General features: G+C 46.4%; 1 protein-coding gene and 1 long non-coding RNA gene across 2 annotated transcripts in view; one reads left to right on the plus strand and one right to left on the minus strand.

The window, feature by feature from the left end:
• Positions 1-12,796: 12,796 nt before the first annotated feature.
• Positions 12,797-80,045, minus strand: LOC129383926 (calcium-activated chloride channel regulator 1-like). Its single transcript, XM_055068954.2, has 5 exons — positions 79,978-80,045; positions 63,267-63,381; positions 45,364-45,591; positions 22,825-23,112; positions 12,797-13,078 (listed from the first exon to the last, which is right to left on the minus strand). The coding sequence occupies exons 1-5, from the start codon at positions 80,043-80,045 to the stop codon at positions 12,797-12,799; spliced, it is 981 nt and encodes a 326-aa protein (XP_054924929.2).
• A 60,065-nt stretch (positions 80,046-140,110) lies between these two features.
• The window catches only part of LOC129384133 (uncharacterized), a 10,697-nt gene continuing 6,628 nt past the window's right edge, over positions 140,111-144,179 (plus strand). Inside the window, exons 1-2 of the long non-coding RNA XR_008611922.2 lie at positions 140,111-140,269; positions 141,783-141,818. This is a non-coding gene — a long non-coding RNA (uncharacterized lncRNA). The remainder of the gene's footprint in view (positions 140,270-141,782; positions 141,819-144,179) is intronic.

A 144,179-nucleotide genomic window follows, 5' to 3' on the forward strand; every position in this document is an offset into this window, starting at 1 on the left:
TCAGCTTCTTTTTGATTAGTGACAACAAGGACGAGGTAATGGGCCATGTGTAGACAAAGTTCAAAGTGGGTGGGCAATAAGTAGATAACTTGTCGCAATATATTACCTATATGAGTGCTCTAGCTCTATGAGTGTGCCTAACGAAAGGGGCAGAATGTCAGCCGTTGTTCTGCCAGAACTACAAATGCCGCCGAGAACAAATTTAGCGAAAATGAGCGGAACATTATGAAAATCTCCGTGTGAAGTTAAATGAGTTGGATGAAACCCGGTGTCTATTAAAAAAAGATAGCTTAACCAAGTTTTGAAACGTGTGATATGGCCTCGATGAACTATGCTTTCCATTGCCCCGACACGGCTATAAGTCACAACCTGTTTATATTTCGATTAAATGCGAGGGTGGTCATGTTGCGTGCCATGTCTGACAAAGTTTGTTTTCCTGGTTCAATTGGAAGCCTTGCAGCCAATTACTGAGCCCTCGTTTTGCTTCCTTATCTTCAAGGGCTTACGTCAAGGGCTTAAGTTAGCAATTATGGAGAAATAGGCTAGCGAAGGGATCAGGCTGGTTGTTTATGTGTCCATATTCCCTGCGCAGACGAAAGCCATTGCAACGGGGGAGGTGCAACAGAAAAGATGGCCTTGGTTGTCCATTCCGCATACCTCAAAACCTCTCATTCGACCCCGCTTTCTCATTATTAAGGCTATAAGTCTTTTTCTTTAAGTGTACATTACTTAAAAGACCAACATCTTTATGGCTGTCAGAAAAATACAGTGAATCTAGCGAATTTGGGGAATCGGTGTTCCGCGTAGCTTCGTTTGAAGAGTTTGGTAATGTGTAAGCCAAGCTTTGCGTTGGATGCATTTGGGGCCCTCGTGTCAAGGCGACACAATCGCACTTCACATTTAGTGCGGAAAGTGGACGTGTCGGTTTAGTTCACGCCGCTCCCCAGCAATACCAATATTCACACGAGACATTTTGTTCATGTTCCGCACCGTCATAAACGTGAGTGTTCGTAATTTGAAATAACAATTCTGGTGATATCATGGTTGTCGGCTTCAGACAATATCACCGTCATTTTGTGCGACTTCAGGCGATACAGCGAAAGAAAATACAGCGTCAACATTGTCACTTGTGCTTACATTGCTCGAAAAGGCTTTAGTGCCCTGTCGTTCAGCTTGCCATTTTCCAAGCCGCATACTTTCACGTTCTGCAGCACCTTACGCTGCGTAGTCAAGGCACCCGTTCCTCTAATCGCCTCTTTCACGCATGCATATCCGCAGCGCTATCAGCAAGTTTATCTTGGATCTTGCCGATGGCTTATGCTGCTGCTTGTAGCTGTGCGATTAGAGCAGGCGACATCTGTCGCGATAGGGACGCTCGATACTACGCTTCTCCGTAAAGGCGTGGCGACATGTCCGGTAGCGCCACCATATTTTGTCAGAACACGTAAAGCGGCGCAATGACGGACAGCGGGAATTTTGTTTCTGCACTCGGGGCTGACACTGTCAAAATTTCTAATTTTCGTAGTTTGTTCGATTACCTCCATTGTAATATTCACACGCCACCTTAAAAACGAACATTAAACGCTTACAGGAAAGCAATAATAAGTTTCGAGCGCAAAAGATAACTAGTCGTTTTTGTCGCAGTTTCGCTTCCGCTAACAAATTTGTTTAAAACACAAAGTTGATGCATATTGTGTGGACTAATGGTTTTAAAGGTTGACATTAAAAAATACTGACGCAACTTCTGACCTGATAGCTTTAGCTGGGCCATGCCATGAAAAGATTTATGGCAAAACAATGTGAATAAATACAGCAGGGGCCCTATAACGTAAATCTATTCCAATATGTTTTTATTCCGATCTCCTGACGTCCAACTTGCGTAACCGCTGACGTAAGCATCGGGCGATCAGTTGCAGGGTTGTCTGAACAGACCAATCAAACGTTCTTGAAGAAAGCGCTTTGTTCGTCGTACATGTTCTTCTTTTAGTCCGCGTCTTCGTAGCGCTCTTCAAGCACGCAAAACCAACTCGCGCACATCAAGCTTCTGCTCAATCAAACGTTCTCCTCGTTAACAGGAGGTCACTTTTGTCTGCTGCGAAAAGAATAACATTGCCTACACTGAGCGGCTTGTCTTATTTAATTGGCTGACAAGCGGCGTAGAGCACGCTCAAGTGGAGAGGGGTTCGATGGGGCCTAGCCACTGCAATGAAAATTGATAACCGGACAAAGAGGGTGGTGTCGGCGTCTGCGATTGGTTCACTTTACCTTACTTATGTTGTGGTCCCTGGTTGAAAATCGCGGCGGCCTGCAACGGATGCTTAAGAATGGCGCAAAACGTATCTTCAGCAAAGAAAATTTGGCACAAGGACGTAGCAAACGTGCCGAAAGATCTAGAAAACGTTACACGGTCACGCAAAAAGTTTTATTGCACGCAAATAAACCCATGCTCTCTGGTAGGTGCGAGTAGCCAGTGCCTGAGCGATCGGCGGCAGCCATTTTTTATTCCTTTCGGAACGGGGCAGCCTGCGGCTTTTCAGAAGAAAACTGAGTTTTGTTCGATATATTAATGCATCTTGAATGCATGCACATCACATTGACGCAATGCGTTTCTGTGATTTTGTGACGTCGCGTGACAGGCAGGTGAAGTGGGTGCCGCCCGAAAACGTTTGACCAATGACCGATGGGTAATGGCAAAAAGGCGTCGAATGAAAAATAATCTTTTTTTCTATTTTTCGGTCAAATCATGCATAATCAGTGGGCACACGTCATATCAGAAGGGAAGCTATCGCAGTTTTCGTGACGTCGCGTGACCGAAAGTTGAAGAGGGGGTGGTCGAAAAAAGCTTTTGACCAATCGCGGAGGTCTGATTGCAGTATCGGAATAGAAAAGTTTGAAATAGTTTTACGTTATAGCGCCCCAGTTTAGGAATAGCTGACGATAATATATTCAGATACAAATCGCGTGTGGAAGTAATACTGATAAAAAGCACGTGATCGGAAACAGTTCTACATTAGAAGACACACACTATGCCAGTGTCAAAAAGCGAACTCGAGGTCGCGGTTTCCATTACAGCCTTGGTTGACGAATTTCAAACGGGGCAAAATGCAAAAAAAAGCGCTCGTGGACTTAGATTTATGTGCACTTTAGGAAACCCTAGGAGATCAAAAATATTTAGAAGTGCCTCACTACACATAACATCAGATCATTGTTTTGGCTCGTAAAAGCACCGAATTTATCATTATTAATACCTGGAAAGGAAAAGCCTTACAAGTATAGTGCCTATATATATTGTTGAAAAGCCTATCTTCCTTAGTTCCGTTATGCAACGACCCATGATGAGCACAGAACTTTGAGAATGCAAAGCATAGTGATACATCTCTCCTAAAGAAAGGGAATCTTTATTTCCAGAATATAGGGCGTGATCACTTTTAAGTTTTCACGAAGTTTTAAAAATTGTCCAGTACAGATAACATATTTATAGCCATAGAAATGTATTACTGGATAGGTGGGCCTTACTTGCACGAGAAATGAAAACATATATTCAAGTGAACAATGTAATTCACCAATCAACTCCACAGTTAAATACTTTATGGCTCATATGGCCTTTTATGAATTGTAGCTGGTGATCTTGTAAGGCGATTCCACTTCAAGTGAATTTGCAGATTCACACCAGATTGACGATGTGTGCTACGAAACTCGCCATGAAAATTCCCTGTTGTCGCACTTAATTTTTAACAAAATGCTATGGTATTCATTGAATCGCAAATGTATCTGGAAGAGCTATGTATTTCTTCCCACGCTTGGGGAAATATCTATAAACAGGAGTCGTCCTGGACATCCATTTCAAGTGGATACGTCTTGCAGTCTCACTGGCTACAATTGGCAAATCGCAATATGCGCCGCAATGTGAGTACTTGTAAAGTTAAGTAGCAAATTTATGCCTATTTTTCAGTAGGTGTTTTGATTTCTTATGCTGATGTTGTCCACCTCTTCGAATAGTTCAGCTACAGGACAGGAAATATGCTATCGGCCTCAGGCGATTTTTGAAAATTGTGGAACACTTAGGAATGGCCACCTACGTTCTCGGGGAGTTTTGTTTTGTTGTCACTTAGCATTTATACTTGCACTCATGGTACCAGCCAGATGTAACGCGGGAGATGTAATATACAGGTAAAACCACCGCAGGTGTGCAACCCGAAAACCGAAATGCAGTTCACGGCAGCTCGCTAACACGTTCAGGCTGCCTAAAGCCACATGAGACCTTGGACAGAAACTCGAGAGCATTGACAATGGCAAACTTATGTTTGTATGCTTATTGCAAACACAAAAACAGATCAGTTCAATTTAGCACTTGCGTCGGTTTAACTGTAATGGAAGCAAAATCAACCTTTACCTTCATTATGTTACAGATGGGGCACCTTTTCAAGTAAAAAGAGTCAGCTACTCTCCGTTGCAATTGGACGTCTACGTCTAAATGGCAAACTCTCTAGCATATATAGGCCGACGAATCGAAACGACGGTTGTGACGCTTGACAGTGACGGGTAATTAGGATAGTCAAGCGAAGGAATCAGCTGTGGATGATTTCTCAGTTTTTTTTACTTGCGCTATCCCAAGTGTCTTCTCCCAGTCCCGGCTACAATAAGATCATGCGCTTCATAGATGACCGGCGTGCGAGGATCGCGACAATTAGTAAATACGATCTTGTGAGCGAGGTACTTGTAGGCTACAACGCTGCCTTTTGCTCCAATGAACACAGTGAGAGAATTTTTAGTGTCGCTGCAGATGTCGTCACAAAAACAAAAGAAGGGAGGAGAAGAAAGTATTGAACAGCATTCGTATTCAAGATGACCAACGTGTGAAGGAGTGCAGAGGATTCAGTGAAAGAGCCAGCCTAGTTCTTTTGATTTAGAATTATGTTGTGACGTTTAAAATAGGTAAGAGTAACTATCGACTAATTGATAATTTTTTAATGATTCCTCAATTACTTTCGAGGCACAGTGATTCCACCTCCGCAGTGACGTTCAAGAAGAGTTCTTAATAATTGCCAATGAAACTTGGGAATCCAAACTAGTGCCAAATCTTTCATATACCCTATACCGGCTTCGGAAAGACCACAAGCAGTAAACTAATCTACGTCCCCTAGCTCTAACGCCTTCTATCTGCAAATTGATAGAGAGAATGCTAAGCACGATAAAACAGCACTATATAAAACACGTATAGTTGGGTTTGCACCCTACGCAGGCTGGTTTCCGGCCGAACATGCGCACACATGACTGCCTATGATTGCTACGGAAAGTGATCAACCGCGTGTCCCACAAACAGGTACCTGAATGTATTCTAGCAGTAGATATGCCTAAAGCAATCGGCAACGAGAAACAAGAGGTCATCCCACAGCAATTAGCAGCCAGGTACCCAAGCCAATTAAAATACAATTGGATCCACAGCTTTCTCTAAAGCAGACAAATCCAGCTGTATGGAAAGGCAATGGGATGCAGTACGAAGTCATACTAAGCGGATAGTGGAGTACCCTAGGGCTATATCCTCGGGAATATGCTATTCAAGCTGGCCATGACATGGGAGGTACAAAGCTTTAAGCGAGACACAGTAGCCCGTTTTATAGTTACACCAACGAAATTACGGTATGGATGGAAGCGACATATTATTCGGAAGTGCACATCATGCAAATCGAACTGCAAGCAACCATGCTCAGCCATACCGACGCTTTAAATAACCTCGGCCTGCAAGTGTCACCACAGAAGACGAAATGGATGAGCGTAAACAGAGAGAAAGTGACTAATGTAAGCAAGCATCACGTTACACAACGCCCAAAGCGATCTAACGTCGACTAATGGACAAGTTTGGTTATTCGGGGCATCAATTTCTAGCTGCAAAAGCTCCTAACCAGGGATTGGCACATTAAGCACAAATGGAGACCATTGTTGCATATGGTTCCACAAATATCAAGCAAGTATGAAGGAGGGCATCAGAAAGCGTGCTAAACGTTTCCAAAACAGTAACGGTTGGAAGGATTCTTTACGGAGCATCCATGTACGGCTTCTCTAAAGAAGACCTTGGCGACATCCAAATGTTGCAAAACGCGACCCGTCGTGCGATAACTGGGCTAACGAAGCATGCAAGGAACGAGAACCTGCTCAAGCTGCTAATCATACCACACATTCGGTACCTAATCAATGAAGCACAACTACAAAAGTGATACTGCATAGAAAACATGACTTTGGGAGAACAGATTATGGCACGGGGTGATAAAAGTCCACGCAAAGCCGGGGCCCTCAGAATTCACCACATCGCCGCCATGGAAAGCACCACTGGGCAAACGGAGGCAAGAACACTGTATGGCCAGGCGAAACACAGAATCTCGAAATATATTTGAAAAGAGATTGGAACTAAGAATGCCGTACCACGTCATTGACGTCTGCGCGGACGCTGCAATCAGAAACGAAATAGTCCGCATGGCCTGGTTTAGCACATCTGCACCCAACACAGTGGCAATCACACACGCCAGCTTCCCGGGGGTGCAAATTTACACGCAGAACTGTTGCCATATTGGAAGCGATCAGCACCATTTCAATTCACATGTGACACATTGCAGAGCAGAGTGCGCGAAATGATTATCAGATCGTTACTCACTCGTACGACGCGGTGGTCGAATAACCGGTGGTTACGACATACCATGCTGTCGCCAAGGACACTAGCAAATAGCTAAAACGAGAACAGGACATTCAAATGTTGAACTTCTGCGCACACCGGCGCACACCGGCACGGATGAGGAAGGCGCAGCCACTCTCGCACTTAGCGCGCAAGCTGGTGGGGTTGATAATACGTACAGCATGGCACACACCATTTCCCCGCCATGCCCTGCCTACCAAAATATCCACCTAAAGGTATGGGCCGAAGGATCTCCTAGCACAGCACTGATGCATTGCATCGCACCAAATTTAAAGCAGAAGGTACCTCGGTCCACTTGTTTGACGGCAAGGGCGGGCTTACTGGCACGGACAATGTTTTTTTATGAAACTTATGGCCACCGCTGCATGCACATTGTACATACTTGTCAAAACGCACCAAAACAGAAAAGCTATGACTGTGAACACCTGTGCCAGGTGCATGCACTGTCAGGAGCCATGCAGAGGACAATTCGAGTACTCTATTTCGATTCACGCAGCTTTTTTGTTTAAATTGACGCTCGAACGTTCAACACTTACTGCATGGAGACATTATAACTCTAGGCAAGTGAATGTAAACGAACCCTGAAAGACATTAAGCCGTCTCGATATATGACAGAAAAAGTGGCTTGTTCGAGTAGTGCATGAAGGGTCAACCAGTGCTAGAGTGACGGAACTGAATATACACCTAGTAATATAAGTCTGCATAAAGCAGATGACTAACTACTGAGATGAATAGGCGCCTCAGTAAACAATTGAACATGAATTCCTTTCCCACTAATCTTTAACAGCGGCCCAGAGCCCTCCTTTTTCTTACAAGATAGCTTTGTTGATTCAGTTGTCCAATGGGCACTACGTCTAGGCTATTGCCATGATTGGTAAGTCATGAGAGGCGGCGGCTGAGAAATAAACATAATCGAACGAAAGTAACCTGCATATTATGTCAATCATGGTTCTTAAGAGGACAGGCATACCATTGCTGGGCTTGGTATGGTAAGTGATTTTTCGCCGCCGCTCTCAACTTCCCGACAATTCTGACACTTCGTTCCTGTAGGATCAACAAGCCAAGCCGTGAGTGAGTAATTTCCAGTGGATTGGCGGCTAATGGTAACGATTGTGTTGTTTCCCAAGGCGTCATCAAGAAGGAATGTTTCTTGTATAGTTCCGGTGAAGCCCCTTGTTTCGTACATCACCTGTAAGACGAAGGCAATCCTGGTTGATTTAAAGTACAATATGATACAATCATTTATATCCGTGAAACAAATGAAAGCCGTGGGTAAAAGCTGCCTATCAGATCGGTTTGAGAGAAGTGCACAATGTAGCCACCTATGTACAACAGATTCGTCGGCACCAGCAAACGAAGGACAGTCTAACAAATTTTAACAAATGTATGAGAGAAAAGCATTCTAAAATAGAACAAATATTTTCATGTAATACAGGATGCAAAGAGAACCATAGTTCATGGTAATAAAAGCAGCAAATATTTTTTCCAGAAGAGAAATTGGGTGAGATTTAGTTCAAAACACAATAAATTTACGCTGTCTTCCCACATAGGTGTGCACCATACATGATATATTTGCACAAAGTAATTTCTTTAGGAAACAGCGAAGATTTATTTTATCTTTTTTTTTTGTCGTGGGTGAAGCGAGTTAGGCATTCTGGGTGATGTATAATACCTAGTTCTCGCGACGGCTCTCGAACACGGTTGTAGACACACTGTTAAGCCGAGGATAACATTGGATATTGAGTCTAAAAATATTACACTGTATCGTCAACTGTTTCTATCTTTAGTCAAACACCCTAGTGTTTGCTACGTTGGACACGCATTACCAACATGGATTGAGGAAAGGTTTCTCTTGCGAAACCCAGTTACTAGAATTTAGTACAGAACTACATTTCAACATGAACAATAACCCCCAGTCTGACTGTATTTTTCTTGATTTCTCAAAAGCCTTTGATCGCGTCACCCTTTGCCATCTCATTTCTAAATTATCTGCCCTTCGATTTGACGCGCTAACCTTATCTTGGCTACGTAACTTCCTTTCACTCCGCCAGCAGTTCACGGTAATTAGCAATTTCCAATCCTCCCTTTCTCACGTAACTTCGGGCGTACCACAGGAGTGCGTCCTCGGCCTCGGATTGTTTTTAATCTACATCAACGACTTGCCAGAAAACATTTCTTCCTACATGTGAATCGTCGCTGACGATTGCATCGTATGTCGTCCCATAACCTGTGCCGACGACCACTTAACGCTGCAAAACGACCTTTACCGCTTTAACAACTGGTGTAAAAAAGGCTCATGTCTCTGAATACAGAAAAGTGAAAAATAATCTCCCTTACACACACGCAAAACATTTCCAACTACTGTTACACCATTAACAATTACTAATGGTCGCAGGCATCCCCTTATAAGTACCTTGGTATTCAGTTCACACCCAGCCTCTCCTAGTCCCACTGTATTACCACCATATGCGCAAAAGCTTCAAAATCTTTAGGATATTTACGTCGAAATTTACTTAACTATCCCACTCACGTTCGTCAACTAGCTTATCAGACCTTCGTTCGCCCACAGGCTGAATTCGCCTGGTCCGCCTACCACAATTATTTAACATGCTTGAAGCGTTCAGAATAGGGCCACCCGTTTCATTTCACGCAATTACGACAACCATAACAGCAAAACACAAAGTAAGCTCAATCTTTCACTTGAAGCCCTTAGTGCTCGTCGCGACATTGCCGTTTCTGCCTTTTTCCCAAATACACATACAGCAACAGACCATTCCCCCTTCACCTTGATGCTGCTTCAATTCAATCACGGCGGTTGCATAATCACTTAAGTTTCAAGCGATTATAAGGGTCATCTCACGCCTTCTTCTCATCGCCGTACGTTGGTGGAGTGGTCTTCAGCCAACATCGCATCCAAGCCAGACCACGATAGTTCCCTCAAATTCTGCACTCTTTCTTTTCGGAATAAAAACTTACCACCAGTTTTTCCAATTTTGTTTTACTTTCTGTGCCATGTCCTGTATCCAACCCATGTATTTATTTTTAAAGTTTTTAGACCAATGACATGCGTCATTTTTTGTACAACCGCACGTGTTTCTCTGCTGCTGTTTTTTTTTAGTATCCCACTTCGTGCCCGTCTGCATTTTTTTTATTGATAAATATTTTTACTGTGCACGCGATTAGTTCCTGCGTTTCCCTTATGCCCTACCGTGGTGCGTATTTCAAACACTGCCAACTGTTCCTGAGCATTTGGTTGTCTACCGTTGCTTGTAATTTCTTTTATTTGTACTGTTGTCATTCTGATTTATATACCTTATTGTTCTTGTGTGCAGTTTTGCCATATGTATAATGCCAACAAATATTTTTTTTATGTTATCTTTTTTCCCTGCCAACCTAATATTTGCCGTCATACCACATTATCGTTGTTTCCTCTCCTTTTCTTTGTGTTAAATTGCAAATTTGAGTTATATATTTGTACGCTGACGAGTTACTTTAAACTTTTATTACCCCCCTTACTCAATGCCCTGCCAAGGGGCCTGTAAAGTATCTTCAATAAATAAAGAAATAAGTAAATAAATCGTCAACTCAAAGTCCTAAACAACCATTACACCCATACTGGCAAATATTTGTGAGAGCAATGTTTAGTTTATGGTGACTTACTTGCTTTTTTAGCAAACATTAAGAAGGTGTTTGACAAATGACAAGAATTGACATCTTCAAATGAACCTTCCTTCCCCGCACAATTGCCCTCTTGAACTATTTAGCTCTTTGGTTACCGCTAGTAATGCGCTCGTATTTGGTACGTTTGTTTTAATGTTTGATTTCAAGACACTATAGTCGCAACGTATACCGCGATACTTAAAATTATAGCTTGATCATTAGCACTTACAATGCACGTAAAGCAGTAATAACTGCTCAGACAGTTATTCGCATTTCCGATCGGAAAATTCAAGGAGGCGCCTCAAGGGACACGGATTACCGAGTTAAAAATAAAACATACAAAATGTGCGCTTGCTTCCAAGTTCCTGACTTCTGCAAATGAGATCCCATACACCAAAAAATTGTCAAGGTTTGTTGGAGTCAATACTAGACACCCAGCCCCCTACCGGTCTATAGCGGTAGGGGGCGGTTTGTTCGTGCTCGTCTCTCTTTCTGTCTATCTTCCCCTTCCACTCTCTCTTTTTATCCCCATTCACTCTTCCCCCCTGCAAGGTAGCCAATTGGAACGGCTGGTTAACCTCCCTGCCTTTATCTGTATTCTTCTCTCTCTTTCTCTATTCTTCAGAGAGCATTTGCTTTTACTCATTGCACAGACACCTAGTTCCTTATATGCGGCACTTTTTACGCTAGCGAAGCAATGGTTGTCAGGTTTGGGAAGCATGCAATAGCCTCGTCATACTTGGATGTTGTGTTCAATTAGCTTTTCTGTGCAAGCAAGGTGGTCTAGTGTCTGTTCAACTAGCCCTGGAGCCTCCACATGCTTTGTTCAGTTCCTGTACAGTGCTCTACAGTAATATGGAGTATCGCATCAACATGCACAGTAATGCAGAAGGGTGCACATAGGAGCCATTCGAAATGCAAGAGATCAGAGTAATAGCCAAGCTACGGCCGAAGGTCGGTCCGGGATCAACTGCGTGTTTCTGTGTGAGTGGAAAGCCGAAAGGAAGGGAAAAATTGCGCGTAATACTTGTACACATGCTGGTGAAGCACGGATGAATGACAGTAACCCAGAGACGGAAAAATAATGTGGCACTTGATATTAGTCGAACACAATCTTCAAGATGACACGAACTCGTGAGCGTATAGCTTTGTTTGAAACATTCTTAAAACAGGCTATATGTCTGATCGGAACATTGACAACCCGAGAAGCGCTTGTGTATATTCGCTGCTGCTCTCGTATAAAAATGACGCTGCGAAATCGACCAAATCGCAAAATTTGCGTCGTTTCATTGAGTATGTGAGCACTACACACTAGGTTCGACGAAACCTTCAACGGAACCTTTATGTTTTCCCCAATAGGCCGAAAAATTGCCACCTCTGAGAAATAGTTCAAGTTCAGTCCTCATTTCAGACGATGCATAGCGCTGTTGGTATAGAATAATTCCAATGGAAATGTTTAACAACCCTTTGAAAGAACTGTCGATCAAGTAGCTCGCTTTCTGTGGGCGCGGTAGCGAAAGAGTTTGGCGGAGGTGCTCGCTGTCTGCATTATGTTGTTTATGTCTACACTTAGCGATAGTGACCACGTGTTCATGATTACGTTTGTTGCGCTTGTTCAAAGTCACTTGATTTCTCTGTTACGTATTATAGTATATTTCTTTTTTTCATTTTGTTGTTCAGCAAAATCCCTTACTGGACTCGAGTAAGTGCTATAAATACTAAATAGGAATTGCTGCAACCTTGCTTGAGCGCGGTTCAAAACTACTATAAAGAGCAAACGCGTTTATGAGAAAGTTGTTGAGCAACTTGAAAAATTTCCGATCCAGCGTTCTGTTTATTTATACATGCTACACTAAAGGTCTTTCCAAACCTGAAATAAAGCCCGCGAAATAACATAACTTCCCCGCCACTTGTCGACCGTCCGGATCACAAATCTAAAGCACACAAGTTTATAATGTTACCCACCGAACTTATAACGCTAATATGTGGGTTGGACTTTCGCAAAATGTTCATAAAGCTAGTACCTGTTTCGCGTGAACTGTAAGCTAATATAAAATGTGTTCACTTGCGATGAACAGGCGCTGTTTACAGAACAGCGAGCTGTTTTCTGTCTAGACTGACAGAAATGTATATTTCAACACGCTTCGATTATTTTGAATGACACCAGTTATTGGCAACATTGAGAACACATGAAGCCATATATAGATTGTTTAGTCACTACAATTTCGCTTCCTCTCTCAAACGCCATAAATATTGTTAAAATCGCTGGAGTGATTGTTTCACAAGGGGATTTGTACGCATAACGTGCATTTGAATACGTCGTTCAAAGATGGCTCTCAGCTAAATCCTTCTCCTAATTCTCCAAAGCACGCTAACGGACTTCGTGGTCATGAAACTAAATAGGCTGGAAAATACGTGTAGAAATCTCAACTGCCTCTACGGATATGCTTAGTTGTGTGTTAGAAAACCTGTACTTACAACCATGGGTTTGTGGGAGCGCTTCGTCTGGCGGTCGAAGGTATCGACGATGACGGTCTTTAGGTCCAATGCGGCATTGTATCCTTCGCTTTGAACGCACTCGTCATTAGCAGACTGGAATATTTCCGCACCCGCTTTGACTGCTGCTATTTGTGGCGAAAATTCATGGTGGGAGGGGGCCGTGGTACCCTCGCCGTCGACCACCGATTCGCTGGTTTTACATTTCGCAGTTTCATTGGGAGTAATAAGCACCTGAAAGTGATAGATATAACAGAAGGTCTTTGATTACTGAACCTGTGCTGTCTACCACATGAGCGGACGTTGCTGGTGAACCATCAGTTAACGAATTGGCTCCTACGTTTGCACATCAAATAAGAAACATTCTGCAGCGCCAACGGCAACAAAGATTCACCTACGAATTGCCGTCCCCGCGCTGAACCCAGCTGAACATTACTCGAACATATAGTTTTTGCAAACCTTGCAGACTTTCTGCACCGAAACTTCTTTTTGCGGGTAAGCGCAGATGAACCCTCTGTGAAATCTGCGAGATCACTTTCGAAGCCGCGAAAGAAGCGATTGATGGAGGAGGAATGCGCGTGCAGATGAAGACGATCGCCGCGTCCGCGCCCTTTCCGTTTGTGCTGCCACGACGCAGTGTTCTTTGTGAATGTTCGCGGCTTCCGAGCACTTGAGCGTAATCAGCGTTCACGAAGAGCAACGTCGCTGCAACGTTTTTGCAATGTCAAAAACCCGTTTTCCCGGTTTATAGTCTTGTGAAAAGGGTAAGTAACTTGCACGAATAGAAAAAAAAAAAACCTGAGTAATATTCACTTCGGAATTGGCACTCATATTCGCTATAAAAATTATGTGGACACTAAAAACTCGTTCACTCAGTTGACGCTATCATCCCACCATCGTGCTGTCGCGTTATCAACGGCGGCGCACTCGTCTTTTGCCCGTAGCGCCTTAAAAAGTTACGACGAGCGCGAAGCGCGTTTGGCTGCAAAAAGGACAAAGCCCAAATGCACACGCCGTCCCACTGCAATCCATTGGCTATGCAGCGGAGTGAGCGCAGGGCTAAGCTTTCCTGTGCTTGTACCCATAGTGAGCATTGCGCACATTAGCGTTCCTGCTGAACAGCTGTGTGCATGCAAAATTGACACGACACGGCCTCAGCTCTTTCCAGCTTCCATGTGTGAGCCACTGTCGGCGGTCCTGCCTACGACAGCGCCGTGAATAGCCTAATCAATAGGTACCAAGCTTACAAATAGCGCCGATTTTCGTGTTGCTGTTGTGCTATTTCAAACGTCTATGAATGAAGGAACTAATTTTGTTTGCCTTTTCAAGAAAGAGGAAGGGGTGGGGGGAGAGAGGGATGTCCATGTCCATAGGATTGTGGGCTTCACCAGGTAGTTGGTCTTTAGCCTTTCCCCTGAAATGCCGATATACACTGCATGTAGGCATGTTAGGTTGATGCATATTCTTGCTGCAACTGAGCAGTTTCGCCGGGTTCCAAGGGACATGCGCCAATGCGTCGACCCCGCGTACCGTGGAAACGCCGTCCAAGTAGCTCGAGCACAACGTTATGCATTTCAATGCGGCGCTTTATGAAACAAACTGCACATTTTTAAGCGAATATGTTTATTTGGCTCTATCTCGAATTTTCGTGGTACTCAGCGGCGTATAGTGGTCGGACATTCAAAGCCTATGCAAAGATTGCGATGGAAGCATGACGTGTTATTGCGCAACTATATTGCAGGACGCGTTCGTCGGCGGCACAAAAGAATATTCCTCGTGGAGGCGTCCATATTCTTCTGCAACCGATGTGCACTGGCGTTCATGCCGCTAGAGTGGATGCACACATGAAAGACCGGCGTACATGCATAGTCACCTCTTTTATACCGATACGCATGGGTTGGTTAATGGCTCCATCCTTGGTGAAATTAGGCAGTCGAACAACAAACGCTACATAAAACTATCACTGCGGCCAATAAATGCCTTCAAGCGGCTGAGTACTTTAAAGAGACATGAAACGATAAAGTAATATCATAAGAAGCCAAAAACCACTGTCACCAAGGACAACATATGAAAAAAACTTGTGCCTAATAAATCAAATAAAAAATGATAAATTAATGGAAATGAAAGCGGATGAAAAAACAACTTGCCGCAGGTGGGGAATGATCCTACAACCTTCGCACTACGTGTGCAATGCTCTACCAATTTGGATATCGCGACGCCATTTCCCCATCCACTTTCTTGGGTATTTATGTTTCCTAGTAGAACCCTGGGAGTGTCCGCCACTGCCACCACTCACAAACCTTGGCGGTGGATGTGGAACATCCTTTCTGACGCAGGCGTCACGAGAACGTGATCTTTTTGGGTGAAGGTAACCGGTCAATAAATCCACTCATGCTACCTGAAGGCATGAGAAGTGGACTACCTGAAGTGAATGAAGAAACAACTTCCCGCAGGTAGGGAACGATCCCCCAACCTTTGCATTAGGCGAAGGTGGTGGGATCCACTTTCTTGCGATACTCAAGAAAGTGGATGGGGAAGCGGCGCCGCGGTAGCTCAATTGGCAGAGCATCGCACGCGTCTGTGGGACCAGAGGTTGGAGCAGACCAGCGGATTTGATGTTTGGTAGTTTACGCCGCTGACAGTCATGACAAGCTTTCACGTAGTGCACAACAGAAGAAAATTGGTGCTTGGAGTAATATTTCTGTCGTGTGTGCGCTATTGTTGTGACGAAGAGTAATTGTCCGGCACAGGGGTCGTTGTGACATGCCTGCAAAACTTTCTCACGCATTGCCGTAAGGAGTACTAAGGAACGTTTCTTCACTCGTTTCGGTTTCACTTGTAGAGTAGGTTGCTCCGCAGGCAATACGATGTCAGTCCTCATGGCAGACAGCATGGAATAACTTCGTCGGCAGCTTGAAGATACCAAATAAAAGGAATAAGTTCTGTGTCCACACGTTATAGGTCAGCCATCCGGAACGCATCAACCGCATCAAGACAAAGCAAATTTTGTTGAAACTCTAAGGATGTCAACAGAGTCAAAGCACGTGACAGGCAGCGAGCTTCGCTTTGTTTTTGTCCATATCGATCGACGACGTTAATTTCGTACTCCTAAAGGCGGAGGCTCTAACGAGTGAGGCGGTCTGATGGATGCCTGAGATTAGCAAGCCAACAAAGCAAATTGTGGTCGCTAGCCACTTCAAGTGGCTGGCCATACAGGACAATTGAAACTTACTGAGGACCCAAACGATTATTAATACTCCTTTTTACGTTCGAGTAGTTAGTCGGTGCCTTTGTGCGACAACAGCTCGCGGAGCGCAGTTTCCCGTTCCGTACCATCTCTGTGCATTCCGTACCGTCTGTGAATTTCAATTTGAGGAGCATTGCCAAACTTCGCGAGCACCGTAGTTGCTTCAAGTCCTTTACGCAACTCTGTAAACGCCTGTACTTGCTCTTCCTTCCACACGAAAAAACATCATCGCGTGTTATTCCTGGTAGAAGTTCAATTATTTTTGAGAATTCTAAAAAAAAGATCATGACGGCAGCAGAAGCCAAGACTGAGAAATCGCTGAACATCCTTCTTGTCTTGAAGTAGCTGGAACTGAGCGATGGCAGCCAATTCCTTATGGTCTCACCGAATGCCCCGGGACCTGATCCAGTGACCGATAGACTTAAGTCCCTGAAAACCACATCGACATTTTCTAGCTTGATCGTGACATTTTTCTTCTTGATAGCATTGGTAACACTCTTGAGCCACACCATCTGTTGCTCAAACGTGCTTAAAAACACAGTGACATCGCTCAGGTAGACGAGGCACGTCTGCCACTTCAGTTCCGCGAGTTGTGGCGGTACTGAAGCCGAATGGGAAGACTTTAAATTCGCATAGCCCGTCAGGAGTCACGAATGCAGTGTTCTCGCGCTCACGCTCGTAGACATTGAAGTACCAGGACCCTGACTTGAGGTCTAACGAGGTTAAGAATTGGCCGTGAAGCAGATACTCCATTCCGTCGTCAATCCGTGACAGGAGGGCAACATTGCATTTGGTGACTTTGTTAAGCCGTCTGCAGTCGACGCAGATGTTCTTTGTTATCAGAATGACGGAAGACGCCCACGGAATAGCGGAAAGGTGAATCACGTCTTTATTCACTATTTCTTTACTTTCGTTTTAATCACCTTTCGTTCCATTGGCGACACGTGGTATGGATACTGACGAACTCGGCGTGCTGCCTCCTTCGTTAATATACGGAGTTTCGGAACGGAGTCCCGCTGCCCCGGATTCTGTGAAGAAGCAATCAGATTTCGCTCACGTGTCGAACAGCGGCTGCTTCGGTAGCACCGACAAGCAGGCATTAATGAGAAGGCGGCAGCTCAGGCTGGTAGCAGTTGTCATGCCCGTTGATATCACTTCTAATATATCGACGTCGAAGAGGTCAGCAAATTCATTGAGGAACGCTCTAGCTGTGATTGAAGGACGCGCTGAAAGTCTTTGTTGAAATTCGCCAATAGAACTATCGATCGCTTTCCCGGCAGCTGAAGAATGCCTCGAGATTTCAAGATGGATCAGCAGCCAAGTATTTGCCTCGGCAATGTCCCCCGTTGAATACACCGCTGGTTACAAGGACTAACGCGCTACTTCTTGGCGGTAACGTGTTTTTGTTGTCGACGATGTGAAAGGCATTGTCACGCCTGTGTTAATTACTCCTTTCCATGGCGTGCACCGAGGAAAACACTACCTGCAACTCGCAGAAATGAATGGTGGCTCCATTAGCCTGCAACAAGACCATACCAAGAATCTAGTCTAAAACAACTAGGCGGGATAAAAAAATATCCCACGTACGTAAAGCCGCGAATATGCATTGGTGCAGTACATCTGCCCAGGGGATTTGAAAGGTGGTCTGCTTCGGTATGAATCTGTGACCCCAATCCACGTGGTACATTTTTTCCTTTAGCTTACAAGCAACGTCGGTGCTCCTAGCCAAGGTGCTCCAGTGTCGGTTAATGGTGCTATTTCTTCTTCGTCTACGGTTACTGGAATATCAAACATTACCACTTCTCTTGCGGTACTTGACAGTGTCTCCAGATTACTTTGCTGTCGTCATTGTCGTAATGAAGGCTCTTCAGTACACTTCATATCAGTGACCTCACCTGCTGAGTTCGCTGGCCTCTGTTTTCCCTGTCCGCAGGCCTGAGCGAGCGGTGCCTTGGAGCGCCACTAGGTAAGGCTGCGTTTAGCATAGGCATCGACCAGGGGACGACGAACGATGTTCATGCCGCCGATACTCGAACGAATTACGACTGTTCGCGGAGAAGTTCTCGATCTCTTCGAATTGCGAAAGAGGTGCTTTTGGAGAGAACTCAAGGATACCTACTTGGCGCTGCGAACCCGCTCTGTAAATAATTCCGGCATCGCCACAGTGATAACAAAAACGCCTGTGGTTCGGTGTTCGCCGGACGTCACTGTTCCTATGTCGTGTTTCAGCAGAGGACGGCGGGCTGCGAGGCATGAAGCCTACTTCCATTTGTTTCGTGGGGTGTGCTAAGGCAAAGGTATTGTACAATGCAGGACGCTGCTATGGCGTCTCGTACCATTCAGAAATTAGGACGGCTTGCCTGATTTCAGCGCGAACCATTTCAGCCATGGGAAGTTGCAATACGGGTGGGTTGGCTGCCCGCAACTTCTGGATTTCTTTTCTGATAACAGCGTTGATATCCTCCCGTAATGTACTGATGACGTTGCCGAGAGCAACGGGAGCGATGTTACTTAGAACAATGATGTCGATGTAATATCTGGCATGCTGTTGAAGCAATTTTTCCATGGTTGTGGCTTCGGCGAGAAAGTCCGTGAATGTTGTCGGCGGCTTACAAATGAGGCCAGCAAAAACGCCTTGCTTGACACCTCGCATTAGGTGGCGCACTTTCTTCTCTTCAGTCGCAGATGCGTCCACAAGTCAGCCTCAAGAGCTTAGCCATGTCTTACACATAAGTATCCAAACTCTCATTCGGGCTCTGAACCCTCGCCTTAAGCGCCGATTCGGCTTACTCTTTACAGTGAGCACTGGAATAGGCATTGAGAAACTACCGACGAGATTCATCTCACGATATCAACGTCGCCTAATTGTTCTCGAACCACGTCGTCGTTGAATCCTCGAGAGCAAAATCCACACTGCGAAGCTAGCGCCCTTGGTTCCAGCCGTAAAAGTTGGCGAGACGCCCCAAGTGGTCAAGGCAATCGTTCGCGTCTTCAAAGCACCGCCATGAAATGAATCCGGCGTCCGGAATTGACGATGCGCTATTCTTCAGTGGTAACCATGGAAGGCGGTGGATACATTGTCGTCGCACGCTCAGCTAGCAGACCGTGCCGTGGCTGGAGTTCATGAAGGTGACGGCTGGTACGTGCGTGTAAAGGCTCAGTGTCTGCCAACTACTCGCCATACTTGTGCAGAGGGTACGCTGCGACGATCTACATACCCAGCACCTCAATCAGAAAAAAGTCACGAAGTGAACAATCGAGGCCTTCGCAAAACGGTGTGCTTTTAGTACTGGTTTACACTCTGAAACCGCGTGTACCACTACGCAATTTGTCATTCTCGTTCAAGGGCTGGCGGCCACAGGTTCCTGACTATCTCGCGCCAGTATTTCAGTTCCAAACTATCTACTACGGCTTTGGGCAGTTTACAATTTCTAAAATAGTTAACAAATCACTGTTCATGAGGAAAACATTCTGCCGCCGCGAAGGCTATGCGACAGCCACCTAGAAGAATACATTATTTTTAACACAGTGTACATCATGCAAAATAACATACACATGCACAGAAAGATAAAAATAGTTTAGTTGTCATCCTTATACGACGCACGCTTTTTTTTCGTTTACGACAATGAGCTTACCATTTAGCACGCGTTTGCCTGTCACCAGTTTTCGTTGTTTTTTTTTTCAGGCTGTGTGCGTCTGAATGTTTTCATGTCTCGTGGAAGACTTTCTGAAATATGTGAAACAGTGACGCCCAGAGCGAAGAAAAATCGCTTCTGGATTAATGGGCGGTTGGCGGGAAGCTAGATTATATGTACACGAGGGCCTCACCAATCACACTGTTCCGCCACACAGCTGATCGGTCCTTCATGTTTTCCTCTGCATTTTTTAGACTGGCAACTACATCATCTGGGAACTAACGTTGTAATCACTCTTGTATACACAGTGGGCATTGCGCGAACTTATCAGGTAACCTGCGTAACATTACGTCAGATGCGAATTTGGGCAACTACCACTACTCCCAGAGCTGCGGTAAAACCTTCTAGGCGGTGTTCTTATAGCTTAGAGAGAACAAGTAGGAAGTCGATATTTGCGGGAGCCATATAGTCGGAAACTCGAAATTTTTGCGACAGATAACTCGTAATGTGCTTCACCTTTTCTCCAAATTCATGTTTTAAGTGATGTGTAGTTGCTTCAGGACCGCGGCAACGTATCGGAATAATTAATGTCCGTATATAACGCTTTCGCGGTCATTGCTAAATGACTTATCTCAATTTAATTCACCCGCTCGAATATAACTTCTACATGTCAAGCGATTTATTGATGTCACATAGCACTTAACTCACGGAGCTAAACACCAACTCTCATCACGCACCCAGCAACAGGCCAGAAGCGCATCTTGTTCGTTGCATGGGCCTCGGGAGATACGCCGAGCCGTCCTATCGACTCATGGGGTAGGTAGAATGACTGTCACAGTACGGCTTAACTCGGGTGAAATGGAGAGTGTCGTGACCGCGATGCTTAGGTGGTGTGACTGTTTCGCCAGCTAGGCAGCTGACAGGGGAGGTGTGGTCTACCATGCGGTATAGAAATTCTTAGCGCAGAAGACATTGGGAAGTATGGCCAAGGCTGTGATGCGGTGTACTCAACCACACAAGGAAGTAAGCTGGAAAAAATTACGTCTACAGGTTATTCTCAAGTCACCGCTTCTGGCGACAATGAGCTGCGACTGTAAGGGAACGAGACAGCTTGCGATAACCTTCCACGCATCTCGTTGCATCAGACACCGTTGTAGGCATTAGGAAAGGCGTGGTAGGTAGGGAGCAAGGGGTCTAGTGTGCTCTACTGCCCTTGTGCGTACAAAATGAAGAATGGCGGAAACTGAGTGGCAGTTTGTGTAGAGGTTTTATAGGCAATCGTAACAAATACCCAAAAAATGCCTCAGTGCGTGTGACCAAAGGCTACATGAATAGTCAACATGCCACGTAGTGTGCGACTAAGGGCTTAAGTGTGTGAAACCATTTCTTTAAGGGGGGCTAAGCATGCGCTGAACTGCGTTGCTTGCCGCGAGAAGGGCTTGCATCGCTTCCGACAGGAGCACATTACCTTATTCCTTGAGTAGCCTTCCCTGAGAATTCGCGACACTAGCAGTTCCTGCCTGCCGAACGATAACAACTAATTCCCTTGACTAGGCCACTGCCGACGACGTAAGGGCAAAACCAAACGACGACGCGGACCGACGAGGGACCGCTTCGAGCAGGCGACGAAGAGTCTGGTTTGAGGGCCGTGTCGACATCCTGTTAGAGCACGTGTGTATGCGTTGTGACGGCTGTATCAGTAGGCGCAGCACCTGTTGCGCTGACGACAGGACGGTCCCGCTGGGGGCGCGACAGAAGGTCTATATCAACTATTAAGAAAGGGGCTCACAGATGGAATAGAACACTGTGGTATAAAGTTTGTAAACAGGGATAAGGTGCCTCAGAGGTGCCTAAGGTGCCTCAGGCCAGCCTTTCTGAGGCACCTTATTCCTGTTTACAAACTTTATATCAACTATTTGGTATTTTTGGTTATCGCAGTTGTTAAAAAGGTAGGCAGACTTAATAGGCTACATACAAGGGTGATGCATAGGATCCCTAAATCTTCGCCAAGTGTTCAGTTGGCGTAGCATAAAGCAAGCGCAGCCATGTCCAGTTAAAAGCGGGCTCTCCTTTCGCGCAGAGCAACAGATCAGAACGCATCTTCTGTGTTCCAGCATGCATATATCTTAAAGTCCACCGAAACCCTCAATGGTGTTCACCAAAGTTAATTACGTGGCAGCTATAGTTGTCATGCGACAGTGGCGTAAATTGTAGGCTTCCAAAAGCACACAAAGTCTAAAGCTTTGGATCAATTGTATGAGTGCTTTTTTTGGAAAGGTTCTAATTTAACTGCACATTTTACTCCTTGATACTACGTGAGGCAAAACTGCACAACGCATGCATGAAGTACCGCGGGACCACACGATATAGTCGTCTTGCAATATCGTGATTAGTAGGCGGTTCCTACAATCCTGCACGGGCACAAAGGAAAATAAACGTTTCGGAATATTTGCTAAACAAAAAATAACATGTACACTGCAGGGCGCAGGAACAATGGTTCTTGACCTTCATGCGTGTATATTCCTTGACACAATTGCCTCTGCCAAGAGAGCGCACTTGATATACGGCCTCTAATCAGAGAGAAAACGCGGATATATTAACGTTTAATTAGCACCAAATACACCGAACACTAGTAATTCCTATTACCAACTAGTTGGTACAAGGCTTTCAGAAATAGTTTTAGGTGCAAATGTGATCTAATCTGACTCACCCGTGAATGTTGGCATGCCTGTTGGTATAAAAATGAAGCATCGGGAAAATAAAAATGAATTTCTAGTGCCTCTCCGTATCTTTTATTCTGTTGTCGTGTCTTACTTTTTGCGACTAAAATCATTTCTAAAAGCCAAACTCTAGCATCATTACGCCTCACATTACCTCCAACATGCCCAACTCACCTTCCGCTTGCGCTACAAGTGGATACTGTCTGCACACGAAAAGAACCGGCATCTAGATATATAGAACTTCTCTAGTGGCACTGAGAGCTTTTCTGACTATAGATGTTTCCATCTGGCGAAAACATTGCACAAAGGCTTTGAAGCAACTGGACATCCAATACCGTTCATGTTGCATGGTGTAATCGTAGGTAACAGGATACTGACCGACTGATGATGTGTGCGCTCGTGCGCCTGACTGTTGGCGTCTTCAATGTCGCTTCCCACTTCGTTTTCAAGGAGATCAGGAAAAAAGTAGCTTTGCCCTTTCGTCTCTGCAGCCAGTTTCTCAAGCCTATCTTCGGCACTATCACCCATAGCCATAGTCACAACTTGGACCTTTGACGCCAACAGCTGCGCCCAGACGTCTTCTATGGAGGGGTACTCATTCTCCATGCCATCGGTGAAAAGCACAATTATTGCGCATTCTGGGGTCTCGCTGGAAGTATTCAGCACCTGCGCATAAAAAAAAAATTATGCAGATTTCACGCCCAGTGGGAACCGATGTAAACGAAGCTTTTGGTGCTGGATGCTGTGATTGACGGTAATTAGCAGTGACGATGAAACCTAAAGCTTAATTTCTTCACTGTTTAGGCTAACACAAGAATGTTGAGTTAATGAGAATGTTGAGTTAACACAAGAATGTTGAGTTAAACGTTACCTTGCGTGCATCACTGCTGTTTGTCTGCCTAGTACACAGAAACATATGGAGAGGTGTTTGCTTGAGGCGTTGTTGTGCGCCATATTTTATAACCTCTGAGAGGCTTGAGCGTTGTCATTGTCTCACATGGCATATCGCATTGTAGCAGAAGTATTACAATTGAATTGAATTATAGGGCTGTACTTGTCAAAAACACATTCGGATTATAAGGCACGCCGTAGTGGTGGACTCGGATTATATTTGACGCCGTGACGTTCTTTAACGTATCCCCAATCTCAGTAGACGTGGGTTTCCTATTTCGCCCTAGTCGAAATGCGGCTGCCACTATTCAGATCAAATTTATGACCTCTAGCAATGTCATAGCCGTAAGGCTAACGCGGCGGGCACAGGAGTATTGATATGATGGTCGACCGCTTCTGTAGTGTCTCCTGGACCCGGCCGAGCGCTTTAATTATTGGTGCTCTGCTTCGGCGTGTCCTGCGTAAGTTTCCCGCTTGACGTATTTGCATGGCGCCTATTTTTTACAAATAGCAGCAACGTACTGTACCCTCACATCATCATCAGCCTGACTACGCCCACTGCAGTGCAAAACCCTCTCGTATACTTCTCCAACTACCGCGCTCATGTGCCAATTGTGCCCATGTTGCACGGCAAACTACTTAATCGCATCCACTCACTTACCTTCCAGCCGCCCCCTGCTACTCCTCCTCTTGGAATCCAGTCCGTAATCCTTAATGACCCACGGCTATCTTCCCTCTTCATTACATTTCCCGCCAATGTCCATTTCTTATTCTTGATTTCAACTAAGATGTCATTAACTCGCATTTGCTCCCTCAACCAATCTGCCCTTTTCTTATCCCTTACCGTCACACCTATCATTCTTCTTTTCATAGCTCGTTGAGTCGTCCTCAATCTAACTAGAACCGTCTCCGTAAGCCTCCAGGTTTCTGCCCCGTAGGTGAGTACTGGTAAGACACAGCTGTTAAACACTTTTCTTTTGAGGGATAATGGCAACCTGCTGTTCATGATCTGAGAATGCCTGCGAAACTCACCCCAGCCCATTCTATTCTTCTGATTATTTCAGTCTCATGCTCTGGATCCGCGGTCACTACCTGCCCTAAGTATATGTATTCCCTTACCACTTCCACTGCCTCGCTACATATCGGAAACTGCGGTTCTCTTCCGAGCTTTGTCTCTCAAGGTCAGTGAGAATGCATTGCAACTGGTTCCTCGAGTTACTAAGCAGGGCAATATCATCAGCGAATCGCAAGTTACTGAGGTATACCCCATCAACTCTTATCGCCAATTTTTCCCAATCCAGGCCTCTGAATACCTCCTGTAAACACGCTGCGAATAGCACTGGAGAGATCGTATCTTCCTGTATGACGCCCTTATTTATTGGAATTTTGTTGCTTGCTTTATGGAGGACTACGGTAGCTGTGGAGCCACTATAGATATCTTCCAGTATTTTTACATATGGCTCGTCTACACCCTGATTCCTAATGCCTGCATGACTGCTGAGGTTTCAAATGAATGAAACGCTTTCTCGTAATCAATGAAAGATATATATATATATATATATATATATATATATATATATATATATATATATATATATATATATATATATATATATATATATATATATATATATATATATATAAATAAAAGGTATAAGCTATAAATAGGGTTCAAGGTACTGTACCGTACCTTGAACTTGAGCTCATCCTGTTTCCCCGCGACAGCTGTCCTATAGTTGTGGGGTTCTTTGCCTTCACACGTCACTGCCCGCCTCTCTTAAACGAAAAGAAAGGGGGTTATCCGAGGGGCCCGATTTTTATTAGTCATATCATAAGAAGACAACAAACACTGATACCAAGGATAATAAAGTGGAATATACTTCTGCCTAATAAAGGATATAATGAAGCGATCAATTAATGAAAATGAAAGTGGATGAAAAAAAGAATTTGCCGCATGTGGGGAACGATCCCACAACCTTCGCATTTCGCGTGCGATGCTCTACCAATCGAGCTACCACGGCGCCATTTCCCTATCCACTATTTGGGGTATTTATGTTTCCTAGTAGAACACTGGCAGTGTTAGCCAGCGCCACCACTCACAGACCTTGGCGGCGGATGTGGAACATACTTTCTGCCGCAGGCGTCACGTGAACGTGATCTTGTTGAGTTAAGGCAATCGGTCAATAAACCCACACATGCTACCTGAAGGCGTCAATGCTGCAGGCTTTGAAACACTCGCTATGTAATAAACGGCAAGAAAGAGGGTTAAGTGAGGGGCCCGATTTTTATTAGTCATATCATAATAAGCCAAGAAACACTGAACACCAAGCACAACATAGGGGAAAAAACTTGTCTATAATAAATTAAATGAAAAAATGATAATTATTGGAAATAAAGTCGATGAAAAAACAGTTCCCCTCTCTGATATGAGAACTGCCTCTTCTCCTCCCTCTCCTCATCCTCTTCTCCTCTCTAAAGTTCTATCTGCGCTCCTCTGGCCTCACACTTTAGTAGAATGGGAAGCACTGCAGTTTCTGCAATGTTTCTGAGGGGAGTCATGGATAATTACAGCTGTCAAGCTCTGGGAGCTTCAGGCCCGAAGGCATTGTGCGCATTCTACGCAGTAGGGTCAAAATGAGTTTGTCCTGTCGCCTTTCTGCTCAGACTCACGCATGTCATCTTTATACGAGTAGCAACGGCTGTGGCAAACGGCAGCAGCTGCAGCAGCAGCAGCAGCGGCGCCAGCGGCGGCGGCGGCATAAAACCCCTCAATGTTTCAAAAGTAGCGCCATCGTTAGATCTTTCCGCCACCCCGCTCACCCTAGCGCTTCCTCCTCCACGCCTCCTGGCTCGCCAGCTTCCTCCGCTCCCCCATTGGCCAATCTGTGTCACGTGGAAGCAGGTGCCACGCTTTTGTATGTTTGTTTCTTTCCGAAGCGGAGCAGGCGCCGCGCTTTTGTATATTTTTTTTTCTTTCCAGCGCGCTTCGACCTCCATTGTTGGGCCTGCGCGACGAAAGTACGGCAGGTGGACTGACGGAATGCGTTAGCGTAATAGAATGTGTTAGGGCCGAGAACTTCATTGCGGTGCCGTGCTGCTGCACCTTCGGTTGCCGCAACAGACACAGCGAGGGCAAAAAGCTTTTTCCTTTGCCATCCGGCGGACGCAACGCAAAAAGAAAAGTGTGGATTCACAGGATCGGGCGGGTAGACTTCGAAGAAGTGGCAAAGAACGCACGGCTTCGTGAAGTGCCACGGCTCCTTACAACCACTTCTTTTGAGCCTAGTTAACACCTTCCGCTTCGAAAAAGTGTTTGTGTTCATGCTCTGCGTGGTTTTTAGCGCGTTGCTTTTCTTTCGAATGTGCTCTCAGTGTGTCATGTAGTTTGGTTTTGCGGTGAAAGTGCACGCATTTGCAGCTGGCCTGTGACATAGAAGCGATTTCATTCTGGGTGTGTTTTGGGCCCCACAAAGAGTTAGCACATTCTCCACGCTTTTACAAGGCTCACCATGACTTATGGATGCAGCCATTTAGCTTCGAATGTACGCCCGCATGTATTGATTTGGTTTGTGGTAATTAACGTTTTAACGTCCCGAAGCGACTAAAGCTATGATGGAGGTCGTAGTGGATGGCTCCGGATAACTTTATCTAGGTCGCCAGGGAATGTTTAACGTGCACTTTGATCGTAGAGTCGTACGTGGGCAGGTGAATTCCTCGTTGGCGTTTCATAATTCTCGCGCGGGCGCGCCAGCGCTGCTTTAGAAGTTGGCACGTCGGTGCGATTGTATTTCTTCAATATATTTTATTTACTAGTTGTAACAACGTGTCATTATTTCGTACTATTGACGGCGCCTCCAGGGCACAAAAGCTGAAACGGGAGCACCAAAGCTAGAACCAAAGCTGGATGGGGCTCTCCGAAGCCTGTGCTAGCCAAGGGAGTATCAGATAGACAACGTATCTGAAGACTCCCTGCGCCGCCTGCTTTATTGTAATGTCATGTCCTCTTCAGATGCCTCCGTTAGCCGTTACATGTCCCCTTCTGGAGCAGTACTTGTAAAATAAAAACCATCTATCGTCACGATTACCAAAGCACCCCGCAATGAAAAAAGCAGCCCTGTTGCCAGACATTGTTGACAGCAGGCAGTCAGAATCTCTCACGCGCCGGTCGAACAAGAGCATCCTGCAGGTACGTAAATGAACCTACGAAACCACGTACACATACTTTCGCGCTGTCAAAACCTGAAACTCTGGTGATTACGCGCTTGTTTGAGCACACTGCGTGCTTGCGTCGTGTTTCAGCAACACGAACTCAACGTGCGCGCACTTTACACCTTAAATACGCCTTGAATAATAGTCCTTTTCCCTATTTGTTCCACAATTCCAACACGACATTCTTAAAGCCAGTTACCAACTGACCAAGCAAGATCTCTATTGAAAACACTGCTCCGCAGGGCTCGAACAAGCCTTTCCGCGGATTTCCTCCCGTAGCGTGTTAGCCGTCGTCTGCTACGGCAGGCCCAGCACCGGCGGCGCCACCGTCGAGACCGCGCCGAGCGGAGGAGGAGGGAAGTGAATGGCGCTACTTTGAGAGATTGAGGGGTTTTAAGGCGGCAACAGTGGCAGCGGCGGCAGCAGCGGCGGCAGCAGCAGCGGCAGCAGAGTCAAGAGAAGAGGCATAGAAAGCTTCGCTTTAATACAGAATCAACATTGTAGCGAAGTATTACTAGGATTAGGAATACCATTTTGAGATCATTATTGACATTTTGCCCTTAGAGGAGCCGTTCTTGGTGCTAGCGTAACTGCCATTACACATGAAAAAATTATTACATTTGTTCAACAAGATTTGCAGCATGTGCCAGGAAATGTTCTGTGCGTTGCATAAGCTTTGTAGCATGATTTTGTCTTTTTTCTCAAGAAGAAAATTTGCAGGTGTTCGAAGACTTGGTATCGTTTGTTCATATACATCCCTCTATCTAAGTGTTCAGTTATGACAGGAATGAACGTAATGGGCTGAGTACTTCAGCGTGTCATTGCATAGTTTACGCTTCAATCACTGCGCGAAAGGTGCATTTCCTGAGTGCCGTAAGTATGCAGTATCTTTTTAAGGGGGTACGGTAGGGTAAACCGCCCAAAATATCGAATTTACAATTTCGGCACAGAAAAATCGACTGCAATAAGAGGAACAAACCTGCGGAAGCGCGATCTCGTGCACCCGCTCAAAGCGGTTGACATGTCGCACCGAAGTCTGCCGCGCGCCCTGGCGTTGAAGAATGGCGGGCGAAGGCCGGTTTGTTCATCGTTGTCGCTCGCGGTTTTATTCGTTATGGCCTGTTTTTTTTTTTTTTTTTTGCTTGTGTATGTGGTAAGTAAACGATTTGTACTAAACGATCATTTATTAATAAAAAGAAAGGGAGACATTCACCCAATCGTAGCAATTTCCACAAAGGAATCCCATGTGGGTTCCTAGAAAGTAAAGCATCGTAGTTGAAAAAGTTTTCCTGGTCCGGTGCTCCAACCCGAAACCATCGTCTTTCTAGGGCAACCGCTCTACCATCTGAGCTAACCAGGTGGCTAGCAGATGTCAGGGCAAAGTCGAATTTGTTAACAACTCGAAATGAAGAGCTTGACGTAATTGTCCTTTGCGGAAAAGAACTATTACGTAAAACTGTTGCTTTTGCTTACGTGGTCGTGGTCGCCTCTGTTCCGTGTTTTAAAGATATTACTTGCCCCGATGATGGCACGGTCGCCCACCAAATAGAGCAGAAAGAGAACTTTAAAAGTAATCGGTCTTCTGAGCAAACGTATTCATGGACGAACACAGAACACCAATGAGTCGCTCAACCAAGTCATCTGGTGCCGCTGCCTTAACAAAACTTTGCCAGTGCTTACACATTGAAGAAAGCAACTAACAATGCTGTAGCCTACTACAATGACGGTAATTCAGCACGGAAAGCTCTTCTGGAGGCCCATGGAATTTTTCTACGTCTGTTTGGTAATATTGCCCTCTACAAGATGGAAAAAGAGCCTGTTGACAGGGCAGAATTCTATTACCATGCTGGGAGGACGACGGATAAAAAGGAACACTAACTACTGCTTTGGAGAAACTTGGAAGAAAGTCAGCAGTGAAACGCATTCTCCTGGGGCACTTTGAGCATCCACAAGCAGTATTCGAACATAAAACTTCAATTTTCCCTAATTGTATTTTTTTATTATTTTTTATATTCAATCTACCTTTTCTCAGAAAGTATTCATCCCATTCCAGTGACACTTTGTACATATGCACCACAACCAGTCATAAATATTCCGAACTAAAAAAAAATGTCTGATGATATGAATGATAACTCTAAAAATTTACGCTGCGAGGAACCCCCTTGTGGCTTTGTGCAAGCAGAGATATTATATATTTTTGGGTGGGAACCCCATAGTGGATATGATATTTTTTTAGTTCAGAATATAACCTAAGGGTATTTAGAATAACAGTGTGTAATATCATCACATTCCTCTGCGTGTTTGCAAAAATCAAATAATTAAATACACTGCAATTTTGGGAGTGGGCTACAGCAAAGGTAAACCATCTGTCACAAACAAAGTGCTTTGTGTTGTACCCACGAGCACCTTTTGTAAGCGCGTGAAATTTGATGCGAATATATGCAGCCGTTTCTAAAACATTATGTTAAAACTAACATGTACCATTTACCCTACCATACCTTACTTAGACGCTATACTCTTATACTACACATGCTTGCTTCTCTCCACCTATGCACGACTTTGTAAGCGCGAACAGAACATTTCATCTATTTATTGTTTTACATTATAAAGATAAGTAACAACTGTATCATCTCTCTCAGCTGTACGCCTTGTGGGGACGAGGGGCTTGTAGAGCTTACTTGAAGCTTTTCGATTCGTAGCATTCATTATATAGGAACAAAGTCAAAAATTTGACTTAGCAACTACTTACTGCGCGACTAATAAGCTGCCATTTTCAGAATTTATCCAACACCTACTTTTTTTTCCGAAGCAATTTTCTCTTGACGCTTCGTCTCGACAAGCTTGGCATGTACCACTCACCGCGAACTCCTGGTAGGAAAGTCCAGCGTGTAAACAAATATATGTAAGAAGGAACGACATTTATAACACAAATACCGATTATCGATTGCAACGTCAAATACAGGCGGCAACGATAAAAAAACAAAACTTATCTCCGAGTGCTGAAGGGAAATCAGTACAAGGCCGTCAATCACGGACACGCGCAGCACATCACGAGAGATAACTGTTCAGGCATGACAGTGCCTTTTCGCGCCAGATAACTGAGTGCTAACTTTTGCCCTTGCTACGGAATTATAGCTTCGCCAAGCCTCGACCTTAGGGCAAATCTTTCCTGACGTATTTCTGAACCGTAGTGTCTTTAGGATACACAGTACACCTACAATAACAACAGCGTAGTAAAGCTGAGATGGTGTCCGACCAGTCAGCAGAATTTTCATATCAAGGAAAATCTCATTTGTTGCACTACCTGAGTGCTTTAATAACTGGCGACCGTTGCACCGCCGTGCAAAGAAAGACAAATCGAACGGCATGGCTCGAGGAATCGATGTACTATGAATCGGCTGACATACGGTAGTGAAAAAAATTATACGATATTTCACATTTGCATCTGGTGCGGTAAAATGTTCGGAATGTTCGTTCTGTGTTATGCCAGATTTCTAGCAAAGAGCAACTCTCTCCTGATCAACCACTGGCATCGCACTTTACTGACACCGCGTAGCCAACCCACAGTGGGCACAGTTTGCACATACAAAGACTATATCACAAGAAAACCGTAATATCGAATAGTATTAGAAACACGGGCGCGCTGGTGACAGGAATTTAAAGATACGCTGGGAGGATAGCCTAGAACAGGGATTGGCACGCTGGTAGATGTTGAATATATCTTGAGATGAAAGCACGAATGGAAAGAAAATTTGCTTTGGGGGCGCTTAAGCTTCACTTTTAAGGGTGGAACGCAATAGCATTGAAAGACCCTACTCTTTTTCATGCGTCCCGGCAACTGCAGTTTATATAACCGTAACGTTTTCGGGGAAACTCTGGTGGACAACGCTATGCACGAAAACGACCTTTTTGGTAGAAACGCGGAGTCTTCCACGGGCCTATCCCGCAGGTAGTGAACAGCGGTGAGCAGAAAATGATATGATTTTTTGGGTTTCTGTTATTGCTTCGCACTTTTAATATTTCAGTCTGAGAAACTTTCGCGCGGCAATATACCCCTATATATCGCATGTCATGTGCCGGTCTACGTGACCGGCACACGTACCCGTCTGACACGTGGTGATGCCATTCCTGAGCTTGCGCAGATGAGTTTTGTGTCTTTTCTTTTTTCGCCTCGGTGCTCCCCCCAGTTGATAGTCGGCGTTCGTGTTGTGCACTTCTCTACACTTGTGTCCGGTTTGCACGTCTCACCTCTTTTTCGCATAATGAAGCGGCGCCGTGACGGCTCGTTTTCGAGGCACCGGCGGGAGGGCTTCAGCCACCTGGGTGCTAATGACGCGTTGGAGGTCCGGGCCAACGTATACGCAGGCTCGCCCGTGAGACGTAGTAATGATAGCTGACGCGCTTCCTCATCACAGATACAATCCGTGTTTGTGGAGAGGACCGGTTACTTAACGGAGCGCGGGAAACTAGCAGAAATCTGGATAGTGTGTCGGGCGTCGTCAGGGCATGGCGGCTGACCGTGCGCTGCCTACACAACTCGTCAAAGCTCTGACACAATAGGACGAGTCTATTGACCATACTGGAATTTCTCGTGAGCAGCGCTTGAGAAACTTCGTCCTCGATGCCCTAGAGAGTTTGCTTGATTTTTGCCTCCTCAGTCATGGTGGAATTTACGTGGTTGCAGAGATTCAGCACATCCTCGATGCCGCCCATGAAATTCTTGCAGAGATGCTGCGCACGTTGCGGCAAGCGCTGCTGAGCGCGAAGCTGGTGGGCCGTAGGCCGACCAAAGAGGTCCCTAATGGATGCCTTCAAAACGTACCAAGTAGGACTGTCAGTCTCGTGGTTCTGACACCACCGTTGCGCGGTGTCACCAAGATAAAGTATGACGCGAGTCAGCTTCGTTGGATCGTTCTATTTGTTATTGGAGTTGACGCGTACGTCGACAAGTAATCAGTCAGCCGAGTCACCTGAGCCGTTGAAGATGGGCGTAAATAGCTGACGACAGACGGCACCGCAGGTGGCACGGGAGGCCGAACGATCTGTCTGAGTGCAAGTTTCATTGGCTATAATGGCGGCGGGAACAGAAAGGTGAGTCCGGAAACGATGTTCCAGGGTGGTGCAAGGGATCCACGCAACCTCAACCAAATGTCACCTGATTTATTGACATGTAGACGTCAAGGACTGACGAGGAACGTTAAACGGGAGCATCAAAAAACAGCAGGCGCAGAGCGGTCATAAATCCAAGCAAGCGCAAGCTCGGGTCGCATGGCTACCATCAACAATGTGGCTTGCTTGCAACGCCGCTTCGTCGTCGTATTAGCATCTTCATTACAACCTAAATACACACAAATTCTTGGCCATGGAAAACTTCGCCGGCCCCGGCGGCACCGCCGGATATTCTACGACGCTGGGCCCCATATGTTCTCACGCTAAATACCGCACGCGCATCCACTCCAAGAAAAACTCTTCCAAGCGCAACAACGAGCAGGCACTTAGAGTTGTTCATTGCTGCCCCTGAAAGAACACCCGTGACATATAAAAAACTTATTTACTTTAAGGGCATTTTTAAGGTTTGGCAAACACTAATGTAGCGCGTATTGCCCAGGTGGTGGAAGAAAAACGAGACAGACGCAGTTGCCTGGTGCCCACAAATTTATTTTAGCTTAGCCCCCTCAATCAGGCACAAGCCTAATTTGACGAGTGGACTTATCCTGTGATAATGAAGAGCCTGTGATAATGAAGATTTTTGACTTTAGCGAAAAAATTCGAGTTATGAGAAACGTTACAAAACTGAAAGGGTGTAGTTTGTACGTCACTGAAGAGTTAGCTCCGAATGTGCTAGCCTAACGTAGGAAACAGTGGGGCTAACTGCAAATTTTCGTGATAATGGATCCAGAATAAATATACGTTGCGATCATGCCTACATTGATGACGCGCTCTACATATGGGACACTGGTGCACACCAATTAAAGCGCGATGCTGGTCATGTTCATAAAACGCTTGTTTATAAAGCCGGTACCACTTCTCGTTGACTGCCGCCAAGTACTGGTAAGCTAAGTATTCTGCATTTAAATGCTAAATGTGTCAACAAGTTGGTGCCTTTGTCGGCTCTTGTTACGTCATACTCTCCCCATGCAGTGATGTAGTGGCCGTAACAGAGACGTGGCTGCAGGATGGCGTATTTGACTCTGAATTTAGTCGACCCGGCTATGTAGTAATACGGAATGACCGATCAAGTGGCAAGGGTGGTGGTGTTGCACTACTTATTCCCTCAGAGCCAAAATTTATGTGCTCCTTAACACACCTACGGCTCAAGTTGTTTGGTGTAAGCTATATTTAAATACGCTTTCTATAATTCTTGGTGTATGCTATCGCGCTCCAGGTTGCTCATTAGAAAATTTGCAAAGGCTTACCATATACATGCAGGAAACCAACTTCGGCACCTGGAACCTTGCGTTAATGGGGGATTTTATTGCAACCTGCATTGCCTGGCGAACCCACAGTTGCACTGGTCGTGACCCTTCCATTTGTAAGGAACTTCTTTCTCTTTCACTATGCCTTCGTCTTACTCAAATCGTATAAGTTCCAACCCGCCATAATTATCTCTTAGACCTAGCTTTTCTCAGCTCTCAGCTCGTCCAAACTGTTTCAGTGGGATGTAATCAGTGGCATTTCTGACCACGAAGCTGTATACGTGTACCTTCCCTATTCATTGATTAAGCTGCAGTTTATTATTAGTTTTTCGACTGCATTCATGCTGATTATATATATATATATATATATATATATATATATATATATATAACTTTGATTCCTTCCAAGCACTTGGTCTATATGATAACGTTGCCACATTAGTCTATGCATCTGAGCGCATCGTAAAGGTATGCATCGGTAATTTTGTTCCCCTCAAGACTAAATAGAGCAATCTTAAAAGATTCCATGGATGAATCGCAGCATACGGCACATATCAGATTGTCTTCGTCATCTTCGCCTATTGAAAAAGGCATGTAATCCTGACAGTATCATTCCTTTTAACACTGCTAAGAAAGAACTACGTATCAAAATGAAAACAATTAAAAACATTTATTTTCAAGTTGAACTAGCACAATTATTACACTCGAAGCCGCGCAAATTCTGGACTTCCATCACACCAACTAAAACTGCTGCAGTTTTCTAGATGACATTGCTATATTTCTGGTCCCTCCGATATAGCTAACGCTTTTGATGTCTACCTCCAATCAGTGTTCACTAATGACAACAACTCTCTCCCGGTTTTCACAAATACTATCATCATCATCACCATCATCATCAGCAGCTCATTCATGTCCACTGCAGGACGAAGGCCTGCAGTGGACATGTGTGGCATCCTCTCCCTGCGATCTCCAATTGCCCCTGTCGTGTGCCAACCGACTAAATAGCACCCGCAAATGTCCTAATTTCGTCACCATCTAGTCTTCTGCCGTCCTCTACTGCCCTTCCGTTCTTTTGGTACCCATTCTCTTACCCTAATGGTCCAACAGCTATCTAGTCTGCCCATTACATAACCGGCCCAGCGCCATTTTTTCCTCTTAATGTGTATTAGAATATCGGCTATGCCCTTTGCTCTCTGATCCAAACTGATCTTTTTCTGTCTCTTAAAGTTATGCCTAGCATTCTTCGATCCATCACTCTTTGCGCGGTCCTTAACTTGTTCTCAAGCTTCTTTGTCAGCCGCCAAGTCTCTGCGCCGTATGTCTGCACCGGTAAAATGCACTGATTGCGTACTTTCTATTTCAATGATAACGGTAAGCTTCCATTCAGGAGCTCACGATGTCTGCCGTACGCGATCCAACCCATTTTTATTCTTCTGTGAATTTCCTTTTCGTGGTCCGGGTTCCCTGTGATAAGCTGACCTAGGTAAACGTACTCCTCCACATGCTCTAGAGGCTGACTTACGATGTTGAACTCTTGTTCCCTTGCCAGGTTATTTATCAGTATCTTTGGCTTCTGCATATTAATATTCAGTCCCACTCTTACACTCTCCCTATTAAGGTCCTGAATCAGTTGTTGTAACTCGTCTGCATTGTTGCTGAATAGAACAATGCCATCGGCAAACCGAAGGTTGTTGAGGTATTGGCCGTCGATCTTTACTCCTAAGCCTTCCCAGTTCAATAGCTTCAATACTTCTTCTAAGAATGCAGTGAATAGCATCGGAGAGATTGTGTCTCCTTGTCCGACCCCTTTCTTTATAGGTATGTTTCTACTTTTCTTGTGTAGAATTAAGGTGACTGCGAAATCTCTGCAGGTATTTTCTAGGGTAGCTACGTAAGCGGTTTGTACTCTGATTACGCAATGCCTCTATGACTGCTGGTATCTCTACTGAATCAAATACTTTTTGGTAATCTATGAAAGCCATATAGAGATGTTTATTGTACCCTGCGGATTTCTTGATAACCTGGTTAATGACTTGGATGTGATCCATTGTAGAGTAACCTTTCCTAAAGCCAGCCTGCTCGCTTGGTTGACTAAATTCCAGTGTTCTCCTTATTCTATTGGAGACTATTTTGGTTAAATAATTTATATAATACTGGGAGTACGCTTGTGAGCCTATAATTTTTTAGCTCTTTAACGTCGCCCTTCTTGTGGATTTGCATAATTTTGCAATCTTCCAGTTTTCTGGGACCCGTGCAGTAGATATACACTTCGTATAGAGAGCCGCCAAATTTCCTAGCATTATGTCACCTCCATCTTTGAATAAATCGACTGTTATTCCATCCTCTCCTGTCACTTTTCCCCGTTTCATGCCTTTCAAGGCCTTTCTGACCTCATCTCTAGTTATAGGAGGAGTTTCTGTATACTGTTCATTACTGCTTTGAAAAGAGCGCTCCTGAGTCGTCTGGGTACTGTAAAGGTCAGTGCAAAATTCTTCCGCTGCATTTACAATCTCTTCGAGATTGCTGATGATATTACCGTGCTTATCTTTTAGTGCATACATCTTGGTTTGCCCTATGCCAATTTTCTTTCTCACTGATTTCAGGCTGCGTCTATTTTTTACGGCTTCTTCAGTCTTTGTCACGTTACAGTTTCGAATATCACTTATTTTCGCCTTATCTCTTAAGTTGGACACTTTCATTCTTTGTCGTTTCTTTATTAGGTCCTTTGTTACTTGAGAGAGCTTGCCTAATGGTTGCTTCGGTGCATTCCCTCCCACTTCAATTGCTGCCTGTAAAGCCAGCCTCTATACGGTTTCAGCCATTACCTCAAAGTCATCACCATCATATCTCTGTTCTAAGGCTGCATATTTGTTTGCAAGTACCAGCCAGAATTTGTCTGCTTTTACCCTTACCGCCTCTAAGTTGACCTGTTGTTTCTGGAACAATTTTACTCTTTCTCTCTTTAAATTGAGGTGGATCCTGGCCCTCACTAACGTATGATCACTACGTTTTACCCTACCTGTTACTTGAACATCCTGCACTAAGCTGGGATCGGCAGAAAGTATGAAATCAATTTCATTTCTTGTTTCACCATTAGAGCTTTTCCAGGTCCATTTTCTTTTGCTACGTTTCCTGAAAAAAAGCTGTTCATTATTTCCAGCTTATTCCTTTCAGCGAATTTTACCAGCATCTCACCTCTAGCGTTTCTAGAATCTACACCGTAGTTGGCAATTGCCTCTTCACCCGCCTGCTTTTCCCCCACTTTTGCATTGAAGCCACTTATGACTACTGTATACCGCGTTCGCACTTTACTCATCGCTAATTCACAAAACTGATCTACTTCCTCATCGTCGTGACTGGACGTTGGAGCGTAGATTTGTACTATCTTTAATTTATGCCTTTTATTGAGTTTGATTAAGACTACTGCTACCCTTTCGTTGATGCTGTTGAATTCGTCAAAGTTGCCCGGTATGTCTTTATGGATTAGGAACCCTACCCCATATTACTAATATAGGAGACCTCTATAGCTGAGTACCTGGCCATTATTCACCAATGTGTAAGCCTCACCAGATCTTTTAATCTCACTAAGGCCGATAATATCGCAACAAATGTCTGATAGTTCTTCGAAGAGACCTGCTATGCTTGCCTCACTCGACAGGGTTCGGGTGTTAACGTTGCAAGGGTCAGCTTCCATTGGCAGCCTTTCCGGATCCATATATTCTGAGCACCCTCTCCTGCGTGGAAAGTCTGACCGCCGCCTTGGTCAGATGCTCCCCAGTCACTGGGGACTGAGGGCCATTTCATTGAGGAGATCACTTAACTAGGGATGTTGTGGCCAAATACCGCACCAGGGAGGCCAATTCCTGTTCTGGTGAGGGAGTGTCTTTGTTCAAGCTTAGTGGTCCTTCCTAATTTCAAGTACTAATCAATACTAATTCAAATACTAATCCTAACCTTTCTATCGGCGATGTGGTAATCAGTGAAAACGGCATCCTAAACTTGATTCTCAATTTAGACGCAAAGGAGTGCACTGGTCCTGACAATACTCCGAACAGTTTTCTAGTAACCTACTCACTCTTGTAGTCACGTCATTTGGCGGTCATATTTCCCAAATCCTTGACTGGAGGCATCGTCCTCTATTCTTGGAAGCTATCCAAGGTCCTGCGTCTGTATAAGCTTGGTGATAAGCAATTTTTTCTAACTATAGACCTATATCGCTTACCTCCAATTCCGGAAAACTACTAGAACATATCCTACAGAAGATCATAATATAATACCTCAAATCGAATAAAATTCTCTTGAACATACAACACGGATTTCTTAGTGGTTTCAGCACAGCAACACAACCGGGCGAATTTTCACATGACATTGCTAGAAATCTTCATATTGGCAGTCGAACTGATGCGTTGTTTGTATACTTTTCCACAGCTTTCGACACGGTTATACACAACAAGCTACTGAGTGAACTAAACGCAATTTTAAATAATCCTCTACTGACCGACTGGACTTAACTCTCGCTCGCAACTGGTTTCATTTAATTCCACTTTGTCCTCAACTGTGAATGTAACAAGAGTTGTTCCATGGGCTCTGTTCTGGGAGCGTTGTTATGGACTCACCAGGTCGATGTTCACATGGCTATAACGCACGTCAGAAGGCCAAAATGTTCCCAGCGGACTGACGGTGTAGCGCAGAACTTTCGTTTGCTGGTACTGGACACAAGCCCAAGTCCAGCGTCGGACGTTCACAATCATGCGTGGCCACAGGCATCGTGCAATAGCGAGGTTTTGAGTTTTACGATCACCGGGATGCGACAAGGAATGTGTGGCATTGAAGACGGTGTGGCGAAATTGTGACAGAACGTAGGGGCGAGGACAACCTGTAGAGACATCGCAAACCGAGTCAATATCGTGGTCTGGAAAGAGGACGTCTTGAAGTTGGAGCGAACTATGGAGCGAAGGCCTGCAGTTCGCTTTCTTCTCGCAGTGCTTTAGCCATAGCAGCAAAATTAACTGGGTTCTCTGTGCCGCTGACATGCCGAATGTCACTCGTGAATTGAAATATGTAGGAAAGTTAGGAAATCTCACGCGCAGTGTGGGCAGAGTTGGTCGTGGTCAGTGAGGATGTAAAATTGCCGACCTTCGAGGAGGCGCCGGCAATGCCTCACGGCCCGGTTGACCATCAGCAGTTCACGAGACAAAGTGTTGTATCTGCGCTCGGCTTGACAGAACTTGCGCAAGAAGCATGCCACCGGCTGCCACACTCTATGGACCGATTGCTGCAGCATTCTACCGACGGCGACGTGTGAGGTGTTCACCGTGAGTGACATCAGGCCGTTGCAATGGGATGCGCAAACAGAGTCGCATTGGTGAAAGCTTCCTTGATAGAACTCGAAGGCTTTTCAGCGTCATCTGTCCAGGAGATGGGACCGATTGCTTTTATGTGACCGGACAGGAGTGCGTTAAGTGGTCGCAAGGTGACAGCGCAGCGAGGAATGAACCACCGATCATAATAGGTAAGCCCAAGGAATTGTCTTAGTTACTTTGTGGTCGCAGGTCGTGGAAACTACACTATAGCTCCTACACGAACGGCAGGAGGAGATATCACGCGGGCATCGATGCGATGGCCAAGAAAGTTCAGGGCACTGACACCAAACTGGCTCTTCGCACCGTTCACGACTAGCCCATACTTCCGTATTTGGTCAAACACTTGGCGCAAGTGAAGTGCGTGGTCGTGTGCTAAAGCGCGGAAGACGAGGATGTCGTCGATGTATGCGAAACGGCAGCGCAACCACGGCGATCCTGGTCAAGAAATTGTTGAAACGTTTCTGCAGCGTTGCGCCGACCGAATGGCAACACGAGGTACTCTAGCATGCCAAAGGTCTTTTTATAGCTCTCTTGGCTACGTCGCAAGGTTCCAGAAGTATTTGGTCGTATGCCTTGACTATGTCTATCTTGCTGAATATTGGGCACCCATGCAGCAACCTGGGAAGTCCAGAATGCGTGGGATGGGGTACCGATCCGGTAATGTCAATTTGTTGAGGACGCAGTAGTCACCGCACGGTCTGCAGTCAACGGTGGGCTTGGGGACCCTGTGTAGCGGTGATAATCATGGACCAGATGATGGGCGCACGTATCCGAGCTCGAGCATATGTTCGAATTCTTGCCGCCGTGCCATCTAGTAACGGTCAGGAGCAAGACGACAAGGACTTGCTAGAACTGGTCTACCCTAAACCCCAATGTTATGGGTTACGTCATGTCACACCGCGTCTTAAAAAGAAGGCACACGGAAGAGATCTGAAAACTCTTTGAGAAATGAAGAACATGGTGGGGAGACATTGGCATGTGCTTGTACGCGCCGCAAGAGCGGCAAACGCTATGTGACGCCTTGAACCGATAGCTTAGTCTCGCAATCCAGGAGTTGGCTACGGTGGAGATCGACCACAAGCTTAAAATGCCAGAGTCAATCCACAAGAATAATTGTCACGCGCTTCGTGCTATGAAAACAATCCATCTGGGTGTTCTTCGCAAGCCGATGTCAAGGGTGACAGGCTTTTGTCCGTAGGTCCATATGTTCGCACTGTTCACGGCGGTAACAGGTGGGGTTGTGAGGCGTCGGCGGCGGTCCTCCAGCGTAGGAGGGATTACGCACCCCTCTGCCCCAGTGTCCATGAGATAACACAACTTATTGATAGTCGGTGATGTGAAATAATGGGCTGGTGTTGGGTCGAAAGACGCCTGGAGACAACGGCTCCACCTAAATGAAAATCTACGATCTATCAAGCGAAGCCTTATAGCGTTCCGATGTCCCTTATTGGTTCACTCATCCAGAGGAGGTGCCGCGTCCGAGACTTCGTGTTGGCGTATACCTTTATTCGGTCTCTAGCCGTTCTCTCGCACCAGCATTACACCGCCACCTATCGGTCCTTGTGCCAATGTGGTGAACGTGACACAGCCGCTGTGGTACCGTACGCAACTTCAGAATGCGGTTCTTCAGCAAGTCTGAGCTGACTGCTTTTAGCTGGGCCGCCCTCCTAATTTATAACGCTAGGTAAATGACCTTTTCATCAAGCACTAGTAGATTTCATGCATCAAACATTTTGTATGTGTGAACATTTCCAATTTATTTGAATTTAAGAAACCTTCACCAGAAAGCTTATTGTTATCCATAAAGGCATAACTTTAAAACAGGCAATCTTCGCTCAACCTAGAAACATAAAATATCCCCAAACCTCCCCAATTTTCAGCACGACAGGTCATCGCCTGGGTCAAATGTAGGTGTTCCCAGTTCAAATGATCAACTTACACCTTGCGTGCTTTAGGACACTCCTAGTCATAACGAGCGTGCTCGAATAAGCTCATTCCTAATCGTAACACGCAACATTGACGCTTCGAGCAAAATGAGCTAGCGGAAAATTCCTACACCAACACAGCAGACTAAATATAGGCGCCTGAGCATAGGTTTTCTCTTCTACATACCACAAAACTCCCTATGGACATGCATATAATGCACTACTTTTGCAATAACGACACCTTTACATTTTTCGTTGTTTCCCTGTGTTGTGCGCGAGTTGAACTATCCATATGAGTAACTAGCCCGCTATGAGAACCTGATTTCTTCACCTTATAGATATGATAGAATGACTGAAAAATTTATTTTCATTCACAATCATCCACATGTTCACTTACATAAATTATCGCGAAAATTGGTGCGTTATTCTGTACGTTTATCTTTTATTAACACTGTTCATTTCACTACCAATATGTAGCCAGTGTACTGAAGATACTGCTTTGCATTTTTGATGTCTACTATGTGGAAACAAATATCGTTATAGAGATATACATTTAACATTCATGCGAAATTAGTTTGTATTGAAATAGTTGCATTATGTACATAATACATGCTTCATTGTATAAACCAAACTTCATCAATCATGTGTCTGTCTGCTATGTCTTAGAAGTGAGAGTGGAAATATTGTGGAAATATTGAGACTGTAACTAAATAAACAAATAAATAATCGTTACATTGTAAAAAAAGTCGCAGTTTCGCCCGAAAGGTGAAGGATCAGTTGCGACAGCAAATTAGTCCACAGCAATGTGAACTTGTTACCGGCCTATAAGCTTGAGAGCATAGGCATACTTACTCATTTACAAGCATTTTGTCACGTTCGCAGAAGCCAACGTGAAGATATCTCATTCGATGGCCGCGGAAGCTCGCTGTGAAAACGCTGTTAAGCGCGGAAAGGCGGCAGCAGCAGCGAGCGAATAGACCTTCGTGCAGCTGCTCTTACCAATGCGCAGTACGCCGCGAAAGGACAGGGCATTACGGATTCTGTACCCTTCGCACATAGGTTTAACGATACACGGACCCGGCCGCGTGTATGGAGAACATATCCTCTTGGCGCAGGGGGTCAAAGCTGCGCGCCTATTGGCTCACGCCGCAGGCCAATTCCGCTAGGATGGCGGCACCCAGGGCCACGGCCTCCGACTTTGCCTCGGAGATTTAGGTTTGTTTACGCTCCGACGATGGCCTGCCACCACGCTGAATGCGATGCAGCAGAGGGCACTGACACCCATTTGATTATTGGAGCGCCGGACATTTCCTTTGTGGTGTATCCGAGGAACGTAAAGCAACTTGAAATGCTTCAAGAAACGCCTATCCAACACTGCGCAAGGGTTGTGTGCAGGCCTTTGACAACGCTATGCCAGCCTGTCGAAAACCTGGCCATACGTTTCCAATGACGCTAAAAAAGCACTCGTTTGGAAAGTGGACACGCGCCCCAGCGAGAAGGAAGAAGATGGCGGCTGGATTATGGAGCTATGTGTTGAGGCCACAACAATAACGACGACACAGCAAGTTTTTGTTCCAATTCAAAGTGCATATTTTCCATTACGCTAGTATGGTCATGTAAGAGGTATAATCAGGCAGCAAGAAAGTGCTTATTGATTGCAGCACGCTTTGAAGGCTTATGGACGCACACCTGGAAATATATGCGCGATTCTCATTCTGTGTGGCATGTACTCAGTAAGTCTGTTCGGCGCGGAATTGTTTTGGACAAGTGCGTGGTCCGCGTAACGTATGCCGCGTTAAAGGCACGTTCACACCGAAGGCGGAGCGGACAAGTGGACAAGCGGATCCGGCCAAGCAGCCGCGGATTTTCCGCTTTGCGGAAAATACGCGGCCGCTTGGCCGGATCGCGCCCAGACCGATTTTTTTCTGCGCGGATAAGTTGGCCGCTTTGGCCGCAGCCAATCAGAACCCGACACTGCGGAAGCGCTGGTGAAGGAATGTAAACGAATGTCTTTCTCTGGGCTTTTCACTTCTGTTATTCAAAAGCGTCAAAGCGGCAAGTTGGGCCAGTTGGTTGGGATTCATAGTAAGGTTTGTTACATCGCAACACAAGACCAGGACAAAAGAAGGTATAAAACGACGACACGGCTCCGTGTCTTCGCTTTATACCTTCTTTTGTCCTTGTCTTGTGTTGCGCTGTAACAAATCTTGAAAATCGACTAGACAAGTGGCGAGTAAAATGCCAACGATCTCGTCTTCGTCGTCTGAGCTCATCATTTTGCAGAAGTAGATAGCGGACGGGAGCGCGCCGACCCACGAAGAAAAAAATACCGAAAGTGCGCGCACAAGCCCAAAGTGCCGCGAGATGGCGGCACGTCCCTGAAATTGCTAAAGAAATTGCGAGATGCCCCGCCTTCCCGGCGGCGCGAATAGCCAGACAACGCGGCCGGTCTGAACAGGCGCGGGCGCTCGCCGCCTCGCCGCTTTGAAAATCCGCTTGTCCGCTTAGACGCTCCGCTTTCGGTGTGAATGTGCCTTAAGTGTTACCTGATCGTACTAGTGTTCTCGGAAATATGCACTTTGAACTGCAACACAAAATTACCGTGTCGTCGTTGTTCTGTCACCAACACATGGCCCCTTGATCACGCTGCCGTCTTCTTCCACTTCGCTGGCGCGTGTCCGCTTTACACATGAATGTTTTTTCAGTGTCGTTGAAAACGGAGCGACGCGGCTTTCGGCAGCGAGGCGTAGCGTTGCCAAATGCCTGCCCACAAGCTTAGCGCGATGTTGCACAGACGCTTCATGAAGCATTTCAAGTTTCTTCACGTGCCTTGCATACAGCACAATGCAAGTGATGCGCGCTCTTATCACCAAACCGTTGTAAGTGCCCACTGCTGCATCATAGAACTGTATCGCGTTCACCGTGTCGGCAGTCCAGCGGCGGAACGTAAGCAAACTTCATTTTGGAGGCAACGGCGGAGACCGCGTCCCTGGGGACCGCCATGCTAGCGGAAGTGGCCTGCGGCGAGAGCCAATAGGCACCCAGCTCTGACTGCCCCCCCCCCCCCCCCTCATCCCACCGGCGCCTACGGAATATATTTTCAGTATACGCGGTCGGGCGCGCTCGGCCAGCCGCGCTGCCTGGAGTAGAACGCGCCTTCCCCTTTCTCTACCCTCCCCTGAAGCTTTGGGTGCGACAAAAGCTGGCACGCTTCCTTCCTGCTTTCCGCGGTTGAGTGCGCGAGATTGAGCTGCAATCGCCGGCGCACCATCGCACGCTTTCAACCGCATATACACAATAGCGTGCTCGGCAATGCTTTTATCGCACTTGGACGTTTTACGGAACCTCACGGCGACAGCGACGCCGACTGCAGAAATGAGCCTGGGCTGTCCACATAATTGCTATCATAATAAAAATCGCGCTACCATGGGGATCTAACCTTCTGGCAGATACCTTCGGTTTATGTCAGCTTGTAGCAGCTTGTAGCGTGCTCGTAGTGAAGGAAGGAGTAATTACGCACTGAACTTACTGCTACCTACCGAACATAGGATTACAATAAATATAAATAAACATCCGCCCAAATGCTGTAAAAAGCTATTCCTGATGCGTACCTTGTAATACAGGGTTTCAAAATTGTAACACAGGCGAAAGATAGTGTACGAATTCTACCGGGGGCTGTACGACGTGGCAGATGATCTTGAAACTCGGCAAGCAATACAACTGCTGCGCATTGAGACGGGATAATACTGCACAGACAATAGTGCAGAGGCCCTAGTTAACCAAGCAAATATTATGGATCTCAGCCGGTTGCCTGTTGGTTATGGGAAAGCCATTTCTAATCCCCGTGAGGTATGCCGAAGAAACCCAAGGAGAACTCGTGTGTCTGGTCTATTGCTTCAGGCTAGCTACTTCTTTCCGTACATAGAAGAAGTGCTCGATTTCTTCATTAGTAATTAGAACTAACAGGCCTAAGAAAAGGATATTGGTAGTTATCGTTGGACGCAAACGCTGTTAATTTCTATAGGAATGATTAACGATATCGGATGTGTATACTGGACATCTCCTGCTTGAATTTTAAAAAGAACGGTACTGCAAGGCTGTATAAATGCGTACCTCCAGAGCGCGCTGAAGTCCACACCCAATGCAGGTACGGGCCACCACCGACATATTCTTCACAGCATCTCGAAAGCCTTCTACAGTTTGGTGATTGACAGCCATCATGGGGTGCAGGACCTTCGCGACTGTGCTGAATGTGACGATGGCGAGCTGTACCAAGTCGCCGAGCAAACTCAGGAGGAAGCCGTCGAGAACACCTTTTAAGGTTTCTAGTCGTTTTTGTTCCTGCAACGTAGACGACATCAAATGCAGAAATTGATTGATTGATTGATTGATTGATTGATTGATTGATTGATTGATTCTTTATTGGTTTATCACATAATGTGATGGGAGGCGAAGGGAAAAGCCATTCAAGGATGGCTTGAGGGAGTCCTTCGCCCCCACGCTGGAAAAGACAACAGCAGAGGCACACACGTCCTGTTCACATGGTCGTACACTTTTGCAAAACCATCATATTAAGCACAACATCGCCATAAACCTTGACAAAACCATAAAATTAAACACATTAGTTACTGTCCTACGTAGGGCAACATGCGTTAACATACTTTACTTCACCTCAGCATCGAATGACAGCACATTTCATAACAATGTACGGTTAGTAATAGTGACATTGAAACAATATAATTAAATAGCAATCGTAAACAGCTCTAGTGGTCAATGTTAGGCTAGAAAGAATGTGTACCAGTCAGATATTGTTGCTTCGCGAATATCGATTTGTTTTTTATTAAACTCGTTTAGTAGACGTGGAAGTTTGTTTTGGAGCATTTGCCGACCATAGCCAGTGTGACAATATGGAACATTCCATATTTCTGTTGTTCTAGTGGCATATGATGCTTCCTTCAAATGGAGATTCACCAAACCCATGAAGATAGAATTGTGACAATCATAGTTAAGGCGATATTCACGCAACAATTTATGCTCATATGTGTCTTGTACTCTAATTATTTTAAATTTTTTAAAGAGCTCCACAGTAGAATGCCGGAGTGGCACATTCTAAATTATTCTCAAAATTCTTTTTTGCATGACTGATAGCCGCGAGAAATTCGATTGTGTTGTAGTCCCCCAGACCAAATGACAATAGTTTAGATAGGAAGCGAAGAGCGCCTTATAGATTAAGAATTTTATTGACTTCGGAATTAAGTAGCGGTTTCTGTTCAGAATTCCCGTTATTGCACCTAACTTTTGTAATATCGCATTGATATGCTCATCCCACTGCAGTGATTCTGAAAAATGTACACCAAGTACTTTAATAGACCTAACTAGCTCTATCTCTGAGCAGCGATAAATTAGGTTACGTATTACTGAAACCTTCCTGCCTATAGAATGAAACATCACAGCCTTTGTTTTCTTTGCATTTATCTTTAATTGGTTATTATCTGCCCACGTGCTTAGTTCCTCTAAAATGGCATTACCTTTGTGAAAAAGTTCGGTATCTGATGAAGACGAAACAAATATGCTAGTGTCGTCAGCATAATTGTGCGGCATACGCGGTCGTCTAGGAAGGCGGGAATATAAATGATTTAATCCAATTGAGCACTAAAGGAACCTCTGTATGTAGCTCTAAAGGCAGTTATAGAACAAAAAATCACCGCCCCTTGCAGTCCGTGAAGACGGTCAGAAGGCGAAGCTGTGTTAGTTACACCGAGTGGAACACAATGCAAGTAAAGCTTCGCAAGCAGTCAATGCTCTAAATATTTTGTTTCACCATTATTTAAGCTCATTTTTGCGTGCATCGCGTGGTGGGCATACATTAGGAGTTTTTTTTTAAGGTTCTCCCAGTGCTTTCTTTTTAGGCGTGAGGTTTCCCTACGACGAGGAACTCGTTCACGAGTCAAATCTCGCTGAGCTCGCGGCAGGCAGCTTTGTCCTAAGGAGTACGCACTACTCGTCGCCTTTCCATAGTTTTAGCTGGGATGGAATGTGTGCAACGCCTAATCCAAAGCTCCTTGTAGTGGACGCAAGGTTCACCACTGGAGATGCGGGCGCGGCAATTGTGTCGATGACTGACGTCTTTGTGTTTCTAAATGAGATTACATACACATTCGGCTGCGACGGAGAGAACGACGTCAGTGACCGTGTGACCACAGTCTGCTGCTGTCATTTGCGTTCGATGTTTCAGTTTGCTCTTTGGCGTGGTAGCAGCATCCGTGCGGTATTGCCGTTTGGGAATGTTCAAAATGAAATTGCTGCAAAATTAAATCTGTCCGTCACGTGAGGCAATGAATGGCTCATACCCCCGGTATACGCGGCCTCCCCGTGACAACAACAGCGAAAGTCTATGCTGGAATGACGACGACGCTCGCTTATTTGCTGCTGCTGCTGATAGTTTTAGCGAACTCCGACAACGACGGCACAGGGACCAAATAAAGGGCTTCTCTGTAACGCAAGGAGAAATCACACGTCCAGAACAGCGCAATCAACTTCGATGTCAGAACCGCAACAGAAAAAAAATAGGGCAGACCAAATTTAAGGCAAACTTAATTTCTTTTACTCTACACCTTCTCTGCTAACACTGAGAAGAATTTTACATGACTGATTTTCCAGAAAAAATAACACATTACTCAATAACGTGAAATTCATCCATCCCCACCAAACAGTGAACAGGCATAATTCACAAGTTAGACCGAAAATGAGAGCAAAGGCCTGTCAATGTCGCGCGCTGGCGATGCACTGTTCAGCGGCCTCTGGGCCTCGTACCCGCTACCTCGATATCAGGAGCAGACGACGTCATGGGCACAATTTTAGGCAGCGGTGGTTGTTTAACGTGCACCTTAGGAATAGTCGAGAGTTCTTGCAAATGTATTTGAAACGACCTTACTATGATGTCTATAGAAGTGACATGATGCTTTCGGTACGCTAACCTTTACAATTTAAATTACTTGCCCACGCCACTGCCCAGACAATAAAGTATATTTCCCTGACATATTTAGGAAGTACAGTCAATACTCCACTCGTTGAATAATATATGTAACCAATCATGCGCGCTATCTTCCGCTGGAGTCCAGAAACCCTAGTTCCTTCTGCATCAGCAGCAATTATGGAAACACATTTCATTCAGCCTTTGTAAAGCCATGAGACTCGCCTCGATTAGGGTACAGCATTCTGCCTTGTAATCTTCTTTTGATGGTCGCTTCTAAAGTTCTTCGTGCAAACGCTTTCTTTTGCACCATGAGATATTATCCTGCAAAACCTTTCCGTGAGGTGCGCGATTTGTAAATTTTGTGGAAACCTCTAGAGCATGACACTACATCGAAGGCGACACAGAATTTCCTTATTTATATCGCAGTGAATTATTAGCCTACAGCTGCACCACTATGTAAGCTTCCGCGGCACTGCGTAAAGTCTTAGGCAAGATCAAAGCTCACAACTTTTTTTCGCAGAGGAATCGGGTAGGTAACTGAGTGCCAGAAAACTGCGTGCTCACTCTTTCATTTATTCCTGGGGTCGTTCAGTGAGGCCGATGTGCCCGAGTAGACGTTACTGTGATAGCCTTAAAAAGACAAGGGGTGCTATGCAGGATGCGCCGAGTTTGGCGAAACTCGGGATCTTCACGAGCTCTGGCGACACCCCAAGATGAAAGCACGAATGGTACCGAGACACAGTTTATCTTTCGACAAGCCTCCAGTTTCATTGGTTTATCTTGATTCACTCTGGCTGGCTATCATTCCTTGGGCGTTGCCTTCTGGGCGGTCGACAAACTAGGGCTCACGTGATCATACCGTCGGTGCATGGTCGTGCCTTCTTTCACTTGTTTGTCGTTCCACCGAGTGCATAACATTCACAATCGAGTTATAAAACAAACGCATTTAGTACTATATTATTAGTTAGTTTAACGTGGTTTAGAAGCATTTAAAGCTTACAACATGCACACTGAATGTGCATTAGACTAATTTCTAATTTAGTACGCTTCGCCTTATACCACGAGGGAACGCTGTGGTGGCGCCATCACATCTATTCACCGGGCGAGCATGGCGGCTAAGCATCGGAGGCGCCCAGTGTAAACAAACTCGTACAACGAGCTTGCAGAGCGCGACGTAGTGATCAGGCTCGACGATGATCACTATTTCTTGGATAGTTCTGTTCCTCCGTGAGCAATCTTTCCGTGCACCCCGAAAGACTGCCAATAGCTCCGGCGATTTCACAGATCGTAACGTGCACCTACTGTTCACGGCGAAGTGCTGAAGAAACAACTCGTCCGGTGCTGCTTCTGCGAGTGCGCTGAGTACCTCCACTCTGCGTGACTGCGGGCGCCACGAACATTACATAGGGTGGGCAAAAGGCAGACATCCTATATAGCTACGATGCGACAAGGAGGTGGTACCGACGATGGATCTCGCTACCAACACAGTGAAGGAGACATCGACAAACTGCAGACAAGTATATTTCTACTCTTTCATATTTGGCATACTAAGAGTGCACGGATTAAGTCACTTTCGTAGTAACGAACTGAATGTCCAGCAGTTTAAAGAAGGCAGTGAGAACCAATGAGTGTTCGTGATTTTACATGCAAGTGGGCCCGCGAAAATATGGAAAAGATGAAGGTAACCTTCACTAACTTGGCGAGATAACAGAATTTCATGAGTGACATTAAGCCCGCAAAATTTATGGAAGAGTATCTTTATCCGGGTGAAATATCAATAGCAGGTACTGATATAAAGCAGGAAACTTATACAAAAATTTCATGGGTTGAACAGCACATGGAAGGCATTACGGAATCGTGATCGCCACGTTACCGATATCCTTGAAAAATGTCTAGAATTATTGCATTCCACCGGTTATGCAATATGGTATATAAACCTGGAGGTTAAAACTTGACATGTCAAGGACTTTGAAGAAAGCGAAGTAACAAAAATTGTTGGAGACAGCAATAAGGCAGGAAGATAGTGGCGTAGTAAACCGTGGCAACTGATATGCTAGTTGAGATTAAGAAAAAAAAAAGGAATCGGCAGGCAGGCCATGCACGTATTCGATCACTTGTTGCCAATTCATAACAGGTGATTACATAAGCATGACAGAATGGATGTCAAGGAGAGAGAACTACAGCCGAGGATGGTAGAAAATTGTGTAATGGGACAAAAATATGTTTGTAGGCATAGGATGCAATCAGCTCGTATAAGACGGGATTGTAGGGTGAGGCATTTGTTTTGCAGCAAACAAAAATAGGTTTGTGGTGCTGACAGTAGAGACTCGTGAAGGTGCGGGGCCACCTCAGCTGCTGGCACACTAATCAACATGACAATTGGCTCTGAAAAAGAAAACCTCAGTTATGAAAAATAAAGCAACTTTGTCCCAACGCATTGTTTTATTATGCATACTACACTAGAGGCTTCCACAGTTAAGGGCACTTAGTACTAACAGTCCGAGGAGCATTTTTCTTTGTAAATAATGGTTTGTATGCGGCTGATTCATTCCAATACACTTTTTTGCAGCAAAACATTCTGCTGCTGGAGGCACTCAACCGCCTGGTGGCAGTAGGCGAGCGCCAGGCACGTGCTCTTGAGAGTGTGGCAGAGGTCCAGAGGGCTGCTCTGTAACAGTAGTATCGGTGCCCTCACTGCTCTCCTGTCGAGCCCACAGAAGGCACCTTATAAAGGAGCTTTCAGTTTAATGTTTTGTCTATTATTCAAGAACACGAATAAAATTAATGCAGTAAACATTGTGCTGTGCATATTAGGAGACTTGTAACATGCACTTGGTGTCCCTTCAAAATAGGCAAAAATGCAAGACAACCTGTGCCACTCTTGGACCATGTAAATGAAAAATACACTAATGCAGCATACACGTCATTGTGGTGTTCTTTGTATGTGCAAGAATACAGTGCGTGTTGATTAGCCACAAGATGAACGGTATGTGTAATTCACAATGAAGACAGGAAACAGCAGGAGCTTAATAATGCTATCACCTATAGACTGTGCATATGACTGCAACACTCCCCGATTCAAATGTGCCATTACATGCATGTTCGATACCACATATTCTTTAACATTGTCTTATAATTGCAGGTACTATATTTCAAACATCTTAAGCCCTTGCATAGCACACTTCTGATGTATCCATTTCATAGGCTAAATAACTGTACAATTTGTCATTTCGTGTTGTATGAAAAGCAGCATCCTTTACAGTCGGATAAAACTTCAGAAGACAGGAGAGGCCCCGCCCAGATGACCAAAGCGCAGCAGCCGATTGCCTCCACGTGTAAAGAAATAGTCCCTCTCCAACGAGTCTGTCCGGCGGCACGATGTCAGTCTAGAGTGCGTGCCCATTGGTGCGGGCTTGTGTTCACCTGCCTTAAAGTGCAGATGCCGCAGCCTCCTAAAGTTGTATCCGACTATAGAAACACGTAATGCCTTGCACCAGTTGCATAGACTTCTGCAACTTGATAGCACACAATGATCAGGAGCAGAAATCTATAAAGGCATCCAAGCAAAGCTGGCTGGCCACACTTTCATTATGAGGGGCTGGAAAAAGGTCTCGCCAAATATCCCCATGACATCCTTCAAAAAGAGGCGGTGTTTGGCACTTCTTTAGAATCAAAAACAGATTACACGGAATGTTGTGTAGCACGTCAAAACAAACTGGGCTTGGTTATCTGCACAGCATGTAATGGGAGGTTGTGCTTCACATAGGAAACAAACTACTCTGTCCAGTACAATTTTGAGGCCGGTATGGCACGTATTACGTCAACAGTGTCTATATACAAATTACACTTTTCACAGGCCATTGATTTCACCATTATTTTTGTATGATGGTTCTTTCAATCAGTGCTTGTATTACATGAGCAGGTGGATTTGAAAGCAAAGCTTTGTTTGCAAGCCTTCCGACTTCCATAATTGTGTGGCAAGGCACTGGCATGTTGTCGAATAGTTCACACTTCCTTGGTCCTGCACCAAAGAAGCCCAATGCTCTATTTGAAGTTGGATCGCACAACAATTCAACGGCACGCAAAGAAGAGTAACACACACAGCAAAGCATTCTGCTGTGTGTATTTCTCTTCTTTGTGGCCCGTCGAATTGTGCAATTAAACTTCAAGCTTCTATACCAATACACCGTCTTCAACCTCACCAATGCTCTAGTTATTAGGCCACAATGGTGCACATCTTTGAAATTTCCCAACACAAATTAGCTCTCCAAAAAATCACAAATGTTAAATTTTGCAGCACAGGTGTATGTATGCACGTGCCATATTCTTTACCACTAAACTGACAGGAATCAAAGGGGGAAGCATTAACCAGCCTTGCTGCTGCCGTTACCATTATCATCATGACAACAATGGAAAGACAGTGCCACGTTTCAGTAAAGGGAGTGCTGGAGGGAAAGGTGTGACAGCGAGGGCTTACAATAAAAATAACGGTTACGAGACATGTTCAATGCCAATATATGCTGCATGTCGCTCAGCCTACTTTGGCATTGCGGCAAGCGTTTACTCGTTTGAGCATATCACGTTTTGTGTAATCATTGCTCTAAAGCTGTACAAATGGTCTATTTGCTCTGTAATTTTTATTTTTATCATGGTGGGTTAAAGACCCACTTTTCATTAGCATCTGCACCACATTTCTCCCGATATGTAGTTTTGCCTTGGTGGTTCATGACATCTTCACGTACAAAGAGTTCTGCAGACCATTGGATGTGCATTGTTCTACTGGTTAAGAATTAGAGCCCCATTATGAGACGAAAATATACAATTTAACCATCCAGAATAATGCCGCCCCCCCAAAAAAGGAAGATACACTGAACCTCTGGTACATGCATCGACAGTGAACAGAGCAAACAATCTGAAGTATTTTCTTCATGCAAGCCAACACACTAAGATTCTCAATGCATTTTCATTTCGCCACAAATGCATAGGCACAACCGGCTTGGCGCGACATCCGCATCTCGCGCTGCAACAAATTGTGCAATGCCTCGCTGTTTCATAGTGCGGCCGATAGATTACGCATGACCAAAATTCAGCATTGTGCATACTAAGTAACTTCACCAATGAAGAACCCCAAGTTCTTTATGAGATTAGGATTTATAGGTTACTTCACACAATTTGTGATATCCATTTATCTATTTATACTTAATTAACCTCTTTCCCAAGAAAGTGAGCCATTTGGAAGGCACCCTGACAGACAAGTAGAACAATCGGAAAAAGTCCTCAACCAGCGAAAAAAGTCAGTATCATAAGCAGCCGCATGTGAGATGTCGCTAACACAATATTTAAGTCGGCTACACAGAAGTGACAAATTTGGCAATATGGCGTGTCTAAACATTGCTTCAATGTAAATCACAGTAACGCTGACATTGAAGGCGCCTTAATTCCTACGTACGTTCCGTCGACACACCCCACTACGTTCGTAATGTTCCCACGAAGTAGGAAGCATTCTTCAATATATGCCCCTTCAGCCGCAGTATTCTGGAAAGCTAGCCACCGCTTACGCACTGCCGCATCGATAAGCGCGTCAGACACATCTCTGACACAGTTGCTAACAGTAGTTTGATGGCGTCCAATGTAACGCTCGGCGCCGACGCTTCCCTGAAAACTCCCAGTCCCGTAGAAACGGAGGGCACAGATGACTTGCTCTACGACGGTGAGCGAATGAAGCCCGCCACGCTGTCTCCGCAGACGAGAGTCTTCGCCTAGCTCGTCACACAGCCAGCGCACTGATGTCTTCGACAGGCGAAAATGACGCTGAAACTCCCCGTCGGTCATGTAGGTGGACGGATCCGGACGGTTATACTGACGCTTGCTGCCGCTGGATGCAATGAAACAGGCTGCTGCCGCCGCCGCCATGTTCCCGAGTTGAACTCGGAGGGGGTTTCGCGATGTACGAGTTTAGCACGAGTTCGCCTGTCAATCAAAACCAGAGGTCACGCCCCGCGCGAGGCATGTAACTCTTGTGCGCGCACCCACTACAGTTGGGCCACGCCCAACTTCCGGCAACAGCGACGCGGTGTCGAGCTGAGAGGCATCAACAATCAGATTACACTGAACCGCCAACATAATACACGCACAACGCACTGTCATCGGTGATGTACAGAGCACCACTATCAAAAACAAAGCGTTGACTGTCGCTGGCTTATGCATACATTTTCTCGGGCTGAGATGGCCGCACAACACGGTTTCATCGCCTGCATTGTGGCGCGTAGCTCACAGTAAATAATTATCGGCACGTCACTGTAGCTGCTTGCAAGGCGTCGATGCGCCGAGGGGAACAACGATGCTGAGGAGTGCGTATCGCAGCAGTCGTTTGAGATGGTTGCTCTGTCATCGGTGATGAAACGGAGCCACAGCGTCGTAAACACGATCAGCGTCCGAGAATCGCTCGCTCTTCTAGATCCAGTGCAATGGCATTTCTTCATCGCAAGCACTGCGCACTCAACAGTTCCAACACCTCTCTCTGTTCGAAATCTGACTTCATAACTGCACACAAGAGCCCTCACCTGCCAAAATGCGAGTGCTGCGGTGTCGTTACGATATCCATCTGCGATCGCTGCTGGCTCCAGCAAAGGTAATCCGCAAGCATCTTCGACAGCACAACACACTCATACACTGCGTACATGCGCTCAGAGGCACCTTCACTGGGCAAGCGATGACAAGCGATGAATTGTGCCGCTGGGGAAGCACGCACTTTTCGCAATGTATCGCAGAGGCTTCACGTACAAAGATAAACTGGTACATTTTCACTGAACTGCGTCACAACGCACTCTAAAATAACATACCGCCATTTTGCAACGACAGCCGTCGTGTCGTTTTTAGTTGGTCAGCGGGGGCCTTAATGGCCTAGTGAAGCGCCTGCGATGAACAGCCGTACCGCGGCGCTGCGTTTCTATTCGCCTAATAGAGAAAGAGTGGCCATGACCCTCCATGGATCATGACTGACTTTATTGAGAATAGCACTGCAGCGCCCCTAGGCGACTTATCACCGTATGAACGCCCTCGTGCGTGCGACCCGTTTCAATGTACCGCTTCTAAGCTTTCGCCTCACTGTCGCCACTCGCGGCAAGAAGTGCAAAATTTAATAATTTGCTCGATCTCCGTTTGTCATCACAAATGTCTAGCGTTGAAAACGAAAAACAGATACTTAAAGAAATAAAAATGTTTGTTATTTTATTTGTTGTATTTTAACGTATTCGTATGAGTCAAAGTGTAGGTGCAAAAATGCGCCGCATGTACCCTGTTCGCATTCGATAGAGGAAAGAAAGATAGTGCCCGAAAGACGAGGCACGCCCTTGACGCGCCCGGGAAAGGCGTGGCAAGCGGCTCACGGCAAGTGTGCAGACCGACAGCGGCACAGTCACGGTATCGCTAAGTTGCGATAATCCGTTGATAACAATACGCGGCGCCGGCGCGTTTCGTTGTGCAGCCGTCTGCGCTTGAAACGTGGAAGCAGCGTGCCGCGCAGGGTGCGCTCATGTTGTCATACGCGGCTTTTTGTCTACTTATTTTTTTGCCTGCACCTTCGGCGCGTTCCGCGCTATCTCCGTTCACTGACTGCCGTCTAGCAAACTCGGGTAAAACTCGGGTGAACGAGAATCTCGGCGCATCCTGCATAGCACCCCAGGTTACCATATCGCGGCTCGAGCACGGTAGTTTACTGCCCCTTGTATGAGGTACAGGTATGGTACAAAGGACTCTGCTTTACGTATACTCAAAAAACAAGATTGCGTAAAAAACAAGTCTATTCGAGCTTATATTTCCGCAGAACATTTCATGATGTGAAATTACTGACCAGGGGTGCTATGCAGGATGCGCCGAGTTTCTCGTTCACCCGAGTTTTACCCGAGTTTGCCCGACGGCAGTCAGTGAACGGAGATAGCGCAGAACGCGCAAAAGCTACAGGCAAAAAAATATGTAGACAAAAAGCCGCGTATGACAACGTGAGCGCACCCTGCGCGGCACGCTGCTTCCACGTTTCAAGCGCAGAAGGCTGCACAACGAAACGCGCCAGCGCCGCGTATTGTTATCAGCGGATTATCGCAACTTAGCAATACCGTGACTGTCCCGCTGTCTGTCTGCACACTTGCCGTGAACCGCTTGCCACGCCTTTCCCGGGCGCGTCTAGGGCGTGCCTCCTCTTTCGTGCTCTATCATTCTTTCCTCCTTCGAATGCGAACAGGGTACATGCGGCGCACTCTTGCACCTACACTTTCACTCAAACGAATGCGTTAAAGTACAACAAATAAAATAACGAACATTTTTATTGCTTTAAGTATCTGTTTTTTTTGTTTTCAGTGCTAGAAATTTGTGATGACAAACGGAGATCGAGCAAATTATTAAATTTTGCACTTCTTGCCGCGAGTGGCGACACTGAGGCGAAAGCTTAGAAGCAGATACATTGAAAAGGGTCGCACACACGAGGGCGTTCATACAGTGATAAGTTGCCTAGGGGCGCTGCAGTACCATTCTCAATAAAGTCAGTCATGATCCATGGAGGGTCATGGCCACTCTTTCTCTATTAGGGGAATAGAAACGCAGCGCCGCGGTACGGCTGTTCATCGCAGGCGCTTCACTAGGCTATTAAGGCCCCCGCTTTAGCAACTAAAAACGACACAACGGCTGTCGTTGCAAAATGGCGGTATGTTATTTTAGAGTCCGTAGTGACGCAGTTCAGTGAAAATGTATCAGTTTATCTTTGTGCGCGAAGCCTCTGCGATACATTGCGAAAAGTGCGTGCTTCCCAGCGACACAATTCATCGCTTGTCATCGCTTGCCCAGTGAAGGTGCCTCTGAGCGCATGTACGCAGTAGATGAGTGTGTTGTGCAGTCGAAGGTGCTTGTGGATTATCTCTGCTGGAGCCAGCAGCGATCGCAGATGGATATCGTAACGACACCGCAGCAATCGCATTTGGCAGGTGAGGGCTCTTGTGTGCAGTTATGAAATCAGACTTCGAACGGAGAGAGGTGTTGGAACTGTTGAGTGCACAGTGCTTGTGATGAAGAAATGCCATTGCACTGGGTCTAGAAGACGAGCGATTCTCGGACGCTGATCGTGTTTACGACGCTGTGGCTCCGTTTCATCACCGATGACAGAGCAGCCATCTCATACGACTGCTGCGATACGCACTCCTCAGCATCGTCGTCCCCCTCGGCGCATCGACGCCTTGCAAGCAGCTACAGTGACGTGCCGACAATTTACTGTGCGCTACGCGCCACAATGCAGGCAATGAAACCGTGTTGTGGGGCCATCTGAGCCCGAGAAGATGTATGCATAAGCCAGCGACCGTCAACGCTTTGTTTTTGATAGTGGTGATCAGTACATCACCGATGACAGTGCGTTGTGCGTGCTTTATGTCGGCGGTCAAGATTGTTGATGCCTCTCAGCTCGACACCGCGTCGCTGTTGCCGGAAGATAAGTTGGGCGTGGCCCAACTGTAGTGGGTGCGCGCACAAGAGTTACATGCCTCGCGTGGGGCGTGACCTCTGGTTTTGATTGACAGGCGAACTCGTGCTAAACTCGTACATCGCGAAACCCCCTCCGAGTTCAACTCGGGAACATGGCGGCGGCAGCAGCAGCCTGTGTCAATGCATCCAGCGGCAGCAAGCGTCAGTATGACCGTCCGGACCCGTTCACCTACATGACCGACGGAAAGTTTCAGCGTCATTTTCGCCTGTCGAAGACATCAGTGCGCTTGCTGTGTGACGTGCTAGGCGAAGGCTCGTCTGCGGAGACAGCGTGGCGGGCTTCATTCGCTCACCGTCGTAGAGCAAGTCCTCTGTGCCCTCTGTTTCTACGGGACTGGGACTTTTCAGGGAAGCGTCGGCGCCGAGCGTTACATTGGACGCCATCAAACTACTGTTAGCCACTGTGTCAGAGATGTGTCTGACGCGCTTATCGATGCGGCAGTGCGTAAGCGGTGGCTAGCTTTCCCGAATACTGCGGCTGAGCGGGCATATATAAAAGAATGCTTCCTACTTCGTGGGAACATTACGAACGTAGTCGGGTGTGTCGACGGAACGTACGTAGGAATGAATTCGCCTTCAATGTCAGCGTTACTGTGATTAACATTGAAGCAATATTTAGACGCGCCATACTGCCAAATTTCTCACTTCTGTGTAGCCGACTGAAATTTTGTGTTAGCGACATCTCACATGCGGCTGCTTATGATACTGACTTTTTCGCTGGTTGATGACTTTTGTCCTGTTGTTCTACTTGTCTGTCAGGGTGCCTTCCAAATGGCTCACTTTTTTGGGAAAAAGGTTAATTAAGTATAAATAGATAAATGGATATCACAAATTGTGTGAAGTAACCTATGAATGCTGATTTCATAAAGAACTTGGGGTTCTTCATTGGTGAAGTAACTTAGTATGCACAATGCTGAACTTTGGTCATGCGTAATCTATCGGCCGCACTATGAAACAGCGAGGCATTGCACAATTTGTTGCAGCGCGAGATGTGGATGTTGCGCCAAGCCAGTTGTGCCTATGCATTTGTGGCGAAATGAAAATGCATTAAGAATCTTGGTGTGTTGGCTTGCATGAAGAAAATACTTCAGAGTGTTTGCTCTGTTCACTGTCGATGCATGTGCCAGAGGGTCAATGCATCTTTTTTTTTTAGAGGGGCGGGGGGGGGCGGCGTTATTCTGGATTGATAAATCATATGTTTTCGTCTCATAATGGGGCTCTAATTCTTAAGCAGTAGAACAATGCACTTCCAATGCTCTGCAGAACTCTCTGTACGTGAAGATGTCATGAAGCACCAAGGCAAAATTACATATCGGGAGAAATGTGGTGCAGATGCCAATGAAAAGTGGGTCTTTAACCCACCATGATAAAAATAAATATTGCAGAGCATATAGACCGTTTGTACAGCTTTAGAGCAATGATTACACAAAATGTGATATGCTCAAATGAGTGAACACTTGCCACAATGCCAAAGTAGGATGAGCGACATGCAGCATATATTGGCATTGAACATGTCTCGTAACCGTTATTTTTATTGTAAGCCCTCTCTGTCACACCTTTCCCTCCGGCACTCCCTTTACTGAAACGTGGCACTGTCTTTCCGTTGGTGTCATGATGGTAATGGTAACGGCAGCAGCAAGGCTGGTTAATGCTTGCCCCTTTGATTCGTGTGAGTTTAGTGGTAAAAAATATGGCACTTGCATACATACACCTGTACTGCAAAATTTAACACTTGTGATTTTTTGGAGAGCTAATTTGTGTTGGGGTATTTCAAAGATGTGCGCCATTGTGGCCTAATAACTAGAGCATCGGTGAGGTTGAAGACTGGGTGTATTGGTATAGAAGCTTGAAATTGAATTGCACAACAATTCGACGGGACACAAAGAGAAATACAGACAGCAGAATTCTCTGCTGTATGTGTTACTCTTCTTCGTGTGCCGTTGAATTGTTGTGCGATCCAAGTTCAAATAGAGCATTGGGCTTCTTTGGTGCAGGACCGAGGAAGTGTGAGCTATTCGACAATATGCCAGTGCATTGCCACACAATTATGGAAGTCGGAAGGTTTGCAAACAAAGCTTTGCTTTCACATCCACCTGCTCATGTAATACAAGCACTGATTGAAAGAACCATCATACAAAAATAATGGTAAAATCAATGGCCTGTGAAAAGTGTAATTTGTATATTTACGTTGTTGACACAATAGGTGCCATACTGGCCTCAAAATTGTACTGGACAGAGCAGCTTGTTTCCTATGTGAAGCACAACCTTCCATTACATGCTGTGCAGATAACCAAGTTCAGTTTGTTTTGACGTGCTACAGAACATTCACTGTAATCTGTTTTTGATTCTAAAGAAGTGCCAAACACCACCTCTTTTTCAAGGATGTCATGGGAATATTTGGCGAGACCTTTTTACAGCCCCTCATAATGGAAGTGTGGCCAGCCAGCTTTGCTTGGATGCCTTTATAGATTTCTGCTCCTGATCATTGTGTGCTATCAAGTTGCAGAAGTCTATGCAACTGGTGCAAGGCATTACATGTTTCTCTAGTCGGATACAACTTTAGGAGGCTGCGGAATCTGCACTTTAAGGCAGGTGAACACAAGCCTGCACCCACAAGCCTGCACCAATGGGCACGCACTCTAGACTGACATCGTGCCACCAGACAGACTAATACCTGCTCGTTGGAAAGGGACTATTTCTTTAGACATGGAGGCAATCGACTGCTGCGCTTTGGTCATCTGGGCGGGGCCTCTCCTGTCTTCTGAAGTTTTATCCGACTCTAAAGGATGCTGCTTTTCATACTACATGAAAGGACAAAGTGTACAATTATTTGGCCTATGAAATAGATACACGAGAAGTGTGCTATGCAAGGGCTTAAGATGTGTGAAAATTAGTACATGCAATTATAAGACAATGTTAAAGAATATGTGGTATCGAACATGCATGTAACGGCACATTTGAATCGGGGAGTGTTGCAGTCATGTGCACAGTCTATAGGTGATAGCATGATTAAACTCCTGCTGTTTCCTGTCTTCATTGTGAATTATGCACACCGTTCATCTTGTGGCTAATCAACACGCACTGTATTCTTGCACATAGAAAGAACAAACAGCACAATGACGTGTATGCTGCATTAGTGTATTTTTTATTTACATGGTCAAAGAGTGGCACAGGTTGTCTTACGTTTTTGCCTATTTTGAAGGGACACCAAGTGCATGTTACAAGTCTCCTAATATGCACAGCACAATGTTTACTGCAATAATTTTATTCATCTTCTTGAATAATAAACAAAATATTAAACTGAAAGCTCCTTTAAAGGTGCCTTCTGTGGGCTCGACAGGAGAGCAGTGAGGGCACCGATACTATTTTTGCAGAGCAGCCCTCTGGACCTCTGCCACACACTCAAGAGCACGTGCCTGGCGCTCGCCTACTGCCACCAGGCGGTTGTGTGCCTCCAGCAGCAGAATGTTTTGCTGCAAAAAAAGTGTATTGGAATGAATCAGCCGCATACAAACCATTATTTACAAAGAAAAATGCTCGTTGCACTATTAGTACCAAGTGCCATTAACTGTGGAAGCCTTTAGTGTAGTATGCATAATAAAACAATGTGTCGGGACAATGTTGCTTTATTTTTCATAACTGGGGTTTTCTTTTTCAGAGCCAATTGTCATGTTGATTAGTGTGCCAGCAGCTGAGGTGACCCCCCACCTTCACGAGTCTCTACTGTCAGCACCACAAACCTATTTTTGTTCGCTGCAAAACAAATGCTTCACCCTACAATCCCGTCTTATACGAGCTGATTGCATCCTATGCCTACAAACATATTTTTATCCCATTACGCAATGTTCTACCATACTCGGCTGTAGTTCTCTCTCCTTGACGTCTATTCTGTCACGCTTATGTAATCAGCTGTTATGAATTGGCAACAAGTGATCGAATACGTGCATGGCCTGCCTGCCGATTCCATTTTTTTTCTTAATCTCAACTAGCATATCTGTTGCCACGGTTTACTACGCCACTGTCTTCCTGCCTTAATGCTATCTCCAACAATTTTTGTTACATCGCTTTCTGCACAGTCCTTGACATCTCAAGTTTCTTTGTTAACCTCCAGGTTTATGTCCCATATTGCAAAACCGGTAGAATGCAATGATTCTAAACTTTTTTCAAGGATATCGGTAACGTGGCGATCACGATTCGGTAATGCCTTCCATATGCTGTTCAACCCGTGAAATTTTTGTATAAGTTTCCTGCTTTATATCAGTACCTGCTATTGATATTTCACCTGGATAAAGATACTCTTCCATAAATTTTGCGGGCTTGATGTCACTCATGAATTTCTGTTATCTCGGGAAGTTAGTGAAGGTTACCTTCATCTTTTCCATATTTTCGCTGGCCCGCTTGCATGTAAAAGCACGAACACTCATTGGTTCTCACTGCCTTCTTTAAGCTGCTGGACATTCAGTTCGTTACTACGAAAGTGACTTAATCCGTGCACTCTTATTATGCTAAATATGAAACAGTAGAAATATACTTATCTGCAGTTTGTCGATGTCTCCTTCACTGTGTTGGTAGCGAGATCCATCGTCGGTACCACCTCCTTATCATATCGTAGCTATATAGGCTGTCTTCCTTTTTTACACACTATGTAATGTTCGTGACGCTCGCAGTCACGCAGAGTGGATGAACTCGCAGAAGCAGCACCGGACAAGTTGTTTCTTCAGCACGGCGCCGTGAACAGTAGGTGCGCGTTGCGATATGTAAAATCACCGAAGCTATTGGCAGTCTTACGGTGTGCCCGGAAAGATTGCTGACGGAGGAACAGAACTATCCAAGAAATAGTGGTCATTGTCGAGCCTGATCACTACGTCGCGCACTGCAAGCTCGTTGTACGAGTTTGTTTACACTGGGCCTCTTCGATGTTTAGCCGCCATGCTCGCCCGGTGAATGGATGTGATGACGCCACCACAGCGTTCCCTCGTGGTATAATGCGAAGCGTACTAAATTACAAATTAGTCTAATGCATATTCAGTGTACATGTTGTAAGCTTTAAAATGCTTCTATACCACGTTAAAGTAACTAATAATATTGTACTAAATGCATTTGTTTTATAACTTGCTTGTGCATGTAATGCACTCGGTGGAACGACAAACAAGTGAAAGAAGGCACGACCATGCACCGACGATATGATCACGTGAGCCCCAGTTTGTCGCCCGCCCAAAAGGCAACGCCCAAGGAATGATAGCCAGCCAGAGTGAATCTAGATAAACCAATGAAACTGGAGGCTTATCGAAAGATAAACTGTGTCTCGGTACCATTCGGGCTTTCATCTTGGGGTGTCGCCAGAGCTCGTGAAGATCCCGAGTTTCGCCAAACTCGGCGGATCCTGCATAGCACCCCAGTTATCGTTAAACCTACCTAGAATATCTCTTAAAGAATTCGAACTCGTTTCTTTTCATTGGCGCAATATTCTGTAACGTTACTATTATGAAATACCGCAGGAAGCAAAAGCTCTTACCCTCATACTCTTGGAAAGGTCAAGGACCAGGACAGCTCGTAGGCTCATTCCAGGTTTCTGCTGAATTTCATCAAATTCAACCAAGACGGGCTTGGACATGTTGGATGGAGGAAGACTGAAAGCAACGATGAAAACACAGCGCACCTGTCACTTGACAATAATAGATATCGACATTGTAAAATGGTGACAACAGCCAGCAAAGGTTAAGGCAGGTGAGTATATGAGTAGCGCCACGGGCACATTGGCCACCATAGAGAGCGATATTTTTTTTTTCGAACCCCGAGTGTGACTGACTATGACCATGACTATGACTATGATTTACTGGCTGATACTGATATATGCTGCTGCTCTCTCGCCGGAAAGGTCACACATATGAACACACCACCTTTTACAATTTTTTCAGGTGTCATGGCTGCAAGCCTTGTTTTCTATGGAATGACGCAGCGATGTAAAAGATTATCCCTATATATGCTCTTGGAACAAATATACGTCATCATGAGCGCGATTCCTTTAATAAAGGAAACCTTTCTATGCCGACTTTCCTAAGGTTGCGGGTTTGGTGTATCTCCATTGTCAGTGTATCGCCGAGTAAACTGGTGCAGCGTACTACTCATTATTTCCAGGATCAGCCAGCTTCTACGCTGCGCGCCGACCCTGGATACAGCACTGTCTATATTGTAGTCATGTGCTTCGATTTAGGCTCCCTAGCAAACAGTGTCATAGTAAAGGGAACCGATCAAGGAGACAGTATAATTGACAGTCGCATGGTTCAGGAGGTGGGGATGAACACGTCTGGTCATCTACACTGGCAGGCAGGTAATCGTGACGGTGAGGAACGCTGTGAAGAATCTAATCAGTTATATTATTACTATAACTGTAATATAATTATATGATATAGAATGTAATCAGTTATAAATTAGAGCATTTAATATTACTATCAGACACTTAGGTTACAAGTTAGCGGGAAAAATGCTGACACTGTAAATATATTGTTACGTGTGGAAATCCACAGATGAAGGAGGCTATATACAGGCTATTTGCACTTGAGCCAGACCGCCAGGCCGACACTCGCTCGCGCCAAGGGCACAGACCCACTTCGTCATCGTTCTCGCGGCGGCTTGTCCCTCTAGCATCGCTCGACGATATCGTAATACTACCCCGCGGCGGCAAAAGCGCAATCACGGTGCTGTTAAACATCCAAGGAGCGGGGAGAGTGGTAGGGTTTGAGTCGGGCGACGTGGATAATGTCACTGGTTGTCACAGCGGTGGACGTAGTGGGCGTGGCTAGAAGGATTTCGTAGGTGACATCGGTAACTTGAAGAAGCACGCGATATGGGCCTGTGTAGCAGGAAAGCAGTTTTCCACAAAGGCCAACCTTACGCGATGGTGACCAAAGCAACACGAGGGTGCCGGGCGCAAAATGGACATCACGGTGACGGAGGTCCTAGCGTTGCTTTTGTTTGCCTTGAGACACTTGTAGACGAGCGCGCGCAAGATGGCGAGCATGGTCAGCATGGGCGATAGCATCACGGGCATAAGCGCTAGTTGAAGTTGTGGTGGAGGAAAGCACAGTGTCCAGTGGTAGCGTCGGTTGACGGCCATACAAGAAGTAAAAAGGCGAAAAGCCAGCAGTTTCGAGACGGGAAGAGTTGTACGCAAAGGTAACGTAAGTTAGAGCTTGGTCCCAGCCACGGTGGTAGTCTGAAACGTATTTGGATAGCATATCTGTAAGGGTGCGGTTCAATCGCTCAGTGAGGCCGTTCGTTTGAGGGTAGTAGGATGTGGTATATTTATGCTGTATTGAGCAGGCACGCGTGATGTCTTCAATGACTTTGGCTAAGAACGTACGTCAACGGTATGTTAGCAATTGGCGCGGAGCGCCATGAATTAAAATGATACCATGCAGGAGGAAGTCCTGAATATCAATTGCGCAACTGGTAGGAAGAGCAATTGTTAGGGCGTAGCGGGTCGCGTAGTCCACCGCGACTGCAACCCACTTGTTTCCTGATGTATATTCCGGAAATGGGCCAATAAGGTCTAAGCCGACACCATGAAGGGGCTCAGCAGAGATGTCGAGCGGCTGCAGGTAAAGTAACCAGCGGGGAGCTGGGAAGGCTTCTTGCGTCGTCGGCAAAGTTCACAAGCGGCGACGCAACGTCGTATGGAACGGGCAAGGCCCGGCCAGAAAAAACGGTGACGTACACGGTCATAGGTTCGAGATACGCCGAGATGTCCTGTCGTTGGTGCGTGGTGGAGCTCGCCTACAACGGTGGAGCGGAGGTCTTTAGGTACTACAAGTAGGAACTCAGAGCCATCCGGATGAAGGTTACGACGGTACAAGGTACCGTCGCGGAGGACGAAGAGGCGTAGAGTAGCATCGGCCGGTGATTGCTCAAAACAGTCGATGAGTGCTGTGATGCCGGCATCACGACGTTGCTCCTTGGCGAAATGAAGCACCTGCCACACAGAGAATACGAAGCAGCACTGGTAATATTGGAGGAGTAACGGTCGTCAACAGGGGAACGCGACAAACTGTCAGCGTCTTGGTGCAGGTGGCCAGACTTGTAGACCACGGAATATGAAAATTGTTGTAGCCTCAAAGCCCATCGACCAAGCCGGCCTGTAGGATCCTTTAGCGATGAGAGCCCGCAGAGAGCATGAGTGTCAGTGACAACGGAAAAAGGGCGACCGTAAAGGTGAGGACGGAGCTTCGCAGTCGCCCAGACTACAGCAAGGCATTCTCGTTCCGTAATTGGTTAGTTGCGCTCCGATGGTGTGAGGAGGCGGCTCGCATAAGCAATCACGCGATCCTGGCCACGCGGACGCTGGTCTGAGACGGCACCTACGCCATGACCACTGGCATCTGTACGCAATTCTGTAGGGGCATCATGGCCGAAGTGGGCTAGAATTGGTGGTGAGGAGAGAAGAGTAACCAGACGAGAGAAGGCGGCGGCATCTGCAGTACCCCACGAGAATTTCACGCCTTTCTTCAACAAATTAGTGAGGGGTCTAGCAATTGCTGCAAAATCTTGAACAAAACGACGAAAGTACGAGCATAGCCCTACAAAACATCGAACGTCTGCGGTTGTCTTCGGAACCGGAAAGTCTCGGACAGCCTGAGTTTTGTTGGGATCAGGCTGTACTCCGGAAGCGTCACCGAGGTGGCCCAGAACTGTAATTTGGCGGCTGCCGAAACGACATTTGGACTAGCTAAGTTGTAGCTTCGCCTTTCGAAATACATCAAATATAGCTGTGAGACGTTCAAGGTGAGTGTCGAACGTGGGCGAGAAGATGATGACGTCGTCGAGGAAGCAGAGACATGTGGACCATTTGAAACCTTAGAGCAAGGAGTCCATATTACGCTGGAAGGTGGCAGGGGCGTTGCATAATCCAAACGGCATTACTTTAAATTCGTATAGGCCATCAGATGTGATGAAGGCGGTTTATTATCTGTCCATATCGTCAACAGCAATCTGCCAGTATCCAGAACGAAGATCAATAGAAGAGAAATAGCTGGAACCGTGGAGGCAGTCAAGGGCGTCGTCTATACGTGGGAGCGGGTAGACGTCCTTAGTAATGTTGTTCAGATGACGGTAGTCTACACAGAAGCGCCACGTGCAATCTTTTTTCTTAACCAACACTGCAGGTGACGCCCAGGGACTCGAAGAAGGCTCAATGATGTTTTTGTGTAACATTTTGTTCACTTCACTTTGAATTACTCGGCGTTCCGACGCAGAAACTCAATACGGTCGTCGGTGAATAGGAGTAGCATCGCCAGTAAGAATCCAATGCTTGACCGCAAGCGTCTTGCCTAAAGGGCGATCGTTGAAGTCGAAAAAATCTCTGTAGGACGACAATACTTGGTAAAGGTCTTCAGCCTGCACAGAAGAGAGGTCCGTCACAACTATTTTCTGTATCTTGGTATCGGCAGCCGAGGCTGGTACGATGGGCCTGCTAAGCTCGCAAGAAGCATCAGTCGATAACGTCACCACGTGATGGTCGCCGAGACAATTAACGTTGGCAAGGCAAATACCTTGCGGTAGAATTTTCTTTGCCAATTCAAATTTAAACATAGGCGTGAAAGTGCGTTTGGCAGAAATAGTAAGTATACTGTGAGGCACAGTAACTTCATACTGCAGCGGAATTTCGGGCAGAGGAGCGACGAGGTACTCGCCATCAGGAACTGGTGGGAAAGACAAGAGTTCAACATAGGCGATTGATTTTGGCAGCAGGCGAATAAAGCCGGTGGGGCGTAGGCGGCACTGGGGTACGTCAGAATGTACTGCGAGAATCGGCAACTGAAGGCGAAGGGTACTGGCAGAGCAGTCAATAAGAGCAGAATGCGCGGAGAGAAAGCCGAGGCCGAGAATGAGGTCGTGGGGGCAATGAGCAATCACGGTGAAGAGGACGGGAGTGTGGCGGCCGGCGATGGTAACACGTGCCATACACATGCCTATGATAGGCACAGTGCTGCCATGCGCAACGCCGATGACGCGTGCCGACGCTGGGATGAGGAGCTTGTTCAGTGGTAGTCGGAAGGCAGCACTCATAACAGAATTTTGTGCACCACCTGTATCGATGTGTGCCGTGACAGGATAGCCATCAACGTCAACGTCAAGAAGGTTTTGGTTCGTGTGTAACGTTAGCAGAGGATTTGAGGGCAGAATGGACAACGCAGCTTCACCTCCAGAAGCTGCAGCGCCTAGTATTACGGCTGGATCCGGAAGGCGATAGGCGACGGAGAGAAGCGACGGGGTTGGGGCGAACGAGACTGATGGCGGCGAGGTGACGGCGAGCGGCTGTAGCGAAGGTTCGGGGCAGAAGCATCAGCGGCAATGGGTTCATGGCGGGTGGCATAGAGAACAGAAGGTCCAAAGGGGAGGGAATGAGCGGTGGTGTCCGAGGAGGTGGTGGCCATCGGTTGCGGCAATGACGAGTGACGTGGCCGATGCGACAGCAGTGGAAGCAGATCGGCCTGTCATCAGGGGTACGCAATTCGGACGGGTTGCGGCGAGATGTGGCAGAAAAGGACTGCAGGACTGCCGGGGACGAGGAGGGCTGCTAGAGAACTGGGGAACCGTGGGTGGAGACGATGAACACATGGAGTTGAGACACATGTTCTCAAATTCCTGTCTGACGACAGCCTGAATCGTCGCAATCGTGGTTGCTGGTGGATGGGAGGCGTCGCGGCGAAAGCTGGCAAACAGGCGGCCCTGAGCTCACGGCGAACAATACGGTTTACGCCGTCACAGGGGGTGGTGTGAAGCGGTCTGCCCTCACATGTCGACGAAGCAGCAGTGTACGGTAGCCGCGTGATGTGATGTGCAATACGGCGGCTCTTATTTTGTTCAAGGTGACGGCATTCTTTGATGGTGGCGTCGATAGTCGAGACTTGGCCGAAAACAAGCAAATTGAAAGCATCGTCGGCGATGCCTTTTAGCACATGCGACACTTTATCTGCTTCAGACATAGTATCGTCCGCTTTGCTTCAGAGAGCCAAGACGTCGAGGATGTATGAAACGTACGGCTCTGTAGATGTCTGAGCACGAGACGCAAGAGCCTTTCACGCGGCAGCCTTGTGCCCAATGGGGTCGCAGAACAGTGCCCTGAGCTTTTATTTGAAGCTGTCCCAAATGTTTATCTCGTCGTCATGCGTTTGGTGCCACACGTGTGGGGTGCCGCCGAGATAAAAGATGACATTGACGAGCATGGTCGTTGGGTCCCACCTGTTATTAGCACTGGCGTGTTCGTAGAGCTTGATCGATTCGTCAACGTCCTCTCCCTCCGGCCAGAGAACACACCAGGGTCGCGACGTTGGGCAACCGCGATGATTGGAGCAGTCGGACAAGCCGAAGTCGTTGCAGAGGTGGTCTCGTCACCGGAAGGCATGGTGACAAGCTCGATGTACCGACCACTCCGAAGTTGCGTGGTGAGGACGGGGATCGCTGAACTCCACCAGAATGTTACGTGTGGAAATACACAGATGAAGGAGGATAAATACAGGCTATTTACACTTGAGCCAGACCGCCAGGCCAACACTCGCTCGCGCCAAAGGCACAGACCCACTTCGTCGTCGTTCTCACGGCGGCTCGTCCCTCGAGCATCGCTCGATGATATCGTAATAATATTGACAGTGCGATCGCGTGTACACCTTACCTAAAATTAGAGAGCGCACCATCGTATCAATGTTCAGTCAGATGAAGGCAAAAACTAGAAAGGAAGCAGTGGATGAAGAAAAGCGAACCTTGACAATAAACTAGCATATCATGGAAGACACATTCTAATAAAGCAATAACTCTAAATTTGGAGCTGGAGTAGCAACGGTCAATCACAACATTAGACCGCTTTAAGTGCTCAAAATATGTGGCAGTAATCTTCATATCATAATTATACAAGAGTCGGTTTTACAATAGGGGAAGCCGGAATCAAAGAATTCATTTAAGATAGTTTGTGCAGCCAAGCATATGTTTCAACTCTCAGGATAACGCATGTTGTAAGCGCTCGTATTAATGAGCCTCCGTTTGTGTCATACGAACACCGATCGGATACGTACTTTCTTTTTGCATCGCATTAAGCGACCGAGCATGCATTAGCCTAGAGCCAGCAAATAAAACATATGGCCCTTGCATCCAAAATTACAGTTTTGATTAAACTATTCGTAAGCAAGGATGCTTTGGTGCACTATTTCGTAAAGCACCTTAAAGGGTTACAAGCGCACACAGATGGGGACAGAGCAAGGAAGAACAGGACACAGCGCTAATTAGCGCCGAGCAGCTTTGTTCCTCACTCTGTCTCCGTCTGTGCACGCACTTAACCATTTAGGTTTGCTAAACAGTGCCTGGAGAGTGGTGCTCAATTTATATGTCGGCATGAGCCTGTGGCTGATTACTTTTTCCCGTGCGTTTTTTACGTGTTTGCCCTTGTTTTCTGGCTGCGACAGTATTGCAGCATTTATTGGGGTGTGCACAAAAGTAGCAAACTTATCTTCAATATAAAACAAGCTGCGGAAGCCATACTACTGCACCGACTCTTTTTATACTGTTATCACCTGAGCTTTGTTATTTGCCCAACATGCCAAGCGCTCTCGCACCAGTCGTAAAAGCCAATTTAATTTAACATTCAGTCCAGCGCAAAAACATCACGTCCTGCGTTCCGAGCATCTGGTACATGCCATGTTGGCACATGCCAGTAGCCTGAAAGCAGGCCTAAGGTTGTAAAATTGCATGCCTCCTTTGGACGCGGGGATCATCGAGACGCATCAAGGGTAGATGTTCACTCACGCAACGGTGTTCAGCACTCTATAATCTAAACAAACAAGATGATCCCAGCTCAGGGATAGAGTACCCTGCTTGAACATATCATAAGAAGCGAACAAACACTTACACCAAGGACAACATAGGGGAAATTACTTGTGCTTAATAAATGAAATAAAGAAACGCTAATAGGTGGAAATTGAAGTGGCTGAAAAAACAACTTGCCGGTGGGGGGAACCGAACCCACAACCTTCACATCTCGCACGTGATGCTCTACCAATTAAGCTACCGCGGCGCCGTTTACCCATCCACATTTTGGGGTATTTATGTTTCCTAATAGAACCCTGGGCGTGTTAGCCAGCGCCACCACTCACAGACCTTGGCTTCGGATGTGGAACGTCCTTTTTGCCGCAGGCGTCACGAGGACGTCATCTTATTGGGTAAAGGCAACTGGTCAATAAACCCACATTTGCTACCTGAAGGCATCAATGTTGCCGGATTTGAGAACCTCGTTACGTATTAACGAGAGCTTGAACATGTCGTTCAAGCGTTCTTTTATAATATGGTGCTCGGAATGTGGTACAAAGCTCGGCTGATGGCGGACAGGCTCATGTCGTTCCGTGTCAATATGGTGCTCAACAACCGCGGACAGCCACGTTCTGCTCAGGGTGCAATGCAGCAGTGGTAGTGATGACCAATTCTTTTACTGATTCCAAGACAGTGTTCGAAAGCTTCGCGCCAAAGCCGAGTAGCTTCCATGGGAGGACATTAGTACGCAAAGCGACAGGCTTCGCCTTAGTAGTTGGCGTCATTCAGGTGAATACACGAAAAAAAAAACTTCAGATGCGCCACCGGTTCGTTCGCCGCGACGAGGTTGACTAGATTGGTGGTAGTGTTTAGAACAAAAACATGTGTTTGACAGTCCATACAAGCGAGGAGACTCCGTGGCGACAAGTGTAGCTGAGCGGCACACAACGCTCAGATGATTCGAACAAGATCTCACCGGTAATGTCGCGCGCGAACAGAACGGGTATCCAGGCGGAGTTTTCTGTAAGAATCCACCTAGTGGACTCTAGATTTCAACCGCCGCTGATTGGCTGGGGCTGCTCATCTCCTCCTCGCTCGCGCAGCTCCATTCAATGAGCCCACCAGTTGCAGCCGAAATGGACAGTCCACAAGGTGGACTCTCCATGAGTGGGTTTGTAGGACTGGTCACACAACGGGAAGAGCTCAAGTTCAAATTTGGCACAATCAACAATGGCACGATTATACGATAGAAAGTACGAGCCAAGTATGATGTGTTGCAAGCAAGTTGAGAGGACGATAAACTCAACAATGTAGTGCTCTTAAGCGATAACAAGTCGAGCAGTGCAGGTAGCTACAGGCCGAACAGGGTCTCCATTCGCTGTGCTAAGAGCATCATCTCAAGAGTTGTGGTCACCTTGCGAAGCTTGCGGCAAAGTGTGACGTCTGTAACAGAAACGGCAGCACCGGTGTCGACGAGAGCATAAGCAGGGGTGCCTTCTACAAGAGCTTCGACAATATTCGACGGCAAAGTTCGAGGACTTGAGTATTTCGACAGCGCAGTTCTTGTCTCATGAACAGCGGGGGCTAGTTTCCCTCATTTTCAGGGGCTGGTCGAGGACGCATGGGCGACAAGGAGCAGCGACGGGGTGAAGGTGAGCAACGAGACGTGGGTTGCGGATAGTCACGTGAAGACGTGCTTGCTTGGGGACAAGAATTTTAATAACGAGAGCGGGGACGATTTATGTAGTTCGGTGAGCGGGCGTCTGAGTATCCTGGGGCGTGACGGCGACAGAATCGGGCGGTATGAATAGGGCCACCGCATGCGAAACAGATCGGCCCGTTGTCGTGCGTTCACCAGGGATTTGCAGTGATATGAGCATCCCATGTCACGGACGGCTGAATTGGAGCTTCAGCATACGGCACACCATGGGACGGTGAGGGCTGTTGAATCTGCTGCCGCTTTACTACCTCAGCGTAACTAAGAGGCACGGCGACCGATTGCTGCTGAATGGGCACCGGCATGGCCTCGGAAATCTGTTCTTGGATGACGTGTCCAAGCACGGGAACCAACGGGATTGGTCGCTGCAGCTGCTGCTGCGGGAGCTCCTGACGCTGAGCAAACGGCAGGAGAGACAACTGACGGGCCACCTCCTCACACACAAGTTCTTTCATTTGTGCGAGAAGGTATGACTGGTCAGGCAAGACGTCCAGTGCAGCGACTCGTTGATTGTACGTGTGAGATGAACGTCGGGTGAGAGCCCGCTGCCTTCTCAATTCGTGATAGCTGTGGCACCGAGTTACCACTTCAGACACAGTGCCAGGAGACTACGCAAGAAGCATTTGAAATACATAGTCGTCGACACCCTTCATAACATGCTGTATTTTGGCACTTTTGCGCATTGAGGCATCGGCACGCCTGCAGAGATCGATTATGTCCTCAATATAGCCGGTAAAAGTTTCATTTGGTTCCTGTGCCTGTGTGCGCAGCCGTTGCTCGGTGCGGAACTTCCGCGCGGCAGGGCGACCGAAAATGGCAGGTATTGCCTCCTTAAAAGCGCACCAGTTCTCAAATTATGATTCGTGGTTCGTGTACCACAGCTTCGCCATGCCAGCCAGGTAAATGTTTGCGGTACTCAACTTAGCAGCGTCATCCCACTTGTTGGATCCACTAACGTTTTCGTAGGCCGACAGCCAGTCCTCGACGTCCTCGTCGTCCGTACCCTAAAATACCGGGAGTCTCGCTGGCGAACCGGACCAGGGCAAACGGCGGCCTGGAGAGATGGCGGCGGTTGGGTAGCGTCAGCTTGCATGGTCGAGCGCAGCGTGCGGGATCGGAGTTCCAGGGTGTGGGCGATGTGCGTACCCAGCCCGATCCACGAAATATAAGGAGGTTTATTGGACGAGTCCAACAAACAGGCGTTACCTCGGAAGAGTACGTCGGGAGAACAAGATGGTGGTGTTCGAGCACCGATCTCGTGCCCTCCGCTCTTGATGATGATCGGGATGTGATTCTCTTCCTTTCTTCATTACACACTGTTTATCTACCCTACCCGCAGCCGAGGACAAGTCGCCAAATGGTACTCTATGCAAAGGTGAATTCTACGGGAAGCGTCTGTTCGATGGCGCTCACATTCAGGTTTATTCCTGCGGCTTGTTCACGCGTGATGCTTATGTGGAATACCACACACTGACGGCGGCGTCTCTGTCAACCAACGTCTGAGCTGTCGTCCTGAACTTGCATATCAGTGAGAACATGGTGTCCAGTAGCCGCAGCCGAAAAAAAAACTAGAAGCGGCTGTGGCAATGAGAGCGTAACTGCAGGCAACCCAATGAATCCATGTCTTCGGCAGCAATTACAAAAGATACCAGAACATCTTTGCTACCTCGGAGAAATCACTTCTTGGTTTGTTGTGACACCGATACTGTTCAAAAAGAGCGACCTCAGGATCTACAAATAAACGTTGGTGGTGTCTCTGGTGGAAGCGTGCCTCAAGGGTTTCTTTGAGTACAACTGGCTGTTCCGAATGCTGACTTAAGGTTTTTCGGTAGTCGTAGTCCTCGCTGAAACAGAAGGGACGCGTTGCGAGTGTTTCACCAATGAATTGTCTCTCCAAGGCCAAGTAACTGCTGCCCGGAGGTGTTGTAGTTTACCGATACGCTCCCAATGGTGAAAGTCTGGATCTTGTATAGCGTCGATGAAAGTCTCAGTTAAGGAAAGGTTCACCGTGCTAAATGTAGTGCCTGGTGGCGCGTTCAAGTGGAGGCCTTCAACGTCGTCAGCCAACTCCTGGAATGACTTGCCTGGGTTCACGTACCGGCCTTCCAGACAAGTGTAGCGAAGCTGTGTCAGCGAGTTTTAGCCATACAAATCGGCAGGGATTTTCGTCAATGACCTCAAGTATGTGTGATAACCGGATGGCAGGCTGCATAAAAGCGCTACTGCTTGGACTTTTCTGGCATTTTCTCCGACGTTAGCTGTCAGGAGGGTGGCCAGTTGTATGAGATAGGCCTCGCACCGAAGAGTGCCGTCGTACAAGGGGACGGCTAGGAGCTGTGCATAGGGCATCAATAGACTGTTTCTCAATGTTAGCGTGCTGAGATCGTGTCCGTAACCACCACTGCCACCTTGCCACCAAAAATGCAGTGACACATAGTATTCCTATGCTTAACACGACTTTTATGGAAACATATTTACGCTTCGCAGGCACTCATCTTGCCCGCTGTCTTTCTTTTTCCTTCTCTAGTCACTACGCCCAACTTTATCATCTCAATATGAAGCACCTAACAATATATATATAGAGAGAGTCATATCATAAGAAGCCAACAAACAATGACACCAAGGACAACATAGGGGAAATTACTTGTGCTTAATAAATGAAATAAAGAAACGATAAGTTAACGGTAATTAAAGTGGATGAAAAAACAACTTGCCGCAGGTGGGAACCGAACCCACCACCTTCGCATTTCGCGTGCGATGCTCTACCAATTGAGCTACCACGGCGCCGTTTCCCCATCCACTTTCTTGGGTATTTATGTGTCCTAGTAGAACCCTGGGAGTGTTATCCAGCGCCACCACCTACAGACCTTGGCGGCGGACGTGGAACGTCCTTATTGCCGCAGGCGTCACGAGACCGGGATCTTTTTGGGTGAAGGCAACTGGTCCATAAAACCCACATATGCTACCTGAAGGCATCAATGCTGCCGGAGTCGAGACCCTCGTTATGTAATAAACGAGAAGAAAGGGGGTTGACCGAGGGGCTCGATTTTTATTAGTCATATAATAAGAAGCCAACAAACACTGACACCAAGGACAACATAGGGGAAATTAGTTGTGCTTAATAAATGAAATAAAGAAACGATAAGTTAAAGGTAATTAAAGTGGATGAAAAAACAACTTGCCGCAGGTGCGAACCGAGCCCACAACCTTCGCATTTCGCGTGCGATGCTCTACCAATTGAGCTACCACGGCGCCGTTTCCCCATCCACTTTCTTGGGTATTTATAAACCTAGTAGAACCCTGGGAGTGTTATCCAGCGCCACCACCTACAGACCTTGGCGGCGGACGTGGAACGTCCTTATTGCCGCAGGCGTCACGAGACCGTGATCTTTTTGGGTGAAGGCAACTGGTCCATAAAACCCACATATGCTACCTGAAGGCATCAATGCTGCCGGAGTCGAGACCCTCGTTATGTAATAAACGAGAAGAAAGGGGGTTGACCGAGGGGCTCGATTTTTATTAGTCATAGAATAAGAAGCCAACAAACACTGACACCAAGGACAACATAGGGGAAATTAGTTGTGCTTAATAAATGAAATAAAGAAACGATAAGTTAAAGGTAATTAAAGTGGATGAAAAAACAACTTGCCGCAGGTGCGAACCGAACCCACAACCTTCGCATTTCGCGTGCGATGCTCTACCAATTGAGCTACCGCGGCGCCGTTTTCCCATCCACTTTCTTGGGTATTTATGTGTCCTAGTAGAACCCTGGGAGTGTTAGCCAGCGCCACCACTCACAGACCTTGGCGGCGGACGTGGAACATCCTTGTTGCCGCAGGCATCACGAGAACGTGATCTTTTTGGGTGAAGGCAACTGGTCAATAAACCCACATATGCTACCTGAAGGCATCAATGCCGTCGCGATATGACGGCGCGATATGACGGCGCGATATGTCGTCAAATTGAGGAACAAAGTGCGGCACTCCCGAAGTAGAGATAAAAGGGCAGCTAAAAAAAGAGATATCCACAATATCTTCCCGCCCTCACTGTATATTTTTATCAGCCTAACGATGAAAGCGCTGGACCAGCCTAGGTTGAACCCTTCTGATTGTTGAACAGCGATTCGCGAGCTATTCATGCTGGCGATCGAACTGGGAATTTGATCTCATCGTGCAAATATCTCCTTGGCATTGCCTTTGAAATGTAGGGAGCGCCGACCCAGCCCGTCTACCGATCAAGAGAGTAATTGCGATAGCAACTTCGTGGACAGTGTCAGCAGCAGACATGTAGGCCATTCAGATGAATGCTTCGCCTCCAACCGACCGCTGGGAGCTGCAGGCCGGTGGTGATGAACCGCAGTGCAAGATTGCTTCTTCTGCGTGGAATGAGCACTCGTACGCTTGCACCCGAGTCTCCTCCAATTGATATTGTAGTTTGCAAAAGGTCTACCTAAAAAGCCAGCAGGGGTGGTGCAACTCATTATCCATCACTTCTTGGAACGCGTATCGCATTCCAGCCGTGTTCAACAGCGAAAGAGAAACGCCAAGCAGATGACAAAGGCAAGTAATAGCCTCCGAAGCAACCAACGCACGCGCGCACGACGCCCGCGTGTCTCCGGGTAGTGCGACCGGTATGCGCGGTCTGGGTCGCAAGCCAACAGCCAAGACACAGCAACGGAACCTAAAGCAGACTACCCCTTCACCGTTTCCGCTCCCAGTCAAATTCGGTTTCGATTTGGAAATGATTGACAGATGCGTGAAGTGAGCAAAATCTGCGGTGCCACCTCGCTATCTCGGACGGCCATTGACGCGAGAAAAATTTTGCCCAATCAGATGAACCCGCCGTGTTTGCTCAGTGATTATGGTGTTGGGCTGCTGAGCAAGAGTTTGCGGGATCGAATCCCAGCCACGGCGGCCGCATTCTGATGGTGGCGAAATGCGAAAACACCTGTGTACTTAGATTTAGGTGCACGTTAAAGAATCCCAGGTGGTCGAAATTTCCGGAGTCCTCCACTACGGCATGCCTCATAATCAGAAAGTGGTTTTGCCATATAAAACCCCATAGTTTATTTAACCAATCAGATGAGGCGAAGTGAATTGGTTCCCTTCCGAGTCGGTATGAGATTCGACCCCTGTATATTGCTTCATGACGCAGGAGAACAAGGGAGCAGGCCGCTTTTAGCTTCTTCCTGAAATAGATAATGTTCCCGCCGAAGAAAGAATTACGGCAGGAATACCAGGTCGGCCTATTGTCTAATAAAAATGCTCCTACCGAGAGACAATGTAAAGTCTTAAATCAACCTCTGTCAAACATCCCCACCACCCTGCTGTCTTTTTTTCAAGACACGCCGCACTTCCTTCGAATTATCGACGACATCAACACGAACCGAAACCACGCTATTCTAGTCACTTTGGATGTTTCTGCCCTTTACACTAACATACCCACGAGGGAAAGAATTGAAGCCGCATCGAAACCCCTCGCAATCAATCCCCAAGCGCACGCTCCTGAAGTTTACTTGTCGCTCCTTAGGTTAGTTCTCACGTTCAACTATTTCAAATTACATTCTATTCACTACCTGCGAACTTTCGGCACTAACATGGGAACACCATTCGCTCCTGCGTATGCGAACATTTTCATGGGGCAGCTTGAAACAGACCTGCTGAAATCCTGCCTTTTAAAACGGCAAACCTATTTTTGTTACACTGACGATATATTTATAATATAGAAACAAGGCACAAGAGCGTTAACTGACCTAATTAGCCATTTCAATCGCTTTAACGTAAGTATTGAATTTACTGCGCGCCCACTCTCATAGTCAAATCAACTTCCTCCACGCGACGGTCTACTTAGAAAACGGAAAGCTGAGAAAGACATTTTCCCGGAAGCGTACAGATAGCCACTAATATTTAGACTACAACAGCCATCATCCCCGATACTACAAGGAAGAAATTTTTGTCGAGCAAGTGAAACGAATAAGAAGAATTTGCAGCAAAGATAGCGATTATATCCACCACCTAAATGACCTTAAAAAAAGCTAGCAGAAAGAAACTATCCACAAGTTGCTCTCGATGGAGCTTCTGATGTTGCGTCAAGATTGGAGAGGTAGTCGGAATTAGCCTAGAAACAGCCTACACCAAAATCTGACCAACCGGCAACGTTGATAACAAAATATTCTAATGCTCTCCCAAAGAAGAACAACATCCTAAGAAAACGCCACCAATACTATAAAGCAACGAGCGTTGCAGAAAAGCGTTCCCCGGTAACCTATAGGGTTACCTATCGCCGCCATAAAGACTTTAAGCACATGTTACTGCACGCAAATGTCAGCAAACATCATTCCCCCCTATAGAAAGCATATTATAACCCCATGTGCAAAACTTGTAGGTACCTTCAATGTTACATAGAAGTTAAAAGCACCGCAAATAGTGAAACCCACGAAGTAAAATCCACCTTTACTCTTACAAGATCGGATGTGGTTTACATACTTGAATGTTCCTTCCCAAATAAACAATATATCGGTAAAACGGGACAATCAATGAACGTCAGATTAAACGGACATCGCCCAGACACAGCTAAAGAGCTTCCTAGAGCCGTCGCCAAACATTTCAACCAACCAGGTCATAACTTTGATGAACATAAACTTTCAAACTTACGGACAAATTTCCGTTGTGAACGAGGAAGAAAATACAGAGACTCATCGTATTCATAATACCTTATTCGTAGGTTCAGGACATTGCAACCAGCACGCATACACGTTTCGAAGGGAGCTTTAGAATTTATTCGCCATGCTAAATGTTAAGCAATAGGCAAGAACACTTTCCTTTGCTTTTACTAGCTTTTTATTTCTTTATTTTATTTTAGTTATTTGCTATGTACTTTCTTTTTCATGAGCGCGGGTTTCTTCCACTGCTTATGTTATATCTTTCAGAGACACCATAGCCCACGACCACCAGCGAAGCCGGTGATAGAAGGAGGCTGTGCACGCCGTTGACCCGCCGGCTGCCAGACGGCCGTGTCACCGACCTTGTGGAGAACTCTCCTTTACTCTCAATTCTACACCTCCATAGTTAGTTAACACACCTTCGCTCGTTGCGGCACCCACCCGCGCTACCCTTCTCCCCTTCACAAGAACCCTACCTATGTATACTGTGGCGAGGAAAGCATGTGTCGCCGTGAAAAAAGGCAAGTCCACTTGTGGAAACGTTGGCTCCCGCTTTTACCTTGATCTGATTTTGGTCATCATTTTAACAGTTATAAATATCAAAAAGTACATTAATTACTTCAAATAGCTGTTCAGGACGTAGAAGCTACTGTGGGTACTTAACTTGACTACAAGCATCGTACATCTGTTCTTTATTGCACACGCGAATGTGCCATTTAGTAAAGCTTCATGAATGATAGCTAGGACCCTTCTGTGTATTTCTATAATTAATAAAAATTGAGCTTGCTGTAATAAACTTATATGTGTACAAATTTATGGTTATAAACACTGCGACACCACCAGGCCACAAAGATCATTGTGCCAAAGCTAGGTTTGTCACTAATTTGTTCTTTGAATCAGAGCAAAAACAAGGACACACGCCGACCGCTGTTTGTTTTCTTTTTGCGCTGCCATGGTTTCTCGCGCTGACCCAAAAATACATGTTTTCCAACTGGCCCAGCTTTCAACGTTACTACGTCAATGACTTGCTCATCGTGACGGAAGCACACGTACCCCATGAAGTCTTCGTTCTGCTTGATGACGTCCCAGGTGGACCTGCCATTGCAGATCTTGTTGTGCATGTTAGGTGCAAACTTGTTGTGTCTATGGCTTTTGTCCTCCGAGTTACAAAAATCCTTTATCTGAAAACCAAGAAACTCTTTTCAGCAATAGAGATTACGAGCACCGACACGAATATCGCCCTTGAAATGATGCTCATGAATTTATTTCGAATGTTTTTTGCTAATCGAATCAAACGCGTGTATAGTGTTTTGTTGCCTGGTTTAAGCAACTGCGCAGAAACCAAAACTGATGATTGTCAATGTAGGGTTTTAGTGGAACGCTTCCACAAGGCTATTCGAATTGCTATTTAAAATGCATGTTGAACGGTCTGTGTTGCTAATTGGTGATCCTTGATAGGCGATTGTTAATTCTCTGCGTAATTCTTGTACACAACACAGGTGTTAACCAGAAAATCTGAAGCCGTAGTATAGGTCGATATACATGTAAGTCAATTCCTCTTTGATTTTTTAATTGCAGTGGCGTGGGTGCCAGCTTGAAAAGCCACTATCATCCTTCTCTAACACTGCCAGACTTTCTAGTGCAGGCGCGGAATGTGGAGAGCGCGGCGAGCAGGGTAAGGAAAAGATAACTTGCAATTGTATCGTGATAGAAATTACTCGGGCAGCAAGTGTTTGAGATACAGATGCAAGGTACTACATGAATTACTGTATCCGGTATGATACTTCGCATTTGTATGTTAAGATGCATCGATAAGTTCACAAATTTCCAATTATAGATTGTCAGTGGGTCCTATATAAGCAGCACTGACAGAATCATCAGAACGCACTCGCACCAAGCCCCAATGCCAAGAGGTGAGCACACACTTTGTCTCAGCCCAAGTTGACCGCTTTATAATTTCTTAGCATTGCTTGCCTATTTTGGCACAAAATGCATTACTGAACTCCACGTACCCTGCCTTCTTCAAGGACACCCAACAATATCTGCATTGTCTACGTAACGGTACCATTTATTGCGATAAAGCTTTGTTCTCATCACTCGGATGGTGCAAACACCTACAAAACAATTATATGCTTAAAAATGTGCGTACAACATCTACAAAATTTTAGGTCCAAACAGCGAGGCATAGAAAGGAAAAATTCTTGCCCCCACGTAATGAAGTTCAGAATTGTGTAAGAGATACATACTTCGCATGCTAGAAACGTATTTATGAATATAAGAGTAGTCACAAAGCTAAAATTCGGTTCATGAGCAATCAGTAGTTGCCTGGCACGACAAACATCAAAACAGTATCAGAATACAGCAAGTAATAATAAACCAGTTCCTGAGTGAGACGTGACTTACAAGAAACACGCTTACAGCTAGAGAAACTGCTATTGATCTTCCAACCAGCCCAGACAAAAACTTTTCTTAATATTCAAGTTGTCTTGCTTGTATTTTTTTTCGGACAATTAAGTATAAAGCTAATTCTCAGTAGTACTAGAAAAGAAAGGTAATAAATTAAGCAAACTCGGCTTCAGTAGAATTTTCTGAAATGCGAATCATGCTTGGTTCGGCATAAAATGATTATTGTGCATCAGATAAGTGTTCATATCTTCGATGTGCTTGTAATTGTTCCGACACTTTTTAAAAATCACTCGCTTCGTGTACTGCATTTATAATAGTCAAGTGAGATTGCTTCACATGTAAACTGAATACGTCATTGCACATATGGCAATTTACAATTTGTAGGATACATCGAAAATCTCATTCATATTTATTTATTTGTTTATTTATTTATTTATTTATTTTAAATGCTTTCAAGGCCCTTAGGCGCTACAGAAAGGAGTGGTACGTATACAATGAAAAAGAATGCCGATCAATGAATAAACTATTTGTTATATTGAAGAAATTCCGACTATAGCCCCAAATTCACGATATGCATTTCCAAAGCGGGCGACAAAATGCATTAGTGTTCAAGTAATTTAAGAACTTCAATGCAGAAAATTGTATTTGGTATTTCATTAAAAATATAACTATAACATGCCTGCAATGCTGTCACAAGTTTTACAGCGCTTATCTCAGAAATAGCACGTTCGAAAGTGGTTCCAAAGGAGTGCGCCTCGCAGAGCCACTGATTTCAATTATTTTGTGCATTGTTTTGTATAATTATTAAACAGTACAATACTAAAATTGTGTCAGAAGTGACGTATTATCATTTTCAGTGTAAGCAATGTTGCTTCTTCGAGTAATCGAGATCAATGCGGCGATATGGCAGTTTTCAAAAATTCCTATCCACTAAGAAGACGTGTGTGTGTGTGCGGATATATAGACATATTCATGTATATATATATATATATATATATATATATATATATATATATATATATATATATATATATATATATATATATACGTGTGTGTGTGTGTGTGTGTACATACACAACACACACGTCGCGCACACCTTGCTTGCCCCTTGCGCATTTCCGTCTAGCAATGTACGCAAGGGGCATAATCGCTAGCTGAAGCAGTGGTGGCCGGGAGCACTGTACCAATCACTACGTCGGTTCTGGTCGTTGTAAAAGGTAGAACGGGGCCAGCAGTTTCGACATGGAAACAGTTGTAGCGAAAGTAATGTAAGGAGGAACAACGACCCAATCACGGTGGTCGGCTAAAATGTATTTCGATAGCATGACTGTAAAGGCTCAATTGAAGTACTCAGGGAGGCGATTGATAAGTTCATGTTGTATAGAGCAGACACGCATGGCGTCATCAGCGGCTTCGGAGAGAAACACACCGCCCGCGAATGTGATCATCTGGGCCAAAGCACCACGCATCAAACGATATCGTACAGCAGGAAGTGCTCAACATGGGGTCGACAAGTCCGCAGTCACCGCCACCCACTTGTTCCCTGATGTATAGATTCCGTATAGGGCCCGAGAAAATATAAGCCGACACGACCGAAGGACTCGGCGGTTATATGGAATGGCTACAGGTGACCAGTGTGGAGCTGGAATTGCTTTTGCGTCGTTGGCATACGTCGCAAGCGGTGAAAGAACGTCGTACAGAACGGGGGAGGCCTGGACAAAACAACGGAGGCGTACTCGATCGTACGTTCGAGATACGCCGACGCGTCCCGTCGCTGCAGCGTCGTGAAGCTCTGCCAGAGCGGTAGAGCGGAGGTGTTTAGGTATCAAAAGTAGAACTAAGAGCCGTCCGGATGGAGATTACGACGGTACTGAGTACCATCGCGAAGCACGAAGAGATGTGCAGTAGCGTCGGCCAGAGAACGTTCAAACAGTCGATCACTGCTTTTTTGTGGGCATGAAAACGTTGCTGTTCGGCGATATCAAGGAATTGTGAAATTGAGAAAACGCTAACAGCACTGTCGGTATTTGAGGCGTCAGACTCGTCACCAAGGTAACGCGACAAGCTGACAGCGTTTCAGTATAGGCGGCCAGACTTGTAAACCACAGAATATGAAAATGCTTTGATCCTCAAAGTGCGTCGACCAAGCCGGCTTGTAGGATCCCTTAGGAATGGGAGCCAGCAGAGAGCTTGATGGTCAGTAACTACACAGAAAGGACGACCGCAGAGGTAGGGGCGAAACTTCGAAACAGCCAAGACAAAAGCAACGCACTCCCCTTCCGTAATCAAATGGTTGCGCTCCGATGGTCATAGGAGGCGGCTTGCATAAGCAATAACGGGATCCTGGTGCTGCTGACGCTGGAGTAGAACGTCACCTACGGCATGGCCGCTAGCAACTACGCGTAATTTTTCGGGGCATCAGGGTCGAAGTGGGCAAATATGGGTGGTGAGGTGAGAAGAGTTGTGAGACGAGAGAACGCGGCGGCTTCTCAAGTACTTAATGAGAACTGTACGCCTTTGTTCACAAGTGAGGGGTCTAGATATTGCCGGAAAAACGACGAAATTGCAATCCTAGCCCTAGAAAACTTTGAAAGTCTGTGGTTGTCTTCGGAAGCGGAAAATGTCGGACACCGCGAGTTTTTTCGTAATAAGGATGTACACCGTAAGCGCCGACGAGATTCCCCAGGCCAGTAAATTGATGGAGTCCAAAACAACATTTTCACGGGGTAAGTTGAGCTTCCCCTTTCGAAAAAAAAAGAACTATAGTTTTGGACGCTCAATATGAGTGTCCAACGTTTGCGAGATGATGACGTTGTCGAAGTAGCAGAGACATATGGAGCATTTAAAAACTCACAGCAAGGTGCCCCTATACGCTCAAAGGTGGCCGGAATATTGCATCACACAAAGGGCATCGCCTTAAATTGTTATAGGCAATCGGGCGTTATGAACGCGTTATTTTTTTCTCTGTCCATATCGTCAACAGCAATATGCCAGTATCCACATCGAAGATAAATAGAAGAGAAATAGCTGTAAACGTGGCGGAAATCAAGGGCGCCGTCTGCACATAGGACCGGGTAGACATCTTAGTAATTTTACACAGATGACGCTAGTCTACAAAGAAGCAGCACGTGCCGTCCTTCTTAACCTACACCACAGGTGACGCCCAGGAACTGGAAGAAGGGCCAATTATACTTCTATGAAGGCTTTTGTTCACTTCACTTTGAATTACGCGGTGTTCCGACGCAGAAACTCGATATGGCCATCGGTCAATAGGCATAGCATCGCTGCTATGAATGCTATGCTTGACCTTCAGCACAATATTAAAGGGCGATCGTCAAGTCGAAAATGCCTCATTAGGACAATAAAACTTCGGAAAGCTTTCAGCCTGCGTAAAGAATGGACCCGCCACAACCTTTTTCTTATGATGGGATAGATGCCCGAGGCTGGCGTGAGGGGCCTGCTAAGCTCGGAAGAAACATCAGTTGATAAAGTCGTCACTTGATGGTCGCCGAGATAATCAATGTTGTTAACGCGAATACATTGCAGCAGTATTTGGTTTGCTAATCCAAAGTTAAAAATATGAATGCGAGCCCGCGGTTACCAGTAAGAGCCAGAATACTGTGATGCACGGTAATGTCATACTGCAGTAGAATTTCGGGAAAAAGAGGGGAGAGGTACTCCCCATCGGGAGCAGGTGCGTAAGGCGACAGTTCAATGTAAGCTAACGACATTGGTGACAGGCGGCTAAGCCGGTGGGGCGCAAGTGGCACGGGGTGGGTTAGAAGGTTGGATGGATGTGTGTTGTTTAGTGGCGCAAGGGCCAGGTGTGGCCAAAGAGCGCCATTACTGATAATGATGTGTTAAGCGCTGATTGGCGAGTTACGAGGATGGGGTGTAACATGGCTGTAAAGTGGCCTAAAATTAATCGCTATTGTAGGAGCATAAAACGATATATAGGTATAAAATTATGGCAGTGATACGTGGAGTGGTCTCTGGGTATACTACGAGTGACAAGTGATCATGGGGCTAAAATGCATGAATATGGAAATAGCACATATGTCTCCTTAAAGCCTTTGAGCCCAAAGGCTGGGAGGCAGGTGCTTTCTTTTAATGCAGCTACCGCAGCAGAAACCTCTGTTAAGAGGCTGTGCTACGGATTTCCTGGGGCTATAATATGAAAACTCTGTACAGCTTTTAAAAATTGAAACAGTGATTGATGTTTAAAGAGAGGTTCCATACCTATAATCATTTGGGGATGCAGTGGAATTTGTTGCCGGTGAGGTAATGGGAAATGCTTTTCCCTATTTGCATCTAATTCTCTGCATTGTATCAGGATGTGAACCACGGTAAGTGGCTCACCACATTTATCACACGTGGGTGGATCACCACCTGACAAGAGGTATGCGTGTGTACTGTATGTATGTCCTATTCTAAGTCTGCAAAGTGTTACTTCCGTGCGGCGGTTCTTTGCTACCGGCGGCCAGTTACCAAGATACGGCTTGATAACATGTAGTTTATTTTCTGTTTGTTTGTCCCACAAGCGCTGCCAGAAAGCCCTTAGCTTTTTTCTTATTGAGGGCTTGAGGTCCATTACAGGGACAGTCGTGGAAGTGTCTGCAGCGTTCGTGTGCACGGATGTGGCTAGCTGGTCAGCCAACACGTTTCCTTCAATCTCGCGGTGCCCCGGCACCCAGCATAATACGATATGCTGCCTGGACGCATAGGCGGTGCATAATGCTGAATAGAGAGATACAATTATAGGATTTTGATATTTCTTCACAGTTTTCAATGCGTTTACGACGCTCAAAGAGTCTGTATATATAACTGCCTTTGGGATATTTAGTTCTTTAATGTGTTTAACGGCAGCCAATATGGCGTAGGCCTCTGCTGTAAATATACTTGTGCTCGTGTGCAGAACACCGGTATCCGAAAAGGATAGACCGACTGCTGCGTAAGATACGCCAGAATTACACTTTGATGCGTCTGTAAAGAATTCAGGACAGGAGTATTTGTGTTGTAATTCCAGGAAGTAGTTTCGTATATGCGCGAGAGGAGCGCGCTTTGTAACAGTTATGAAGGAAGTATCACACTCTATTTGTTGCCACTGCCACGGTGGGGGCCGTATAGCAGGGGACATAAGGTGGTATTCAATCAGGGGAACCCTTGTTTCTTCAGCTGTGTCTCTAACACGCAGTGAAAAAGGTTGTGCGACTGTGGGTCGGTTGCGAAAAAGTTGAGAAGTGTACAAATCATTTATAGTGGGATACGCGGGGTGCTCACTGTTTGCGTTCACTCTCAGAAAATACATGAAAGACGAGTATGTTCTCTGCAGATTAAGAGACCACTCATCCGATTCAACGTACAGGCTTTCCACTGGGCTTGTTCTAAAGGCGCCTGTGGACAGGCGAATTCCTAAGTGGTGGACAGGGTCTAGCATCTTTAGAGCAGTTGGAGTAGCCGACTGGTAAACTATGGCTCCATAGTCTAGTCGTGTGCGTATAAGGCTTTTATACAAGTTTATGAGGCATTTTCGATCACTGCCCCAGGTTGTGCGTGAGAGAACCTTTAAGATATTCATTGTTTTCATACATTTGTTTTTAAGATTCTTTATGTGCTGTATAAAAGTCAATTTAGCGTCTAAAATTATGCCTAGAAATTTATGTTCCCTGTTTACAGGCAGACGCGCATCATGCAACACAATTTCAGGATCAGGATGCAGGCCTCTTTTTCTAGAGAGAACGACACAGGTGCTTTTTTGTGGGTTCAGTCTGAACCCGTTCTCATCAGCACATTTGGAGACCTTGTTAAGACCAAGCTGGACCTGTCGCTCACAGATTGCGAGAGAACTTGACTGAAATCCTATCTGCACATCGTCAACATATGTTGAATAAAAGATGTTATGCGGTATGTGTAGACGGAGAGAATTCATTTTTACTATAAATATCGTGCAGCTGAGCACCCCGCCCTGCGGCACTCCAGTCTCCTGTACAAATTTCCGTGACAAAACATTGCCCACTCGAACACGGAATGTGCGATTAGCCAGATAACTTTTGATAACATTGAACATATTACCACGTATACCTAAGTGTGAGAGGTCTCTCAATATCCCAAACCGCCACGTAGTATCATATGCTTTCTCCATATCAAGGAATACAGATAAGAAAAACTGCTTATGGACAAAAGCTTCACGGATACGTGCCTCGATGCGTATAAGCTGGTCACTGGTAGATCGACCCTCCCGAAACCCGCACTGGTATGGGTCGAGCAAATTGTTTGATTCGAGGAAGTGTTGTAGGCGACAGTTAATCATTTTTTCGAAAACTTTACAGAGGCAACTTGTTAATGCTATGGGTCTGTAGCTTGATACAGAGGAAGGATCCTTTCCTTGCTTTAGAATTGGAATTACAATGGCCTCCTTCCAAACAGAGGGGATCTAGCCGGAAAACAATATAACGTTGTAAAGGTAAAGGAGGGTTTTCTGTGTTTCGGATGGTAGTTGTTTTAACATCTCATATATTACGCGGTCTGAACCTGGGGCGGATGTATTACAACAGTTAAGTGCTGCCTGCAGTTCTGCTATGCAGAATGGTTCATTGTACGCCGCACTTTTAGCAGATTTTGTTTTTAACTTTTGCTGTTCTATTTGCGTTTTGTACTTTAGGAAGGTTTCGGAGTAGTGTGAAGAGCTCGATATATATTCAAAATGTGCTCCAAGAAAGTTGGCTTGATCTTCAAGGCTTTCTCCGTGGCAATTTACTAGAGGTAAGGAATATGTTTGTTGCCCATTAACTTTCTTCACTCTATTCCAGACTTTTCTCTCATCTGTATAGGAGTTGATGCTTGATATAAAATTTGCCCAACTCTCTCGTCTTGCTTGTCGGCGCGTTCTCCTTGCCTGGGATTTGACATGTTTAAAGTTTTCCAGGTTTTCAGCTGTTGGAGAATCGAGAAATATCGCCCACGCTTTGTTCTGGTTCCTCCGTGCTTGTCTGCATGCATCGTTCCACCAGGGAACACGCCGCTTGGAACCCATGCCGCTCGTTTGTGTAATACACTTACAGGCGGCATCCAGTATAAAAGCTGTAAAATATGCAACAGCGTCATCTATGGTTATACCGGACATCTCAGTCCACGTCATGTGAGTAAGAGTTCGGTACCGTTCCCAATCGGCTGAGTCAATCTTCCACCGAGAGACCTGCGGGGGAAGTTGATCTTGTTTCGGCGTAGTTAGGATTATTGGGAAATGGTCACTCCCATACGGGTTGTTAAGCACATTCCATTTAAAATAGGGTAAAAGCGTCGGCGATAAAATGCTAAGATCTATGGCAGAGTATGACTTGTTGGACAGGTTAAAATATATGGGCTCCTTCGTGTTCAAGAGACATGTTCCAGAGGATAAAAGCACCTGTTCAATGACGCGACCTCGCGCATCACAGCGTGAATCGCCCCACAAAGTACTGTGTGCATTAAAATCACCAAGAATAAAGTAGGGGTCCGGGAGCTCATCTATTAATGACTCTAAGTCGCGTCTGTGAAGGTGATAATGTGGTGGTATATACAGAGAACAGATTGTAATGAGTTTATTTAAAAGTACGGCTCGAACGGCCACGGCCTCAAGGGCCGTTTGGAGCTTTAAATGCTGACACGCTACACTTCTGTCAGCAATAATGGCTACACCGCCAGATGCTGCGACAGCATCCTCGCGGTCCTTACGAAACGTAACATACTTTCGGAGAAAGTTTGTGTGTATAGATTTTAAGTGTGTTTCCTGTAAACACAGCACTTTTGGATTGTGTTTGTGGATGAGTTCTTGTACATCATCAAGGTTTCTAAGGAGACCTCTGACGTTCCATTGAATTATCTGTGTATCCATGTTGGTGGTAAATATGTGCTGTGTGTACAGAAACAGAAATAGTGATTATGGAAATTACAGAGATTAAATTACAGAGCCCTTTAGAGGCCCTGTAACGGGAGTTCTGCCCTTTGTGGAGCGTTCGAGGGAACCTCGCCGCTCCTTAGGCGCTTGGTGCGCCTTGAGGATAGGTGTAGTGTCCATTGCCTCTGGTGAGGCGCCGGACACGTGCTCTTGCGAGCGAGAAGGTTCCCGGAAAAGTCTCGCCTTGGAGGGCAAGACCCCTGCGCCCACCAGCCCGGAGGTCGATGGGGCACCCTGCGGGATTTGGCTGCGCCGGCTGTTGCCAGCGCTCGAAGGGACCTGGGAAGATGAGGCAGCCTCGGCTACGCCCACCTTCGGTGTCGATGGTCCCTTCTCCTCGGTTAACGGAGCAGTGCGAGCTGCAACCGCCGCGGGGGCAGAAGGCGTAACTGCCAACTCACTGGGTGTGGGTCGGTCAGTCGCCGGAGGCCGTTGTGGCGCTGCCCCCTTACGCGCCACATCGGCAAAGCTGCTCTTAGACAGGTATGACACCCGCCTCCGTGCCTCCTTGAAAGATACGTTTTCTTTGACTTTGACTGTCACAATCTCTTTTTCATTCTTCCAGGACGGGCAGGACCGCGAGTATGCGGCATGCTCGCCATCGCAGTTGACACAATGTGGAGTGTTCTGGCATGTTTCGGAGGAATGTTCTTTGTCACTGCACTTGGCACAAGTGAGCCGGCCTCGACAGTTCTGTGAACTGTGGCCGAAACGTTGGCACTTAAAGCATCTGAGAGGATTGGGAACGTATGGCCGAACACGAAGTTTGATATAACCGGCCTCTATGGACTCGGGAAGGACACTTGAGCCGAAAGTGAGTATCAGGTGTTTCGTCTTGATTTCTTTTCCGTCTCTCCTCATCTTAATTCGTTTAACATTGATAACATTCTGGTCACTGAATCCCTCCAAGAGTTCAGCCTCAGTGAGCTCTATCAAGTCATCGTCAGAGACCACACCACGGGTGGTGTTCATCGTGCGGTGCGGGGTTATAATTATTTGGGTTTCCCCAAATGACTCTAGTTTTGACAGTTTTTCATATTGCTTTTGATCGCGGAGCTCCAAGAGAAGATCACCGCTTGCCATCCTCGATGCCTTATAGCCAGGACCAAAGACTTCGGTCAATGACTTGGAAACAAGGAAGGGTGAGATAGTTCTTACTGGTTTATCTGGTTTTGCAGAATGAATAACATGGAAACGTGGGAAGTTGTGGACTTGGCGTCCGAAAAACTGAAAGACTTCATCGGTGCGCCCTCTTTTCGGAGGGCGATCAGGGAGTCGAGGAAAGGAGCTATCCATAAATAGATGTGATATTTCGGCAGTAACGCCAGCCACCCACCGTGGAGTCCTACAAGGGGACGCTGCAGGGCGTGCGAAACACGGCCTGCAAACGCCAGCTGTACATTACCGCTATAACCAAATATGAAATAACCTAGGTTGGCTATTCACACAAGGTTAACCCTTGCTGCCTGGAAAATTGGAAGTGAGCGGAAGTTAGGAGAAGACAGGAAAGATGGAAAGTAAGAGAAAGACGAAGGTTGGAGGGAGAGTGAGAGACAGGAAAAGGCAACTACCGATTTCCCCCGGGTGGGTCAGTCCGGGGGTGCCGTCTATGTGAAGCAGAGGCCAAAGAGGTGTGTTGCCTCCGCCGGGGGGCCTTAAAGGTCCAAACACCCGGCATCGGCTCAACCTCCAGGATCCCCTTTTCCCCAGACACGGCTAAGCCGCGCACGGCTACACGCGGGAGGGTCCGAACCTCGTGTGCTCGGGTCCGTGGTGTCGCAACACACCAAACGCCTGATGACGCAGACGCCCCTGCGGGAAGGGGTTAGAAGGTTCTGCGAAAGTCGGCGACTCAAGGCGAAGGGTACTGCATGGTAGAGCAATCAATAACAGTGGAATGCGCGTAGAGAAAATGGAGCCCGAGAATTAGGTCGTGGGGCAAGGTGCAATCACGGTGAAGAGGGCAGGAGTGCAGGTGCCCGTGATGTTGAAACGTAACATGTGCATACAAGCGATAGGGGCCGTATGGTCATCGGCAACGGGGACAACTCTTGCCGACGCTGAGGTGAGGAGCTTTCTAAGTCGTCGTCGGAAGGCAGCACTTATCATAGAAATATGGGCACCTCTATCGATAAATGCATTCACAGGATAGCCGTCAACGCCAGCGTCAAGAAGGTTTTGATTCGTAGGTAATGTGAGCCGATGATTCGAGGACAGGGTCGGCAACACAGCTTCAATTTCAGAAGCTGCAGTGCTTAGTTTTCCGGCTGGGTGGGTGGGGGGGGGGGGTCGATAGGCAGCGACGTTAGCCACGGGTGCGGGCAAACGAGACTGAAGGCGACGAGGTGATAGTGAGCAACCCTAGTGAAGGCTCAGAGCTGGGGCAACACCGGCAATGGGTTCACGTCGGATGGCATAGGGAACTATGCCAACCGCCGTGAATCACATCTCGAATCAAAAGGTGGGATCCCACATTATTTCAACACAGGCAGTAGGACAATGGGTACATCTTGTGTCCCAAGCGCCCTTCCTAATAAAACACAACGTAGCGGAAATGGGCCTATTCATTCGCGAAGGCGTAGGCTGAAATACAAAAACGTTTGAGTCAACACTGTTGAAAAGATGCGGCTTTGCGAGGGGCCTTTCCTAATGAGAGTATGCAATGAGCCCTACTGGGGTGTGCGCATGGCCACAGGTACATTTTGCGACTAAATCATACATTTGAGTATGCATGACGTAAGCATATACATAAAACAGGCATAAACATCGTTCAAAAGTACGGGAATCAGTACCGACATAATCCGAGTCGGTGGAGGCCATCGGCTGCGGCAGTGATGAGCGACAAGGCCAATGTGACTGCAGTGGAAGCATATAGGCTTTTCATCGGGGGTACACCATTCGGACGGGCTGAAATATCTGGCAGAAAAGGACTGGCCGAGACGAAGAGGGCCACTAGAGAACTGAGAAACGCTGGATTGAGTTGACGAACACACGGAGCAGACCCATGTTCTCGAATTAACGACAACAGCCTGAATCATTGGCAGCGTGGTTGCTGGCCGATCGGGAGAAGTCGCGGTGAAGGTTAGCGAACAGACGGCCTCGAGGTTGCAGCGAACAATGCGGCTTACATCGTCACAGGTAATGAGCTGACGCGATCGGCACTCACATGTCTCCGCAGCTGCGTCTGTGTGAGGTGCTGCGTTATACGGCGGCTGTTAGCTTGTTCAGGGCGACTGCATTCCTTTATGATGGCATCAATAGTGGGAATGTTGCCAAATACACGCAAATGGAAAGCGTCATCCGCGGTTCCTTTTAGTATTACGCACTTCATCTGCTTCAGACATCGCGTCGTCAGCTTTGCGGCAAGAAGCCAAGTGGTCTTGGTTGCGTGGAATGTACGCCTCTGTAGATGTCTGAACGCGAGTCACGAGAGCCTCTTTTGCGGCAGCCTTGCACTCAAAGGTGTCGCTGAACAGTTCGTGTAGCTTTTCATTCCAAATGTCCCAGCTGGTGATATCGTATTCATACGTTCGGAGCCACACGCGTAGGGTGCCGCTGAGATAAAAGATAACATTGGCGAACATAATTGTTGCGTCAGGATGGCCGTTTCCGTTAGAATGGCGTTAAAATCTGGCAACCTTAAGGCTTTGAAAAGGTCGATGCCGGTGGTTAAACCTAATCATAACCAATAATTTTCAGAATAGATCGAAGGATAGAGTTTACTCAATTTTTCCATCGAATCGCGCAGTGACCGTACACCGTAATCCAATAGCGAAGCATACCGTAAACCAAAGGTTGAACAACCATTTTACGAACGGAGAGTGGCATGTATTATCTGATATTGTATAATGTACCTGAAACTGCACGTAATCTTTAGCATATATGGGCCAGATGCATATTCCATGTGAAGTCACTGTCGAGGAAAACGCCGAGGTATTTCACTGTTGAAACATGTGGAACGGGTGAACACGTGCAGGGGGAGCAAGATGAAGAGTGAGCCAGTAATGGAAGGTTTAAACTGACTTTCTTCAAAGGATTATGAAAACGAGCTCTATGTACCGGCCGCTGCGGAGCTTGGTGGCGGCGACGGGGATCGCAAGCTTCCCCGTAAAAGCTTTGCCTGGAATGAGACAAACGAAAGAGGCTATTTACGCTGTATCTACACTAGAACGAGATCGCCAGGCAGACACAAGCTCGGGCCAAGAGTACAGACACTTCATCGTATTTTTGTTGCGGCCCGTCTCTCGAGCATCTGTTGAAGGTATCGTAATATTGCTTTTTGCAATATCTATATGTGCATAACTGCTCGTACTCGTCACGCATATATAAATACCGTATACTACGTCAGCATAACCCTCACACGCATCTTACCACTAAATAACCTATTCCACACTACACCGAACGCCATATAATGCTCCGGATATCACGCACAGTTCCGCTCAGAGAGCTCCCTAGAATCTTTTTTTTTTTTTTGGAGCGCAGTTCTTCGGTGCCCGTTCCTGTGTCTAGTGTCGCCGTTCCCGGCGTAAGCGAGCGAACCAACGCATCAGATGAAAAACGAACGCGGAGTGCAATGGTGGATGAAAAAAGCGGAGAGAGCGAAGAGAGCGCGAGGACGAAAGCCAAGGAGGAGGGGGGTAGCAGAATCATGCGTCAGTAAGAGCAGGAAGAGGGTATGGTGAAACTGTCAAAGGTGCCGTGCAGGTCGCGCACTGCGGTGACTATTCCTACGAAATGACACAGTAGCGCACGTCAACTGGAATATCTCTGCGGCGGCCGCTATGAATTGCGCCCACGCGTTATCCACGCGCTTCTTCACGTGATCTCCCTATTAGTGAGGCAGTCGCTCCACACTTCGTTCCGTTTGCAAAGTGCCGCACAAGACATTATCCGCGCCAGCTAGTATGTTGGGAAATGAAAAAACGTATAGTGCAGCACTCAAATTTCACATTAGGGTGTTTCGTAATATTCGGTGAGTTCTTATCATCAGTGACGCAGTGCACTTACGAGAGAGCGTATTCGCAGCGCCTGGTATCATGGGCTCCTACATTGCGCCGCGCAGACAAAAGCGCAGCGGTCCCGTACACGCGACACGATGCCCAAACACTAAACGTATTAGGCATTTTGTGCGGTAGCAATTATTGTCTTAAACACATGTTATAAGTTGTTTTTACACATTTCAAGCATTCTGCCTGTATGCGAAGTTCTCAAAAAGCAAAATGAAAGAACGCAAGAATGATAGAAGCCGTCTTCTGTTTATCTCCCAGGAGGCAAAGAGCATGCTCTATCAAACGTTCCGTCGATCATTAGGGTTGTTAATAAAACTATATAGCTTACAGAAGTAACTACAGAAAACTTACATTCTCGAGACGTGGCAGGTACATGATCGACGACTTAACGAGGTCATGTTCTGGTTGAGTTGCCACGACGACGCAATCTTCAGTGGCATAACAGTGGTCGTGAAATTCGCACATATCTTCATTTAGAATCTGATGCTGAATCCTATCCGAGCACGAATTCCAACGTACCACTTCCTGGAAGCAAAAGAAGGCATAAAGCGGTAGCACAGTAAAAACCAGACACGTTAGCGCGACCAATGATCGATAATGGCGCTTAGCAGAAAGAAAGCCCTTGGGTTCACGTGACATTAGACCTGACGAGATTTAGGATAGCGTGCCATTTCCTCCAGTCACTGTGCCACAGATTTCTCACTGAAGCAATGGAAAATCAGGAGACCGCTTTCAAGCTTGACGAACGTGCGACAAGAAAACTCTACTTCATCTCACAAGTCGTTTGCAGCACTTCCGAACATACGATGCGTATACAGAGGCGCAATAGTCTTGTGCAAAGGAATATACTTCCAGGTTTAACTGTCTGAATAATGACAGTATAAGAGAGTTTAATTTTAACTAGGCGTGTGATACGTCACAAAGATGTTACATTTGCTCATGCACTTCATAGCACGAAATCCGCAGCCGCTGAATAAAGCATGCGGTGTTGATGGAGAGTTCTCCAGCGGCATTTGGTCTTCCCATTTGTACAAGGCATCCTGCAGCTTCTACGTTCTGCAAATGACTTTCGAGCTTGAGTAAAGGCGTGCCACTTTGTACATGCTTCACAGAGAACTATGGTCGAGCTTCGAAATGCTATCATATGTTGTAGTGTCAAGATCAAGACTGATAGTAATCTTGCTACCTAGTAATTTTGCTATCTAGTAATCTAGGTAGTAATCTAGAGTGGCTGTTCCCCCCGCCTTGAAGACGCACGTGTGCTTAGAAAGTAGGGCGATCAGAGGGTCGCGGAAATCTTTGGGGCGTTTTCAATATGTCAGTCAGGAGCCACTTGCCTAAGCGCCCCCTTCTTTGTCTCTTCGCGATAAGGAACTCAAGTTCTTTAAAAGTCAATATGTTGGGATTGTGTCGTATTTTCTATTTTAAATTTGTGTAGCATTACGCTTGTGGCTCATATGCAGCAAGAGTTTATCTGTGATGATTCGCCTTCCCTTTCTCCCTTTCTGTATTTCACACCACTGCGAGTGGCATATCTTTGTGCGGCCTTCAATAAACGTCTTAATAGTCAGCGCTTGGCCCGTGCTCTGTGCTTTTGGCGCTGTTTAAACTGCATAATATGCGGTGCCGTTTCAAGCTTGATAAAGCCATACGCGACAATTTGGTGGCGGTTGCTATGAGTCAGTTAGTTGCGCAACAATCTGTAGGCTTCACAAAGAAAAGTCCAGCATTAGAGGCCATGGATCAGTACGCATGAGATTGACCTGGAAGATTTGCCTTGCGATGAAGAATAAATTTAAGTCACTTGTCAGAGGGAATTTTATTGGAAGTCAGTGAATTGGATATGGCGCCAGTGCACGCTTTTATACAGACGTAACAAATATTTGGCTAGGTCATCTCCTTTGTATACATAATATGTGACTTAATATGGAAGCAATGCAGTGCGCTACGACGAAGAATCAAATGCGGGGATCTCACCTTATTGCAACACGGGCAGTAGGACATTGGGTACGTCTTGTGTCCCAAGCGCCCATACTCATAAAACACACCATACCGGTAACGGGCCCATTCATTGACGAAGGCGTAGGCTGAAATGCAAGAGTTTGAGTCAACACTGTTGAAAAGATGAGCCTTTGCGAGGGCCATTTTCTAATGAGAGTATGCAATGAGGGTCACTGATGTATGCGCTTGACCACAGCTAATATTTGCGAATAAATGATTCAGTTTAAAGTAGATGACGTAAACACATACATAAAACATGCGACATACTGATTTACATGGTGGAAGTCACAAGCATCAATTACACTCCTCCAATGTCAGCAATTAACGTGTTTTCAACATGTTATTGCAGCGCTTACACATATGGTTTTTACATTGAGCTCTAATTTACTGCTGAAAACGAGATAAACCGGAGAACAATACCTTAGACTTTTCTGATGCCTCTAAACCGCGTTACAATGTCATATGCCCTTGCTTGGTTCTACTTGCAGACTACAGATGTAATTAAATTCACCTACACCGTTCCTCAAGTTGCACAGAACTGCCTGTTTTCCTCAGCCCGAATACGCCTCAACCGTCTGCATTATCACTTCAAGATCGGACAGTCACATCATAGATTGGGTCCCGGAAACATATTTAAGCATATGCGATCCCCATATTGCTAACACAGGTACTGGACCTTGTTCTATCACTGTTGGGGTATTGCCGTTACCCTTACATCGATGACGACGTAACCGCGCTGACCTTCTGTTTCCTCAGAATTTCCTTCACGGTACCCTGACCAATCAAAGTCGTGAGTTATATCATGTTTCCATTACCGCGCAAGCTCAACAGCGAATATACACCTTTACATCTTCCTGCCTGTCATGACCAGCACCCAACCATTCTCAAAATACGGAGCTATAGGTAGGCCTAGCTTAAAAACAAACAAAATTACGTTGATTTACGTGCCAAAACTACGGTCTGATTAGGAAGAACGCCGTAATGGAAGAGTCCGGAAATTTGGGCCACTTGGGGTTCTTTAACGTGCAAGTAAACCTAAGTTACATGGTTGTTTTGCCATTTCGCCCACATGGAAATACGGCCACTGTGGCCGGGATCCGATTCTGCGACTTCATGCTGAGATGGCCAACACTACAGCCACTGAGCAACCACGGCGGATACACCTATATTCCAAATCTCGGACTTTTTCATAAGGCGCTGCCATTGTTCTTTTCCGAGCTTTGCGTTGGGGTGGAATAGTTTCGCTCCTCCTTTTTCTATAATATTTGCCTTGTACTTTTTGTATGTACACTGTTTTTCTTTTAAAAGTGTGCTTATTGTTTTCTGTACATTTATTCCTATGCAGTCCGTTTTATTTTTGTTTTTTGTGTGTGTGTCAGCATTCGGTCTTAAGGTTTGTTACTGGGTACTCTATATGAATGAATGAATGAATGAATGAATGAATGAATGAATGAATGATTGATTTTTTTATTTATGGATTGATCGATTGTTATTACAACGGGCTTTACGTTGTGTCATAGTTCACACGTTGTTCAACTACCGTTATCCTTCTTTCTATAGCATTTGCTGGCACCTGGTAAGTACTCTGCACAATAGTCCGTTTTATTCATTCTGTATTTTTAACACATATTCGCAGGCACATTTTCGTTGTTATTGTTTTAATATGAGTGTACCCCCCTCCACTAAGCCAATAGGGTTGTTTCAGGGCACGGTAAGTAAACAATGTTTGATAGATAGAATACCATTAAATAATTTCATATAACATTGGCCAGTGCGACCTCAGTGAACGTATCGAAGCCATCGTCACACGTAATTCACAATATTTGTCGAGGTGCGTGCGCTCTTGGCTGTTGTAAAAAGAACGCTGAAGATATGTGCCTTGAAGGAAATGTCGGTTTTGTCTCCAACACTGCTGATGCCTGTGCAGAACGTTTATATTATGCATTTAGGTTTCAAGACACTTCAACCCTAAGTAACCTTCCTTAACAATGCGGCACTGTGGGTACGCTATGAGTCGATAAAGACATTCTTTTGAAATATATGAAGCACCTCAAACCATGCCATTCTTCTGGCGCTGACGGAATCCCCAGCGCACGCTATAAGATGCATGGAAGCATACTTGTCTCTTTTCTCAGAAGCATATATAACCGTTCCCTAAATCCCCGTACGTTTCTTGAACCTCCGAAGGTAGCATGGGTAGTGCGCGTACGCAAATCGGGTGCTGTAAGTGCCGTTAGTAACCACCATCCTATAGCTATCCTCCGCGCTGCGTGAAAAGTGCTCGATATTCGATTTCACTTCAGCTTTATATTCGGCTAAGCGCATTTTCTATATAAACAGCATCGCTTTGTGCCGGGGCGTTTCACAACTACAAACTTGCAAACGTTATCACCCATGTTTCCATTGTGATACATACTAGGAGCAAATTAGACGCTGTGTATTTTGACCTAAGTAAAGCATTTTCTCTCATGAGCTGTTCATTACAAACCTCATGCAAATGGACATAACTTATTGCATCACTGTCCTAGTATCAGATTACCTAAGCAATAGGTCGTGCTTCGTTGGCATTAATAGACAGAGCTCTTAGCTAAGAGATCACTAGCAAGGTTCCAGCACGATCATTTAATGGCCCTCAACTATTCGTACTGTTCGTAAATGACTACGTCAGCAATTCAGCGCTCTTCATTCCTTCTATGTGCTGACAACTTAAAGCTGGTTAACACTGTCAAAAGTGTTGACGACTGCATTTACCTCGAGAAATGCTTTTTTTTTCGCTTTCAAACTGGTACACAGACAGTAAGCTACTCGTAAGTGCCTCCAAAAATATGATGTTGGTATACGCCAAAAACCCCATGTGTGATTTTCATATACCTTTTATCGTGCTCCACTGCCCAGGGTTGATGAGATGAAATGTCTTGGTGTGTAATTCGACAAAACACTAAGTTTCTTGTCACACGTGAAATATTCGGAAGAGCGTGCCCTTCGCCCTCTTTGTATTGTTTGTCGTACATCTGATGACCCCCACTCCCCACTTGCCTTTCTGAAATTTTATTCTACTGTGTGCCTTCCACGTTTAGAGTATGCTTCGGCAGTGTGGAGTGGGACATACAAATTTAATTCTCACCTAAGTGTACGCTTTCAAATAAATATTTTCAAACACTGTTATTACCCTTCTGGTGAGCGCTAGCCAGCCCTCTAAAATATATCTCAACTCACAATTTTATGATCACGATGTGTAAAATCAGACATTCTGTTCCTGTATATGGCGCTCCATAATATCATATATTGTCCGAAGCTTCTCGATGATGCGCAATTTCACCACCCATAAATTAAACGAACAACGTTCCGTGTTTGCCGCACGTCCTTTCTGCATTAAATACTTCCCCTAGGCTCCACTCGAAAACGCATGCAAGTTTTTCTGCCTCTATTGACATATTCGTATTTTACCATTTCTGCTTGGTTAATGTTGATTATCATGGTGTATGGCTAGCTACCTTTTACGTCCGGCTCCTGGTCGTGTGTTTCACTGTTCCTTTCTCCTTTCCAACCTCACATGGTTTTGACGACCATATTTGCCACGCCTATGTTTCATCTGAAGTACTGCAACACCATATTTTGCAAAAAAAAAAAAATAGAGATTCTTCGTAATGTCTTTTATGCAAACCATGGAGCAACCACCAAACGCTCTTTCCTTGAAAATGGTATAGTCAAAATCCTTGATATCTATCAGTACAGTCTGAGGGTTCATTTTAAAATTGAAACAAAAATATTTCCACGGGTATGAGAGTAGCCAAAAGGGATAGGAAATTGTACATACAAAATATACACAGAGAGAGACGGCTGCAGGTTAGATGGCCGAACAACACGAGCGCTACTCTGATTGTCTTCACCGTCTTTCTGGCGCATTCTCCCATGCTCGGCAGGATGCGTGCTTCAGTACGCCGGAATGGCGCGTACCATCAAACTCCCACCGGCGAGAGCGCCATCTGGGCACTTAAAGAGCAGTAGGATCGTGTCCGGCAACGTAATGCTTAAGTCAGGAGACGTGCACGATATCAGTGGCGGACGCGCCAGATGATCGACTCTTCGATGGAGCGATGTCGTACCTGACGTCAGTGATCTGGCGTAGGACCTTGTAATGCCCGGTGTAGCGGTAAAGAAGCTTTGACGACAAGTCAATATGGCGGAGACATCCAGAGGAGGACCAAAGAGCCCGAAGAGTAATTAACAACTTTGTGGTAACGACCGTAGTGAGCCTTCTGGGACATGTGGGGGGCATAGACACAATTCCTTGCAATCTGGCCAGCCGTTTCAACCCGAGAACCTGCAACGCGGACATAGCCTGTAACTGGGTGCACAGATGATGGTAAAAGAGTCTCGAAGGACAATGTGGAATGGCAGGCTAACAAGAGATAAAAGGGAGAAAAGCCAGTGGTGTCATGGCCGGACGAGTTGTAGGCAAATGTCACATAAGGCAAGGTGCGGTCCCAATCACGGTGGCCTGAAAAAACGTGTATGAAAAGCATTGTGGTCAGCGTGCGCTTCAGGTGCTCGGTAAACCCATCGGTTTGTGGATGTAGGAAGAGGTTAGCTTGTGACGTATGGTAACACGAAGGAACAATGTCGCCGACGACTTGGGACAGAAATGAGCGACCATGGTTGGTTAGTAGCTGTCGAGGAGCGCCGTAGTGAATAATAACGTCGTAAATGCGAAATCCTGCAACGTCGGTGGCACACCTTGTCGGCCGTGCCCGCGTCAGAGCGCATCGTGTCGCGTAGTGCGTAGCTACGGAAATTCACTTGTTCCAAGTCAGAGATGTTGCGAATGGCCCAATGAGATCAAGGCAAACGCGATGGAACAAGACACCGGGAATGTCCATGGGCTAAACTGGACCGGCTGGCGACAAGGATGGATGCTTCCGGCACTGGCAGCACTCACAAGCAACAGCGTATCGACGCAGAGAGCGGTGGAGGCCTGGCGAGAAGAACCAACGCCGAACGCGATCGTACGAGTTGCTCCAAGATGTACAGCGATGAGGGCGTCATGAAGCTGTTCGACACCAGTAGAACGGAGTGTTTTGGGAACAACCAGGAGAAGCTCTGGGCGATCGTAGCTGGCGTTGCATCTGTATAATTTTCCGTCACGAAGCACAAATAATTGTAGCGAAGGGAAGAGTGATGAAAGCGCATGCGGTGGATATTTGACCGCGAATCGGCATGGCAGAGCTGTTCGCTGTGTATGTCGGTGAAATTCGATATCGCTAAGACACAGGGGTCCGAATCGTGCGGTGACAAGACGGGAGGATCCACTGGATGACGGGATAGGCAGTCGGCATCCTGGGGCAGTCTGCCAGGCTTGCAAGGGACATCAAATCTGTATTCTTGCAGTTTCAGTGCCCAGCGACCAAGGCGTCCAGTCGTATCTTTGAGGGAAGACAACCAGCAAAGCTCATGGTGGTCTGTGAAGACTGAAAAGGTGCGGCCGAACGAGTGCGAGGCACTCGCACTCAGTGATCGAAAATTTGTACTCTGAAGAGGAAAGAAGGCGACTGGCATAGGCGACGTGGCGTCTCGGCCTTAATTTTGCTGCTGGGCAAGAACAGCGCCGATGCCATGTCCATTGGCGTCGGTGCGAAGTTCAGTGGGGGCTGACGGGTCTAAATGGGCCATGATGAGTTGTGACGTAAGTCGTGAGCGTGTGATACGCAATGGCCTGTTCAGGACCCAAAGTAAATGGCGTTTCCTTCTTCAAGAATTGCGTAAGTGGACGGGCAACGTCGGCGGAGTGCTTCACAAAACGTCGAAAAAAGGAGCAGAATCCGACAAAGCTCCGTACGATTTTAGGATGTTTACCATGGCGCGATTGGGACGAAATAAATCGTTCTGCAGCGCACGTCGCAGAGCGATTTTTGCTGACAGCTTTCATATGCGTTTGCGACAGCGTGATTTCTGTCGCAGCAATGCGCAAGGCTGCCTCCTGCTCTCGAAGTATCCATGCCTGCATCGTTAAATAAAAACAACATGGAAACTAGTAAAATAGTTGAATTGTCCCATTATTGTTCGACAATAGAATAGGTACGTCATTTTTTTAACGCTTAAAAGCGTTGAGACTTCACGACAGCTTGCAGATACGGGGAGTGAGGCGCTGCTGCACAAATCTCAAGTGTAAGCATACGGCTTGTGTGGTATCGGTGGAGTGGTTCCGTTAAGTATACCCTAGTTTTCTTGTTACTCTGGTAGCCACAACTTATTTTCCTTTATGAGTATTTGCTTTTGTCGATTAACAATTAAGCTACTATTGAACGCTCATGTACAAGTAGCTGGTTGAATTTGTAGCGATGAAGAGGTTGAAGACGGTGGCGATCAACTGGGTACGTGCCTTACGTGCCGAGAGAAGGACGCCGCTTAGAAGCGGCGTCCTTCTCCCGACCTGGATAGCGTGCGGCTTCTCCTTTTAAACTAATTTTGTAGGCGGAAGAAAAGAAAAATGTTTATGAACCTCTTAAACACCAAATGTTGGTGGGCACTCCCTATTTAAACATAGCTAAAACTGGCGCGCCACATTGCTCCACAGAGCTTCCAACGCGTACAAGAAAACAGGAAAGCGCCTATTTTTAAAGCGCTGTGTTTCATCACACACTGCCATGCCCACATCGAGCCGATCGCTGCGACTAAGCGACGGCGCGACCAACTTCTTAGAATCCAGTCGCGCAGAGCCCACGACGTCGCAGCGGTTGCTGAGCGACGGAATTCGCTGTGCCGCTGACTGAAAATCGCGCCATGTGAAAAAGCCTTTTAGTGAAACATGGCATAGGTAAGTGTTTGACAAAACGATATTTTTCTGGATCAGGTTGCATGCCTTCAGCATTCTCAAGGTGGCCAAGCACATTGATGTTGTAGTGGTAAAGACGGCATTTGGCAGAACAGAGCTGAATGCCTGCTTGACGAAAAACCTCGAGAACTGCCGATGAGCGGCTAAGATGCCTTTAAATGTCGGTGAGAAGACTATTACATTGTCAAGGTAACAGATGCATGTTGACCACTTGCTTCCACGAAGGCGGGAGTCGACCATCCCTTCAAATGCCCTGGGGCATTACAAAGTCTAAAAGGCATTACCTTAAACTCGCAAAGCCCATCGGGCGTAACAAATGCGGCTTTTTCACGGCCTTGATCATCGGCGGATATCTGCCAGTATCCTGACCTCAGGTCGATAGAAGTGAAGTAGGCAGAGCCGTGTAGACAGCCGTGCACGTCATCGATCCGCGGCACAGAGTAGAAGTCCTTACGCGTTACCTTATGGGGCGGTAGTCTATGCAGAAGCGCCAGCTGCCATGTTTCTTCTGACTCTTCCTGACTAGGACAACCGGTAATGCCCATAGACTGCATGAAAGTTCACTGTCGCCTTTGTTGAGCATCTTGTTGACTTGTTGACTTCACGCTGTATGACTTCTCACTCGGCATAGGACACAAGATAAGGACGTCGTCTGATTGGGCTGGTGTCTCCAATATTTATCTTATGAGTGACAACAGATGTATGTGCCAAACGATGGTCATTAAAGTCAAAGATGTCGTGGTAGGACTACAATGTGCACCGCATATGGGCTTCCTGAGCATGAAGGAAGTCACACGCTATCACCTTGTCAATATCACCGTCGAAGAAATTATGCGAGGAAGCGGAAGGGGCCGAAGACAAAGACGCGTCGGTAACGAATGCAGAAACGACACACTCATCGATAGAAGAGAGTGGGCTAGAGTCATGCCGCTTACGATAAGTTGCATGCATTAGGTAAAGTCCAACATGGGTGGAGGCGTTCGATTATCCGCAAATCTAATAAGAGTGAGAGGAAGAGCGACGTTTTTGGCGAATAAGACGTCAACGATCGGGGTCAAGATGTAATCGCCATCGGGAATGGGAGAAAAAGACCGTAAGTTCTTTTTTTTTTGGGGGGGGGGGGGGGGTTAACGTGCCAAAACCACTTTCTGATTATGAGGCATGCCGTAGTGGGGGACTCCGGAAATTTCGACCACCTGGGGTTCTTTCCCGTGCACCTAAATCTAAATACACGGGTGTTTTCGCATTTCGCCCCCATCGAAATGCGGCCGCCGTGGCCGGGATTCGATCCCGCGACCTCGTGCTCAGCAGCCTAACACCATAGCCACTGAGCAACCACGGCGGGTAACCGTAAGTTCACATATATAACGGCTTGAGGAGGTCGATGAACGTAACCCATTGAGCACGAGCGCGGTTGGCGTGCAGTAGCAGCGTCATTGCAGCACGGTAGATCTAGCTGAAGAAAGCCGGTCCCCCAGTCATTAAAGCAGAATGGGAAATCCATACTGAGGAGGAGTTCATGGGAGAACTTGTCGAGCATGGCAAGTAGTAGGCTTGTGGATCGGTCAGCAGCAGTTATTTCAGCGGAGCACATCCCTAACACAAGAAACGTTCCGCCATCGGTGACGCGAATGAACTGTACTGCATGTGGGGCTGGGTCTTCTTAAGGCGGCGACGAAGCTCCAAATTTATGACTGATATCTGAGCCCCAGTATCCACGAGAGCAACAACATGTGCATCATCCAGTTTAACGCCTATAAGGTTCCTTCTGGTCTGCAGTGTGGTCAGTGGATTTGGCAGGCGAGTTGTCGATGCACCATCAGCTCTGCGACCTGCATCGTCTAGTTTTCCCGAGGGAGTTGTTCCATTGGCGACATAGGCCAGAGGAATTGGGGCGAGTGAGATGACTGGCGACGAGACAACGGCGAACAGGACTGGTGACCACGTGGGGATGGTGAACAACGATATGGCATGGAGGGAACGTTGTCGCCGATGGTTTGGGGAGGCTTGCGGTAGGGCTGAAATCAACCATGATCCATGTCAGAGCGACGGTTCTACCCAAAGGGCACGGGATACCAATACCACCGGCTGTACCAATGGCGGACCAAGTGCCCAATACGACGGCAGTTCCAGCAAATGGGACGGCCATTAGCAGTCCTCCACTCGGCTGGATTGCGAGTATTGCACGGCGGCCTTAGACGTTGAGCGTGCGAAAGTGACGGACAATGGTTCATCGGCTGGTAAGGAGCTGCGGCGGATACAGGCTCCAGGCCAGCATTGGAGAGCTCCTGATGAACGACAGCTTGGACTAGTGGCACCATATGGGAGCTATGGTCGCAGGTACGGCCTCACGTAGAAGCAGCTGACACAGCGTCAAAAGGCCCTATAACATGAAACTATTCCAATATGTTTTTATTCCAATCTCCTGACGTCAAATTTGCGTAACTGCCGACGCAAGCATCGGGCTGTCACCAGCAGGGTTGTCTCAATGGACAAATAAAACGCTCTGCTCGTTCATAGGAGGTCCCTTTTGTTTGCTTGAAAAACGAATAACATTGCCTACAATGAGCGGCTTGTCTTATCTAATTGGCTCACAAAAGGTGAGGATCACGCTCAAGTGCAGAGAGATTCGATGGGGACGAGCCACTGCACTGAAAATGGATGACTGAATGAAAAGGGTGGTGCAGGCGTCTGTGAATGGTCCGATTTCTCTTTCTTAGCTTGCGGTGGCTCGCCGAAAATCGCGGCAGCGTGCAACGGAAGCTTAAGGATGATGCTAAAACAGATCCTCCGTAAACAAGAGTTGACAGAACGAGGTCGTAAACGCTCTGAAAGTACTGCAAAACGTTACACGGCCAAGCAAAAAGTTTTATTACACGCAAAAAAACCTATGCTCTCCTGCAAGTGCGAGTAGCCTGTGCCGGAGCGATCGGCGGCGGCTAGCTTTTATTCCTTTAGGATCGGGGCAGCCTGCGGCTATGAGAAGAAAATTCAGTTTTGTTCGGCATATTATTGCATCTTTAACGCGTACACGTCCCCTTGAAGGGGGGCGGGTAGATTTCGCGGTTTTGTGACGTCGCGTGAATGGCAGGTGAAGTGGTTGCCGCACGAAAACGTTTGACCAATGGCCGGAGGCTAATGACGAAAAGGCGTCGAATCAGAAATAATTATTTTTCCTTTGTTCGGTCAAATCATGCATAATCGGTGTGTACACGTCATATCAGATGGGGAGCTATTGAGGTTTTCGTGACGTCGCGTGACAGACAGATGAAGTGGGGGTTGTCCAAAAACGTTTTTGACCAATCGCGGAGGGCTGATAGCAGAATCGGAATAGAAAAGTTTGGAATAGTTTTGAGCTATAGCGCCCAAGTTCATTTCGGACGATCTTGGCGTGTTCGACGGTGAACGGCGCCGACGGCTCAGGTACGTCTTTCCCCGGCCACGTTGCTGCAGCGTTGCGAAGTCGAGCGAAATGAAGGGCAATGCGTCGACTTTTCGCGGCCTCAAAGCGCTTGCACTCTTGGATGATGGTATCGACGATGTCGCAGTCTTTGCAGCTTAGCAGATTGAACGCATCATCAGCTATGCCCTTTAACACGTGGCCTACTTTCTCAGACTCCGTCATGCTGTCGTCGGCTTTGCGGTAAAAAGCAAGCACGTCCTGTAAAGTCAGGTATAACTCTGTCGCTGTCTGCACACGATATACCAGCTCCTTCTCTTGATGCCGCCTTTCTACCTGCACATTTGCCGAACGAGGAATACATCTTTTCCTAGCATGCATCCTAGCTGCCAATTTCGTCTCCGTTATTCTCGAACCACACCTTCGGTGTTCCTTTCAGGTAAAATATATGTTTGATAACATGCTCGTCTTATCCCAGTGATTATTCTTACTTCCACGCTCGTACAGGGGTAGCCAGTCCTCGATATCGACATTGTCAGTCCCGCGGATTGTGCCAGTGTTTTTAGCTGACCCAGGACGACCGTTGTCGTCGCAGTCGCCTCAGTGGGCGCCGACCCCTCTTCCGCCATCGTAGAGGAAGGCAAGCGTTTGACGCTGAGGAGCTCTGTTGTACCGTGTGGGTATCCCGCACCTCCCTCCAAAATGCCATGGGGTTGTGAGTAGCCGAAAGGTGTAGGAAATTGCACTTACAAAATATATACGGAGAGAGACGGCTGCCGGCTAGATGGAAGAACAACAACACGAGCGTTGCTCTGATCATCGTCTTCACCGTCTTTATGGCACTTTCTGCCATGCTCGGCAGGATCCGTGTTTCAGTGCGTGGGAATAGCGCGCAGCAATATTACAAATCCTATGCGGCATCTCGCAAACTTGCAAGAAAACAGTTACCATTTCAGACACCCTGAGAACCAGGTGGTTCCAACAGAAAGCCTTTTTACGAGACCCCTCTCCCCACCCCCAAAGAGCGCCTCCAAATACACTTCGTTCCCTCCTCAGCGCGTTCGAATTAGCTAACTTCAATTGTTTACTTCTACTCAACCAGCCAATCGTTCCATGCAAACATCATATTTAAAGGCATGTACCATGGAGGAATTTTTGGATGTGCTTAAGCTTCATATAAAATCTTTTGTTTGTTGAATTTATACTGTTTTCCGCTATTCTTGTCATACAGTGTGTCCTTCAAGGCATCTTATTTCACGATGGTCTTAAATATGCGTAATTATGCTTCTAATGAAGTAATTTGCTCTTTCCGTACATAAGTACGCATTAGATTTTGTTTGGTCTCCTGAGGTTTTTGCTATTGTGTTAATTTTTATTTTAGCATGAAGCCGTGATGTGTGCGATGAATTGCTTTGAATAGCCTGTCGCTGCTGCTTTGCATTTAGGTGTTGCAGCCATGTCAATTTGTTTATGACAGCTTTTTCTGCAGCTTCCCTGTCTGTATTTCTTGACGCAGAAATAAATTATTACTATTATTATTATTATATTTGTTATGGGAACCAGTACGGAAAGACCCATAATTGTTCTTGGACCCTATAATAATAAGTTGATTGATTATATTTAGTAGTAGTTGTAATAGTAGTAGTAGTAGTAGTGTATGATGTTTTCATTTTTGTCGTTTGGATAGGAAAATAGATAGGAAAATTTCGTACTTGCATCGCTGAGGGCCTGTTTGGTTGCGTTCAGCTCCGCCAGGATGTGGGGCGAAACGCGAATGAAATCGCCGCGTTTCCCACACCTCCCTCGTAGCTTTGTGCTGCAGAAATGTTCCTTGCGAACACTTTTAAAAGCTTCAACACGAACATCGCTCGTTGAGAAGGAAAATTTAGGAACGCTTCGCGCTGCGCTCCGTTCCGGCCACGTTTCCGGGAACTCAAAGACGACTTGCTTGAGGAAAACAAGACCACCAGTGGCGTCGTGCAGGAACTCGGACGAGGATTGTAGCAGGGCCTGCAATTTAACAAACAGGGTTCCGTTCTGGCAAGGAGAAACTGTGCTTAGTAAATATACGAACTGCATAGGTGTTGATCCGCCGTTGATTCATTCGTTTACCTATTTTATTGATTAATTGGTTGGTTGATTGATTCCTTCATTCAGTCATATAATAATGCCGTAAGGACCTTCATTGTGAAGCGGCAACAAGGTAAAAAAAGGAAATCATTAGCGATTGCAAACGTTAGGAAAATTCAACGAAAACACAAACAGTCAGCTAAAGAACACACATGCAAAGGCAAGAGGTTAAAATCCTGCGCTCTATTGTGCTACACAGACGGATAAAAGGCGGCCTAGCGGGCAACAAATCTGACAAATTTTATGCGGTATATCTATTACGCCGTTTTTGTGCAAGTAGCAACGCGCGACATCGGTGCAGCATAGACAAGACATACACTAACGCCACCAATACGCCCCGACCTTTGCGTAACGTCTAGATCCAGTCAGTAAACCCGGTTCCGTGATGAGGTGCTTATTATTGAAAGCCAACCCCCCCCCCCCCCCTTTTTTTTTGTCGGTTCCACAAAGAGCCTTGTCTCGCCATGTATAGCCCAGTTCACTATAGCTCGGCACCGAGAGACCGCTATCCTCCTTTTGACCTATGGAGCATCGGATTCACCGTGCCGCGTTGGCAATACTACCACGGTCAAGGCACTGCCCGTTGCGTTACTTCCGAAGTGCCACCTCTGGAGAGTTTAATGCGCCCCTGAATACGTGCTGATTCTGACACATACAGTCTAACAAAGATGGATACCAGCCGAGATTGAATATTTACCCCTTCGACATATCGTATTGATAGCCTTTACCGATAAACAATTACGTCGTACGTTCCAACTACTCTTAATTGTTTCCTTAAACAAGAAAATTATTACTTCCCTAATGAACTAAAAAGCTCATTCTTTTCCACAAAAAGTAAACTTTTTCGATTTTTTTTACCGTCTTATATAGTTGGCGCTAACAGGAACTAAGGTAGTCTCACGGTTTCAGAACTGATGGCAACAACGAAACAAACACGGTGCACGGCCAGAAACACGCTAGGCACCCGCCTGGACGGTCGCAATCGTTCCCCTATGGACCCCATTGTTATATATTGGGTTGGCGTTACCAAGCTCATCGACAATCTGAAGATCTCCTCTTCCGCTGGTGCTGACCTACTCAACTCAAAGATGCTAAAAATAACCACAGTGTACTCAGCAATCATACTCTCAAAACTTTTTGAACAATCGTTACGGTGTTCCACATTACCCGGCGACTGGAAGGTGGGGAAGGTGGTCCCTATCTTGAATCGGGTAATGATCATTCAACAGATAACTTTCTTCCGATCTCACTGACTAGCATACTATGCAAAATGATAGAACACATCATACATTCGCAGGTAATTGAATTTTTGGAGAACAATTCTTTTTTTAATAATTCTCAACATGGATTTAAGAAAATGCTTTCCTGTGAGACCCAACCACTAACGTTTACTAATGATCTGTTTATAGCTACTGACCTCGGTTTCGATATAGACAGCATTTTTCTCGATTTCGCAAAGGCATTTGACTCAGTACCTCATGACTTACTCCTTTTCAAGCTTAGTAAACTTAATATCGGCACTAGCGTATCTAATTGGATTAAAGACTTTCTTTCAAACCGTATTCAATATGTAACTGCTAACAATTATTCTTCGGCTCTTTCTTCTGTTACGTCTGGCGTAAACGAGGGGTCTGTACTGGGCCCTTTGTTGTTTCTTGTATACATAAATGATCGTCCTGACAGTATTGTTTTTTCATCAATTAAGCTTTTTGCAGATGACTGCTTAATTTACAACAAAATAAAAAATTTATCTGATTCACTAAATATCCAAAAAGATCTCGATCAATTATCGCTATGGTGTGACAAATGGCTTATGCAATTAAACGTTAATAAATGTGAAACCATGAGAATGACCCGGCGCCCTCACAGTACAAACCACAGTTATTACCTCAAAGGGGCCACCTTGAATCCCGTTAACTCCTACAAGTACCTTTGCATTAATATTACTAACGACCTCTCCTGGAACATGCACGGTGATTACGTAACCCGCAATGCTAACCGCACTCTTGGCTACTTGCGCCGAAATTTTTCCAAAGCGCCGTCTTCCTTAAAATTAATTCTTTATAAAACTTTAGTCCGTCCAAAACTAGAATATGCATCCAGCATCTGGGACCCCAGTCAAACCATAGTAATCGCTTCCCTTGGATCTGTTCAGAATCGCGCAACCTGTTTTTTTCTATCAAATTATTCCCGCTATGCTTCTGTATCCACTATGAAGAACACACTAAACCTGCCTGATCTGTCTTTACGTCGTAAATTTCTTCGTCTCGGCCTCTTTCACAAAATCTATCATCAAATGAAATGTTAAAAAGCTGTCTTTTTCTTCAACCGACGCACATTTCATCGCGTGTGGACCGCAAGTTCAAGGTTGGTGTGCCATTTTGCGGAACCAAATTATGTAATTATTCTTTCATTCCAAAAACCAGCGCAGGATGGAACCACCTTTCTGCATCCATCGCTGCCATTATCGACACTAAGTTCAGAAGTGCCATTGAAGATTACTTATTTTGTTAACTTGTATTTTCATAAATTGTATTTTTTCACACTTGTATATGTATTACCCACTCCTTTCTGTAATGCCCTCGGGCTCTGAAAGTATTTGTAATAAATAAATAAATAAATAAATAAATAAATAAATAAATAAATACAGGAGGTTACGCTGGAGGTAGACGATCGGTAAAAGTATCATGGCGTATGGATAAACATTCGGGCTGAGTGCGTAATCGAACATGAAAAATTTGTAAAGAATAAAGGTAGCTGGGATTCAGCTGTGATGTAAAATATGGCACTGTGGAACTACAATAGGTATGAAGTGGTGAGAGGGATTAGGAAGGGATGATGTTTCTAACTTTCGGCAATGCATTCCTGTGCATGAGTTCAGAGTTCGACAAAGGTTGCAAATTAAGCAACGTGGAGTAGGTAGCTTTGCTTTGAAAGCACACGGAAACACAGAGTAAGGCGGTACAGGGTCACATGGAACGGGCATCATTCGTGGGTAGCGAAGCTGCAAGGCGCAATTGAGAAAAGGGGGGACTGCGGTGGGCTAAAAAAGTTTACAGCTACTTGTACATGAGGAATTTTGGCACAAGATGGAGGAAGCAAACCAGAATATTGTCTAAAAACTATTTCGACAGCAGTTGCGTTAACTGAGAATCATCGGTTTAAAAAAAGGTTAAAGAAACAGCGAGGGGTCCGAGGAATAAAGGCATACACACAATATCATCACTGTGAACGCAGAGAATTTGATGCAGAATATTGGCAAAGGTAATGTTCACACTAATTCCAGGAAAAGCTATTTGTTCTTTGAAAGCAGCACGGGAGTATTAAGACGCACCGATTGAAGTACCAAGGGATAACCCCATTATGTTGTGCTTGTGGAGAGGAGAAGGAAAAGGCTGAAGCCATTATAATTTCTTATCAGGAGCCTTGATATACATTTCAAAGCAATGGGGCTGATATATCTCAAAGCATTGGGGTTTAGGAACTACGGAGGCCAGTTATACTGCAAGTGGGTAGAAATGCCCAGCGCAGGTTATTTGACTTGCGGCTAAAATCAAGGAAAGAGTGAAATATGTGGGAATGCTCGACTCGAGCGCATCTCCTGATGATGTTTTCCCCACATGGCTCTCGCATCTCGTGTAATCAGGATTCTCCCCGTACATAAGTGCCAGTGGCGGTCGGAGTGGTTCAGTATATTACGAGAGATGGCGCGAGCGTTGCGGCGATAACGCAGCCTAACGGCGGGGTTAGTCGGGGGCTGTAGTAGTAAAGGACAGGCACTGGTGTCCAGCATGGGGCTAACATACGCGTTCGATATCCAGTCGTGGTGAGTTGGACTTGCGAGATTTGTCGCGCGCCCATCAACATGCTCTGAGGATAGTGCCGTCTTCCCTTTATCCTAACAGCAGGTGGGAGATCCCACAAATTTTACCATCCACAAAGTAAGAAGCATATTTCTTATCACGGCTAGGTGGCGCAAGCCACCGCCCGATTTATATTGTTAAGATCCATCCATCCATCCATCCGTCCATCCATCCGTCCATCCATCCATCCATCCATCCGTCCGTCCGTCCGTCCGTCCGTCCGTCCGTCCGTCCGTCCGTCCGTCCATCCATCCATCCATCCATCCATCCATCCATCCATCCATCCATCCATCCATCCATCCATCCATCCATCCATCCATCCATCCATCCATCCATCCATCCATCCATCCATCCGTCCATCCATCCATCCATCCATCCATCCGTCCGTCCGTCCGTCCGTCCGTCCGTCCGTCCGTCCGTCCGTCCGTCCATCCATCCATCCATCCGTCCATCCGTCCGTCCGTCCGTCCATCCATCCATCCATCCGTCCATCCGTCCGTCCGTCCGTCCGTCCTCTCTTACGATTGCATTTTACGTCTTATGTTAAAGGCATAGAAACACGACTGGAAAACAGTGAACGAGGGTTTGATTTATGATACATGCTTAATGGCAAAATGGTACAGCTGAAGGTCCCCAGTCTAATGCATGTTGACCACATAGTAATACTTGCGGATAATGCAAGAAATTTATGCGCTGGGGAATACGTATGGCAACGTTGCGATAAATCTAGTCCTTAATTTAGCACAGAGAAATCGGGAATTATGATCTTTAATGAAGCCAACAGTAATTACGCAGCGTCAATTTAACAGCAAGTTGTGCGAATATTCAAGCAGTATAAGAGCCTATGCGTATACATAAACGAAGCAAAAGATTTACTGCAGTACCAACCAAGGTAATCTCAAAATAAAAGGCAAGCGCAATGCAGCAAAACAGAAGCCTAAGAGCACTTTGGAGCCCACAATAAATAACAGATGGTGCAAGGAATCTGGAAAGGGGTAATTGTGGAAGCGATACAGTTGCCAAATGCCACTCTGTGCTTAAAATGGATATTTGACATAGATTGGGCTTTGTTTGAAGAAAGAGAAGGGCATACAAAATTTAATTTCGAAGGCTTAGGAACCTCGATCAAACAAATTGCGCCTAAAGTCCGTAATTATCTCTCCCTGAAAAGCACGGTCACAGAATGAAGTTCATGAAAGTTGGCAACCAAGTACAAGGTAATTGAAAGTGTTAATCGACAACCATGAATCATTGGATAAGGAGATAGAGAAACAGAGGCACTGAATTCGATGCAAATCAAAACAAAAATGACCCTGTAGATTTTTGAGAATGAGAAGGAAAATTATAAAGAAAAAACTGTACGGTAACACGAAAGGAAGTGCCTTGCTATTTGAGGCTCCAACTGGCGGCCTCAGGAAGAAAAGATACCGAAGCAAATATTAAGAACTAGATGAGGCATGTGTATGGTGCAGCAAAATCCGGCGACCACTGAGCACATCCTAGAGTAATGCGAAGGGCTTCACCCAGTTAGACCTGCAGGTAACGTGTACCATCCAGGAGCGTCTGTAGTGGACGGAAGAATAAAGCGGTCAGCAGTCGACATAAGCAACAGGGTATTGTTGAAAAAGAAACAAGAAGCTGATTGATACGACCGGATTCATTACAAGGTAGCTGGCAGTACATGACAGAGAAGTTTTCAGAAAAGACCAAGAAGGTTAAGAACCAGTATACAAAAATGATAAAATGAAAAACATAAGTAGGATGACTGGTTAACACAAGCAAACTTCGTAACTATTCGTCACCATGCCATTTTCGATAGGCTCCCACTAAATCATCATCACTACCATTATCCTCATTATGCCAGCGCCACTGGCAAGAAATAAAAAAAGAAGACCTTTAAAATGGCTTATTTCGACATTAATGGAGCATAATATAAGGCTAAGCGCATACTTTTGTGGAAATTCTTGAACAAGAATGTTTAGGCCATGACTATGCACAGCTTTTCAGGACATTTACTTAGAAAATGCTGTTTGCATTGAATGGATAGCGATGAGAAGTGATTAGAAAGCTGAAATATCCAAGGAACAAAGTACAGAGGTACCGATAAAGATACGTAGTAAGGATGGAAAGGGTGCTGCAATGATTCAGCATCGGTTCATTCTTCCACACAAACAGGCGGGCAGGATATTAGAGCAACAGCTCCAAACTTAGTTTCATGCGAATGACATTGGGGTGCATGCAGAGAAAGAAAATGATTTGCAACGCCTGGCGAATACATTCGCAAGGAAAGGGAGGGGTTAATATTTAAATTTAGTATTAGAAAATTAAGTGTTATGTATTCAACAAAAGCTGTACTAGACTGCTTCTATGCAGAGCCGGGATACGCCTCTGGTAGCTGAAGAAATACCTGAATTCACGGCTTTACGACGGCAATAGATATATGGAAACAAAGGAAAAAACCAACAACAGCAAAGGGGAAGAGAAATGCAGCCATAGCGAAGCACACAAGATGTGGATACAATAGTTAGGAGGTGTTGCGGGGTATTTTGAAAAATGTACTCGGTTCATGAATTACATTTCGAAATGCGCTTGTTTGCTTGAAGCAAGAGGTGCAATCCAAACTTGATCGCAACCGGAGGCCTCGCATTGAGTGCTGACTGGTGGACTACAACTGGAGACCTACAGCGTAGTATGGGCTGGACGAGTATTGAAGTGAGGACGCTCCAAGTATACTGATTTCGAAGAACCACTGATGAACATTAAAGGAAGTAAATAGGTTGCGAGATTTTACAGGTATTCGGACAAATTCTTGTAGACAAATTATTAGTACAGACAAATTATTATTGACTCACAATGGAGGAAAACAGCTTGGGAGCATACTGTCTAGTATGCGACCGATATAATAAGCATCATGGCGACAAAGAAAGTTAAACGGACTCAAAGAAGCTGAGGCCATGTCCTGAGTGGTAACGTCTGATTATAATCTGGCCATGGGTCACTACTTCAGAGGTAAAAACAAAATCAGGATATAAACAACTTACAATAACTCGAAGCGAAGCTCTGTACTTTTCGAAGCGAGATCAGGATGCCTTAGGGCGCCTTAGCAAACGTAGTTAGAAAGCGAGGTAGACCAACGAAGAAGGAGTATGTGCTTGCTGCGTTAAGGTTAGGGGAACAATGAGACATGCTTTACTAGAATGGCTAGATATCTTACCTATCACAGTAAACAGAACAACGAACGATTAGATAATACAACATGATGGGTAACAGCTGTCCTATTAGAATTATACTTAAAGGTCTTAACAGGACCAGGGTCGTAACAAAAGAAATCAACGCAATTGGTCATGTGAGATCCGACGGTTGTTGTGTACCGCATCTAACAACATTTTTTTACGGGTAGAGTAAAATAAAGTATGAAATCTCGCACATGCCTTTGGGTTGTCGACAATCACTTCATTAGGTCTGGTTTCCGGGTGGATGGAGACTAGTAGGTTGATGTATCCTCCATCAGCGTCGTCAACTCTAAGCCCATTCGTGTTGCAGACGAGACGAAAGAAGGCCAACGCGAGAAGTACACCCCCGAACATGACAATGGGCTCCCTCTGCAACGGAATCAAGACAGCATAAGAAAATCTTATCACCATGCGTTTACCAACAGTTTTCACCGTAATCCTTTAGCCCCACCTGCTGCGCGCTAATCCCACAGCTGCAGTTTTATCCGTGATGACTGTTGCGGTAAAGTAACTCTTAGCTCTTGGCGCATGTAGGACAAAATTTACTCAAAATGAATATTTATTAGGCCGCAAAACAGAATCCGAGAATGTATACGCCCGAAGAACTTGCAAGAGTTCGAAATGTACAAATCTTGCGAAAATTTATTTTAATAAAGAAATCATAAGAATACCGCCAATTGTAGAAATGATGACGCTTGGTATCCGGAACCAACGATTTGTGTAACAAATTTTGTGTTTTCCAGTGAAAAGAAACTTGACTGTAGGCAGCGTGGTGAGGACCATGAACGTCGCTACATTGAATGAACCAACGATGCGCCTGCCTGTAGTTTACACGCTCCAATCCGTCCAACTAGAACTGCTTGAATCTTACCAACATCGTCTTGTAACTTCGCGGAGTTCAAAAAAAAATGGAAGGTGCTGCGTGAGCACAGAAAGTTAGAGAACACGTAGGCAGACTGCGCGCTAAAAACAGAAGATACGGGATTTCTATGGATGATCATCCACTATCATGGCATGAAAACAAGAACCAAAAACAAGTACAGGCTTCGAGGCAATACTGAAAGTGAGATGTTTATTTGACGTGTGCAAAAGCAAACCTTATTTCTAAATGCAAAAGTACTTTAGCAAAAATTAAGTAAAAAATCTGCGAGAGAATAAAAGGCACAGAACTCAATATGACTAACAATAACCTACGAATAAAAACATCAATTAGAAAATTTGTGCGACAGAAAAGTTTGTCTTATTCAAACACATGCCAACTTCCCAACAGAAAGCCGAAAATGACGACCAGTTGGAAGAGAGGGAGGGGGGATGTCACTAAGATACAAAATATACGAAGCTACGAAGAAAACAATGAAAATAACTTAAACAATAATAAATTCAGAAAATATGTGCAATATGGCGTGTGTTATATGCACAAATAGGTGTTGGTTGTGGTAGAAAAGAACGTGCAAAGGTGTGCGCTCTCAGGGGTGTTCGAGGCAGGTGAGAATATCAAACAGGAGTTTGAGCTGAAACGGGACGTGTACAAAAAATTTACGGCAAGTTCTAGAACAAGATCCAGCACTAATGTTAGTAGAGCAATGATAGTATGACCTGAGAGGCATTTTATGAGGCCCCTCTTAATCTCTCGAGACCAGAGAAGCGAATTCATATTAACGACTGTGATGGTTTTATAAAACTTGATGAGATGGGTCGGAGAACAAAATTTTCGTGCAAGCAGAAAACTTTCAGGTTCTTTTAAAGTGTATACCAAACCTATTTCTTCTACTCCCTTGAAAACACAACAGAATGCACGAGACAGGGAAACTTACTGCTTTGCTTATAAAAGTAATAGATATTGTCTTAGAAAGATTGTATTTGCGGTAATTCTCTCTACGCGGCTTAGAAACTGCAAACAGCTCAATATACATATTATGGTAGCCATCAGAAGTGCCTTAAGATTTTCATATCAACGGTATTGCGAAGTAAAAATGCGTGTTTCGGATAGTGGACGAAACGTCAGCAATATGCAGATCCAGCGAACATGTTGGAAAATTGGAAAAGAAAACCTCTTGCGAACCGCTAAAATCGGTGTTTTACTTTTAACGGCTATCTGGAAAATTTTCTTTCATTTCACCTTATCCAAGAGGCAATTCCACGCTTTGTTTACATTTATCTGCACCAAAGATGAAAACTATATTTCGTTGAGCCACATCCTAAATCGCCGTGGAACATGTTCGTGCTGAGAGATTCGGCGAGAATAAAGTACCGCTTTGAATATATTGCGGTACTCTGTTAACAGATCGCTGTGTTTCAGGGGCACCTATAACTTGAGACTATGTGTTCAGGTTTCATAAAGAGGCTTATTTTCTAAAGCGAAGCATTCACACCCAGTCTGCGGCACTTATGCGTACATATCTGACGTCTAACACAAAATATTTCCCGTGGTTGAACGCGGTTAAACCAAGTTTGTCGATCGATGGCACGCTTTTGCTTGCTTTGGGTAAGGACACAGACACTGCTCGGCGCCGTCAGCAAATACCGCATCTAAAAGTACACCACAGACAACACACAGTCGCTGCTCGACGCGGCAGCAGCAACGAGCGAATTGACCTTCATGCTGCCTTTCGCTTCCACGCGAACTAAGCATCGCGAGGTTAGCACATAAGAAGCCGGTAGCACTCGGCGCACTTTGTCCACATTGGAGATCGATTTCAGGATATGGGCGCCCAAGCGGCCTACGCAGCCTTTGAAGTTTTGGGTAATTGCATTGTGCACATTATTCAGTTTACGAAGTGTAGCCGGTACGTTCGCAAGGTGTATCCTCTTGGAGCGAATTCTCAGGATTGCACCAGTTTCAAGGTAATAATTTTCCAAGTGTGCGACGAAATAAATCGAACTTCCGTTACTTTTGTGTTTCAATCTATAGAATACCGCTTTATCAAAGACGTAATTGGAACAACAGTGCATGTTCATCCCAAGTTTGACGGCATACATCTCGAACCCGGTGCCACCCTCAGCATTTGCTCCAAGGCGATATGCCTTACGAACTAACTACAATTAGAAGATTGCAATATGTTCTCTAAATTAATTAGTAATAATCCTAATTTGCGATATGTGGGAAATAATGAATTACGTATTTTAGTGTTCCTCGTAATAAGTCTAACTTCATCGAGTAATTTAGTTCAAGCGTTAGAATGCAGCAATCTACCGCACGTGATTCTTTAAACAATCGGTGCTGCTACAAAAAATACTTTTACGAGAGAGATCAGAAAGTTTACGTGCACATCATCAATGTTTATCATCTTGCCTAAAGTACTCTAAAATAATGATGACATTTTTATACAAACACACCAGGTCGCTAGGTTAGGCCATTCTTGCCATTGACACATCTAAGCGCTCAGCGGAAAGCATGCAAATTATTACAAGGTCTTACAAATGTGCATCATTGCCGACTGCCGCGGCACCATTCCCACGAATAATCAGTCGCCCCCTCGCCCATCCACATACGTAAAGGCACCGATGACGTCGGTCCGATCAGCTATCCGATTGTTTACCCACGTTGCCTCGTCGGGAATGCTTCAATCGTGCCGCTGCATTAAGCCTATATTGAATAGAAAACGTATGCATAGCAATTTGTGTTCTCTTAAAAAATATGTACTCAAACCAATGGCCAACTACAGCTCCGGCCATTACAGCTGATGAGATGCCGAGGTTTTCTCACGTTAAGATAGGAGCAGCGGTGCCTCCTTTAGTGCAAGGAAAATGAGTAATACCAGCACTACGTTCGTCTTGCACTGCATATGTACGCAGGGAGTAAACGGCACTCGCTACACGTTCTAGGAGTCGCGAGCGCTACACGCCAGTGTCAAAGCCAACATCCTGGTCGCACGCAGTTTTGATGACAGGGGCTTTCAGTGGTGCCCGTAGGTTCTACAATTGGCAGGGAGCCTACCTTTGTACAAAATTTGTTCATAACGATAGCAGCAAGATGTACTAACAAGAAGAGATCCGAAAAAACAAACCGTTGAGAAGGTAATTGAACGTGTGTTACAACGAGGGAGAGCACCCGTCAGAAGGCCAACACCTCAGCTACACTTTGCTGTAGCAGTAGCCTTGCCGCTTCCCGCGCAGAAACTTTGGGTTCCGTTCCCCATGGACCTGTTTTTAAGCGCAGGCGTAGATGCCGCAATCTATGAAATCGGCGAAATAACGTTTGTCGCTGCGAGGGAAGCGAGCGCCACAAGAGAAGGGCGCCTGGCGATGCAGAAGAGAATCGGCGCGTTCGCGCCTTTTCGTCTCTGGTTCGAGGCAGCAGTGTTCACTGTGCATGTTCGCAGCGTCCGTATGATTGCGCATAACCCGCGTTCACCAAGTGAGACGTCACTCGTTCCGTCCATTCTTCGTTTGAAGCATAAGACCATCTTCATGCTTACATACAGAGTTCCCGGAAAACTTCCGGCTAAGTGCTCCGCATCATGACTTCGCATCAATAATTAACTCCAAATTCAAAGCTGATGCTATTTTTATTGATTTTTCGAAGGCTTATCATCACATCGTGCACTGTAAACTAATCGAGAAAATAAAGTATATCGGAATTGAACACAATGAAGAAGAATGGATAGCAGCCTATTTGTCAAACCGAGCTCTATGTTACCATAAATAATTATGACTCGGACCAACTCGAAGTTTATTCAGGCGTACCACAGGGCCATTGAGCCATTATTATTTCTCATATACGTTAACGACATTGCTGATTGTGCAGAAAATGGAGTAAGATTGCGGCTCTTCGCCGATGACTTGGTAATTTATACAAGCGCGTAAGGAATCGATAACCAGCTTAGACTAAATACTACACTAAGCAATACAGCCCGCTGGTGTGATATGTGGGGAATGGAAATTAATCTTAAGAAAACACAATATATGACCATAACTCATAGAAAGTCGATCGTTAGGTTCAATTATACATTTATGGGCAACGATTTAAGACAAAGTGACACAGTAAAATAGGCATAACCTTTACAAGCGCGTTAAAATGGAATACCCATATTGATAGTACATGTACGAAGGCCTTCCGAACACTCGGTTTCTTGCGAAGAAAATGAACTGCAGCACCATCCTCTGTGAAACTAACAGCACATAAAACATTACTAAGGCAAATTCTTGAGTATGGTAGCGTAGTGTGGAACACGCACCAGAAAGGTCTCTCACAGAAATGAGAAAGTATTCAAAATAAAGCGTTGCGATTTATGTACCATAAGTATTCTCGGCACGAAAGCGTAAGTGCTTTTAGAAGCCAGGCAGCACTGCCTACCCTTGTTTGTCGGCGTCGCGTGGCTGTCATGAAATTTCGTTTTATGCTATGTAATGACAACATTAATATAGATAAACGAGATTACGTGCAGCCACCACACCGACACGTATTGTGTTGCGTGTATTGTGTTGAATATCAGTGCTGTTGTATGGCAGTTATTGTTTTTCTTTCTTTCTATATTTTTCTTTTTCTTTTTTTCCTGTTTTTCTCATGGTCATGTGTATTTTTACAATCCGCTTGCTGTTTGGGCCTGCGCAAAGGCCTACAGTATTGTTAAATAAATAAATAAAATAAAATAATAAGAACACGTTAAAATAGCCCATAAATGTATAGGACCCTCCGGCTTACGCCAGTTTTATTGGAGAATTGGAGTGTTGGACAAGTGAGTTGTATTAACTGCAACAAAAAAGAGCCCATACATGAGTTCGACGCCATTGTGCACGTTCATTATATCTGGGAAAAATCGAGAGTATGTGCCTACAGTGTACGATGCTAACTGGAGTGTAAAAAATGGCTGACCGGAAGTTATCTGGAATCATGAACGCGCTGCCACCCCATCGCGGATGCAAAAGGTGTTGCCCGAACCACGGCCCACCAAATCAACGGCCTAATCAGCCGCATCACCACTCGCCGCAGGGAAATGCGGGAGACCGACGTCTGCCGCCGCACACAAGCCTCAGTATTTAGTAGGATTGTCTACACATACCCTTATTACCACCTCCGCCGCAAAGACCAAGGTGCGTAAATAGGATCATCCGCTCGGCGTACAACGGGGCAATGGGACTGCGCCAGTCCGCCAGCAGACAGCGTCACCTTCAGCTTGGATTATACAAGACCCTCACAGAGCTGATAGAGGCACACAAGGCTGCACAGATACACCGTCTTTCTCGCACCAAACACGGTCGTTACATTCTTAACCCTCTTTACATCAGCCTTACAGGTGACATCCACCCCGCTGCTCCCCTCCCGACTGGAGTCTGCAGTCAGCTCATCAAACCCATGACCAAAATATGCTACCCGGCCGCCACGATAGGCACCGCCAGCTGAAAGCACAAGACTTAGACGTCACCTACTTTGCCGACGAACATGACACGTACGTGGACGCGGCGAAATGCGGCTCTAACAAATACGTAGCCTGTGTAGCTCTCATCACTCTCATAGCAGTCTCATCAGCGCCGCTACAGTGTGCGCACACTCCTTCACCGCTGCCGACGAGGTCGTGATCGTGCCAGCCATCGCGGATCGCCGAACACGCACCATTCTCAGTGACTCTAATCCAGCCACCCAAAATTTCTCGAAAAACTCACTTTGTCCCCCCGGCGCACACATCCTCCGCGGTTGCGCTCTCGACAGAACTGTATGCTAAGTGTGGGTACCTGCTCAAGCGGGGAACTCTGGGAATGAAGGGGTCGACCGTTTACCCTGAGGCCTAACCAACCGGGCGGCCGGCCCCTCGAACCCAGATGCTCTGGCATAGGCCCCCAAATCCTAGGCTGATATTACTAACTTCTACAAGAAGACGAGATGCGTGCACCCGCCTCCCCACCCGGACCTCGACCGAGCGCAAGCCACCATGCTTCTTAGACTCCAGACCGATTCCGTTCTCAGTTATTTTAGGCTTTATTTAATCACTGGTGGGGATTACGACCCCTTCTGTACTAAGCGTGACCACGGATTGTTTGCCACTCGGGTTCACGTTCTGTGGAGATGCGAGGGTAACCCTCCCGCACAAACATTGCGGCCAGCTCCCTCCGAGGAGGGTTGGAACCAGCTGCTGACAAGACCAGACAAGAAAACACAACTGGCACTCGTCTCGTGGGCCCAAGACGTCGCCCTCCCCCCTTGGGGCCTCACTAGGCCTACCTGCCTTCACTTCCAATCCTGCAGTGGCGAATAAAGTTGTTTCTCCCTCTCGGTGTTGCCGCCCGAATAAACCCGAGCCGGGCGAAAATAGGGATTTTTATTCGTGCTGCGCTGACGTCACCGACGTACGGGATGCGGGACCACCACGCTAAGGAATTCAGTGACTGTCCATTCATCATATGCGGCCTTTAATGCGGAGTGTTATATGCATTAAGCAGACTCCGCGCAAGGAGCCAGCTAATCAGAGGCGTCCCTTCTCTGTAGAGGAGGGAAAGGGTATGGTGGCATGTTCGGTCGCCTTGCGCTCGACGTTTTCCGCCAGCTCAAGCCCGGTTTGGTTCATTCACCCGTGTTTGGTTCAGTCACCCGAAGAGCAGGCTGCGATGAAGGAACGAAAGCGGGAGCGGGCCGCGCGCCGTGTGTTCGGCCGAAGTGCTGGCGGCATTTCATGAACGTTGCCGGGAACTCGCTCGAGAAAGGGCTCGTCGTCGACGTGCTACCTCGCGAGAGGCAACACGAATCCAAGGCGTTACGACAACGAAGAGCCAAGGATCCCGAGCTTCGCATGCATCCTTGTTCCCGGAAGGGGACCCATTTCCATACATCTACGATTTCGCGGCAGCGCCTTCTTTTTCCCCTAAAGGCTACAAGGAAATCCTACAATCACATTATAGAAACATTCGTAAGCGTAAGTGTTAGATATTTTCAAGTTATGCGATTATCAACCTAAATCATACCGAAAAAGCGCTACTTTGTAGTTTGTGCATTGCTATATAGGCTCACAACGATACTGCGAACGCCCGCAACTGCATGCGCCGCGCGCAATCGCGTTGAAAATTCCCTCCACGCAGCTCAGGCTTGGCGATCACTTTGCGTAAGATACGAGGGACCACAGTCGGTTCAGATCAACCTGAAGCAGTCAAAATTTGCCTCACCGCTTGAAAGATACGGGATATAGCGATAGCCGCACTGTGTGAAAGCTGAGGGGACACGACACAATTTGAAGACAAGGGAATGTTTAACCACTCGTACCTGTGTTAATAGAGTGCGTTGACACAAGATTTTTGTAAGAAAACATTACTTGAGCGATACTCCCTCTATCTAGGCGCAAGACGCAAACCGTTTCAGTCACCCTTTAACCTACTGCACATTTCAACAGCCCTTCATGAAGAACTCAACGTATCTATTGTTTTCTCACTGCGCTAAATTCGGTCTATTGAATTTCCCTACAGTAAAATAAGGATAGAATTCTCTGTATTTAAATGCGTAAGCATTTCTATGCTTACCCAGCGTGAAAACCTTCCGTCCCGTGAGACGATCGATTTCAAGATAGAGACCGCCGCAGCGAGCGACTTTACCTTCGCGCTGCATGTCGCTTCAACGTTAACGAAGTGGCGAGGACACAGCGATCACGAAGGTTGCAGCACACGCAGTCCTGCCCCTTTCGCATATTGCTATCAAGACTTGAGCACGCGCGTCTCTCCATCGTGAAGCGGCGAAATCAGCGCGCGGAGCCTTCAGCAGTCAGCACTCTGTCCTCATCGCAGATAGCTTTCAAGATACGTTCCGTGCGTGAGTGCCATGCGCAGCCGCCATCACAGTTCAGAATGGTTCGACACGAATGCGCAAGGCACTAAAGATCGATAACAGCTTAGGATGATTGGAACATAATCAGCGCACCTGTCGCTGCCATCTGCAGTAGTATGCTCGCGTTATCAAAGAACCTTGCGCCGCCCTCCGCATCTGTTCGTGTCGCCACAGCGCTGTCGTTTGCACTGGATGAATCAGGTTTTTTACATAGCCCAACATACTATGGCACAGGGTTACGTGGAGATGAGCAAGTGGCACAATGCTTCCGCATGCTTACAGAACTGCCAGAGGAGTTATTGCATGGATTTTTACTGCTATAGCAATAATTTGGACATTCCAAGCGCATTTCCGCCGTCGAGTTGGTTTGGGCGTCGCCGTCGCCGTGATGTTCCACCCTGTAAGTGCCAGTGATGGCGTGCAAGGGGAGACGACAATCGCAGATCAATCTTGCCCGCGCGAAAAAGACCAAAGCGAGGAGGACTCGTGCCGTCTTTCGTCGTGCGTAAGGCACCCAAAGTTTCGAGGCACACGGGGAAAGGGAGGAATGCGGGGCGACGTTCTATTCCGGCACCAACCGCGCATGTGGCGGCTGCACACGGTAGCGCGGAGGTATGCTGATAGCGATCTGCGTTGGGGGCCCAGTCTAGACGCGTCACAGGCACGGAGCTTTGCGCGCGCTCTGTGATCTCGGCGCTCATTTTGCATTGAAGCGATAGAAAGCACGAATGTCACTTCGCTCGCTGCTGCTGCTGCTACCGTAGCAAGTTTCCGCGACAGCAAATTTCCGCGGTTAGCGAGTGAAATGTGTTCATGTTTGCTTGTAAGGGGGTGCCACCATGCTTGTTAATTTAGTTAGTGTGCCTAAGTTTTCACGTTTATGGTGCCGATAAAACAGCTATCTTTACTTCGTATACTAGTTCATTATTTTCCTATCGCAATTTATGCATCGCCTTTTGGAAGAAACTGCAAAATTTGTTTAAAAAGCATATGCATTTATACGCCTTCCCCCCGGGGAAACCTCTCCGTCCTTCTGTCCATCTTCTAGGGCAAATCACTATAAGAAATCAATGCGTAAAAAAATTAAGAAAACGTTGGCTGCGGTGAGTTTCGAACCGAATACCTAACGTGCAGCAGCCGACTGTCTTACCCACTGGGTTAAAGCATTTTTACCCTTATTTCCAGCTTGAATATAAGCATGCATGGGTGTTTGTGATCACAGATCACATTTTTATAAGGTGTGTTAACGTATCCAACACAGACATCACATTCATCGCAGTCGATCGTGTTGTACACATCACGTGCTTCCACAACCATCCCCATAATATATTCATGCGCAGTTCGGCCTGTAACATCCCAGTTTCTATGTGCTAACAGACTACGCTAGTGCGAGTGCAGTCCGAGAAAAAAGATAACGTCCATCGGTTCAAAATCGGGTTCAGGCGGTAAAAAACAAATGCCATGTGGATTGAGGGGTAAGTCGTTCTTTAACGTTCTCTGTAACATATCCAAAGTGATTATGGTATTAATACGATCAATGAAACCACGTTCAATAGTTTGAACTTTCTTTCACGAGAAACCACCTGCTTCCCCAAAGCACATATATCCTCCTTTCTTCTAACCGCGCTTTAAGAGGAAGCTTTAGCTCGGGCTCAATTCCAACGTGGCCTATTCAAATATATGTAAAACGCAGAAACGTTTTTCTGAGATGACCTCTGCATCGACTTTAATAAAATTTGTTGAATTTGAGATATATATTTAAATTCTAGTGTATTTTGGAAGTAGAATTTCGATTATAGGGCCTGAATTTCGTTAAACGGATTTTCAAAAATTCGAAAGTTCAAGAAAATGATAGAAGCAGGAAGATTACAAATAAATAGCTCTGCATCCAGAACAGATGTCGCGGTTCTGCGAACTGCCCCCAGTAAATTTCTTAAAACAGACAAACCTTATTTGTCAGTTTCTATTTTACGTAAATTTCGCACTTTGTCTACACGGGTTCTGAAAAACCAGTATTTTTATATTACTAAATTTTTCGAGATTTATTGGTAACATGTCGATTTGTCTGCTTTCGATGTACCATTAGATGCAATTTACATAATTGTGATGTCATTATTCATTGCTGAGTTACAGAGTTGTAAACTTGATAGTTTCGTATTCTGAAAAGTTACAAATTTTGTCAATTTTAATAAAAGATTTACAACCTCAATAAAAAGTCAACACCAAACGTCACTAGAGTTTAAGCTTTTCTTTTAAATTCAAGAAACCTCGCCAAATTTGGTGAATTGATTGCCGAGAAACACGCATTCTCCTTTTAAATATATTTAGATAGAAGCACCCGAGCTAAAGCTTCCTCCTAACAGGCAAGATTCCCGTGTGAAGGCTGAATAAATCGTTTTACAGGACAATCCATATAGAATTTTTTAACAAAAAAAACAAACACTTGGCGGATGTTCCCACAGCATGGATCACGCATTGTACCGTAGAGAAAATCATGCGACAGTGCTGTCGGTCGCTTATTCTTTGCTAACTTAGTCTCCTGAACCGCAAGGACTTCTAGGTCTCTTGAATTATACGTTTGACCTAATATTGCTTGCGACTTGACCCTGGACCCCGTAAATTGAGTGGTTCTACGCGTAATGGTGCAGGTATAACGGCGCAGTCGTACTCATTTTAAGCAAGAGCCAGCAGTAAAGCACTTACCGCGGCTCTACCCTTCAGTGAGAAGACCAGAGTGTTATTTGTCCCTAGCCTGACTCCGAAGGGGCGACGATGATGCCGATGTGATTTCGGGGTCATAATTTTTCACCCTTGGCGACAGCAACGTGATGCCACTGACGCTTCAGGCGTTTAATTTTGTTTTCAGTGCTGTCCTCCGACAACTTCGGAATGTTCGTTCTGGGACGCTTCCCGCGTGCCGCTCCCCCCCCACCGGTAGTGTCTGCTTTTTCTTTGGCGCTAGTGGCCTCTGTACTGTCGTTCATGTCTTCCTCTTCGCTTGTTTGGCTTAAGAGCAGTGGCTCCGGCGTACAGCCTGTTTCGGCACGCTGCTCAGCTGCCTTCCTCAAGACCTGGCTGTCAGGCATTCTCCGTCCAGCTTTCTCGGTGTCCGTCACGTTACGCCTTCGTTGGAACGCCAAGGAACGCGTTCCTCGGTGTTGCTGTTCGGAGCAGATTTCTCAGCTTCCTCCGCATCCACAATGTTCTCTTGGGCGTCATCTGTGGGAAGGACCGTTTTGATTACTAGGGAGTAACTTGTTGCACAATCTTGGCTGTCATGTCCGAACAACAGGCACACACGACAGCGTAGCGCCTGGCAGTCCCGTCGAATGTGTCTTTGCCTGTGGCACCTCAACCGTAGCGGCGACCGCCACGAGGTCACTCGAAGGACAGTGCCACTTCCAAACTTGAAAAGATGTGGCAGTTAATCAAGCTCAACATCTTTCTTAAATCTTCTTCGCACCACCCTCATCGTGGACGTCACATGTTGAAAGCCAGCGACGGTCCAGTTGTCTTTCGAAACCTGAAGGAAGCTTCCCGGAAGCTATCTTTTTGTACAGCAAACTCGACCCAGTGAATATTTACAGTGACGCCGTGCTGGATGGGGTGAACGGCAGCGCAGAAGCCGCCCTTTACTTGAAATCCGCCCGTTTTCACTAAAGCATCCTCGTTAGCCTTGCTGCGCAACTTAAGCAGTCAGACATGGTTCATCTGGAAACCTCCTGCAGCCGCGAAGTTCTTGATGATGCCCGCTTCTTCTAATTGCTCTCGAAAATTTTCCAGCCGATATGATCTTGCCTGATCGTCATGCAAAAACGCACTGCTGAATGGTCTCACCCGAAGACAATGTAGGCGGCAAAATATTGTCGCGCATACCCTGCTGGAGTATACAAGCTGAATGGTTATACAGGCGGTTGCACTTTACGAAAAGGAAGCGGTGACGCGCGATGCCGAGACGAACCTCGTTCTCCTCTTCTTCAGTCTCTTGTTGCGCCACACCATGTGGCATTAAGCACCTCTTCAAAAAAAAAAAGAAGGAAAGCATGCAGAGGCTCGACCTGAGACCATCGAGATGGTCTAGGATGAACACATAGGCTATAGTCACAATCACTGTGGTGTGCGATATAGTCACAAGGCACTGATGGACGAGCAACCACAAAACTAAGCAAAGCGGCTGAAAACGTCGAATATTAGGGGCTATAGTACGGTTTCAACCGCACAACGTGCACAATCTCAGATTGCGGTTGTCGACGTCGGGGAGGCTGACTTCCGACAGGAAGGACTTCGTAGTTCACGTCACTAATTCGCTGCAACACTCTGTAAGGTGCGAAGTAGCGACTCAAAAGCTTCTCGGATAGTCCTTTGCGGCGCACGGGAGTCCAGACCAAAACTTGATCAACAGGTTGGAACTCAACATGTCGATGGCGGAGATTGTAACAGTGCGCATCGATGCTTTGTTGTTGCTTTATGTGCACTCCGGGAAGCTGACAGCCTTCTTCCGCGCGTTGCACGAAAAGTTCGGCATCTTGGGCGAGGTCGAGATGATCGATGTTGTCGCACGGCTGCATTGCTTCTAACATAGTCTGCACTTCACGGCCGTAAACGAGGTAAAACGGCGTGAAGCGTGTTGTTTCTTGCGTAGCAGTATTATAGGCAAACGTTACGTAAGGGAGTAACTCGTCCCACGTCTTGTGCTGTGCGTCTACGTACATAGACAGCATGTCAGTCATCGTTTTATTCAGTCGTTCGGTAAAACCGTTTGTCTGCGGATGATAGGCAGTTGTCCTTAGATGGGTCTTGCAGCTTAGTTTAAGAACGTCTTCAATGAGCTGTGCTGTAAAGGCTTTGCCTCGGTCTGTGATGACGTGCGAAGGGGCGCCATGCCGTAGGACGATGCTCTGTATGAAAAACTGGGCAACCTCGGAAGCTGTGCCTCGAGGCAGCGCCTTTGTCTTGTTACGTTTCGCCTACGACGCGTGGTATAGCCGGCGCGGATGCAACGGACGCCGGGGCTTCGTTCAAAGCGGCGGACATTTTGGTCCGTTCAGCGCTGCCGCAACGCCTCCCCGCCAAGCGCGTCCAGGCATGTTTCAATGCCACGTGTCTTCGTGTGCGCGCGTGTGCGTGTGTGCACGTTGGTGCCCACGCTTGTCAAAGCGCGGCAGCCGGGGAGGGGAACTCCCCCAACTGTGAAGCGAGGAGGTCTGACCGGCGCCGTCCCGCCGGATGCGTCACCTTCTAGTCTCAACGTGCCCGAGCACCGCAGTCACGTGGCCTCACCCCAAGCCGTTCCTTCTTGCCCTCGACTCCGAGAGTATAAAAGCAGCTGCCCCCGGACGCCGAGAGAGGCTGCGATTTCTTCTGTCGAGTAACGTGCTCTCCCGTCTCTCCACTTCGGTCGACCTGACCGCCCGCTCTTTTGCGATGCTAGAATAAACAAGTTGTTCTGTTCGCAGTCGACTCATGCTTTGCCGGGACCTTCGGATGCTTCCAGTTGTGCCCCAGGCCGCCAGGCCAACGCTACCCTTGGGGCTTGCGACCCAGATTGCAACAACTGTCTGCCAGCGGTGACATCGCGACAACGGAGGCCAGCAGCGAAGATATGCAGTTGACTGTATGCTGAGCAGCACAACGACCATCCAGGAGCAGTGCAACGAGCCCTGTGTGATGACTGGTTGCCTGCAGCGAAACGACTGCCCTGAATTCTTGGCTGCGAGGTTTGGTGAGTACGGGACTTTCTTCTTCTGAGTTTTGCCAGGCTTTTGTGTCAGAAACAGAGCTGGTAATTGTGGTTGTCGTTGCTGCCGGGTTAGTTTGCGGCAATACAATAGTAGGCAGTAGAGAAAGCAGCATTCAGAGCAGCCATGTATTGGAAGTCGTTGCGCAAACCGAAATTGCTGGAGCTTGCAAGACGGTTGGGTCTGGATGTCTCAGACAAACTCAGAAAACCAGAATTGCTAAGGGCTGTTCTTGAGTTAGAAGCTGAGGATGCCGAGCTGTCGGAATGCCTTGAGACCATTGAGGAGAGGGAGGCGGCAAAAAGACAGGAGCGCGAACGTAAAGAACAGAAAGAGCGAGAGCAACAAGAGAAAGAAAAAGAAGAGTGCGACCGTCAACACGCTTTGAAAATGAAGCGTCTCGAGGAAGAGATGGAACGCGCTCGTAATGGAAGTGAGGCACACGGTGCAGGAGAACGAGTATCGTTCAAAATGACTGACCTGATGCGGCCGTTTAAGCTTGGAGAGGACATTGCTTTGTTCCTGGTTAACTTTGAGCGAACGTGCGAGAAGTACGGGTTCTCTCGGGAAACGTGGCCACAGCGCTTGCTCACTTTGTTACCCGGCGAGGCGGCCGAAGTAGTCGCTCGCTTGAAGAGAGAGGAGGCAGAGGATTTCGACAAAGTGAAATCGAGTCTGCTAAAAAAGTACAGGCTGTCAGCGGAGGCGTTCCGTCGGAAGTTTCGGGAAAATGAGAAAGGCAGAAGTGAGTCATATACAGAGTTTGCCTACAGGCTTATGTCAAGCATGCAGGAGTGGCTCAAAGAAGAGAAAGCGTTTGGTGACCACGAGAAAGTTCTGCAGTGTTTCGGGCTGGAACAGTTTTATTGTCGGTTACCTGAGAACGTGCGGTACTGGGTCTTAGATAGGCCAGACGTTAGTACGGTGGCTAAAGCCGCCGAGCTAGCCGAGGAGTTTGTGACGCGTCGGGCTCGCGGAGCTAAGGACGGTCAAAGGGGTGAATATGGTTCCAAGTTTGAGAGGCGGAAGTTCACACCCATGAAAGCAAGGGGCAACACACGTAGTGCGGAAGCGAGTGAAAGCAGTCCGACCGAAGCTAAGGAGACGGCGGCAGCCGAAGCCGAACGCAGAAAGCGGTTCGAGACGAGGCACGCGCGCGTGTGTTGAACGTGCCAGAAGCCGGGTCAGTTTTCGGCGCAGTGTCCGGAAACAAAAACAAAACTTGTGCTTTTGTCATTATGCAGCACTGACGAGAACATGAAGCTTCTCGAGCCTTACATGCGAGACCTCCTCGTGAACGGGAAAGAGTGCCGAGTGCTTCGCGATTCCGCAGCTACGATGGATGTAGTTCACCCCTCTTACGTAGAACCCGATATGTTCACGGGCGAGTGCGCATGGATCAAGCAAGCCGTGGAAGCTCATAGCGTGTGTCTGCCCGTAGCAAAAGTGCTTATTGAAGGACCTTTCGGAGCGCTTGAGACGGAGGCCGCAGTGTCATCTATGCTGCCCCCCCCCCCCCCCCCCCCAGTACGCGTACCTATTTTCGAACAGGTCCGATCACCTCCTGCGCGTGAAGGGGCTCTTGTTTGGTGAGGCCAGCGTTCAGGCCTTAACCAGATCGAAGGTTCGGGAGCTCGCTGCAAAGGCGGTAGTTGCGGGGCCGACGTTGTCGAACAATGAAAAAGGATCAGAGGCGCAGCAAGCTGATATTCAGAGCACGTCCGAACTGAATAAAATTAAGCCTGTAGCGTTGAAGGCACCAGATACTGGAGAGGAAATGCGCGACACGGGAAAGTTAGAAGAGCTATCTGCAGATTCGCTCATCGCGCCTACGTCAGACGGACTTAATAGGTTGCTAAAAGTCAGCTGGTCGGCTTTGATAGCCGAGCAAAAGAAGGATGGCGGCCCAGAAAACATACGCTTTAATGTCAAGGAAGGTATCGCCAAGAAAAATGCTCGTTTTGTGGAAAGAGGTGGGGTCCTGTACCGGAAGTATCTAGACCGCAGAGGAGTGGAGTTCGATCAGCTGATCGTGCCTCAGTGCTACCGTCAGGATCTGTTGCGCTTGTCGCATAGGGGTTCGTGGACCGGACACATAGGAGTTAAGAAAACTAAGGACCGTCTCTTGCAAGAGTACTATTGGCCAGGGTGTTTTCGGGACGCAGACCACTTTGTGAGGACATGTGACACCTGTCAGTGGGTGGGCAAACCAGGGGACAAATCGAGGGCGCCGTTGAAGTTGATACCTATCATTACGGAGCCTTTTAGACGGCTCGTTATTGATACAGTGGGACCTCTGCCGGTAACAACCACGGGGCACAGATACATTTTGACTGTGATCCGCCCAGCGACAAAGTTCCCTGAAGCAGTGCCGCTTAAAGAACTCAGATCAGTTGAGATAGTCAATGCACTACTGTCCATATTTGCGCGAGTTGGTTTTCCTGCGGAAATCCAATCAGATCAGGGCACACTGTTTACTAGCGCTTTGACGACAACTTTTCTCGAAAGGTGTGGGGTAAAGCTGTTACACAGCTCAGTGTACCAGCCACAGTCGAATTCCGTTGAGAAGCTCCACTCCGTCATGAATCGCGTGTTGAGAGCATTCTGATTTGAACAACAAACTGACTGGGAGGTGTGTCTACATGGGGTGATGTTTGCATTGAGGACCGCACCGCATGCGGCTACGGGGTTTTCGCCAGCTGAGCTAGTGTACGGTCGCTCGCTGCGATCTCCGCTTCGCATGCTTCGAGACGGATCACTGCCCTCTCCAATGGCTGCAGACCATCTCTCCCGAAAATGGCCGCCTCCTGCGCTGGAGCCTCGCTTTGCAACAATATTCCTTTGAGGTGCGTTACAGAAAGGGGAGTCTCAACGGTAACGCCGATGGCTTAAGTCGAAGCCCCTAACGTAGGAATCAGCCTCAGAGTTGTTTGTTACTGATGTTTTTCTTCCTGAGGCAGGATTTTTAACATATTGCTTTTGTTTAGTGTTTCAAAGTGATGACGTGCTTTCTAGTGCAATTTTCCAATTTGTGGACGCGTTCTGAGTGCTGCTAGACAACTGTAAGGAGCTAGGCAGTAGTATAACAGGGGAAAGAGCCTGACAGGGCTTAGTGAGGGTTGTGCCGCGCTTGCTGACTGAGCGGTTGAATTTCGGCGTAGTTCTAACGCTTGCTGGGAACGAGAAACAAAAATGGCAACTCTCCCGAAGTCACTTTGCAGTGTCCTGTGTGAACCTGAACGTGAGAACGAGGCCTTCTCGGTGCGCTGCGCTCAAGAAACGCCGAGGGACGACCGACTTCGGTTACGTGCATCATCGAGCGACATCCCTCCAGACAGCGGATGCAGTCCCCTGTCCATCGGGATCTCCTTCTCCCGGCGGGGCGGTCTGTTACGTTTCGACTACGACGCGCGGTATAGCCGGCGCGGATGCAACGGACGCCGGGGCTTCGTTTAAAGTGGCGGACATTTTGACCCCTTCAAGGCTGCCACAACGCCTCCCCGCCAAGCGCGTCCAGGCATGTTTCTATGCCACGTGTCTTCGTGTGCGCGCGTGTGTGTGTGTGCATGCTGGTGCCCACGCTTGTCAAAGCGCGGCAGCCGGGGAGAGGAGCTCCCCCAACTGTGAAGCGAGGAGGTCTGACCGGCGCCGGCCCGGCGGATGCGTCACCTTCTAGTCTCAACGTGCCCGAGCACCGCCGTCAGGTGGCCTCATCCTAAGCCGTTCCTACTTGCCGTCGACTCCGAGAGTATAAAAGCAGCTGCCCCCGGACGCCGAGAGAGGCTCCGATTTCTTCTGTCGAGTAACGTGCTCTCCCGTCTCTCCACTTCGGTCGACCTGACCGCCCGCTCTTTTGCGATGCTAGAATAAACAAGTTGTTCTGTTCGCAGTCGACTCATGCTTTGCCGGGACCTTCGGATGCTTCCAGTTGTGCCCCAGGCTGCCAGGCCAACGCTACCCTTGGGGCTTGCGACCCAGATTGCAACAGTCTCAGCATATCGCGTTAAATAGTCCGTGGCGACGATTATCCACCTGTTGCCAGAAGATGACAACGAAAACGGGCCCAGAAGATCCATGCCAACCTGGTCGAAAGGTTTGCCAGGTGGGTCAATCGGATTCAGCACCCCGTAGGGTTCACATCTGGCGGCTTTCGGCGCTGGCATTCCCGGCAGGCTTGGACGTATCGCTTAACACACTCGGCAAGTCTTGACCAGTAGTAGGATTTGTGCACTTTATCAAGCGTTCGCGTGAAACCCAAATGGCCAGACGGAGGCTCGTCATGACAGGCGAACAAAACTTCGGCACGGAGGTCTGCTGGAACGACCAAAAGGTAAGTCTTGTTGGTGGCAGCGGAGTTCTTGTATAGGACGCCATGTCGTAAACAAAAAGACGACAATCCTCGAGCGATATGCCGGGGTATGGTTGTGTTTCGTCCTTCCAGATGTTCGAATATAGGCCGCAGTGCGTCGTCTGCGCGCTGCCATGTGGACAAATCAGTAACGCTTACGGCCCCAAGGAAAGCGCCGTCGTCCTCAATGTCGTGGTCGGTTGCGTCGATAGGGGCGCGGGAGAGTGCGTCAGCATCTTCGTGTATGCGGCCTGACTTGTACAAGATGATCACGTCGTACTTCTGCAAACGTAGACTCCACCGTGCCAATCGTCCAGAAGGGTCCCGGAGATTTGCAAGCCAGCATAACGAGTCGTGATCAGTTACAACTTTGAATGGGCGGCCGTAAAGGTAAGGTCGAAATTTGGCCAGCGCAAATACGACGGCAAGACACTCTTTCTCCGTGGTGGTGTAGTTGGTCTCTGCACGCGATAGTGTACGACTTTCAATACCTTCCTGCCGTTGTACAAGGACCGCACCAACACCAACGTTACTGGCGTCTGTGTGAACTTCCGTGTCCGCCTCCTCGTCAAACTGGGCCAAAACTGGTGCTGACACCAGACGCTGTCGAAGCTCGGTGAAAGCGGTCTCTTGTTCTGAGGATCAGACGAACGATACATCGTCCCTCGCGAGGCGAGTCAGTGGCTCTGCCATCTTCGAAAAATTTTGGATGAAACGCCGGTAGTATGCGCAAAGGCCCAGGAAGCGTCGGACACCTTTCTTGTCGGTCGGTGTTGGAAACGAGGCTACAGTGGCAGTTTTCGCCGGATTGGGGCTAACGCCTTCCGTGCTGACCACGCGTCCGAGAAACATCAGCTCCTTGTAGCCGAAATGACACTTCTGAGGCTTAAGGGTGAGGTTAGCCGATCGGATGGCTTCGAGAACTTGCCGCAGCCGTTTCAGGTGGTCGTCAAATGTCGCCGAAAAAACAACCACGTCGTCAAGGTAGACGAGGCTGCTTTGCCACTTCAGACCAGCGAGAACGGTGTCCATCATTCGCTGGAAAGTTGCTGGTGCCGAACAGAGACCGAAAGGAAGTACTCTGAATTCGTAAAGCCCATCTGGAGTGATGAAAGCAGTTTTTTCGCGGTCTCGCTCATCGCCCTCAATTGGCCAGTAACCGCTCTTTAGATCGAGAGACGAAAAATACTTAGCTCGTCGCAACCTGTCTAAAGAGTCATCGATACGTGGTAGTAGGTACACGTCCTTCTTGATAACATCGTTGAGGCGTCGATAATCAACACAGAAACGAAGCGTTCCATCTTTTTTCTTGACTAGAACGACCGGGGAGGACCACGGACTGTGCGAAAGCTGAATGACACCATCATCTAGCATCTCCTTGACTTGGGCTTGAATTGCCTCCCGTTCTTTCGGTGAGACACGATAAGGCTATTGTTTGATGGGACGTGCGTCGGCGGATGTAGTTATTCGGTGCTTCGTGATTGGCGTTTGGCCCAACTTAGTAGTCCGAGCGAAGCACGCGCTGAATTCGTTCAAGAGTTCCTGCAGTGCGCTCTTTTGGTCATCCGTAAGCTCGGAGTTTACATCGATGTCTGTGAGCGAACCGTCGTCTGTGTCCACCTCAGAAGCAAAGCACTCGACGATGTCCGTTGATGGTTTGGCGTAGGCGATGCCAGTGCCACGAAAAATGTGCCGATGCTCAAAGGTAAAGTTGGTAACGAGGACCGTTGTCTGGCTTTCACGAGATTCCACAAGGCTGCACGCTACACAAATACCTTGTGCCAGCAACATAGAAATGTTGCCTTCGACAATGGCTTCACCGTCTTATGGTTCCGGTCAAGTCCGATGAAATACAGCACTCGCACGCGGCGGTACCGTGATGCTCTTGTCCGCAACGCGAAGTGCGGATCTCTGTCCAATGGCGTCGGTCTGTGTTGCCCTTTGTGACGAGAAAGTGATGCAGCGCTCGCGGAGGTCATTAATGGCGCCATATTCCCGAAGAAAGTCCATCCCAAGGATTAAATCGCGGGAACAGTCGCGTAGAACCAGACAACTGGCGAGAATAGCAGCACCGCGAATTTCTACTCTGGCCGTGCATAGGCCAAGCGGTGTGACGACGTGGCCACCTGCCGTACGAACTGGTGCCCCGTTCCAGGGCAACGTAACTTTTTTCAGAACGCTCGCCAGTTTTCCACTAAGAATAGAGTAATCGGCGCCGGTATCTACAACTGCACTCACTGTTTTGCCGTCGATCAACACAGGTATGTCCAGTGAAATCTTGTTCGCGGAAACTGGTTCTGGCGTCGTCGTGTTTTCGTTATTCTGCGGTCGGCACGATACGAGGTCTTGAGCGCATCAAGTATCAGTGGCCCCGCCTCGGAAGTTCGCTGACGTCAGTTTTCCCGGCGTGGACTTGGTGATCGCCCTTGCGTCGTCCTCGAGGTGGTATCGCGAGCAGGGAAATATCGCCGCGGTGAGGGTGAGCGTGACTGCCGCTGCGATGGGCCCGGTCTGCGCTGCTGTTCGAGGAATTCTGCGATGTCGGGGGGCCTTTGGTCGAACCTAGGTCGAGGTGAATCGATAGAAAAACTCCGCAGTCCGAGGCGTCGGTAGGGGCTCTCCCGATACACATGACCAGCTTCGCCGCAGTGATAGCACAGCGGTCGTCGATCGGGTGCTCGCCAAACCTCTGATTTCCTCGCGGGTGTTCGGCGATCGTCGAAACACGGTAGCGGAGTTGGAGCGGCTTGCGCCGATTACAATGCGACTGGCGGCGCCACATAAGTAGGTGCGAAAGCTTGGACGGGGCTCAGTAATGTTTCTGCGTACAGGCGCCCAACCCTTATGAAAATGACTGTTGAAAAGTTGTTGGCATATTGTTGACGAATTGTTGACTCAATAGCCTTTCAACAATACCTCAACAATTATTGAAACCACAGGCAATAATTCAACAGTAAAGTTGTTGGGCAGTTCACAACAAAAAAGTCGTTGACTAAATTCTGTTGGTATATCGTTGAATAGTATTGAGTATTATTGAGCCATTGTTGAGCTGTTTTCAACAATAACGTCATTGACTAAACTATCTTGATATATTGTTGAATAGTATTGAGTATTATTGAGCCATTGTTGAGTAGTTTCCAACAATAAAGTCGTTGACTAAATTCTGTTGATATATTGTTGAGTAGAATTGAGTATTATTGAGCCAATATTGAGTAGTTTTCAACAATAAAGTCGTTGACTAAATTCTCTTGACATATTGTTGAATAGTATTGACTATTGAACCATTGTTGAGTAGTTTCCAACAATAAAGTCGTTGACTAAATGCTGTTAACTTATTGTTGAATAAAATTGAGTCACGAGCAATATTGAGTTTCGAAGTACATGTGAAAACACACGCACATATGTATGTGTGCGTCTTTTGCACATATATGTTGCTTTACTGATCACTTGATCACCATTGCATATATACAGGGTGTTGTTTCACGTTACTTGAACCATTGACGTATATACACGTGTTTCAGCTAACTTTACTCAGAGTTTAAAAATATGCCGATGCACCATAAGACGATGCGACCAAATGCATGTTGCTCACTCTTGTACGTGTCACGCTATTCTTGTATTTTTCCTAAGTAGGTAATTAGTCAAGAAAATTAGCCATTCTGAAGGAACAAAGTTAGGCGAAAAATTCTAATTAGAAAGCTCTAGAGCACTTTGCAAAACGTCCTATTAGGCAATTTCTCACTTTCTATCTATTAAGTGTTAGTGTTTTTCAGCTTACTGCGGACGCCCGTGAAATAGAAAAAATATCACCTGACATATATCCGCTTGCGCGCCATGCTTGCAGCGCTCCCAAACGAGGATACCATCGAGCAGGGTGTGTTGCCGCTTAAAAGGCGACAGGGCAGTGACGAAGGCGTTGGCTGTGGTATTGACGCCAGCGACGTGCTTCCCTCGCTGCGGTTCATGATGGCGATAAGCAGACGGGTGTTCACACCGGTTAAATGGTATGTTTTCGTTTGTGCGCAGAAGGCTTAGGAGCAGTGCAATCACGACTCGCAGGCGGGCATATGTCACGTGGTGCTTTTCCTATTTCGCGAGCATCCGCAGTAAGCTGAAAAAGAATAATACTTAACAGACAGAAAGACAGAAACTGTTTATTCAGGCGTGTTGCCAACAGCTCTGCAACTTTCTAATTGGAATTTCTTTCCTAACTTCCTTGCTTCAGAAGTTGGTTAATTATGCTTGACTAATTAGCTAATTAAGCAAAAATACACAAATAGCGCGACACGCTACATACCAAAGGGAGCAACATGCATTTAGTCGCGTCGTCATAGAGTTTACACTCGGCCTAAAGTTAGCAGAAACACCCTGCATATATATATATATATATATATATATATATATATATATATATATATATATATATATGCAGTTTGAGAAGACAAACGTCCCTACAAGCAGTCACAAACAACCGATGATTGGACGCATCCTGCATTTCCATCGGCGTCCATTATAAGGGGCCAGTGCCCTCGCTGTGTGTTAGGAAACGGCATTGCATGCCTCCATGTTAAATATGGTCAAGGTGGCGGAGAACGTTAACAAAATTCAAGTCTGGGGTTTGACGTGCCAAAACCACGCTTTGATTATGAGCCGCACCGTAGTAAGAAACGCCATATTTATTTTTGCCATCTGGGGTCCTTTAACCTGCACCGAACGCACAGTACACGGTCGTTTTTGCATTTCACCCCAATCGAAATGCAGCCGCCGCGGCCGGCATTAGATCCCAAGCACTCGGGTTAGTAGAGCAACACCTCAGCCACTATGCCACCACGGTGGGAGCGGCGGAGAAAGGAGTGAACATCGTTTTTACGGAGTGCGTTTCGCATACCCGTTAGCGCGCTATACAGAACGAAACGAAAAGCTTGGCCGATATGTACGACATGGTGCTCATATTCACATGGAGGCCAAATTCTGTTCTGTGACCTAGACGGGGTGCTGGCGAATGTGTTCGGAATCTGCTCGGCTACCAAGCACAATCTGCGCTGCTATACGTTCTCGGTGACAAATCGCACAGCGCAGGAGCACACGCACAAATGTTTAAAGAATGGGACGACAGACCGCCCGCAGTTTGCCATGACGTCGAAATAAGAAGCACAAACAGCGACGTTTCTGTACTTTTCTGGTCAATAGTTCAGTTCGCATGGTTGCGGCACGCATTACTTTTTTTTTTTTAATCCAAACGACGAAAACTGTGCGAGCACAAATTAGCGCGGCGTTTGTGACGTTTGAATTTGGCGCCTTTTCCCGCGCATGCCATTAGCTCCGGCCGGTGCACTGTGTTACTGCGCTAAAGAAAGTAGTTCATCAAAAAGCGAAGCAAAAAACTTTTATACACTTGCAAATCGCAACAATTGTTCAGTAATAACATGAAATTACATAATTTCTTATCCAATGGTACAATTTATGATAATATAAGCGTGTATTTGTATGAGTGTACATGTATGATTGCGCGTTTGCGCTGTTGATGCTTGGCGCATTCCGGCGAGTTCGTGCACGCAGCTTGCATGAGAGTTTCCTGCGTTTCCTGTGTTCTTTGTGTGCTTCGCTGTGACATCTTTGGAATATTTCTGCGTGTTGCTCGCTTTTTATGGACTTGTTGCCTCGAAGATCGCCATGATCGCCTCCGACTCAGCGACATCAAGGGTGAGTGAGTGTTTCGAATTCCCCTTGTTCGTCCATTGCGACGCGGTGAACGGAAGCGGGGAAATGATTTCAGCGCTTGTTCGTGTCTTCCGCGCGCCTCTTTTCTAGTTTTCATTCCTAGTACTATCCTTCCGTTGCGAGAATTGGTTGTACAGCACTAGATTTGCGGTAGATAACGTGGAGTTTTGTCCTGGTTTAACTTTACACTCCGCTTGTGGTGACGTAAGGCTGCTATGTGGTGCCACCTAAAACAGGGCATGTTGTACGCCATGATTTCTGATACGGTGTTCGAGCACCGATTGAGTTAGCCTTATTAATGAGCGCAAAACAATGCGACGTGAAACCACCCGATCTGTACTGTAATCGAAGATATTTCGTTTGCGCCACGCTAGTACAAGGCGTGTGAGCAAGCTTTCAGCAAAAAAAGGGGTGTGGGGGTGCGGTGGGATTGGCGAAAGTGTATTCTGTTGCGCTGTTCCCTTCAGGATCGAGTGACTCCGCGGTGCTTCAAGGCCATTATCTGACACGCCGTGCGGCCGATGTTCGCGCGATCGGAAAACACAGAGGAGGCTGTCGCGCAATAATAATAAAGAATTTCAAGGGTGTACATGCGATACGTGAGATACAATAGGGGTGATGCCACAGAGTGCTGCGAAATCATTACGCCTTGCCAACCGCGTGCGTTTTGTTTTCCCCCAGGTCGCGCGCATTCAACTTTATTTTTTCATCTTCTCCGTTCGTCGCCATCGAGTGCTTCGCCCAAACGGCTTCGCGTAGGCGCTCTTTGCATTCACGGAAAGGCAGATTTCATGGCACTCCAGGTCCTACAACATTCAAAATAATGTAATTTCGTGAAATTGCAGCTTTTCGCACTTCAGTAACTGATTTAACAATAGTTTTAAATTAGGAAAGGAACGAGATGCCTGGCATATCTGCGTTGTCGTCCCACTGTGTTTCGAGGCGGCATGTATACGTTATCGGCAACATAAACATCAATAATTACCATGTTTCTTGTGACCATAGAAGTAGCTAGTTATGTCGAAAAGCTATTTTTGCTTTGAATCAGAGCACTATAGAGTGAACAGATTGAAAGGGGAGCGCATCGTTGTGAACTAAATCACGACGCTTTCCCACAAGCTTGGAATAATGCTTTGTCGAAAGAGCAGTTCTGTGAAATTCTTTCTTTGAGAGTAAGCAAAACTTCAGTAGCATCAGGTAGACGGGGAGTAAAAGAATGTAACACTGGTTTTATATGAAGGAGCTGCCTTTAATATCTGGCCATAACAGTTAAGTAGATGCGTGGAAATAATTTTAAAAATAAGTAGAGGAATGTGAAATAAATTTTTTGACAAGGTCACACTGCCATTGGCAAGAGCGGCCACACTTTAGTGTATTCAATGACTAGTCATTTGTATCCGTCCATTTATGTCAGCCTAATGGTCCATGTAGCTCTTTTGATTGTCGCTTTTGCTGCATCGTGGCTTCACGTTTTAATAGTGACATCTTTTTTCAGATTCAAAATGAGCTGGGAGAGGCCCCAGCTGGAACGGTAAAAGTGAATTCTTTGGCCATCCATTCTGTAGCGTCACGATGATCAAATACAGTGATACCGTGAAAATGTATTGCAGGAAGCAGAAAAAACAACAACATTGCTGATGCAAATGCAACGCATTTGCTCCGGTGATCAATTGGTGCAGAGTGCCTTCATTAGGAGACATGGTGCCTTTAAGCACTCAGCTTAAAGACTTTGCAACTGCACTGGGACTGGGAGTGAATTTCATTGTCACTTGTGAACATATTAAACGCGGAATGTGCCTTTTTCAGTGTATATGCCTGATATGAGAGGGGCGTTCAGAAACTTAGTGTGGACATTAGTGGTCTGCATGAGTGCACATCTTTCTAGTTTTACCAGAACGAAGGTATTATCACCTATGTCATACAGCAGTGCACAGCTAGAGGTATCAAACCAGAATAGCAGCACCCTTTGAGAAAGTTGGCTGAAGAACGAGCAGTGATTGGGGCTTTCTGCATTTCAAGGGCCAAGTTCCAAAAAGATTGATGCCGAGCTGGACGGTGTGAAGTGCCGGTCACCACATGCTGTAGCCAGCATGGCATTTTTAATCTCCTTGGCATTATGTCTCGTTAAGATACAGAATTTGCATCACTGCTCATAAAGAAATTGGAAATTGGGAGGTTGAGGGGAAGTGGAAGGGCTCCCCTCTGGAGCAGCCAGTGCATGCCCTTTGCTATACTGATAATCCTACCTTAATGAGAACGAGTGATGCATGTTAACCTATTACGCAGCCAAGTGCATTCCTTGTTTTGTATTAAGGGGACACTAATGACACCTTAAATGAATTTAAAATAAAGCATCGTCTTAAATAACTACTTCTGTAACTTTCTTGGTAGTTGTTTGATTATTAGAGAAAATAAAGCTCAAAGTTCAATTTTCTGAGTATCGCCCCAAAATCTTTGTGCTGACGCCTCATTGTCACATCATGGATTCCAAGTATTTTTTCAAACTTGGGCTGTATTGGTTCTGTAAAAGTTCCTGACGCTTTTTATTTTGGGTTTTTGGAATACGATGAAGAACATCTTTATTTGTAAAAAAAATTGCTACACCCAACAGACATCATCAAAATCCATGACGTCACAGCAAGCGGGTGTGGTAACTTCAAGGCAGCACTGCCACCAATCTTTCCTCTTGCTGCTTTTACAGTTTACTCAGCCTCTTGTCACGGTATGAGTGAATCTCTTGAATTGTAGGAAGGTCATGTACAGATACATCTAAAATAATTTTTGTCGTTAGTGATTTCATGCCGTAGTTGCTTAGCGGTGTTGGCACAGCTCCGCTAAGCACGAGGTCACAGGATCAAACAGCCGCATTTTGATGGAGGTGAAATACAAAACTGCCCAGGTACCTTGCAGCCTGATTTGGTAAAAATTAGTCCAGAGTTCCCCACTAAGGCGTGCCTAAACATCAGATTGCCGTTTTGGCACTTAAAACGCCAGAATTTAATTAATTTAATTTTGCTTTAGTGCTCCTTTAAGCTGTAGAATTCATGATCTTTGCAAAAACTCATGCTCGAAGTATTCTCCATAAAGATTAAATAAACAGTAGATATAAGTGTCTATATATATTTTGAATTGCGGTGATACGTGATGACTATTAGAACGGTGGTACAACGAGACAGACAGAATTGTAATACAATGTATGACGGCACGATGATGCACATCGAGGAAATGACAGTTTCCCTAGAGGTCCCTGACATGGACATCAACTGACTGTCCACAAACTTCTAAGTTCACTCCGTGATCTTGTGCAGCCTGTGCTTTGCGAGTCGATTAATTTAATTGAGGTGTTGGTTGGCACATACTGTCCTTGCAGCTTATGTACATTTCATACAGTGGAGTGGAATCTCACATATTACTTCTGCAGCACAGCAAGCTAACGTGACGTGTAGTGGTAATCTTAGTAATGATCGACAATCATGTCCCTCTTTGAGCTCCTAATGCTGCTTGCCAACACAAGCAGCAGCAGTTGCCCAAGATAGCGGGAAGGAGATTCATTGAAAAGTGGCATATGCCCAGGGTTGCATACCCAGTCACCCAAGCTGTTCCAACGGTTGATTTTGAACTCTTCCCTCAACATAGCAGCCCAATCTCCCCATTAGACCATGGACTACCTATTGACACAAATGGATGGGAAAATAGAGACAAACACCTGAAAATGTGAAGTATCCTAAGAATGGTAATCACAATAAATAGTACTAGATGTGCATTAGCGCAAGCTCTTGGGCCAGTTGGTGCATGATGAACTTGAAAAAAGGGGGGGGGGGCAGCAAAACAAAAGACGCGCACACACGTAAAAAGCGTTAGACAGGGATGGACGCTGGTCCGTCCCAACGTC

The sequence above is a fragment of the Dermacentor andersoni genome, chromosome 9 (genome assembly GCF_023375885.2).
Source record: "Dermacentor andersoni chromosome 9, qqDerAnde1_hic_scaffold, whole genome shotgun sequence".
In the NCBI taxonomy this organism is placed as follows: domain Eukaryota; kingdom Metazoa; phylum Arthropoda; class Arachnida; order Ixodida; family Ixodidae; genus Dermacentor; species Dermacentor andersoni.

What these genes read in the sequence shown, in the direction of transcription:
- LOC129383926 (XM_055068954.2), bottom strand. Translation starts at nt 80,045, where the DNA reads ATGCACAACAAGATCTGCAATGGCAGGTCCACCTGGGACGTCATCAAG. An exon ending in ACCTTTCCAAGAGTATGAGG is followed by an intron (nt 45,592 to 63,266) that starts GTAAGAGCTTTT and finishes TCTACGTTGCAG; the next exon opens with GAACAAAAACGACTAGAAAC. An exon ending in GACTTCAGCGCGCTCTGGAG is followed by an intron (nt 23,113 to 45,363) that starts GTACGCATTTAT and finishes TTTTATGCGCAG; the next exon opens with GTGCTGAATACTTCCAGCGA.